The sequence below is a fragment of the Saccoglossus kowalevskii genome, chromosome 17 (genome assembly GCF_978046115.1).
Source record: "Saccoglossus kowalevskii chromosome 17, keSacKowa6.1, whole genome shotgun sequence".
Taxonomy (NCBI): domain Eukaryota; kingdom Metazoa; phylum Hemichordata; class Enteropneusta; family Harrimaniidae; genus Saccoglossus; species Saccoglossus kowalevskii.
This window is the reverse complement of record NC_140657.1, coordinates 15,262,758-15,406,936: the sequence shown is the minus strand read 5'-3', so window position 1 is coordinate 15,406,936 and position 144,179 is coordinate 15,262,758. Positions and strand designations below refer to the sequence as shown.

Sequence of the window (144,179 nt, the reverse complement as noted above, 5' to 3'; positions counted from 1 at the left end):
TCTGACTACTTCCCTCTAATGGATGCTGCAAGTCATTGAACTATTAACTGCATAACGTCCAGAAACATATTTGCTGTCTCAGCCTTCTAACACTTTTCGAGATAGTTATTTTCAAACCATTGCAAAGGCGCTGGTAGTAAAAACTTGAAATTAGTAATACTTCTAACGCCATTGTCTCAATTCAAATGAGGTGATTATAAACAACAAACTAAGTATATATTCCTTGCAGGGTCAGGTATAGGCAAAATGATGGGCTGGGTCAGGTACATCGCATGAATATTAGTTGAACGCCTAATCATATACTATATGGGCAACTTGCATGAATTGGCCAACATCACCAAACATCTGATGCAGGATTGACCTCCACATTCATAACAGACACTGTAAACACATCCGACGATGACATTCATTTTACAAATCAGTATTGTCTCCTAATATTGAAAAGACTGTGTAAATTATTGTAGATGATTCTAAGCTTAATAATAATATCACTATAGGTGGCTGAACTGCCGAAGCATCCTCTCAATATGACAGGTACGTTCATCTTGTTAACTATGATGATTACCTTATGCACTTGTGTGAAGTAATCACAAGTTTTACCAACCTAGAATGCTCATTATTCCATTTCGACCCATTAAGTATCATATAATTTCTTTCTATGTAACAATTTTATTTCGGTATATCTTATTGCGATCGTGTTGCTGCCAAGTGGTACAAGCAGCAGTAACACCACAATTTAATCAGATTCCTGGCCTGAACAAAATATCCATATCACGCCTTAGGGGACACTTATGTGTGTTGTTCACTTCACTGTAACATGTTGTGTTGGTCACGGTAAACTGACTATATGTTTGCCGATGCAGTTAATAACACTTAAAGTAGTATTTAATTATACCAGCATTCATTGTCTGAATATGTGATTCTGGTTTGACGAGAGCTTGTTTTTAATTAAGTAAGCCATGGGAAAAAAGTAGAAAAGACACAATGGACAAATTTTAGTCACAATTGAACAACCAAGAAAGCAACAAATATCAGACTGCATCTTGAAAACAACGAGATAGCGCATTACAACCAGTCATTACAAACATCCCTCCCAGTACACCCTACAGCATTAATGGTTCCTATACTCATTTGCATCTATGTACAACAAGCTTAGCCAATAGATGCACCTGACTCATCAAACTTTTGACCAACCACTCATTCTAAATATTGTTGAGTGAGGGCGTTATTTACTAACTAACAAATTAAACAGATCTAATATTACAAGCAGTGAATATCTATAGATTTTGTAGCCTAGGCGCAGTGAAATACTTGAGCGATATATGATTTCTCAGGTAGTGATTGAGCTCTAATTCTGAAATTAAATTAAATTAAATTATTAAAATTAATTCATTAATATTACAAGCAATGAATTTCTAGTTATGCTTTAATTAATGATACATCCCAGTACACCTTACAGCATTAATGGTTCCTATACTCATTTGCATCTATGTACAACAAGCTTAGCCAATAGATGCACCTGACTCATCAAACTTTTGACCAACCACTCATTCTAAATATTGTTGAGTGAGGGCGTTATTTACTAATGAGAGGAATCTTTTAAACATATTAAAGAGATCTAATATTACCAGCAGTGAGTATCTAGTTATGCTTTAATTAATGAAGGTATACAATTCACTCACCTGAAAACATACTATGGGAGGACTTTTAACTTGTTCCTATAGATTTTGTAGCCTAGGCGCAGTGAATACATGTGCGATATACGTCTCAGGTAGTGAATTTGCTTTAGTTCCGAAATTAAAATAAAATATTAAAATTAATTCATTACAATATTACCAGCAGTGAATATCTAGTTATGCTTTAATTAATGAAGGTATACAATTCACTCACCTGTAAACATACTATGGCATGACTTATAACTTGTATCCATAGGGGGGGGGGTCAGTCTAGCCACAGTCGAAATCTTTTAAAATATGTTTTCTCAGGTAGTGACTCAGCTTTTGTTCTGAAATTAAATTAAATTATTAAAATTAATTCATTAATATTACAAGCAGTGAGTATCTAGTTATGCTTTAATTAGAGAAGGTATACAATTCACTCACCTGTAAACATTCTATGGCATGACTTATAACTTGTTCCTATAGATTTTGTAGCCCAGGCGCAGTGAATACATGTACGATATACGTCTCAGGTAGTGAATTTGCGTTAGTTCTGAAATTAAAATAAAATATTAAAATTAATTCATTAATATTACAAGCAGTGAGTATCTAGTCATGCTTTAATTAGAGAATGTATAGAATTCACTCACCTGTAAACATACTATGGCATGACATATAACTTGTTCTTATAGATTTTGTAGCCCATTCTAAATATTGTTGAGTGAGGGCGCTATTTACTAATGAGAGGAATTTTTTAAACAAATTAAACAGATATATATATATATATATATATATATATATATATATATATATATAGATATAGATATATATAGATATATATAGATATATATATATATAGATATATATATATATAGATATATATATATATATAGATATATATAGATATATAGATATAGATATATATATATATAGATATATAAATGTGAATGTTGAACATGACTGTAATAGGGAGTGAATTTTGGAGTTATTCCATGGTGATCACTGATATATAAAGTTGAGTAATATTATTGTGCTAAGGATTGTGACGACGGCCGCAAGAATGTTCGATTTGTGCGCCATGTTTCTTTTCTTATCAGCATATTGCAAAGGCAGTTACTGATAAGAAAAATTAAATGTCGACTTGTGGCTGCTTATGTTACATATGTGAAAGATTCGAGCAAAGCTCTGACCGTGAAAACACTATGATTTGTCGGTTATACAGTAAAATAACAAATAATGTCACACTATAAGAATAATTGTAGATAATTATTGATAATATGCGTTATATTATGGTATATTGCATTATGGGAAACCAGAAACACCAGTTGTATATTAATGTATAATTCAATCATGACTAGACATAGGTCAAATATAACACATTTTTTTCTTTCAGATACACTCACTTGCACAGTACATGGAGATCCGCGTTTTAAAACTTTTGATGGATACAAGTATCATGAAGGTGGTGATTGTGCAATGTATACTCTCATGCACAGCACCTCTTACAAAATTAACCGAACAGACGTTAGAATAACTGAGCACAACACCAAAGACTATTATCGTGTAGGATCGGTGATACTGTTTAATGAAGATGAAACTTTCGAGCTTAGACCTAATGATGGCGTCAATCCTGTCACATATTTGGTAGGCATTTCCTATTATGACATCACAATCAAACAATCCCATAATCCCATGTGTATCGACGTCATATAGTTGTTATATACAAAATAACATTTCTAGTACACAAGTTTACATGATATTTGTAGTGTTTCGTTTTTTTTATTTTTTACTCTGAATAGAATTGGTCCTTTTTGTAATTTGTACATACTTTCAAAATTAAGTTAAAAAAATCTTGAGTTCTTTGATGAAATGAATAACATTAAAATTACATTTAAATAGTAATTCTTGATCCTCAAGTGATTATCAAAAATAGTTACCATGGTTGTCTGTTTGATTCATTGCTGTATCTTCTAATCTAGCACAGTCTCATGTCTATATATTTTATGAATTCTGGAATACTTAATCGTTATTTTCGTTTCTATCAAACGACGCAGTTTTGGACTCTTTCAAACATTGATTGATTGATTCAATGCCCTGTGACCCCTCAACTGACTGTTTCAAAGCCACGTGTGCCTCAATTGACACTGACAATAACATGGGTAATTTTAACATAAAAATCTTTGGCTTACTATTCTCAATCTAGTTGAATATTTTTTCTCTCTTCTTATATTCACTCAGACACTTGCTACTCAATGACATTTTCTTGATTTCCGACATTTCAACGTTGTTTGTCTCCATCAACTCCTATCCACACAACAATCACGATCGGTCAACATAAACTTTAAGTCACTTTCAGAAAGCTGTAAACGTCACCCATAGTTACCTAAACACATTTTAAATGAAAACAAAACACAATTTCAGATTTAAAGATTTTGTTGAAAAACGTAAAAACATACAACTTGCTATAAATATAATTTTATTATTGCCAAACAGACTCTGAAATATATAGCCTAGCAATATGAATGGCTTCGTAAAACCATCTACAATGACTGAAACTGTAATGACACCGGTTCATTGTTTCTAGGTAGACACTAAAACGTGGCGAGACAAATTACCAACCTGGATATATCTACATAACTTCGCACTCACACAACCTCTCTAGTTTTTGCATTAAATTCGTCGTGACTGTTTGATTTCCAAGAACAACATTTCGCATTTTGTTTATCCTTGTAGATTATTTTTTTTGTTATTTTCCGGGTATTGTGGAGCCGACTTCATATTTCTGACAATCTTTCTTAAAGTCAGTTGTTTGCAAAACCAGTTTTGAACATTCGCTAATCTATATAATCTTTGTATGTGTCCTCAACGAACATCTGTCGTGTTCTGTTTACGACTTTTAGCTTATCCCGGGTGGGATGACGTCACCAATAGACGATGCAGTTCTCCTGAAATACTATGGTACGTACAATCAATTCCTATCGATACGTATCACGTTACAATGGATCTCGACTTGGACAAATATTACGACATTGTGGGGCATCAGAAGAGTAGAAATTGACCTTTCTCGGCCGTACAGTTCAAATATCTCAATCCGTGGTTTATGTGGTAATGGAAATGGTCTCCTTAGGGATGAGAAGGTAACAAGTGAAGGGACGATAGCAACAAGTGATGAGGAATTTCACAGAAGCTGGGGTGAAGGAAATGGGTAAGTTATTTTTTAAACTAAAAAGTCGAATAGCCATGTAGATACATCTCGACAATTCAGATAAGTATTTATTTCAGAACTCGTTTGGGATTAGATCAAAATGAAATATTATCTTACAAAGATGTGTAATATGAAATGCATTTGTATTGTCAGACATCGGAAACATATGTATGTTTATGTCATGTAAAATACATTACAAACATATAACACATGTACTTATAATATTGAGATGTGTCATACATTTATTGTATACGTTATACAGAAGTATATGAATGGATGTGACGAAATGGACATGTTTCTGGAATATTAATCTTTGATTTTTATTTAATAACACGAGTGTACATTTGTTATTAATTCCATAATATCGTATGACGTTCTGAAAGATATGACACCATACAAATACATATGTTTTAGGGACGCAACAGTTCATGATAAATGAACAAAACATCATTGCGAGAAAATCACAAATACGCGGAAAAACAATTCTGAAGAAAATAATGAAATTGACTAGTTATTGTGCTTCATTGATATTTTCAGTTGCGGTACGTTTTAAAGATAGAACGTCACAAATCACCTGAATTCCGAGAAGCGACTAATACATATTATACATATTACTGATGACGTAGAAAAGTATGATTTAATTTGAATTAATAATTCAGAGGTGGAGGGTGATCACTCGAATGTATTTGGTGTTATTGAAGTAATAAAAGGGCTATTGGGAAATCATCAAGTCTCTGTGTTGCTTATGTTCTTTTGGTTTGCTGGTATTTTTGAGTCACAAATGATCAGAAGTCGGATGAATTCCGAGAATCAATCATTATGACGTCAGTAGTATGTAAAGTAGATCATTGAATGCCGGTTCAAATAGCACTTAACTGGGTAGAATTGTTCCACCACCAAGTCTTAATTTGATACTGGGCTATAAGCAGACAATCAAATAGTCAATATTTTTACTTGCAGCGATTAACATCATTATGTTTCGTAACAATGAAGTAACAGATGCCAAATTAACATTCATCTAATCAAAGGAACAACAACTAATATTTCTGAGAATAATTTATTCAACTGAACTACGTTTAGATTAGCATAACAAAGTTCTTAATTTAAATTATATAAAATGAGACTGTCCGCAGAATGTTCAGTTTGTTGTTGTGAAATTTGCAACAAGCAGCAACACGGCTACAATGGCGACAAGAGCCAACAATGTTTTAGAAAATAGTTATTTTGGGTAAAAGCAAAATATTGTCACACAATTTACATTAAATTGGTTGTAAAATGTTGTATTCTAGTTTTCACATATCTTATATATGAATGCATAGCTCCAAATCTTTCTTCAAATGCGCGATTACATTTCGAATCAAGATACAAATCATTCGAGAGAGAGATTGAAAAGAAGCAAGAATTGTATTGCTTAATATATTTCAGAAAGTTTAAGAATATCAAATCAATGTTCATAACGTTTTTGACATTGAGCTCTTGCTCGACCATAATCACGTATTCAGGCAAAGAATGCTGGTATGACTATGAGGTTATTACGAGAATACCTCCAAGTATGCACGAAGACAGTACAAATGGAGCATTGACCGACGCTGTAACTTATGGCGTTACGATGACAGATGTATAATAAGAAATATTATGTTTAGTGTTAGTAACCGCAAAAGCAAACGTATATGGTCCGCATTAACGGGAGCAGCACAAATGTTACAGTGAACATGAGTATCCTTTAAGGCGTGGTACTCATCATTAACAAAATTGTTCAGGCCAGGAAAGACACGAAATTGTGATACTATTGCTGCTTATATAGCTACAGTATACAGATACATTGACACCGAAATAAGACATAATAGAAGCATCGATTTTACACTGAATTAAACTAGTCACATAAAACTGGAAGGGACGAAATGGGAGAATTATCATTCTAGGTTTGTAGAACTCCTTGATGAACGTACCTGACATATTGGAAGGATGTTTCAACTGTTCAGTCACCTACAGTGAAATTATTATAAAGCTTTGAATCATGTAAATTAATTTGCAGTCTTCTCAGTAATGAGAAAGAATACCTATTTGCATAATGATTTTCCTCGTCGGATATGTTTACAGTGTATGTTATGTCTGCTAGATTGTGCAATTCCATGTGCAAGTTGCCCATGTAGTAAAAATAGGCATTCGACCAACATCCATGCGATGCACCTGATCCAGCCAGGTATTAAGCCCATACCTGAGCCTACAAAATTACTGTATAATCACTTTATGGCGCACCTCATTTGATTGAGGCGATCTGGTTAGAATTACAACTGGTCTGGAGGTTTTCACAATCAGCGCATTTGCAATGGCACGTAAAGAGTAAACGTGAGAAGAATATTGCGAAAGGTGTTTGAGGTGGGACTGCAAACATGTTTCTGGACGTTTTCACGTTACCGGTTCAATGACTGGCATTATCCATTAGGCGGAAGTAGTCAGAGGTCATCACACTTTTCACATTAACGTTAGCTAATTCTTCCCCAGTTATGTGGAGACATGTAGCTTACATGACAACTACGTGTTGAAAGCATTTTGAATATTTTTTTGCTTTAATATAATCATATAGAGATCACCAAATCTCATCAAAATATTTACACATTTTAATGCATTTTAAATATGTTTGACACAGCGAAGAAAATGTTTACTGATCGCGCTTTAGGCAGGTAAACAGGAAGCCAGGACATGAAGTCACGTACGACCGCACCCTACTGAGGCAGGTAACTCATTTGCATATCAACTACAGTGACTTGTTAATCAAAGAGCAACGTAAACAAATGCATGACTTTTAATCACGTGCGAGCGCCTCGGTTTCCAATATTCCACCATTGAAAAAGCTCCGAAATTTTAACACTATCTATCCAAGACTGTCTGAAAGAGCAAACGAGTGTTAACGAGCCTGCTTTCATACCTTAAACATACAGATACCTCTGTTCTTGAATAAATTGGTTTGATCTTATTTAATTTGGTATCGTGTTCCACACATCAACCATACGTAATATACAGCAATGCCTACAAAACTTTAAAGAACATAGGAAAAGACATTTTTTCCCACAATGTAATTGTGATGCGACCTGGTCTGAGCATACCTCTTCTCATGGTAAACATTACAACATATTTCACTAAGCATTTCAAAATACGGAGAATTCCAATTCAACTTTTGACTTATGAATATTTGTTGCCCAGAGTATTCACTATTCTCACTTTCAATGAGCTGCCAACCAATAACCTTTAGATCAAACCCTGCGTTACATTATTATTATTCTGTTCAACACCGACTTTTGGGAATATTTGATGAGGGCGCACAGGTATATACACAATTTCCACCACTATATAAAATTTTGACCTTCAAATCTTGACATTTATTCTGTTTTAACATCAAATTAGCCTAACAATAACACTGGTGATCTTGATATGAACGACTTACAATTTACAACAAAAACTAGAATGTTTGATGAAAGCAGGTTTAAAAAGCCTGATATAGGAGTTGCTGTTAAGTTTACACCGGAATGTAATTTCATTAACTTACAGAACACAGTCTCTTCGGGACTTTTACTAAGAACCCTATTTATTTCCCTCGAGTTTACCATGTATTATTTTTTGTATAATGTTTAAATATATAAGTAATATTTGTTGTCTGTAATATGCCCTATCACTCTATGTAACTGGACACGCGTCGCGTGGCGGGGCTGTCAGGTCATTCCACAGACTACTAGTTTAGAGCCAAAATGTTGCCTGCGTGTTACTACCAATAACGTGTGTGGAAATCTACTGATTTGCCCATTGTTTTTATCCAAATAATTAACTTGAGTGGTCCACGAGCAATATAAACACTTTTCGATAAACAAAAACGTATAACACATCGTTACAATAACTTGGAATTTTAAACTGTTATAATCAACATAAACTGATAATTACCTAGTGATTAGTCATGGTGTTTGAAGAAATTTATTTAGTCACGTATTGTTTTTTGTCTTAAATTATAAATATTTGTTTATTCCTAGTGAGTAAATGTTTGTATTGATAAAACTATATGTTTTCTTTACAGAATACCTGAAAGAAAACCTGAATGTTGGAAACCGATGACCAGTATACACCGCAATATTATGCAGGCAAATTATAAGCAGAGCTATTGATTAACTTTTGGAATTCTGGGGCACTTATTTTCGAGCCACAGCGTTTTGAAAATGACTCAGTCTCATTAAAACTATATTGAACATTTATACGCACCAAGACAGTTGGGTGGGACATTGGAGAAATCGCCTAGCTGTCTGTCGCCTTTTAGAGAAAACTTTGCACATGAGCGACTGTTGAAAGTTCAATTAAATTTACAATGAATATCTGGCTATATGTATATTGTCTTATTTGTAGAGGTGATGGAGACTCAAGAATGCATTTGATTATAAAATGCAAGATTCTTTTACCTCATTAAGTCGTATATTTTTAAGCAACATATTTTTAAAAATAATAATATAATTAGTAAGAAAGCAGAAAAAAATAATAATTTTTCTGTTTCTTGTATTTACAAAATATGCACGCTATACCTTAACCACCGATTGATCATGACGTCAGATTTGGGGTAGCTCAAATGTTTTAGTGTTTTATACTTTATACTAATTTTTGGAACTTCTGTATATGCCCTAAACATTCCCTAGACATGTAATGGGTTTATTGTTTTGATGATTATTTCCCTAATTTGATAGTACCTATCCAGCCTTCACTCACACAGCACGCTTCTTGAGAGGGCTTATTTAAATCAGAAATTCCAATTGATTTTGTCTACGTTGTTTTCACTGTCAAATGAGTGGTTTTGTGAAATATAAAAATATTTTAAACCAATCATAACTCTGCTGTTTTGACCATTCTAAGTGAGCATGACATATTATGAAATTATTGCGAGGATGCCGCAAAAGTATACAATACAGTGCAGAGTATACAGAGCAGTGACAGACATGTAGCTGAGGTTAATGCGACCACGTACTATGCAGTATGCTCGTAATAACCTTATTATGATGCATCTTTGCAAGCCAACCGTTTTTCATAGGAAGCCCAGAGCTGAGCAAAATGATGAAAGTTTCTACGAAACTATTCGATATGAACTTATTCAAAAAGGTATTGGGAATAACGGGTAATCGTTCCAGGTTTGGAATGCGAGTTTCCTGTTAGTATACTAGGATGCAAATACCCAGTGCAATACCGTAAAATTACGGCACGCTGTTATGTGATACAGTGATTTATTATTTATGCATATTAATGTAGTGAATTACACTATATTAGTGGACTATACATCATGTAGGAGAAAGATTAGCACAAGCAAAAACACAGTAATTTCATACCCGGTATGTCCGGTAGTATAAAATCCATGCAGTGTATATCATGATTCTGAACATCGAAACCAGAATTACAACAGTTTTTATATTATCAGCAGAGGCGGCGGCTAATATTTTGCAAGATGGAGCGAGATCTGCACACCAACCTTGCGCTGAAAGCGCGACTTTATTATGGGGACCGGGTCATGCTCGGTCTTACAAACTTTGAAATCTAGACACTCTGAAACGCTATTTCCTGCATTTTGAGAGGAAAACTTTACTGACACAAAAGGTTTCAGGTTGATTTTGGAGGGGCGACGCCTGGCCGTCTAAATGAAACTGTTGAACTTACACGGCTCATTTCACCGGTGATCACAAATACTGCGTCATACGGTGGTTTGAGGAACGGTAACTTTAGACTCGGCCTTATAAACGCAAACCAACCAATGTCGTTATATTATATAACTATGAATAGGTTTTACGTAATCTATTGTGCCCCTCCCTCAGTGGAATTGATAACACGACGCCATGGCAGTTTTCACGCAACGTTGTGACTTCAAGAACGATTTTTCATCGGTTTCCCACAAATTGTAAATATTTTATTTCTTTACGTGATGATTGAACATATTCAGCAAACGTCGGTCTGTGGTGGATTTTGGCATTATTCGTGATACTGACTAACTTAACCTTATCTCCGTTCGTGGTTTCTAGTTGGTCAGAGAGATTGTAATCTAATTATTATAACTTTCAGTTTTTGCCAGTTTGTCCTGACTGATTTTCAAACTATTTCGACGACGTTTTTTATGAACAAAAGAACGTCTGGGCTTATTTTTAAAGCTTTGCATTCTCGGACAATGACATCTGAAGTGTGCAATACTGACCGGAATTGAACAACTTCGTAATATGTACACAAAACATGCAATTCAGATCATAAGCCCGACAAACATAGTGTGCACATTTCATTTGAAATAAACAGCAATTGTGAAATCTATTTAGATTTGAACGTCGCTGACAAACCGAAAAACACAAGTGGAGATAACGGCTAATTTCCATAACCATTCACGCAGTACGGCGTTGCTAATGCTCAGAATTAAAATGGCTGAAACAGTGCCAAATTGAAATATATTATCGTTTTGTTAAAAAATAAATGTAGTGCACAAAATCGAGATTCTGTCATTTCATTTGTCACCATTTTCGTTTTTATTATATATGTACATCCTTGCCAAATCTTGCGAAGTATTCGAAAAGGAGAATGTTTATGCTTTTTTTCTATATTGTAGCTCTACTACTATTCTGCGAAATTTTAACAGTCTACAGAAAAGTGCACACATACACTCACCTATGCCTTAACAGGAGAATTAGGCATCACTATCAGAAACATTTTTAGAATCCTGTAACAGTGGATTTAAATTGTACTCGGTGCAACTCTTGTCAATACCCTGGATGTCATCGACTGTAAATCATTTGTTGTTCAAATTTCATGTATATATTACCAACAAGGGAAATTATTTGTAGGTGTTCCACATGATGCAACCTTCGATCTGGTTCATTTTCTGCAAAACACATGATATTTTGTATAATGTTTTTTTTGTTGGTAAATAAATTATATTTGTTTGTGTATAAAGATAAATTTCTACAAACAATTCAGATATTTTCACATCCAGATTATACTGATGATTTAACTTTTCATCGACTAGCGATTATTTTACTATGTTATATTTAATAAAATTACGGATTTTGCTTCTTCAACGCCATAGGCTGAACTGTTCTGTAACTCAACTGTGCTGTAATTTTCAACCAGACTGCACAAAAGATAATATTAAGTTTACCATTATCAATTTCCAACATCTTCCATACCTTTTCGCGAATAAAATAAATATACATAAAACCATAGATTCAGTCTAATGCCATCCCCAACTATCAGCAAAAGCATATAAAAGTGATACACTATGAGGTTATTACGAGAATACCTCAAAGTATACACGAAGACAGTACAGCTGGAGTATCAACCGACGCGCAGTGGAGGTCGATGCGTTGCGTACTGTCCGAGTGCATACTTTGAGGTATTCTCGTAATAACCTTATTACTATACATCTTTTCTTACCAAGGAAAGAATCAGCGACTTGAACTTCTTTGTGAAGAATCCGGTTGAACTCTGGTGGCAGCCATGTTTGTTTTTATCATTAGAGGACGCTCACGCGCGTAATCATTCCATATTTGGAATTCGTATCTCCTAATATGGTAGGATGGAAATACCCCGTAAAATACCACAAAATTACAGCACGTTGTAAACTTATGGGGTTACCCCGCCATCTAAATTCAATCACAACAACAGACCAATCATTGATACTTCCGGTAACACTAATAATAGCACATGTCACCTATGAAGTTTCCATTCTAAATGAATCTATGAATTTTACACAAGCTCTGCAATATCTATTGTTTTCAAATATGTTACGTATGGGTTAAGTCAGAACTAAAACTGATAATGTATTTTATTCAATGTCACCTAATGTGAATGCGGGTTGGTACAGACAGCACCAGGAATACGTGTATGTGAACAACAGACTAAACGGGAACGTAAAGCCCATCCACATCATCCGTGCCAAAGATTGGATGGTATAGGCAAGATGAATTAAAACAGTTTTAGTTGCCAAGTTGTCGGTAGTTGGGTTCAGCATTGTGCTACACAAGCACAATCACAATTAATCATGATCAGGCACATTAAGACACTATTGCGCGATGTTTGTCGCCATTACGACGTTATGACCTTTGTTTGTCCTGTTTCTACGTTTGATTTCACGCATAACGCGGGGTCTCGCAGTGAACGGGAATTGACCTACTACGGTGTTGCTAGTTTTGATTTTATCAAATGAAGTACTAGTTAAACCGACTAAATCATTTAATCTGAATTCTGGACCCGATTCCATCTAACAGCTAATCCGGGTAACAAAACGGATGCAAAGACATTTGTCATTTTATTTATTCTACAGCACCCAGCACATTATAGTGCACACCTTCCACCCATACGTTATTAATTAAAATTACATCACACATTTCTGTGTATTCAGTGATTTTTGATAACTTGTATCTGCTTGTAGGTCATAATGTTGTTGACGGTTTGTCTCCACATTACCTGGTCTAATGTCCGCCTGAAGTCCCGCAACTGTAAAATAAATTACGAATTAATATTTCCACCATTTTGTTCAGAATAGGTAGTCGTATACATGTTCTAGCAACTATTAGTCTCGATTGAGCATTTTCACCTTTAAAATTTTGGTTGTATTAAATCGAAAAACACTATATGCTCTTGATGCTAAGACAACGTTTACAACAACACTTACCCATTTCCTTCACCCCAACTTCTGTGAAATTCTGTATCACTTGTTGCATTCACACCTTCCGATGTAATCCTCTCAAATTCAGGACTTCCATTTGCATCGCCACATAAACCATGGATTTCATAGCATTCACTGTAAGGCTGGGTAACGTCGATATCTACTTTTTTGACCCCCCACTTGACGACAATGTCGTAATATCCGTCCAAGTCGAGATCCATTGTAACGTGATAAGAGTTGCCATGTTTGCTTAATAGGAACTGGTTGTAGGTACCATGGTAACCCGGAAAGTCGGCTTCATTTATTGGTGTTCCACTTGTAGGGGTTAGCTGAAAGTCAAAATCAAAATATAGATATTAGTGTGAACTGTTGTTCTTAACACTGAAAAGAAAGACATAGAAACGTCGTTGAACAAACATGTATTTAGCAATATCGATATATATAAATGTTACAAGTCCAGCCCTTTTAAAACTTCAAACAACATGCCTACCAGAAATGTCGGAGGGTTGATTCCGTCATTAGGTCCAATTTCCACAGTTTCACCCAATTGTTCAAGTATCAATGTTCCAACACGATAATGGTCTTTGGTTTTGTGCTCAGTTATTTTAACGTCTATTCGGAAGTCGTGCCCACAAGCCATGTGCATAAGGGAATAAAAAGCACAATCACCACCTTGATGATACTTGTATCCATCAAACGTTGAGAAACGTGGATCTCCATGTACTGTGCAAGTGACCGTCTCTGAGAGAAAAAAATACATATCTGCTATGAACAATCATGTCTAGCCATGACTCAATGATACATGAAATATACATGTTTCTCATAATGCAGTGTGGCACCACTACTTGATGGAACATTAACAGCACATGTTAAAGTTACCTTTTTATGGCTACGAATAATGCACCGGGATATATTGAATTGATAGGACTTCATAGCCACACATGATGTACATACTACCCACAATGCACCGGGATATATTGAATTGATAGGACTTCATAGCCACACATGATGTACATACTACCCACAATGCACCGGGATATATTGAATTGATAGGACTTCGTAGCCACATATGATGTATCCATTACCCACAATTCATTGGGACATATTGAATTGATAGGACTTCGTAGCCACATATGATGTACATACTACCCACAATGCACCGGGTTATATTGAATTGATAGGACTTCGTAGCCACATATGATGTATCCATTAGCCACAATTCATTGGGACATATTGAATTGATAGGACTTCGTAGCCACATATAATGTATCCATTACCCACAATTCATTGGGACATATTGAATTGATAGCACTTCGTAGCCACACATGATGTACATACTACCCACAATGCACCGGGATATATTGAATTGATAGGACTTCGTAGCCACATATGGTGTACCCATTACCCACAATGCATCGGGACATATTGAAGTGATATAACTTCGTAGCCACAAATGATGTACATATTACCCACAATACATTGCGACATATTCAATTGATGGAACTCCGTAGCCACAAACGGTGTGAATGATTACCCTGAATGCATTGCGACATAATGAATAAATAGGAATTCATAGTCACACATGATGTTCATATTACCCACAATGCATTGCGATGGGACGTCGTAGCCACAACCGATGTACAATGCCTTGTTAAACATTGATCGATATGTCCAAGTAGAAACATCCGATATACATAATTGCCCTAGCCTAGTTACATATTGAATTATCGGGATCATGCTGGCTGCACGTAATTACCCATGATACACTGTGAAATTGAATTATTAAGACTTCGTTGACACAGATGATATTTATGGCTACCCATAATATATCATGACATTGAATTGATAAAACTCCATAGCCACAGATGGTATATATGGTTACACTAAATACCTTGTGACAAATTGAACTGATGCAACTTCGTAGTCCCAGATGGTTTCCATGGTTAGTGTAACATATTGGTTTGATGGGACTCCATAGTTAAAGATCGTAAACACGATCAACCTAATGCATTGTGACGATTGAATTGACAGGACTTAATAGTCACATATGGGTATAACTTTACTCATAATGCGTGGTATAGTGAATTGATGGGGCTTTGTCGTCACAGATGGTGTCAAGGCATTGTGACACCTTGTTCCAAGATAATGTGAGGGGAAAAAGAATAATAATTAATAATAATTAGTTTGTAATTAATGTAATTCCACTGAAACTTACACATTTGATAATTTGTTTTATCATTGAATTATTGGGGTAATATCCCCAAAATGTCGCACACATTATGTCAATAATGTGCTAGCTTAATAGCAATGAGGTGTTATAATTGTTATTGTCAAAAGAACAATATAGACAACAAGCCGGTAGGCTGGTTGGCGATCTGCTCCGCTCAAAAAGCCAGCAAGATGTTTTCGGCTGTTGCCATGGTAGGACATGAACGTGAAGCTAATGTTCATTCAAACTTCAAATTTGCGTTTGGGATTATCTTGATACAGTGTAACTATATCGGCGCCGGTGATCTCTGTTAGTGTGCAAATTTGCCAAAATAAAAAGCATGATCATTTGAACACTACTATTACAAGTCCGGTAGAAGTTAAGGTAATACATTTGGGGCGCAAGTATTCAAAAATCAGTTTTTTGCGGTTAACATGGCAGTGATGGACAAGGAATTTTTTCCAATTAGTGACGGTACGACCAGCCTGCCAAGTATGAGCAAAATCAGCCAAGCCCAAAAAAAATCACAGAGGAGTTAAAAGCCGTTGCTGGTGTAAAGTTACTCTAAATTTGAGGTCAAATGTTTCGGTAATAAAAATAGACATCAAATAAACAAATTTTGTGTCCACATTCAACCTGAATAGAATGAGCCATGTCCGAGCTGTTTAATCCTATAATTGTAGGGCGAGATACATTTGACGCGAAGGTATTCAACAAATCAGTTTTTTACTGTTGCCGTGGAAACAGTGGACCAGAATTTGTATTCAGATTTTATCACCTAGCTAGAGTGAAGGTGTGACTTGCTTGCCAAGTTTGAACGAAATCAGCCCAGCCAAAAAAAAATCACAGAAGAGTTCAAAAGCCATTCCTGGTGAACAGTTACCCCAAATTTGGGGTCAAATTTCTCGCTATTGGAAAAGATATCAAAAATTTAATTAGTAACTTTATGCCCACACTCAAGCTGAGTAGAATTAGCTATGTCTGAGGTGTTTTATCCTGAATTTATAGGAGGAGATACTATCTAAAAATCAGTTTTGTGGCTGCTGCTATGGCAACAGTGGGCCATTTTTTTTACAGATTTGTTCGAATGACTAGGGTGATGGTGTTGTCTACCTGCCATGTTTGAGCGGAATTGGCCAAGCCAAAAACAATCACAGAATAATTAATAAGTGAAAAAACTGGAAATCACACAGACACACACAAAAGTGATTTTAAGGGCAATCCTAGCGGAGCGGATCGCCAATATGTGTATACAGGCCAAAATAGTTATTCAGATGAAAATGAAAAGTCCTAAATAACATGTTCAATGCTGAAGTCCATGTAGTTTGTGATAACATAACTCTTGGTTGATCAGTTGCCGATACTCAAAATTGTGAATATTTGTTGAGACGAATGATTAATCTCGTTTAAAATTTCTACAATCTGAGAAACAACACTTAACCATTTGTATAACGACTTGATCTCACATTTTCAGACTGTTATTTAGATTTTTCCGCGTTAAGCTTTTCTTTCATGTATATTCATGTTATTGTGAGCGGTCGAATGCTCTACTATAGAGAAGTGTGGATTGTGATTCGAAAAGTCTCTACTAGAAAGCCGCTATATATTCTGAATGTTTGTGCGATGCTGATAACGTTGGGTGCATGGGAATGAATATGTTTTAGGGTAGAGATGCAGTTTATCTGACAGGTATTTTAATTAGTTGATTAGGAAACCAAGATGACCTCTCTTGTCCACAAAACTATATATTTTCAGAAAGCTTATTGTATGAATTTTAAAATGTTTTTTATGGACACTGTAGTTTGAAATATGCAATATGCACAAAAATGTGCTTTTTTGGTCAAAAGTGATTTAAAGAAATTAGCTCCTAAACCACGCTTCTGTTTCCTGTCAAAATTAGTTGATGGGTACATCTGTTTACTATGAAAAAAGTGCCGTCTTGAAAACTGTCTACCAGTTGTCAATTTTGAAGGGCAGCAGCCCAAATTTCACTTCTTCAAGTTTATGCATAAGTTAACACCCATGCTAGTTGTGTTTACGATTGTAACACTGTTCAACCAAAAACAATGCCCCGACGGCGTTTTGAAGATAAACAAAAGGTCAAAGCTAGGAGCTATTTTTTTTTAAAATTCTGGGATGTGCACTAAAAAGAAGCTGAGATAATTCTAATTTGCACAACAATTCACTCAGTAAGAAGTTTGCTAATGCTCATAATTAAAAAAGGCTGTAAAGTTCTAAATTTAAATGTAATATCGTTTTGTTAAAAGTCAAATATAGTGCATATTATGGAGATCCCGTCATTTCTTGTTTTCACCATGTTTCTTTTTGATTATTTATGTACAGCCTTTCTAAATCTTGCTAAGCATTTAAAAGATAGAATGTTTGCACCTGTTATCTATATTTTAAAATCGTGTTTTGAGTATATTCCACTATTCACAATTCTACAAAATTTTAACAGTCTTTAGCCAAGACTGTTAAAATTTCACTCCCAAGTGCCCACGAACCTGCATCTCTAACTTAAGTAGCATGTTATATACATCATAATAATCATTATATTATATTATGTTCTTTAAAATTTTTACAGAAGAAAAAAAAAATTATATTTACTTCGTGGTGGTGGGCAATAATACCCTTGGGTGATAGTGTTGTTATCACAGCAATATCGACACTTGGTCTTCACGTATATTGGCGCTACATCACATTCATTAAAATGTGGTTCATTTTCGGATTCTTCGATACAAGCCTGAAAGTAAAAATGGACGAATAAATAATCATGGGAATTTGGTTCATTTTCTCTTTCTTTTATATAAGCTTCATATTTTGTATTTATACAAGAACTGTAATCATTATACAGTGACATTCAACATATCAAGTATTGATATATATTAGAATAACATTGTTAACAATATTTGACTCGTAAATCAGTCAATATTAAATATACGATATGGTACTTTACTAAACTACATTTTTCTCTGAATCCAATATGACAATAAGAGTTTACTTGCGAATAGAGGTGTGTAATGTAAAAATATGGTGTCACAAAAACTTATAATTACAGTTTCTACTCTACTCTACTCTACTCTACTCTACTCTACTCTACTCTACTCTACTCTACTCTACTCTACTCTACTCTACTCTACTCTACTCTACTCTACTCTACTCTACTCTACTCTACTCTACACTCTACTCTACTCTACTCTACTCTACTCTACTCTACTCTACTCTACTCTACTCTACTCTACTCTACTCTATTCTATTCTATTCTATTCTATTCTATTCTATTCTATTCTATTCTATTCTATTCTATTCTATTCCACTATTTTATTCTATTCCACTATTTTGTCTATTCATATTAAAATCCTTATAACATTATTCAGAACTGTTCGGAAATATTTAGAGAACAAATTGTAATTAAACTCCAGCTCAAACCAAACACATAAATATAATTACAAGACCGTAGCATTCCACGCAGGTGATTAAAACTCGATTACGAAGTACTTAATATTATAATTATATTGACTTAAATGACAAAGTGTTACTATGTACAAGTATTACATTAAACTCACTTCTATTTGTTGGCATTCCGAGATAAATATCAAACCAGAATTCTGTTTTCGTCGCCATAGTTGCGTCATACATTCGGGCTGAAAAAAAGCAGCAGTTAAGTTGTTATGAATCTAATGTGAAAAGGCAATAGAAAACAAGTAAATTTAATGTAGGACGAAGGAACTAATAAGACAGGTAAATTATTTTATATTAATTACAATGGAATGAACAACTCACTCGTGCGGTTGTACAGTATTCATATTTATCAGGATCAGATTCTGGTTTCAGCAAGCACTCAGCTAAGGTCATCTTATCAGATAGTTTACACTGTAAACACTTGCTAGCTGTAAGTTGTAATTAGGAATTAATTATGTTGTACTTAATCACGGATAAGTGTAAACAACGAATTTAATTATTTACAGTTCCTTTAACAAATAACTAAACACTATTAGAGAAGCCATCATGTGAGAGAGTAGGTAGATGGAACGCCAATGGTTAAATGTTACGAAAAAAGTAATTAATGGCACGACAGCCTATCACATACAGAACTAATCGTAAGTATAAATAAATTCTCTACAGGGTGACATAGTGTAATCGTTATATTATCTTGAAATGGCACTATTAAACATCGAAAAGATCGAAAAATTTAGAAATGCTACAACCTTGTCCCTGACCAGGTACCATAAGGTCATGTGGGTTTCCATCAGCACGCTTTACCACTTTCGCGTCAGACTGGCAGACAAACTGAAATGCAAAAGTTCGTTACAACTTTAAATGCGCCACCATGTCAAACACACCTACCGATAATCTAATTTAATTCTGTTTACCTATCATTATGCTATTATTGTATTCGTTATATTCTGTTAGAATGTAGTGTTCAGGGTTGTGTCTACACATACAATTATCAGTATCGATATATTCTATATGAAAACAATGTTCTAATATTAACCTTAACAATTATCCGACCAACAGAAAGTCGTTTTCAACACCACGTGTTAACCATGTTTGTATGAGCAAAAGGTAAAAACTGAAAAAACTTAGCGAAGAGACGAGAATCATTAAATTAATTAGCTAAAGGGCGAGTTGCTGTACAGTGAATGGAACAAATTTACGTAACAAGCGATATTACAGTGAAAATAAATCCACTGTCGTTCATATTGTGCCCGATGTGAGACTAGCTATATGGAGATGACTACCACGTTATTTACTACGATTATTGTAGTAGTTCATATGCTTGTTATCGCGTTGATTACAGTTATCATCACCGGATTAAAAATATGTTAGAGGTCGGCAACAGGTTTCCTAATTTCAAGCAAATTCTAATCAATTAAACTGGCGGTTTTCAAGAAGAGATCTAATAACATTTTTCATCAAAAAATTACAAAAAACAGATTTCTCAATTAACTGAAATGGAATAAAAATACCGGATAGACGTACAATAGAAATACATAGGTAGCATATATCAAAACATATTGGGAGGTAGTTTTCAAAAAGTTTTTATAACAAATGTAGATGCGAATGGACGACGACGGAAATATTCGAGCAGTACCACTAGTTAAAAATTAAAATTAACTCGGTTGATATATCACCACTCATTGGAGCATAACATTATGAATTCAATCAATTCTATCTAACACATACTCAATCTCAATTGAATAGAATTTGATTAAATACTAAATATAAATCAGTATTTTTGTTTTTAAAACACTGCGCAATTGGAGTAAATGAAAATGACACAATGGTAATAATTAGTGTAAACATTTGGCACGAAATAACTAAGATACATTAAGCGAGAGCATAGAAAGTGTGATCAAAGACAGTGTGTATATGGAATACTCACAGTAAGTATAGCGAGGCAACACACGGCCAGATAACGATGCATGGCGTCTTTTATCACGATAAAGCAAACTGTGTAGAATGGTCAAAAATGAAAATAATCCTCAATATATATATAAAAACATTGCGTCAACAACATGTCAATCAACTCGCATGTTGGCCAGAAGCTATCTATTCTACAGGCTGGTACATATATTCGGAATGTATTGTTCTTAATATTTTATCACAGAATTGTGACATGTTTTATTCTTTGCCAATAAATCTGTTTAAATTTCTGTAAATTATATATATGCCTCAGGTCATTATAATATGGTGTAAATTGATTAATTAGACAATATTCACGTCAAATAACAATTTTATCATCACACGCAAATTGAATATTTGTCATCATCTGACACATGGTAAAGGATTAACTCACAATAAATTCGACCAACTATAATTAATTTACGAACAATAATATTCCACTCAAAGCTGCTAAATGACCATGATCAATGGTTCGTTCAAACCGGAAACGTACCTTCTTTGTCGTTTAGCTAAGCTCAAACACATGGATACCGGCACAAAACAGTGGTTTTGACCGTGCACAAGATGTAACATCGTTTCTGATCAGAATTGTTATTGATTCAGATTGATCTCATTCCAAATTGTTACCTGGAGAATGAGAACATCATTTGATATTTAATGTATATTTATATTCTTCAAGTCTTTGATTCAGAAAAGGTGGTGGAGGGGAATGGATATCCATAAATGCCACAGATATAAAGTCTATTCCACAATCCAATTCTATCCAGGTAATGTATCGAACTTAAGACCAGGAGTGTCGAATGGACGAACACCTCCATAACATCATAAAATGATGGTCAGAGAGAAAAAGGTCAAATTTGTTTTGGGATTGACCTTTTTATGACTTGTTTATAATTGTTCCCTGACCTGATGGTACCAATGTCTATTTCGCAACTTGTTGGTGTAGTATACATGAATAGTGTAAACTTTATTCACACAGTGTCAATTGTATAAATGTCTCTTGTCTGATTTTGAATGATATCTGGCGGGTGGAGCTGAATGTGGTCAATGGTTTTATTTTGTTTTTGTCGATTGGTTTGCCCATTGGTTTCGGTCTTTTCTTTCGTGTTCATCGACTTGTAATTTTCCCTATAGTACGTTTGTGGGTATTATTTAAAATTTTCCTCTTCTTCGACAGTTGTTGGGGATTTTTATATAACAATTCCTTGGTATGCACTTTTGTTATGTTGTAATGTTTCTTAAAACTCACACACGCCCCTGCACAATTTAAGTACGTGTAGAATACCAATATTTGATGAACATACACATGTCCATTACTATTAGATCAGATTATTTGGATAAATCTGTTTCGAAAATAAATCACATTACATTTATGCACCTCGCCACTGTAAGTACACGCTCTCTGCGTCACGCCATGTCGCACGTGTAGTGACGTGTAGTGAATGCGATCTTACAATGGACAAACTGGACATGCGCAATTCGAATCGCCGACGTCACTTGTTCATTTGAACCTACGAAACCTCTCATTTGTTATTTATCTAAGCTTGCGCACATGACTGTCGGTTTTAACAGTGTAAGAGAGAACGTGTTTCCGCCCATGTGCACAAATTATCTACGATATATAGATTAAGGTTAAGCTTATTCCCAACAATAATGAGGGCATCTTGAACTTGTGTCCATGATTTGGCGTTGACAACTAGTTTAGCTTTATTGGGTCGGTCACTACAAAAAAATATTTTGATTTTTGATATTTTCACCTAAAACAATTAGACCATGAGGCATTATATTAAATATATTACTGCATTAGTGTATTACTAAAAACTGAGTACTGTTGTCAGTAATACTATGTGTTGTGAAGCTATATTAGATGGCCCACTACTAGGACTGTAACTAGATAGCCCTGCTCGGCCAGCTTGGTAATATCATGAATGTTAATGCAAATTAGTTTATCTTACGTCACCTTGTGTCATCGCTTATACGTCTCACGTCTTCCATATCCAGCAAGACCTGACATTGGAAAAAGCTAGGAGAGGTTTGCCTATTTGGATAAGAAAGTCTAGTACGGTTGGGTATGTCATATCCACATGTAATACAAGTAAAAGAGAAGTGCGAACAGCATTTATTATGCTAAGTATGCATGGAAACTGCAATGTTTTATATTTGTTTGGGTAGTTGTATGTGGAAATTAACGTAATATAATTCAACTATAACAATCACCAACAATACCGTAATGCCACTTAAGATACTAGACGTAACATAACATGTAAACATACTAGCTTGGACGGCAGCCTATGCTTGGTATTGACGCATTGGTTCAGCATTGGTATGTAATTACAATAGAAGTGTTCTGGAAGAGGGTGGGGTTACAAATAATACTACTTGAAAAAGAAAACATCCCGCCAGAAGTAGAAATCTCCGTGTGAGTCAACGTGGAGGTGAGACGAACAAATCAAAATGCAGAGAAAATAATTCAAGTCCTCAAAACACATTAAAATTGGCAAATATAACTGCTCTCTTTTTAGATTAAATTCGGCAAATAAAATTGCAAAATTTTAACAAACCCGTGCTATGTAAATGCCGTCAGGCAGAAGGAAAGTTGTTTGCCACGCACATCAGTTCAAAGGTCAAAATTGTCGCACTGATATTTATATTCGAATTTATGATTATAACCGTATCGTCCTAATCAAAACAAAAAAAGTGTTTTTTATAAAAATTGCAACACCTACACAAACGTCAAATAAATAGTTTTTATTCTGAAATAAGGTGAACACGAATGTCAATGCAAAATGCACGATATTTTAACAAACATCTGACCCTAACTCTAAGACCATAATATCCGGCGAAACCCGGCTCACCACACCAAGGTCAAAGTTTACCAGCGACGATACCGTTCGTCCACCAACACCATGGAAATAAATAACCATTTGACTCAAATCGAAAGTTGGTGACACATTATATTGCTGTTGGTCCTCATGCACAAAAGTTTTGAGTCGCCTTAAAAACGAGTGTCCTAAAATAAGAACCGTTGGTTTTTTTTGCCGCACACATCCTTCACCTTACACGTAATAAAATGGCGGTCGAAGTAAGCAAAAGAAACCGCCGCAGACTACAAATTCAAAACGCTTCTAGGAATGAAATTCAAATGATATACCACACCAAACCACCTTCATTCAAATCTTGGATGTATTAAGGTTGATAAATATACCAAGTGAAGCGGAGATCAATAGAAAATGAATATTATTTCCGCAATTTACCACACTAAGAAAGACCACTTACATTTCTGTTGTGACGCCTTGAAGATGGAGTGACGTCACACCTCGCGCAACAAGAAGTGACATCACATTACGCACATCAGCTCCGTTGATGGCGCACTATCGCTTGCGTTCCAGACACAAAGCCTATTGTTTACGCAATACGTTATTTTCTCCCACCCAACCTGTCAACTCGATTGATTAGTTTGATAAAAATGACGAAGGAGCAATGATCTGACCTTCAAAAATCACATTCTTTACCAGGATTTGGTAAACAGGAACCTAAACAGAGGGGTTGCCAACCAACCTTAGTACGTACGGTAAATAAGTATACACTTCGGCTATTTTGCACGTTTTCGTGTTTTCATTTGTCATCTTTTCAATTTGTGAACATATATTTGTCCCCAAGGGCAATTCTCACTGGATAGGTCATACTGACTATAAATACTCTGGTTTATGTCTAAGTCATGACCATCTATTCACTGTAGATTCGCATTCATTACACGATTTTTGAGCTGCTATTTTGTAGGTGGTTAGTGTGACATACTTAGTGAGATGTGCGACTAACTACAGTGGCTGGGGGCGCTGTTGTCAATAGTTTTATACACGTAGACCACACTAGTTGCTCTCCCGAACCTAAGGCATTATTTGTATGGGGAAACGTAAATGATTCAATTTATGGTCGAAATGACAATCCGTGCTTGTATTAACAAGTAGGAACATTAGGAAAAACAAGCGCATTCGAACAATTTCGGACATATGAGTTAGGGTTTTGTGAAATGTGCGTTGTTTTTGTGTTGTGTTGTAAGAAAGGCACCGCGAAATGTACACAGTAATATTTTATTTTATTTTTTTCAAATTTCAATTAGATTCTACTGCCACTACCAATCTAAAGTGAATATGTTGATATTGTACAATGTATATCTGGTCGTGACATTCAGAAGCTATTCGATGTTTCGTCGCACTGTAATACTCGGGAGTTATAGTTATATATATATCCCAGTCTCTGCCTATGCAGCACATCTGAAATGAAAACAAATAATAAGCTAATGTAATCACGAAAAAAATTTGGAGGGTCATCCCTCCAAATTAGCCGAAACCCTTTGTGTCAACACAATTTGCCCCTCAAAATAGCGTTTCAATAGATCTAGATTTCAATATTTGTAAGAAAGATCATGCCCGGACAACCCTAGTAAAGTCGCGCGGGATGTTCAGCAGATCTCGCCCCTTCATGCACAATTTCGTGGATAAATTTGTCTTGGGATTGACTTTTTTATGACTTGTTTATAATTGTTCCCTGACCTGATGGTACCAATGTCTATTTCGCAACTTGTTGGTGTAGTACACTTGAATATTATGAATCACTTTTGTAAACTTTTATTCACACAGTGTCAATTGTATAGATGTCTCTTGTCTGATTTTGAATGATATCTGGCGGGTGGAGCTGAATGTGGTCAATGGTTTTATTTTGTTTTTGTCCATTGGTTTTCCCATTGGTTTCGGCCGTTTCTTTTATGTTCATCGACTTGTACATTTTCCTATAATACTTTTGTGGGTATTATTTCAAATTTCCCTCTTCTTCGACAGTTGTTGAGGATTTTTATAAAACAACGCTTTGGTATGCACTTTTGTTATGTTGTAATGTTTCTTAACACAATTTAAATATGTGTAAAACACCAGTATTTAATAAACATACATTTGCTCATGTTCTTTGCTATTAGATCATATTATTTGGATAAATCTGTTTCGAAAATAAATCACATTACATTAATACGCCTCACCACTGTAAGTACACGCTCTCTGCGTTACGCCATGTCGCACTGCCATAAGACAGCTTGAAATGACGTGCAGTGAAAGCGATCGTACAATGAAAAACTGGACATGCGCAATTCGAATCGCCGACGTCACAGACTGCGTGCAGAATTCTAAACACAAATACAGCCTAGCATAGTCATGGTCAGATCGACCTACCCAGTTATGAGCTTCCTCGGAGACAAATATTTCCGCCACCATGTAGTGAAGAACACCCAAGTGTAATTTATAAAAATTACGGGCACATATTTACACAAACGTCATTGTAATATGGCCTGTATCAATAAACATCAAACATTCTCTCTAATTAAGCGCTCTGCATCATAACGTGCCAATTGAATATTCACCGTCGTGTCTCAAACAGGAAAGAATTAACCGATGGGCGGTTAATTCGACCAAATTTTAAGCTTTTTGTATCATGATGCCATGTAGGTGTGATAAACGTCATTATCTGACACACATGGAAGGATTAACTGACAATGAATTTAATCAACCATGAACAATGACCAACCACACCATACCGCTGGAGATACTAAACGCTAACTCGTTCATTTGAACCTACGAAACTTCTCCTTTGTTATTTATCTAAGCTTGCCCACATGCCTGTCGGTTTTAACAGTGTAAGAGAGAACGTGTTTCCGCCCATGTGCCCAAATTACCGACGATATATAGATTAAGGTTAAGCGTATTCCCAACAATAATTGGGGCATCGTGAACTCGTATACATGATTTGGCGTTGACAACTATTTGACTTTATTGGGTCGATCCCTACTAACAAATATTTAGAATTTTGATATATTCACCTAAAACAATTGGACCATGAGGCATTATATTAAATATATTACTGTATTAGTGTATTACTGAAAAGAAAGTGCTGTTGTCAGTAATACTATGTGTTGTGAAGCTATATTAGATGGTCCACTAGGACTAGGACTGTAACTAGATTGACCATACCCTGCTCAGTCAGCTTGGTAATATCAATGTTAATGCAAATTAGTTCACATTACGTTAACTCGTGTCATCGCTCATACGTCTCACGTCAGTGGTAGATCACACGAAGTTCTCGATACAAATACTAGTCTCTTGTTAATTTGGCGAATACTAAATTGGTACTTAACAGTTAATTTACGAGTAACTGATTGATCTGCCACAGTGTGTGACATCCAAACATTGCTGATGAGGCTCATTTTTTTAACGTGTACTGACATCTTTAATGAGCAAGTGTATTGAATAATAATCTTTGAATCGGTATTGGGTCTAAGGCAGCGTTGGTACTAGCTTTTTCAGGCATGACAACACCAACACATCCTTATTAACGAACAGCTATTAAAGCTATTCTTTCCATTTTATCTGAAACCCTCTTTGCTAATGTCCAGTAGTGTTGCCATGAATTGCTCTGGGACGGGCAGATCAAACCCTCCACTGTATTTAATTCCATATCTAACAAGACCTGACATTAGAAAAAAGCTAGGAGAGGTTTGCCTAATTGGATAAGAAAGTCTAGTACGGTTGGGTATGTCATATCCACATGTAATACAAGTAAAAGAAGTGTGAACAGCATTTATTATGCTAAGTATGCATGGAAACTGCAATGTTTTATATTTGTTTGGGTAGTTGTATGTGGAAATTAACGTAAAATAATTCAACTATAACAATCACCAACAATACCATAATGCCACTGAAGATACTAAACGTAACATAACATGTAAACATACTAGCTTGGACGGCAGCCTATGCTTGGTATTGACGCATTGGTTCAGCATTGGTATGTAATTACGATAAAAGTGTTCTGGAAGAGGGTAGTGTTACAAATAATACTGCTTGAAAAAAAAACATCCCGCCATAAGTACACATCACCGTGTGCGTCAGCGTGGAGGTAGGAAGAACAAATCAAAATGCAGAGAAAATAGTTCAAGTCCTCAAAACACATTGAAATTGGCAAATAATACTGCTCTCTTTTTAGTATAAATTCGGCAAAACAAATTGCAAAATTTTAACAAACCCGTGCCATGTAAATGCCGTCAGGCAGCGGGAAAGTCGTTTGCCACGCACATCAGTTCAAAGGTTAAAATTGTCGCACTGATATTTATATTCGAATTTATGATTAAAACCGTATCGTCCTAATCAAAACAAAAAAGTGTTTTTATAAAAATTGCAACACCTACACAAACGCCAAATAAATAGTTTTTATTCTGATATAAGGTGAACACGAATGTCACTGCAAAATGCACGATATGTTAACAAACTCTTCAATGTTTGATCAAAAATCTATGAGAACTAGTTACATTTGATACCATACATTACAATTTTTTGTCCCACCTAACCTGTCAATTCGATTGATTAGTTTGATAAAAATGACGAAGGAGCATTGATCTGACCTTCAAAAATCACATTCTTTACCAGGAATTGGTAAACAGGAACCTAAACACAGGGCTGCCAACCAACCTTATAACCAACGGTAAATAAGTATATACTTCGGCAATTTTGCACGTTTTCATGTTTCAATTTGTCACCTTTTGTGAAAATGTATTTGTCCCCAAAGGCAATACTCACTGGATAGGTCATACTGACTATAAATACTCTGGTTTATGTCTAAGTCATGACCATCTATTCACTGTAGATTTGCGTTCATTACACGATTTTTTAGCTGCTATTTTGTAGGTGGTTAGTGTGACATACTTAGTGAGATGTGCGACTAACTACAGTGGCTGGGGGGCGCTGTTGTCAATAGTTTTATACACGTAGACCACACTAGTTGCTCTCCCGAACCTAAGGCATTATTTGTATGGGGAAACGTAAATGATTCAATTTATGGTCGAAATGACAATCCGTGCTTGTATTAACAAGTAGGAACATTAGGAAAAACAAGCGCATTCGAACAATTTCGGACATATGAATTAGGGTTTTGTGAAATGTGCGTTGCTTTTGTGTTGTGTTGTAAGAAAGGCACCGCGAAATGTACACAGTAATATTTTTTTTTTTTCAAATTTCAATTAGATTCTACTGCCACTACCAATCTAAAGTGAATATGTTGATATTGTACAATGTATATCAGGTCGTGACATTCGGAAGCTATTCGATGTTTCGTCGCACTGTAATACTCGGGAGTTATAGTTATATATATCCCAGTTTCTGCCTATGCAGCACATCTGACATGAAAACAAATAATAAGCTAATGTAATCTCGAAAAAATTTGGAGGGTCATCCCTCCAAATCAGACGAAACCCTTTGTGTCAACACAATTTGCCCCTCAAAATAGCGTTTCAATAGATCTAGATTTCAATATTTGTAAGAAAGATCATGCCCGGACAACCCTAGTAAAGTCGCGCGGGATGGTCAGCAGATCTCGCCCCTTCATGCACAATTTCGTGGATAAATTTGTCTTGGGATTGACTTTTTTATGACTTGTTTATAATTGTTCCCTGACCTGATGGTACCAATGTCTATTTCGCAACATGTTGGTGTAGTACACTTGAATATTATGAATTACTTTTGTAAACTTTTATTCACACAGTGTCAATTGTATAGATGTCTCTTGTCTGATTTTGAATGATATCTGGCGGGTGGAGCTGAATGTGGTCAATGGTTTTATTTTGTTTTTGTCGATTGGTTTTCCCATTGGTTTCGGCCGTTTCTTTTATGTTCATCGACTTGTACATTTTCCTATAATACTTTTGTGGGTATTATTTCAAATTTCCCTCTTCTTCGACAGTTGTTGAGGATTTTTATAAAACAATGCTTTGGTATGTACTTTTGTTATGTTGTAATGTTTCTTAAAACAATTTAAATATGTGTAAAACACCAGTATTTAATAAACATACATTTGCTCATGTTCTTTGCTATTAGATCATATTATTTGGATAAATCTGTTTCGACAATAAATCACATTACATTAATACGCCTCACCACTGTAAATACACGCTCTCTGCGTTACGCAATGTCGCACTGCCATAAGACAGCTTGAAATGACGTGTAGTGAAAGCGATCGTACAATGAAAAACTGGACATGCGCAATTCGAATCGCCGACGTCACAGACTGCGTGTAGAATTCTAAACACAAATACATCCTAGCATAGTCATGGTCAGATCGACCTACCCAGTTACGAACTTCCTCGGAGACAAATATTTCCGCCACCATGTAGTGAAGAACACCCAAGTGTAAGTTATAAAAATTACGGGCACATATTTCCACAAACGTCATTGTAATATGGCCTGTATCAATAAACATCAAACATTCTCTCTAATTAAGCGCTCTGCATCATAACGTGCCAATTGAATATTCACCGTCGTGTCTCAAACAGGAAAGAATTAACCGATGGGCGGTAAATTCGACCAAATTTTAAGCTTTTTGTATCATGATGCCATGTAGGTGTGATAATCGTCATTATCAGACACACATGGAAGGATTAACTGGCAATGAATTTAATCAACCATGAACAATGACCAACCACACCATACCGCTGGAGATACTAAGCGCTGACTCGTTCATTTGAACCAACGAAACCTCTCCTTTGTTATTTCTCTAAGCTTGCGCACATGCCTGTCGGTTTTAACAGTGTAAGAGAGAACGTGTTTCCGCCCATGTGCCCAAATTACCGACAATATATAGATTAAGGTTAAGCGTATTCCCAACAATAATTGGGGCATCGTGAACTCGTATACATGATTTGGCGTTGACAACTATTTGACTTTATTGGGTCGATCCCTACTAACAAATATTTAGAATTTTGATATATTCACCTAAAACAATTGGACCATGAGGCATTATATTAAATATATTACTGTATTACTGAAAAGAAAGTGCTGTTGTCAGTAATACTATGTGTTGTGAAGCTATATTAGATGGTCCACTAGGACTAGGACTGTAACTAGATTGACCATACCCTGCTCCGTCAGCTTGGTAATATCAATGTTAATGCAAATTAGTTCACATTACGTTAACTCGTGTCATCGCTCATACGTCTCACGTCAGTGGTAGATCACACGAAGTTCTCGATACAAATACTAGTCTCTTGTTAATTTGGCGAATACTAAATTGGTACTTAACAGTTAATTTACGAGTAACTGATTGATCTGCCACAGTGTGTGACATCCAAACATTGCTGATGAGGTTCATTTTTTTTAACGCGTACTGACATCTTTAATGAGCAAGTGTATTGAATAATAATCTTTGAATCGGTATTGGGTCTAAGGCAGCGTTGGTACTAGCTTTTTCAGGCATGACAACACCAACACATCCTTATTAACGAACAGCTATTAAAGCTATTTTTTCCATTTTATCTGAAACCCTCTTTGCTAATGTCCAGTAGTGTTGCCATGAATTGCTCTGGGACGGGCAGATCAAACCCTCCACTGTATTTAATTCCATATCTAACAAGACCTGACATTAGAAAAAAGCTAGGAGAGGTTTGCCTAATTGGATAAGAAAGTCTAGTACGGTTGGGTATGTCATATCCACATGTAATACAAGTAAAAGAAGTGTGAACAGCATTTATTATGCTAAGTATGCATGGAAACTGCAATGTTTTATATTTGTTTGGGTAGTTGTATGTGGAAATTAACGTAAAATAATTCAACTATAACAATCACCAACAATACCATAATGCCACTGAAGATACTAAACGTAACATAACATGTAAACATACTAGCTTGGACGGCAGCCTATGCTTGGTATTGACGCATTGGTTCAGCATTGGTATGTAATTACGATAAAAGTGTTCTGGAAGAGGGTAGTGTTACAAATAATACTGCTTGAAAAAAAAAACATCCCGCCATAAGTACACATCACCGTGTGCGTCAGCGTGGAGGTAGGAAGAACAAATCAAAATGCAGAGAAAATAGTTCAAGTCCTCAAAACACATTGAAATTGGCAAATAATACTGCTCTCTTTTTAGTATAAATTCGGCAAAACAAATTGCAAAATTTTAACAAACCCGTGCCATGTAAATGCCGTCAGGCAGCGGGAAAGTCGTTTGCCACGCACATCAGTTCAAAGGTTAAAATTGTCGCACTGATATTTATATTCGAATTTATGATTAAAACCGTATCGTCCTAATCAAAACAAAAAAGTGTTTTTATAAAAATTGCAACACCTACACAAACGCCAAATAAATAGTTTTTATTCTGATATAAGGTGAACACGAATGTCACTGCAAAATGCACGATATGTTAACAAACTCTTCAATGTTTGATCAAAAATCTATGAGAACTAGTTACATTTGATACCATACATTACAATTTTTTGTCCCACCTAACCTGTCAATTCGATTGATTAGTTTGATAAAAATGACGAAGGAGCATTGATCTGACCTTCAAAAATCACATTCTTTACCAGGAATTGGTAAACAGGAACCTAAACACAGGGCTGCCAACCAACCTTATAACCAACGGTAAATAAGTATATACTTCGGCTATTTTGCACGTTTTCATGTTTCAATTTGTCACCTTTTGTGAAAATGTATTTGTCCCCAAAGGCAATACTCACTGGATATGTCATACTGACTATAAATACTCTGGTTTACGTCTAAGTCATGACCATCTATTCACTGTAGATTCGCGTTCATTACACGATTTTTCAGCTGCTATTTTGTAGGTGGTTAGTGTGACATACTTAGTGAGATGTGCGACTAACTACAGTGGCTGGGGGCGCTGTTGTCATTAGTTTTATACACGTAGACCACACTAGTTGCTCTCCCGAACCTAAGGCATTATTTGTATGGGGAAACGTAAATGATTCAATTTATGGTCGAAATGACAATCCGTGCTTGTATTAACAAGTAGGAACATTAGGAAAAACAAGCGCATTCGAACAATTTCGGACATATGAATTAGGGTTTTGTGAAATGTGCGTTGCTTTTGTGTTGTGTTGTAAGAAAGGCACCGCGAAATGTACACAGTAATATTTTTTTTTTTTCAAATTTCAATTAGATTCTACTGCCACTACCAATCTAAAGTGAATATGTTGATATTGTACAATGTATATCAGGTCGTGACATTCGGAAGCTATTCGATGTTTCGTCGCACTGTAATACTCGGGAGTTATAGTTATATATATCCCAGTTTCTGCCTATGCAGCACATCTGACATGAAAACAAATAATAAGCTAATGTAATCTCGAAAAAAATTGGAGGGTCATCCCTCCAAATCAGACGAAACCCTTTGTGTCAACACAATTTGCCCCTCAAAATAGCGTTTCAATAGATCTAGATTTCAATATTTGTAAGAAAGATCATGCCCGGACAACCCTAGTAAAGTCGCGCGGGATGGTCAGCAGATCTCGCCCCTTCATGCACAATTTCGTGGATAAATTTGTCTTGGGATTGACTTTTTTATGACTTGTTTATAATTGTTCCCTGACCTGATGGTACCAATGTCTATTTCGCAACATGTTGGTGTAGTACACTTGAATATTATGAATTACTTTTGTAAACTTTATTCACACAGTGTCAATTGTATAGATGTCTCTTGTCTGATTTTGAATGATATCTGGCGGATGGAGCTGAATGTGGTCAATGGTTTTATTTTGTTTTTGTCGATTGGTTTGCGCATTGGTTTCGGCCGTTTCTTTCGTGTTCAACGACTTGTACATTTTCCTATAGTACTTTTGTGGGTATTATTTCAAATTTCCCTCTTCTTCGACAGTTGTTGAGGATTTTTATAAAACAATGCCTTGGTATGCACTTTTGTTATGTTGTAATGTTTCTTAAAACAATTTAAATATGTGTAAAGCACCAGTATTTAATAAACATACATTTGCTCATGTTCTTTGCTATTAGATCATATTATTTTGATAAATCTGTTTCGAAAATAAATCACATTACATTAATACGCCTCACAACTGTAAGTACACGCTCTCTGCGTTACGCCATGTCGCACTGCCATAAGACAGCTTGAAATGACGTGTAGTGAAAGCGATCGTACAATGACAAACTGGACATGCGCAATTCGAATCTCCGACGTCACAGACAGCGTGTAGAATTCTAAACACAAATACAGCTAAGCATAGTCATGATCAGATCGACCTACCCAGTTACGAACTTCCTCGGAGACAAATATTTCCGCCACCATGTAGTGAAGAACACCAAAGTGTAAGTTATAAAAATTACGGGCACATATTTACACAAACGTCATTGTAATATGGCCTGTATCAATAAACATCAAACATTCTCTCTAATTAAGCGCTCTGCATCATAACGTGCCAATTGAATATTCACCGTCGTGTCACGAACAGGAAAGAATTAACCGATGGGCGGTAAATTCGACCAAATTTCAAGCTTTTTTTTAACATGCCATGTAGGTTTGATAATCGTCATTATCTGACACACATGGAAGGATTAACTGACAATGAATTCAATCAAACATGAGCAATCACTATACACACCATACCGCTGAAGCTACTAAACGCTAACTCGTTCATTTGAACCTACGAAACCTCTCATTTGTTATTTATCTAAGCTTGCGCACATGACTGTCGGTTTTAACAGTGAAAGAGAGAACGTGTTTTCACCCATATGCACAAATTACCTACGTTATATAGATTAAGGTTAAGCTTATTCCCAACAATAATGGGGGCATCGTGAACTTGTGTCCATGATTTGGCGTTGACAACTATTTTTGCTTTATTGGGTCGGTCACTTCTAAAAATATTTAGATTTTTGATATTTTCACCTAAAACAATTAGACCATGAGGCATTATATTAAATATATTACTGAGTGTTTACTGAAAACCAAGTACTGTTGTCAGTAATATACATACTAGCTTGGACGGCAGCCTATGCTTGGTATTGACGCATTGGTTCAGCATTGGTATGTAATTACAATAGAAGTGTTCTGGAAGAGGGTGGGGTTACAAATAATACTACTTGAAAAAAAAACATCCCGCCAGAAGTAGACATCTCCGTGTGCGTCAACGTGGAGGTGGGACGAACAAATCAAAATGCAGAGAAAATAATTCAAGTCCTCAAAACACATTAAAATTGGCAAATAATACTGCTCTCTTTTTAGATTAAATTCGGCAAACAAAATTGCAAAATTTTAACAAACCCGTGCTATGTAAATGCCGTCAGGCAGAAGGAAAGTCGTTTGCACGCATATCAGTTCAAAGGTCAAAATTGTCGCACTGATATTTATATTCGAATTTATGATTATAACCGTATCGTCCTAATCAAAACAAAAAGTGTTTTTATAAAAATTGCAACACAAACGCCAAATAAATAGTTGTTATTCTGAAATAAGGTGAACACGAATGTCACTGCAAAATGTACGATATTTTAACAAATTTACTCTTCGATGTTTCATCAAAAATCTATGAGAACTAGTTACATTTTATACCATACATTACATTTTTTTCGTCCCACCCAACCTGTCAATTCGATTGATTAGTTTGATAAAAATGACGAAGGAGCATTGATCTGACCTTCAAAAATCACATTCTTTACCAGGAATTGGTAAACAGGAACCTAAACACAGGGCTGCCAACCAACCTTATAACCAACGGTAAATAAGTATATACTTCGGCAATTTTGCACGTTTTCATGTTTCAATTTGTCACCTTTTGTGAAAATGTATTTGTCCCCAAGGGCAATTCTCACTGGATAGGTCATACTGACTATAAATACTCTGGTTTATGTCTAAGTCACGACCATCTATTCACTGTAGATTCGCGTTCATTACACGATTTTTTAGCTGCTATTTTTTAGGTGGTTAGTGTGACATACTTAGTGAGATGTGCGACTAACTACAGTGGCTGGGGGCGCTGTTGTCAATAGTTTTATACACGTAGACCACACTAGTTGCTCTCCCGAACCTAAGGCATTATTTGTATGGGGAAACGTAAATGATCGGACATGTGATTCAATTTATGATCGAACTAACACCCCGTGCTTGTATTAACAAGTAGGAACATTAGGAAAAACAAGCACATTCGAACAATTTCGGACATATGAGTTAGGGTTTTGTGAAATGTGCGTTGCTTTTGTGTTGTGTTGTAAGAAAGGCACCGCGAAATGTACACAGTAATATTTTATTTTATTTTTTTTAAATTTCAATTTGATTCTACTGCCACTACCAATCTAAAGTGAATATGTTGATATTGTACAATGTGTATCTGGTCGTGACATTCGGAAGCTATTCGATGTGAATTCGTCGCACTGTAATACTCGGGAGTTATAGTTACAGATATCCCAGTCTCAGCTTATGCAGCACATCTGAAATAAAAAAAGTAAGCTAATGTAATCAAGTTGCTCGAAAGAAATGTTGGAGGGGCATCGCCCCCAAAATCAGCTGTCAGCACAATTTGCCCCTCAAAATGCTGGAAATAGCGTTTCAGTTGGCCTAATTTCAACAATTGTAAGGGACAGCATGCCCGGACGCGCCTAGTAAGGTCGCGCCTTTGGTGTGAGGTAGCAGATCTCGCCCCCTCATGCAAAATGCCGCCGCCTCTGATTCTTGGTGTATGAAAACTTACTTCTAGTACGATATACGTTCAATTGAACTTTACAATAACTATTCATTTTGTACAAATCGATTCACGATAATGCCACAAACAATGTGAAAGATAAACTTGTTTCATGCCATGACAAATCGTGCAGTAAGACACCCATTTCTGAATACTAAATGTACATATTCAAAAATACGGAAAGATGAAAAAATAATTATAGTGATGCTCACTTTGTGGCCCAGCTATCGCCAAATTCGTCTTTATCCAGAGTGACCAAACCTTGCGGTGTCATGAAGTCGTTGTCTGGATTACCATCGGCGTTACCGCAAAGGCCTCTCGTCTCAAAGGTACCCCCTATTGGCTGGGTCACTTTGATTTGAACGGCGGAGCCCGGAAGCCATTCAACCTGGAGGTCATTCATTCCATCGCCATCTGCGTCCATCGTTATTTCCACATTATCTTCGATCATATTCAGTTCGAACTGGTTGGATTTACCCAATGTAACTGCAGATGTCAAAGGAAATTTATTTCCGTCGTCAAGCTGAAAACAAAAATAAAGTCATGTTCAATACTATTCTATACCAGATTGTGGTGGGATTATCCGAACGACGCTCTCCACATAAATCCAAAGTGGCGATGTTTAAACCCAAACACAAACATGAGTATTATTATACTATATTAAAAAACAAGATTGTAACAAAATAGAAAATATCCTTATGTTTATTTATGACATTGAGTCATAGGATATGAACTGCATTTTGTTAACTCCTATGCTATGACTGAGCGGCGCTGTTCATATAGGGGACTTTCCGCCTTCGTCTGTCCATTGGCCGTCAACCAACTAACAGCTCGATTACGTTGATTCTCCGGGCGTACCTCTGTCAGTACCTCTGTTTTTCGTGAAAAATGTTTCAATCATTTTTTTCCAGCGAATAATTTTGTCATTTGGGGTCAATGTGTTTTCGATTTAAAACTACTTTGGGTGTGTCAGATCTGGTCTATTGCTAATAATCTGGGTGGATATTTTTTTTTATATTCAACGACTTTTTACTCGTCTGACAAATCTGGGTATCTCATAAATGAAACAATACGTCAATCAAACAAAATAGTTCTGTTCAGGAGTAGCTTTTCCGTCGCCAATTCTAATATAGAAGACGAGGTGCACTATTTATTTCAGTGTTGAAATTGACAACTCATTTGTTGATGTTCATGTCCACCTTCATATCCAGGATTTTGATTTCTCGCATATTAGAGGAAGCCCAATTTTACCGGAAATGAAATTACACAATATCAATGTATTCATGTTTGGGTTTCGCAGTAAAACAACGTACGATACATACTTGAACATATACAGGGTTCTTGCCATCATTGTGATAAACATGTAGCCTCTCTCCTAATTGAGTAATCTCCAGCTCATGTACACCGAAGCCAACATTGAATGGCACCACGACTGCATTAATCGAAGTCGTTTGATCATTGGCAATGATTTCAGATAAAGTGTATAAGCATTGAGCACCAATGGTGTAGTGTTTCTTGTCAAACGTAGTGACATGTGGATCACCAGCAACTACACATACGCCGTGTGCTAAACGGTAAAGAGAAATAAACATCATACAAATATATGTAAATAACATACCCCGATATGCTTAAATACTATGACCTAGATACGTGACATCATATACTATTATAACCAAAACGGGTGAGTTTTTATCCCGTTATAATTGTTTTTTAAGGTTTTACGGTATGTACGTTGACACCTTATTCATCACGTGATCGCTTACTCACCCGTTGGCGGCGCGCAATAAAAATCGCTAGTCAAATTAGCAGCATTACAACAATAACGGCATTTGGTTGCCACGTGAAGCGGTAGACTGTCACAGTTGTTAATTTTAGGTTCGTTCGCCTCATTCTCGATACAGGCCTGATGAACAGAAAAACACAAAAGGAATATTTAATTAATCAATACAAAAGTATGAATTCATATTTAACTCGGTCACATCGCTTAAGATAATAGAACAAGAATTATTTATATTATATATGTTTTATATAAGAACAGTGACATGGAATACAAAACCAGACGCGTACATTCAGTAGAAAATTATACTTTAATAAAACTAGAACCTGTACAGTTAGTTACTAGACATATACAAGCGAGTTATCCTTTGTGAGTGTAGCAAATCATGTAATGTTTCATTGCCGACATGCACGACTAACTGATACAAAACAATTGTATTGCAAACAATATTAAAGCGGGAGGGTCTTTACCAGCGCACGCGCGGGAATTGAGTCCCAAGCGACGATAACACACGCTAAAACCGCAAAGGCTCATGGGTAGACGCTTGTTTGTAAACAATGACACGCTATGACCATCTGACGCATGCGCGGGTGACGCTTTAACATGTATACCAATAACTTATACTTATATATGTGAATACGTACTTCTATTTGCTGGCATTCTGATGAAAATACAAACTTGCCTTTCCATTGCCACAATTCTGTCATGCATTCAGGCTACAGAATAATACACAAAGTGATATCAGTCTCTATATCAATACATTGTTAAGCAGTGAAAATACTCGAACAATTTAAAAAACTATAGTCAAAAATAAAATTCAATTCGAGAACGCAAAACAAATTCCTGATAAACAATCAGCATTAAGTACAGAGTCGAATCGGTGAATAACAATATATAGACATTGTAGTTTACATGAATTAATACATGATTTGAATAAAAAAAGTGAGTACAACGAGCTTCGCATGTAGCACCTGGTGTATGTATGAAACATAGGACATGCAGTTGGTAAGTAGTAATGATGTAATTCGTGATCATCTGTGAAACAGTGTTATTACATTTAACCACAAACTCAAAACCTTTAGGATGAATGAACTAAGACAATGTCCCCTTGAAAAAAAGTATTACGAATGAGTTGTGAAATGTATACCTCAGGAAAGAGTTTAACATTGCTATGAAGGTGTGTAAAATTGATACTTGTAAAACACTCAATTTTTTTCCGACCATTAAAGGGCGGTCGTCGCCGCGCAGCGTATGTGCGACATTTCTGTTGATAAACATTGATTTTCCCATAATCCAATGCGCTCATCTAACGGCAATCACAAGTATGAGGTTTGGCCTGGGCGCAACTTGCACTAATTACCGCCAGTGAGTCTTTCGATACCTTCCAATCACCTAAAAATTACATAATTAGAGCTTGGTAACGTCTCAGTTTGTACTCTTTGATATGCGCAACAGTCAAAGTCGCCATCTTTGTTTATGTGAGACCCATGTATCTCGCGCATACGTGGCGCGACGACTACCGGCCTTTAAAGTCAAATTCAAAGCACAAGTAACTAAGTATAGATAAGTGATTACATAGAAAGACAGCGACAATATGGCACCTGCTGCTACTGCATCGCACTCCGCAGATCGAAAGACGTCATCACAATTGAAGGTACAGCATTATTGCATGGACCATTGAAGAAACATACAAAGTACATTAAAAACATACATACACTAGATGTTTGGCATTGTACATATTTATCTTCTTCAGGTTGCGCTAAGCATTCCGCTAAGGTCATCTTCGCATTAGACCGACACTGCAGACAGTGGCTGGCTGTAAGTAGTGCATGTGCAGTAATATGATTACAACAATTTAATTTAATAGTTCGATTTAGTAAAGCGTATTGTAGATGTATTTAGTATTTAGTCCCATGTATATCAATACATACCTTCTCCTTGGCCTTCTTGTATAAGACCATGGGGATTACCTTTACCTTGATTACCTTTTGCACGCCTGATTGCTTTACCGTGGACTTGGTGTGCAGCCTAAACAATTAGGAGAGCAATTATATTGTGTTATATTGTATACATGTAAAAATTTTAACAAAAATAAAAATGAACTTTTTGGTTTTAGTTTTCTTATTCGCAAGTGCACTACAGTCTGATTCCGTGAACACATTTTTCACTGTATAAACGATGCTAGAGGCCAGGTCGCCTCTGTGGTGAACATTCAATGCAGTTTGAATACTACACCGGCGAAACGTTATCGCTGTGAACTGAACTAGTGTTTATAGTGCGGGGTGGGGTGATGCGTGTGCTCCCCATTCCAATTATAATGTATGTGTGATGACGTCATGCATTTATATATGTCGCATTCATGATGTTCGTAGGCATATACTACTATATTATAAGCGATCGTCTGATATTTCAGAAGATTCGATGTTTACACATGAAACGTAGGCACACAAACACAAAGATCACACTGCACCGGGGGCCACTTGTGTGTTTGATATAATTTTTATGAATTATATTATATTCCATTAAGGTCGATATACAGATTCCGTTCGTTAACCTGTGACAGGGATCAACGTTTTTACACCAAATTGGTCACACAAAGGTAGCACTGCAATAACATCCATGCTACAGTTTCAAATGACAAGATGTTATCCTCTGTTCAAAGTTGTTCACGTATTTCTTCTATATAATATTACTGTTCAAACTATGCACATTAAAGAATCGATTAAAATGTTTGTAATTACAATGTCACAGCAGCCTCATTTCGTATGTGTCCCGTTTTCGAGTGATGTTCTGACAGGGATGTACGCGAGAAATGTGTAGAAAATGCTGCCACGTACATTCTGCATGCCTTTTCATCATTAGCACACGTTTTTCATTCGACATGTTAATGGTGACATGCTCCTAAATTCGCCGTAAGTTAAAAAACAATAATTTTCCAGAATTCGATGAATAAGCAGATTGATTTGTTTGAATACCTCACAAAGAACTTTTGTAGTTAAGGACGACCCTGTATAGAGTGATGTTTACTCGGCACATTACGACACTTGTGAGTACTATTAATACTGTGGACCTGGCTTCTTTGAGCTGGAGAAGGTGTCGGATGAAACAAATAAGATGGCATCATATAATATAAACATATCACATTTAATTTGTTGGGTTCATTCGAATCTTCACTACATAGATACACACATTGTTTGCGGTATCCGAGATTCATTTAGTCGCGGTGGGCGGTATTTATTACTAGTAATGATCGCGTGTTCGTATTCGGCGTTTTAAGTTGAAATATTTGTCCGTTTGATTTTGCGGTTTGTTAATCCGATTTATTGAGCCAGCGTTTTGTGTTTGCTGGTTTAGAAACATGTTTATGTATATGTTGATCCAATTCATAACCTGTAGTTGTATGCGAACAACAATGTCGAAATCAGTCCAGGAAATTGTTTATTCACTCCGTGACTTTCACACATAGAGGTAACATGCATGGGGTTGGTTGCAACTAGGAAACGTGTGTTTACTTAAGCAGGCAATTTGTCAGTGTACTATAACCATCCTGCTATCATTCTTATTTTTTAATTAATCTATACCTCCAATACCGTAAAATAGTTTGTAATGTAGAGCTAAAATGTTTCTTTTTTCCAACACCACGAATTTCAAACTTTTTCTGATGGATATTTAACTTCTACTTTTTGATAATACGTGCGCACAGCTTTATTTGTTTCCAGACCTCATTTTAGAATTTTCTAATTTTGTTATGGTACACTTAAATTAAAAGTTGTAATTTTAACAAAGAACTTGCGTTCATTCTAACAACCTTAAAAGTATACAGTATTGAGTCACCCACGTCGACTATAGAGTATGCTATACACTGAATGCGTACCAGTCTGCTATCGTGAATAGTTGGTATGAAATCGTCTTCAACTTTCCCGCAGCATAACCTTTTAGGGAAAAGCATGTGTGATTGAAAACAGATCCAGGCGTTTTCCTCGCGGTCTTCGGTAGATTGTGGTTATAGTTAAAAAAAATAGACATATTTAGATGACAGATACGGTGTTGCTAACCTATTTATTTGTTATCCATCGTATGCGGTTACATATACAAACAGATACAACAAAGTATGCGGTCACAGATACAATCGTCCCAGTTCTCATGACAGAAATAAATTATCTCGCGGAAATTCGCCATCCTTTCCGATGAGAATGATTTTTCTGACAAGCGCTCAAGATGTGATTAGCATACTAGGCTAAGAATATCATAAACAATTTTTTGGTTGTGATTTTGTCTCATCAAAAAATACTGAAAATTACATCATGCTAGTAAGTAAGAAGCTAAGACTGGGCGAATGAACCCACAACTGCATTGGTGCTAAGCGAAAACGCTGACCCCCGGAATACATGCAAGTTTTGGTGGTTGTACCATTGTTCATACACTACGGTTCGAAAAACGTTGTAACTCGTGAGTAATGACGATAATTTATTACTTTGAGGCTTAGTTTAATTGTGAGTAAAAATAAATATTGATATTTCAATTGAATAGCATACAATAGACCTTTGAAATGCATTTATAATAACGGAGCAGGGTTAGTATCTACGAACACATACGTACACATACGAATGTATAATATATGACACTGTTGGGTATTTAATTTGACTAGATACAAATTATAATATATTTGAGTTCACTGGATGCGTTTTTAAGTATATTAGTATACAGATCCAAGGTATCTTATCGACTAAGACCAACGCAAAATAATTCCAAAGACCAACAATATAAGATAATGTACTTACCAGAAAGACGAATGCCATACACATGTACATACAATATCGAGCCATAACTGTAGCTGTATCGTAATGAGACAAATTGGATGCGGTTGTGGAACTTCATTTATATCGTCGAAGGTACATTCTCATTGGTTGAAAGAATAATGTCAATATTGCACAACACATTGCGATATGATCTTTTCCATCGTTTCTAGTAGTTAATCTGTAGAAAAATCGATGCATTTGTACTTAAAAACAATATTTAATCACTCGAGAGTTTTCGTTATAAGATAAGTGCAAACAGCTTGTAATTGTGCTTCTAAGATACGTAATTCATTACAATATAATGCATATGTCACTTTGTTACTGATAAACTAATGCAAATACTGCGTTGACACAAAGTGTCCTGCTGAGTCACAAGTGGCACAAGATGTATAAGATCATCCGGAAGGCGCCTATTGTCATATGACAACTACTTGAATATGTATGTATTATAATAATTTTATATAAGGGTATTAAGGAATACGTGGATGTGATTAATGTTTTGTTGACAAAGCTGTGGCTTAAATATTTGTAATATAGAGGCTTTGTGCTCAAAAAATGCTGCTATTTTCTATTGCTATTGGAGCTATTTTCGCTTTTTCCAAATCTTCTTTATCTGTTCTTTCATATTACTGACGTAAACGCTCTCGGAATAGCGGAGCCATAGGCTCACTTAATTAGTCGTTTCCAATCAATTGGTTTGTGTCATTATATCACTCAGAAATAATTGTATTTGTCCATGGAGATGTCACGTACATGAATACCGTTGCTTAGTCCGTTCCGAGTATGACACTTTGCGAGGATGTGCAATTATTTAAAATTGAATTTGCTGTAGAATTTGTAGAATTTAGTTACCAAGTTACCACAATCAAACAAGTTTGCAAGTATTATTATTAATCATTTGATATGCGGCTAAACAGTGAAATACTGTCATTTATAATTGAAATCATGATATGCAGATAGAAAAAAAAAATACGGACACGCTAATTTCAAACGAATTAAAAACACCAACAATGATTGAAACAGTTAACCACATTTCAAAGTGTATGACAAAATCGAATAGAAATAATTACTGATATGGTTATTATGTCAATATGGTGTTCTTAATCCCTGTAATTCAAGTGAAACTCGTTTGTTTTTATTACATCAAAGTACATGTGGTACAGAACAGTTAAATGTTGTAACATTTAGCGGTAATGCGGACGGTCTTTCAATTGTGATGGTTAACCACTCGGAGACCGGCGCGTAAAAACCCAACTTATGACTCCGTTCACCGACAGTCAGCCAATAGTTCGGTGCGAATAATTATGGTTTCAATTGAATTTCTTGGAAGATAATAGAAAAATTCACAGTCAACCATCTTCTCAGGTATAGAGTAACTAAACTAAAATTGTCTAGTACATGTTGTTTCTTGGTGTATTAATATACATATGTGTTTGACACTCTACTTCCATCCACGGCATATTGCATGTAACAAAATAACGTGTTGAAAACAAACGATACATTACTTATCACATCTTAGCTCTCGTTGTCAGTCACATAAATAAATCCCCTATTTCCGCTTTGAAAAGTACAGATGCGCATTCACAACTACAAAGCAGTTCCAGATTTCTCCGCCGTTTCATATTATCACCACTATTCAGCCAGGATTAGATCATGACCAAATACTTGATACATTGTTAAAGTACCATCGTGCGGTACTGGAATTACGCTATTGTATGTACTGTAAATATCTATTGTGTTAACGTCGCATATTGATATTTAATTCTAATATTTATTCTCTCATATTATAGCACTTTAGTTGCTCATTAATTTTACTTAAAAATGATCGTCAATCAAATGAAAACGTCAATTTTGACGGTCTAACAGGAGATCTTCACAAAAAACAACAACAACAAACGCACAGCTGAATATGATATGACAAATCCACTTACTGTTGAAATTCCTTTTTTTTGTATAATAGTCGTCTTTGGATACATATTGAATGACAAATATTTTGGTTTCGTACTGACGTAAGATATTGCATAACCGTAAGGTAACACATCATAGATAGTTATAATGTCCGCCAGATGTATGACGTGAAAGTGTTAGATTACGTCACCGTCAAAGCGTTGCAGTGAGGTTATTAGCTGACCGCGAATAATGTACATACATATTTTATACAGCATAGTCGAAAAGGGCAAGATGTAATAGGGTCAGAAATTGACAATCGCAAATTAGGTTCTAAAACACTCCAATGAAATACACAATGAGAACATAAGAACACATATATTTCATTTTACTTTAATAATTTTACTATTTGAAGCAATGTCAGATATAGTTTCTAATACAAATCACACACACGTTGATTATCAGAGTCAAGTAATTATTGCTAATGCAGTGCCAATGACACCATTGGGTATTTGCCATGCATACAGTTTTTTGAGATTCATTAATCACTATCGAAGGTCGTGATATCAAGTACACAACTCAAAGGCCTCTACATGCTACTAAACACTCATTTTCAACATTGTAGTATATACCAATATTTACGCTCAGCTACATGTTGAAGTGGTTTAATTGCATCCACTCTGAATCAATTCCGTCCGTTCTCTCTCTCTGTCGAATACTGCACTTGTGACAACCAATTTTGCAAAGTCATTTTGTTCTCACACATTTACTCAATGACAGACTGACCGAACGACACGATATGATCACCGATTCCTTTCTCTCTACTGTGTTCGTGTCCTAATATAACGACTTATCGTATTTTTGGTTGACAATTGCATTCATTCATTGGGTTGTCTGATATACGTTCAACTTAACTTCAAACTTTGCAGTCCCCCAGTAATCCACTAGACAAGTAGTCTGTCACTTTATATGTCTACCATTCTATATTAGTGGTTTGGTGATAGAGGTGTGAATAAAACGCATACATAGTTTTATAGACATACATGGTGGTTGATAATTGAACAGTTGTAAAATTCAGTTGACAGTGAAACGTGGGAGGAGTGTTGAGTACAGTTTAAATAAAAGAGTAACGACCCTGTCAATGTTTATGTCGCTTTAAATTGTATGTCTGGTTGCTAGAATACGAAAACGACGGCACGCAATATGTATATCTGAAGCGTGTCGAATCAACGGAAATAAAGTTAAAGTCATAAAGAGTTATGCAGGGATAAAATAGTACTAGTAATAGTACTAGTGTTCGCTAGTGTGTTATTTTACATTAATTGCTGATCGTAGATATATTGGATTTGGATACAGTCTGATTCACTGGGATTCACACTTTTGTTTTCAACTTGCACGTAGCGCAAGTAAACATTTTTTGCACATTAAAAGTGTTAGCTGGCGTTTCATAGTTCACTGCGAGAAATGAAACTGAAATCACCGTACTTTGCGAAAATTGAAAGCACATTACTGCATCACAGTTGGAACGTTATATTACAGCTCTGTAACTCATAGAACCCAATTGCCATATAGGTGACAACATTTATGATTTAAAATACAAATTTGAGACAATCATGTTGCCCGTACATTTAAAACAGTTGTTAGTGTGTGTTGTTATTTTTATTTCGCCCTGCTTTACAATGTCATTTCAAATTAATAATCAGTGAAAGGGGAAAAACATCACTAACTAGATACAGATGAGAAGTGTTATTATACGTGTCATCTTCGCCAGCCAAGGACAATTTATTCGGCTGAAGCCTCAACATTAACCCTTGGCAGATTTCACCACGATTTACTGTATGTCGCACGCCCTCAAACGATTTTAGGATTCACTTCATTTGCATCACCCAATCAGAACTCACGAAAGAAACTGCACATTACTTGATAGCATTAAAATGGTGGAATCAATAAACGTGTTGCTAGCTTTTCCCCTGAACGAGCTTACAGATCATCAAAAGAAAACGCTTAATGCTGTATCTGAGGAAAATGACGTGTTTGTTGCAAACACAGTCCCTTAACAATATTTCAACAAAGACCGAATCGGGCAAGTTGATATAATATCAGTTTTGTCAGTTTTGTCAGATTACTAAAACACAGTTTGCACAAATATTTAAACATTCCATCGTCCTCATTCACTTGCCCACAAACATTTTTCAAAAAATAAGAAATTTTTATAAACCTTCTGTTCTTGCTCCAGGTGAATCTGCACAAAGCCTACACGCCGCTATTGTTTTAATCTGTGATGAGCTCCCAGATTTTCACATTTTATGATTGGTGGAGCCAGCTCCTTGGCGCGCCCAATCAAATGACTCAATTTAGCTGCAGTGAAATACAGCTTTTCCTAGCACGATCACGCACGGGTTTGTGGGCCGGTTATGAATGGCCGGCTTTAGCGATACTGTGCGATTCGGACGATGGAGGATGCGAGCCTAAATTAAAACATCATTAACACACAAGTATTGGGGCAGTTTGAACCTGATGATGTAAATTGTGTAAGTCTTCTGTACTGGAATTATTGCAACTGTCTATAATGTTTCACATGTCAGATACACACGGTGTTTCGATATTTGTATAATTCATTATGGTCAGTGTTATTGCACATATTGTTAACAAAATAGTGTTTACTCGTCCACTGTTTTCATTAAATGAGTGATACTAAATGTGACTAAAATGAAATTTTGTATTACTTATGCAAGGGGTATTTTCGTAAGCTGTAATCAATTGTTTTTATTTTCGTAATAATGTATTTTAAGTAAATAAAAAACGTAAATTCAGAGACATGGACATGGTGTAAATTGTAATCAGATATTTTATTCGTTCGTAATTTGTACAAGGATCTTATTTTTGTAAGCGTATACAACATTTTCCACATTACATGTCGTAATTCGTACGCAATTTTGACAAGCACAAATTATCAAATATATTATAAAAATGTAATTAGGAATTTGCTTTATCTGTAAAGTGTAAGTGTATTTTTACTGTAAATGTAACTTTCATTTTATTTCCTGTAAAAACGTAAAATGACGTTTTTTATTTCCTGTAACAAGTACCAGCTATTCCCCTTGCCCCCCCCCCTATAGGCAAATCGTTGACGATCAATGAAATATTGAATATCTTGTTTGTTATATATGTAGAAAAATGTATAAATTGTAATAATTGTTATTTAATGTCGTTACAGATTTCTGTGATGATTACACCAATATTACGCATAACTAAACCGATAAGACGGCCGATAGAGGACATGATGTACTTACATATGCAATGTATATAGGTCACTAGGATATATTGTTTTCTAATTTAAATTTGTTTCTTTTGTAATTGTTCGAACTTCGCTGTTGACAGATATAATAAAGTACCAGAATACCATCGTCAGTATCGTATAGAGTATAGATATTTTGGTTAAATGTTGTCTTGTTGGCAACAGTAAAATGTTCCGCGCAATTGTTGTGAGGCGGGGGTTACGAGTACAGAATGACAGAACTACAATATAAAACAAATTCATTGCGTCCAATGTATTTGAACAGCGGCATATGACATAAAAACTATGAACAATGTAAGGTAACTCAAACTGGTCTTACGATAGCAGAGTTCAAATGATCATGTTTAGAGGAAGAAACGGTAGTAATCGTGGAATATATATTGTGTCGTAAAATACGGGGATGGGCCATGATGGTGCTACTCCGTATTCAGGAGCTGGGAGCTTATCTTCAATACAGGTCAAATAAAATACGACTCTGGCAGCGTGCTTATTTTATAAGTCTTCTCCCTTTAGCTCGTCCGCTGCCACGGGATGGGGATCGTTTGGTGACAGTATATCACCACAACTGAGGCAGTGCAGAAAATGAAATATACCGGTAACAAATGCAATAAATCAAAACAGCACAATATATAAGGTTTCACTTTAATAAATAAATAGTACGGATGCTAGTCACTGGGACCAGCAAGGAATGGAGACATACAGTAAAAAAATAAAACTTAGAACATAATCGATGCTGCAGGGAACACTCCACTGTGATAGGTATTTTTGATGTATCGAAACCTTTCACTTAGGTAACCGGGATTCGATTGTTCTCCACGTTAGACTCACAAAAAACACACGCAAAGGTTCGATTCGTGTCACATTCGATTCTCTACTGCCTCTCCTTTTTTCCCGAGACAGCTTCAAATCACTTTTATTACTTGTCAACCATTAGCCAATTACAGTACAGTATAAGAGACTTTGAGGCGTTGCCTCTAAACAAACAGCCAATCACACGAAAGTTTTACACATCATAATACAATTGATTAATCGTCACTATATTAGGAAAACTACTATCATATCGTCAACGTCAGTTTATATTTATGGGTACTAATGGTCTTGCAATAACATTCCACAGTTGACATCAATATACATCATTCGTTCTGGACTACGACCAAGACATCGCATACGCTTGAAATCGCAAACATCATTATGCCATGGCAACTACTATTAAACCGAAATACAAATCATGATAAGACTCGGCAATGTACATGGTTGCGTTCTTCGTATCTGGCACACAGTCGATGCAGCTGCATTACAATTTAAACTCGTGCTCTGTGTCCAGGGTATGTCGGAAACTGCGCTGCATTCTGCTGCTACTGGTAGCACTGTTACAACGAGAGTATTTTGGGCAGTGAGCGTCAGTGGTTCCTGTAGATCAGCAGGAATTACTGCACAACAAGTCTGCATATGTGCCCCGTTATAGGTTACAGCTCACTGAAGGTTAGAATCAGTATCATAGGATGTTACAGGATCAAGTCAGGTCACCTTCCTGACTGAAGGTTTTCACACATGTCTCAACTTAAATACCACAACTAAATTATGGCCATGCAAACAATAAAATGTATAGAGGATGCCAATTTTGGTAGTGGAATACACCGCTATTCATGCAAGCTCTACCGATTTAAAATAGGAGACTCGGGTCAATTATGTCATATCCATTTTTATCGCCAACAACGCTGGGCTTAGCACATTCCAACGTATTTCACAATCACCATGCCACTGTGTGAGACATACCATTATGCCACAAGGGGAGACAGGATGCATGTATCTCAAATTCTGCTGACAACACAATCCAGTGACTGTATCAGCATTCAAAAAATAAACACGTGTAATGGATTGTTGCAAAGTATCCAAACATGTGTGCTTTTCATTCACACATCAAGGCCTCTGTTTTTTAAAAGTACTTTTCACTTACAATTTGTCACAATATTAATATGTAAAACTGTCACTGTCGCCACAGTACTTAAAGTGTGGTAGTCGCGCAGCGTGTGTTCCAATTTCATGAGAACAGTGTATTTTACACGCTGTGAGTCCCATATCGAGCAGAAAGCAGTTGATTACTACTCAGTAGTGATTATAATAACGTACAAAAAAAATGAACTTAACCTTATCTTAAGCTAATGTTTTCGGTCATGCAAAATTAAAACTCCATGCGATACATGAGTTGACCTGAAACTGTTCTATGACCTTTTAGGTCAAATCGCTAATTAACCAATCAAAATGTTGGATAGTGCCAACGTGTTCGAATGACCGATGTTGAAATACGATGTTTTTGCACTGATTTTAAACAAAAACAGCGTTTTTTTAAATCGAGAAATTACTCTTCGAAAGATAAACTGAGCATTGAAGATTTTGTTTACGGTGATAACATCTCATGTTCGAAACGTAGTTTACCCATTTACGCTAGCCACAATAAACATCGTAGTCGTGAATATGCCTCAGTGATTACGGAAAACCTAAATTAGACTCTACTTTAGAAAATGTACGAAATAACGTCTAACTTTTATGTACGGTTTTCGTACGGCTGTAATTTGTCTCGTCTTAGCGGTGTACAAAGGATGTTTCAGATTGCTTTAACAATTAATTGTCAATGATGCGTCTAACATCCTAGTAATTATTCCCAGGGGCGTCGATCCATTCTGAAAAGTGAGGGGGACACTTTTGTGTCCGCGTAAGCGGCCAATGTCCGAAGGGGGGACTGCCCTATGTTCCGACATCTCTATGTTCCGACACCACTATGACTTTTTACTACCTTGATATAACCAGGATGTCCTGTGGGTTAATACTGGAAATCCAACTGTAGTGTAGTCCGGCCATGATGCTCGAAAGTCCGTGAAGGCGGGATCTTGCATAATGTTATTGGATAATTATCAGAGAATTATCAAACAATGTTGCCAATTGTATCATTCTTATACTTCGACAATTATTTGAAAATATCCGTGTCTGTTGGATGTGGTTCCAACCTAAAATCCTCCGATTGCCTAACTATCGAAGTTTTAGATCGATAATTATCGGAGAATTTATTTACCTTTTTTATGAAAGTTGTACTTCGATATTCATCAGAATATCGCGGAATTGCAAGGTTGCCGTTTACACCCGTTAGCACCTTTCCAAGTTTATCTACATATTAATTAAAATCATTTATTTATTTATTTATTTATTTATTTATTTATTTATTTATTTATTTATTTATTTATTTATTTATTTATTTATTTATTTATTTAAGAGAATGCTATTACACTGCCAAGAAATTACATATAGATACAAATGGAATTCAAATAGATGGCGAGACGTTGTCTGACCTAAGATTTACATAAGTAAATTAAACATATGTAGCAAAGCAGTTTGGCTAATTTATACAAACGTAAAATACAAAATCGACGACTGCACAATGGAGCGAATAGGCATTTTCAAATACATCTGCAGAACACGAGGGATATTGACAAAGAAATAATGTAAAGTATAAATACGGGATATACAATATTGAGAAAGCATAAAAAGACTTATTTTCAAATACATAAATATGTCATGACTAATTCATTTTATCATAGACAGGATTTACCCAGAGAATGCCATTTGATGATTTTGAATAACGTATAATAAAGTTAATGAAAACATAATGTCAATTATGGATTATACGATGTAATATTCAACGTAATACTTGTACGCTACACCAATATAGCTTTAATTTGATATATAACATGATGGTGTTTGTTTGAGGTATTCCTATTTAATATGTGACAGGCTATTACGTAATTATATCTTTGTATAAGGTTGATCCCATAACATCCCCTTTTTATTTGACGCTGTGTATAATTTTTTAAAGCTAACATATTTACCCTGATTTTCGGGGGCAAAACGGCTCAGATTCTAAAGCCCAAATTTACCAAATTAATTACCCTGTTTCTGTCTATTTTATGGCATGTAAATTTGACAGCCTTGTCTTAATTTTAATTGTACAGTCAGTATTCTGTAACTAGACTGATCGCGCTGAACAGAGAAAAAACATGTTGCTTTGTGGGAGGGGTATTTATCCAATTTTGGCTTCCAACCACTAGCGTACATATTTCCATTGAAAATATGGCACATTCTGGCCGGCTCAGAATTTATTGGATGATCGACGAACATAAAAGTACTAAAAAATGTAATTTAGGTCTCCCCGAGTACAAGTTGTCAGAGGCCCACATGAAGACTGTCAGGTACATAGTTTATTGTTGATCTGAACGTTTGGCAATAATTAAAAAAATATATATATATTGCGTCTGAAGCTTGATAGGATACATCGCGTCTGAGAATATTGCCGACGATGATCACAAAAACACCTCCATTAAAGCCCATGGCCAGAGGAGTGGCAAGTATTATAATCCGGCATAGTTATTTTTAATGCAAAGAAATGTAACATTGTGTTACAAAAGGTGAGCGTAGAATAATATTTGAAGAAGAATAATGTTATTTTTTCTTATAGTAAAGAGATAAAAACGCAGTGAAATGTCAACAACGTTTCAAAAATTTCGTAGGTGTCAGAACATATTAGCATCTCAACATAGGGTTGTCGGAATATAGGAATGTCGGAACATAGGGGTGTCGGAATATAGGGATGTCGGAACATAGGGATGTCGGAATATAGGTGTGTAACCCCGAGGAGGGATGTGCCCCCTCAGAAGGTAGACATTTTTGAAAAATGCAACCAAAATGAAGTCATTTGGTGCATACTTGGGGATTTTAATTCGTGATCATTAAGAATACAGTACATGTACACAGAATCACAGGCCTTACACAATCGCAGGCTTTGATATGAGCTTATTATTAATATTTGGGTAAGTCTGGACAGTTGATATTGTGTCCCTCACCCTTCAGAAAGTGGGGGGACGTGTCCCCCCCCCATGATCGACGCCCCTGATTATTCCTTGTACGTGACCTAACACTCAATTTCGTAATAATTACGTTGAAAACTTAATAGTTTACATCTATGGATGAAATTGGAATATAAACTGTCTTTAGCATATAGAAACGATGCATCAAGGCATTTGCCTACCCCTGTAAGGACAAGTCCTACTTTGTCGTCTTCATACCATTTTGTTTGCTTTTTTTATAGCTCAAGCTTTTGCAAGGAACAAATAAAGAAAGAAAAACATCCCTCGACTACCAATTATTTGTAATCCTGATCACAGTATATACATTCATAAGAGGCTTATGCGAACTGTGACAATTAGATGCTAGATGTTTCACTTTAATTTGTTGGAATGGTTTCTTCTGAATTAACAATTATTGCAATTTTATAGAAACAACTATTGTAATTTTATAGTCACGGTGTAATGACTGTTTACATGTAGTTGCCACCAGTTAGTAATAGTGGCTTATTGTGGCATCTGTCGGCGATATTTTTTCGAATCACGAACAAAAATAATGTGCACCTGTTACCCTAAATGTATGATCATCATACTACCTTCGATCAAAATTGGTGAAACAGCTGCTGACACGTTTAAGAATAAAAAAATAGCAATTTTTTTACATCATTCGACGTGCTTTTCAGGAGCTCTGTACCAGGGAAGTGCTTTCATTGTTTAATTTCTTCACCAATATTTTCGTGATATTTTCTACATCATTTCTATTTTTTGGTTGATTTTATTTGTTGTGTCGTGGTTGAGTGTGGGCTGCCAAGAAGGCCGCCCCATTGATTGACCAACTGGTGTAGGTATCACCACAAAACATGCTGTTTGATGTGAACTTGCAATGGGAGAACTGGCCGGGGATTAGCACGTTTGTTTTTTGTTGACTCTGTAGTTCACTCTGGACTTATTATTAATGAACAAATGCTCATTAATGAACCAATGGTTAAACCCGCTGTAAGAGTTACTGTTTTAAATGTATTTTTATTCAAAACTCAAGATCTTCTTGTGTATTGGCGGATAGTTGATTCAATGGTACGATGCGTGCTAATCACAGACACTTTAAAACATGTTCAATCATTCAGACGATAAAATCACATGCTCTTGCGCATTGAACGTATTAGTGATTTGATACATGTAATGCACGCTCTTATTTAGCATACATCTCTACTGACGAGATGCAATGCTCTTCATGTGAACAGCTTGGTCATTTCTGAAAAAAACCTGTCCATGTACCAATAAAGCAAAAACTCATGAAAAGACTACAAGTAGCAACAGAATTATAAGTAAAAGAATTGAACGATACTGAATATGCTGGTAATACTTCCTTCATATATAACGTACTTAAGATGATGTGCATAACGAAACAGATAATATTGAAACTAATGAAACCGAGCACACTGAAATATGGAAGCAAATGAAACTCTGAATATTGGAACTAATATAATTGTAAACACTAAAATTGACCAAATAGACGCTAATGAAACTGTGAATAATGATACTGAAAACATAAACACTGATAACGTTAGTGACTATATTGATCCATTTGATAAAAATGAATATCTTGATATGAATGAAGTGAGGGTACGATCCCCTCTTTCAAAAAATTAAAAACCTCACAACCACCCTCTCTAAATAAGAGCTTAATACTACCGAAACTGTTGCTGATACTGACAGTGACCAGGATAGTGAAGATGAGCAATGTGGTGATATAGAGTTCGAGTTTATTTTCTCGAAAATATCTGATTTGCAATACACTCACGAACACGAAAAATTACACTTCGTCACACTTTTGGACGACATAAAAAGGTCTAAAAACCGTGGAGCGTTGTCTAGATTTTTGCTCAGATGCCCGTCTTTTAAAAAACAAAAACTGACCAATCTGGTAACAGAAATCCCGAACTCATAAAATACTCAAGTACAGAACCATCTAAAAAGTCGTAACTTATAAAACCCAAACAATAAGGGACAACATCAAAAGGTCAATGTAGGATAAAAAACTTAATTCCTTTAGTCCCCCCTCCCCACCCCGAAACTGAGTTGATAAATATTGATCATGGCGTGAGACTACATTCACCATAAATTCAAATTGATAATCGGACAGTAGTATGGCATAGCAGTTGTTACTATGTCCATGCCCTGAAATTGACCTCATTTGACGCACATATTCACACTCGGATCAGACCATTTTCTTGCCTTGGATGTTTTTTTCTTTTTCTGTTATGATTGGATAGAAAAAAACGAACTACAAATACTACAAATTGTTTTGACTTCATTAAAAAATAAAATCGTTTTTGTAGGTTAAACAAATTTTGAGGTCAACCCATCCCACCCCAAACTAAAGCAGATAAGTTTTTTTATCCGACATCGATCTTTTGACGTCGTCTCTAATGTACTGCACTTTGTTGCTACATCTTATAACGTCTTTCTCCCATACTTTATGGAATGACGATAACTGTTGTGACCATTTTGACATCTCGATTTTTTTAAACCCTTTTACAGCGGGCGCAAGATATTAACATACACCTAACTCCCGACCGCGGTAGGCAATTACCGAGGGACTTCGAAACATCACCAGACACTTTCCTAGACACTCCAATGATCGGTGTAGACACAATAAAGTTACATACACGTCTAATCAAAACACCGGACGCGGTATGCCTCTGATGTGTGGCAACGAGGAACAAGGGGTAGTTGCTTTGTAGGTACAAAAATCATTGCTGTGTAACACATGGTAGAAATATAGTACGACCATGAATCTGGGAATGAATATTAACAAGATGTGATAAATGCAAATTCTTTTGATTGGTAGTTTGTTGAGATGTTGTCAATGGATTTATATTAATGATATTAGCGTTGTGAGTGTTCTGTTAAATTTTTCGCATAATGGCTTGTCCTATTGCCAGTTTGCTAGACTACTCATTGCCCAGTCACTCTTTCTCTGAAATCTTCTACTTAGTATCACTTCCACACCGTCACCATTTACCAGTTTCAAATATCCTTCCGATCTCAGACAAAATTCAATAAACTCAACAATTTCTTGTGTAACATTCAGCCGACGACGGCCGCTATTCCTCTACGCATAAGGCGAGTAATCTCCATCTTAGTGTCTTCGTCTAAACGCTTTGACATAATAGCAATAATTGTTCAAAATCAAATACTGCTTTCAAAACTAAACTGTTCTCACGAGGGTAATTTCATTATATGTTAGAGGCGTTTTAGATATTTGTATCAACTGGGTTTATTATTTTCGCGAAACGTTCAAAATAGAATTTATTAAATGAACAAGCATGATGTATGCATGAAGTAATAAAGTTTCCGATATCAACATTAATGAGTAAAACATGATTGTTTGATGAATGTTTGACTGGACGCTTTACACGTTGTAATAGTTGAACGCATCTGAAACCCTGGACCGTTGTTTTGATTAACTGTCACGTAGGCGTGTATGTAACTTTATTGTGTCTACAACGATCACTGGAGTGTCTAGGAAAGTGTCTGGGGATGTTGCAAAGTCCCTCCGTAATTACCTGCCGCGTGCGGGAGTTAGGTATATATGTCTTTACACCCTCTAAATACAATTTCCCGTAAAAGTCCTAAAATAACCTGTGGTTTATATTACAATTAATTTAATATCAATTTAAAAATTGGGTTCAGAAAGCTCAAGTTCGGGGTGCGGTTTATATTACGTATATATTGCAATCACTAAATGGGCGTGGTCATTTTTTCCCAAAACACATGCACAAAACTAACTAGTACTATAAATAGTGGTCTACGGTATATCTCTTTTTGGAGGATGTGATGGCTTGAAAAGGGCTGTTTTGTTATATTTTTAGGAAAAGGTAACTCTCCATTGCTGTCACTGTCGAATAAATTGGCGATTTCCTCGCAAAGTCTCCGGTTTTTCGTAAACAGCGTCTTCTGTTCTGTCCAGTGCATTCATAATTCCCGGGTTCATAAAAGAACGTCGCACAGTTGTTGGCGACAATTTATTCCAGGCCCTGTCGACCCACTGCACAACTAGATCTCAACTCAGGCATTTTCTCTTTCCAGGTGGTGTGAATTCGGCAACTCCTTCTTCCATCCAGTTATCCCATAGACTGTGTATTGTCTAATTTACGGGTTTGTTCATGCCAACGTCGGGAAGCTGAAGAATTGGTGTGAGACCGCCCGGTAGTGCCTCTTTTACTTCGCGATCAGATGCACTGAGCATAAATCTCAAACCAGTAATCTCCGGCTGTCATCTGTTCGAATGAAATAATAAAAATCAGACCACACTGTCGTCGACACAAGCTTTTAAGTTTCAGAAGCAAAGGATGACGTACTGTGATGGTTATTCATTGTGTGGGTTTCTTGGCACCCCATACGAGAAAGCCAAATAAAAATATCAACCAAGCCTAATGGGAATCTCGAAACTGCAAATATTGACGAAAATGTATTTACTTATTAGTTAAAAGCAATGAATATGTATCACCCAATTAACATAATAATTAGTAGTTACCACTGTGCAGACAATATATATAGATTGTTATATGAAATTCATGAATATTAATTACCTAATATGCATAAATAGTGATCATAAGACATATTATGATATCATTCTACTTCAATATCAATCGATTAGTACAATGCCTTCCCCGACTAATGCCTTTTGTTGGCACTAGTCACAAATGCCACCACTCACCTAACATTGGTTCTTGTCCTTTAATATAGATAAATGATAAATATTTGCACTTGTAATGATAACAATAGTTACTGATCTAAATTACACAGCAAAAGTATAGAACAACGAGAAAGATACACATTTACAAAATGTAAAAACACACTATTCAAGTGCGGAAGCCTCGTTGAAGAGGTGTTTCCTAATTGAAGACAAGAACGTATTATCATCATTAACCTGTTCAGTATGACATATTTTATAAAAGTTTCACAACCATAGCAAATCAGGTTGTTTGATTCATCGCTCTGCTTTATTGTGTACAATTTTCGATTCAAAATTATTTTCGCAAAATTAGAGCGATAAAAATTTATAAACATTGCGTACATTCCTCGACCCGTATATGTAAGGTTTCCGAAAGTGTATACATTGCCATAGTTACATGTTCATTGATTATTAAAAAATGTTCTAATTACAAATATAGGGCTTTATTACACACCAATGAATCACTGGGCTGTGCTTCCTAAAAGTATTATTGGTTTTCAATTCACTTTTGGTTTGTTATCAGCTAATCCTTCTTTCGCTCTTGGCAACTAGCAAGGATGACATGAACGACATAGACGCCGCAGATGTGGAATTAGCCATGTAGTTCACATGTATGAACTATGTGACCCTTGCTAAAACGTGTTAAACCAAAGCACGTTATATTACATGTCAGTGGAAATATATATATATTCATATCGTACATTGAAAATACAATATGATATCGGTCATCTGATGACGATCTTTTTTAAGCCAGTATCGGACACCAGTGATAAATAACCCCCCCCCCAATAAAACGGCGGCCCAAACACGACAGTGTGATTCATGGTGATTTACCATATCGTCATACAATAATTCAAGCATGCCACAATACTGTTGCCCAGCAAATAATGATTTTTCCGTTGTCTAGATTAAATTGGTCACACCTGACTGTATAAGAACTATGTCCAACACATCATCGTCACACTGCAAGGTGAACAACAACGCCATGTATCGGTTACAAATTATCGTCAGCATTGTCACTCTAGCGGTGAGTATTTTACTTTATAATGGTATTCATGATCCTGTTTTATTTCTAAAACGTTTTTTGTTTGTTCGAGTATATAGTAGTTACTATATATTGTCTATTAAGAAGAATATTGTACTGCAATACTTTACCTATTCATCAGTAATACCCATCAGTCAAAATGACATAACATTCGCAGAAACTGCCATGCAGAACAAAATCTAAAAGTGCAGTTTTTAGGTGAGAAAATATCCAATCCAATATATTTGTGCCGTAAAACAGTTCAAGTTTTTAGTAATCGTCAATTATTGTAAGAATACTGGTCTTCAAATGTCTAAATGAATTTGATATGTGGAAAAAAATGCAAATTGCCATTTATATAATTCCCTATTGAATGGGCACACATTGTGTTACTTGCTCCCTGTACAACTTAGACTGTTGTATTGAAGAACTGTTATATACTATTGAAGCAAAACAAGTATGGATATACCTATATTTTAACTGCGAACAGTAATATTTTTTATACTGATATGTATGAACAATAATTTCAGATTTCCTGTCAGTCCGCTCGTGTTGGTAATGTGCGACGACAAACCTGTACGTATCTCTGTTTTACAGTTTTTGTGATTAACTAAACGCTATTAAATGTACTAATAATAACGTTTTATATTATATAACGAACGGCTGAGTAATCTGTTTAGTTTACTTAATCCAAAATGTACGGGAAACAAAACGCACTATGATACTATGATTGTTTTCTATTTAGCTTCCACTGCTTGTCTAAAGTGTCATTCACATGAAAAACTTAGCTTCAGTGAGTGTATAAGCAAGGATGAGAGGGAAATGTGCAATCCAGTTAGAGTAAGTATTCTTCACTTGAATCAATTGTTTGTAAAATGAATATATATAGTTATCAAATAACTTTGTTACAATAGCACAGATTAATATTACACAATACAATAGTATGTATCACCATGTAACATGGTATTTTGTGTAAGTGTTAAGTGTAATCTTTTCTTAACCTCAGCACGAATGTATGTCCCAACTTTTCACAACGAACGAAGGGAAACTAGTATTTGTCTCAGAGTGCCAGGAGATTGAGGTGAGTTTTCTTTTTACGTAGTATGCAGAAATGCATACAATATCGCGTTAACACAAAGTGTTTCTTCACCTTTCGCGTTACACGGTACTTTTCTAGCGATAAATTTTACCCACCATATTCACATTATATATTTGTGTGCGCATGCTCTATGGTTACGTCAGTTCTATTTTTAGTAAATCAATAAAGTACGCTCTTGCGCTCGCTCACCAGTTCTTGCCTGCTATTATATTATTTATATATATAAATTTATACACCAGGCTTGTGTCCAGGAAAGCCAGAATGAACCTAAGGCCAATAACTGTGATTACCCCCCTCTCGCTGTCGTAACCAAATGTCGTTATTGTTGTCATGATGGCAACCTGACTAATGAACTGTACTGTATGCCGCCGGAAGTGCCGACCGAAGGTAGGTATTCAGAAAATTATGAAATCTAAGTAATATTTAAAAAGAAATGTACGTTTGGAGAAAATTATTATACTAGCACAGAACTTTCTAATTAATTTCAACACATGTGTAAAAAAATGGTTTTACGCCTTGATGTATTTGTATTTGAAGTTCTAAACTATCTATTATTTGTCTCAGTATGTCATGTCTGAATAAAGGTGATTTACAGAAGTAAATAATGAGGAAATGCTGGCAAGGCGGCAATTTATTCCCTCTTTTCCAATAGCTCTCGTTTTATATCGTGTTATGCGTTAATCCATGACGTGAATTGTTAATGAAACAGTTCCTGTTGCAATTAGGAGAAATGTTATTCATGCTTGTGATAAAGTAATATTGCCAAAACACAACATGGATACAAATCTATTATTTTTTTTATGTGATCACAAATTGTTATGAACATGTATTGCTACATGCATAATTTGCTATTAACTTGGATATGCAAATCACTGATCATGTGACCAGGTTGTTTCTGAATAAATATGTAGTGTATGGTCACTAATTGAGAGTGGATAATATACTAATCTAGTATCAACAAATATAAGATTAATTAAATGATTATTGCACTTGCAATCTAATATATTTCTATTTGTTATTTTTCATATTTATGCCTTTTTTGTATCCAAACCCAACTAAAATGCATGTCTCCGGTATTATACCTTCTTAGCTTCTTTTTTCTTTTCTATTGGAGATATACTTAGACAATCGTTCTCATTATTAAAACAATGCTTCGTCAATAAAGTGTACAACTTTTTGAAACAAATATTAACTACCATATAAATATATGCACCATAGTTTTATTAATCTACGTTCCTAGTTTGACTGGTTGATTATTTGGATTGCACGCATCTGCAAGAGATTGTGAAAAGTTTATTATATTATTTATATAATCCATAATCAATACCATATCGCTATGCTCAGAGCATCAACTATGACGTCATAGCGAGGCGGAGCTCGATAATCAATAGTAAAAAAAGGGCCAGATTATTAAATTGACTAATAATTGTTTAATTATTGGATGGTTTGTCTTAGTTTGTACAGTCAAATATAACCATGAAGCAATGTTTATTTATGATATTAATTTCAGCATATGCAAATGAATTTATTCAAATAAAGAGTCAAAATGTAGCGTAATAATAGTTATACTAACATTCCTAACATTAATTTGCATATTGTGAATAATAATATCATTGAGTTTTAGTCTTTTAGGTGTGCTAGGAATCGAAACTATAAGATTTGGGCTACCAGGCTGAAACTGTAAATTGTAAATCCTCCAATAGTAGATAACAAGAATTATAATAATAGATTTGGCTTACCTTGGGTGAACAATTGACTAAAAACTAATATATCAACTATAATTCGAATTAAAATAATTTGCTGAACAAATATGCACAGCTGTACACAACGTTGGACTGTAATACTGTCTTGGCGCGAAATATTAATTCACGCAATTGAATGTAATGTAGAACGCACACTCACTGTATTAGTATACATATATTAGAATAGTCTTAGTTATTTAAAAGGACAAATGTTAGAAAATATGTCATATTTTTCGACAAAACATGGAAATTAAAACAACAAAAAACACATATCTGAATTGAGAACTGATAATGCAATGGGTTATTGAGTATCTCAACATTTGTAATGCTATTATAAACACACATATCTATAGCGCTTTAGATCCCAACAACCCCATTAAAATACTGTGCTATAAAAAAACTGTGCTATACGAACACCCCCCCCACACACACACACACACATACACCCCCCCCACACATATATGTTTGCGCTAATGTTAAATAGATCCAGTGTGACAGGCTGTTGATAACATCACATAGTAAATACCAATAACGGATTAACATTACATCGCACGGTGCCTAAAAAGATCGACAAGTCGGATTGATATAAGCTACTAAGTTGATATGCGCCGCCGCAATTTTCAATCGATAACGATCATCCTGGCCGCTATAACATATCTCGAAAATAAGAAAATGGATATGTATTTGACAATGTATTTAAAAGTTTTCGTTAATACGTTAACGTATTGTGTCAATGTTTTTTCACTTACCGCAAAATTTAATTACTACAGGTTCAAAATACTAAATTGGAAAAGATAAATAAAAATAAATATATCGAAACGAATACTCACCAATGAATCTCTGATATATGATTGTATTATTTACCTGTTATTCGAAATCCCATAATTCATTATGTTCCTTTTATGAAATAATAATCTCAATTGTCAAGTAGTAAAAATTTAACTTCTCTCTGAACGCCCGTACGTGACGTCAACGAACATCAAATATATTGACTATAAAATGCATAGGCTATCTTCGCCCTTTCTCTTGTTAATTTCTGCTAATAATTGTGAAAAACACTATTAAACATATGATTCATTACTTGCCTAAAATATCTATTAGTTCCAAACTCGGACGCGATAGGAATAAGTCTACTTCTGAAATAAATTTTAAACGCCTATTGTTCATTCTAGGTGCTGCGAACTCTATATGTTTTTGATTGGACACATTCAACAGCGGTCGAGAATACTACTTTTATTGCAAAATGGCTTTTTAGGACATTATCTCTATAGATTCATATGTTTTACATTAATACGTAGTGCAAACAAATCGCCAGTTAAAATTGTGGACTATTTATACCAATCACGGTAGCATGCTTTGTTCTGTGCGTTCATTTGTTACTGTAACAATAGATCGTTTGTATGCAAATTAGTAAACTTCATAGTTACAATAATATTCAAATTAAATAGTAATCACTGTACATAAAATTATCATGGATTGCAATTTTTTGAACTTTTGAACATTCAAAGCAAAATGCGCTAATTGAATTAGTATGCCTGCTATATTTGTGGAATCTTAGCTTGTGAATTTATGTGGGGAAGACTCCATTACTGAAATGAAAACAATTTGAACTTTTTAAATTAATAACTTAATTATTTAGGTTAAATGTCATCCTGAGAACAAGATATTATATACTTAGCTAAAATTTGATTAAAATATACAATTCAAAAGCCGATAGTGAAAATGTAACGATCCTCTTGCCACGTGGTTCAATACACATATGGTGCATATACGTAATACATGGGTACCTATGTCACCAATACAGCAAATTTGGCCCAAATTCGTTCTGACGTGTTTGAGAATTTTCTTATACGCAGGCTGCAATGTGATAATATGAAAATTACCTACTTAATATGCATAGATATGTACGTTAAACTAATCGTTTCCGTACAGTACCTCATCCAATCTATCTATCTATATGTGACTGAAGCTTTGGTAGTACATTCATTTAAGCTAAAACGTAAACAGCATGAATAGCCATAGAGCACTCGTTACTTGCTCTATTAATTTAGAATTAGAGAAACGCGCAATAAACCATGTGTATTTCTTTGAATTTACACATATCATTCTTGGCATAATTAAATGGCTATTTTAAAAGTTTATTTTGGGTACGCCTAAGAGGACGGTATCGTTGATTAACGTGCTGTTTCGTGATCGTAGTCTGGTAAGAGTCCAAGGTACAGTACATATGCTTATGCCACTCTATCATTACCTTACATGCGAATTGATCGAACTGTGAAAATGCTGAACAAATATGTCCGCTATCAAAGGAAATTAGCGTAAAAAGTTATTATTGTAGATCCAAATATTTACTTAAATTAGAGTATTGACGGTATTGCAACGAATTCAACAAATCAGACAACGAACCACTAAAGGTACCTACATATACATTATTGTGGCAATTCGATAAGTATCATCACAAAATATATAGCTGTGGTTCACTCACTGTAATTATATATAAAACATCAACGCAATCGGGCCAGCAACTTTAAAAAAGAAGTTGAAAATATTATTTCCACTAAAATTTAGGAATTGTAGATATTCTCCAAAAAATTAACAAATCGGAAAGAGAACCACCAAAGATACTTGAAAAAACAGTTGACAGTATTCATGGGCACGCCAAATAGCAATAATAAATCTATCGTCGATCAGTCTATTCAGAATATGAATGCTAGTATATTTACAGACAAATCAACACATTTTGTGTTTGAATTTAGTATTTTTGGAATTTGTATTTTTAGTAACAACATATCTAAAAGTTATAGGAGCTCAGCACAGAGGACTTCCACGAACGTCTCCTACGTAACCTAACAGTAAAAATACTAAAAACAAAAATAAAAGCAGAGGGCTAGTTAAAGGCTGGTGGTCGTCGCGCTCGATATAAAACTCATATCATATATATATATATTACATTGTGATCAGTGTACTTCTTTAATTCATGCAGAACCGCAATGGAATATATGTAGCTGTTGGGGTGATCCGCATTGTAGATCATTTGATGGCAGACGATTTACTGTTGTTGGAGGTGAATGTTACTATCAGCTAACTTCTATAACCCACAATGGCAGAAGAATTCAAGTCGAAGTAGACTATACTGAGAGTGATGGTCGGTTACGAATCAATAGTTTAAGAATAATAGTTACTGATACTAAAGGCCGGGGTGCTGAAAACAATAGTCAGAAAAATAACGCCGACAATGGAAAAGGTATAGGACCTCCAGTTGGCAAAGGTAACAAAAAATCAAAACGTGACACAGAAACTGTGACTGAGTTAGAAGTTGGTGTGAATGATGGCGAAACCCCTGTTGAAATACGCGTGAGTACATATAGTTTATATTGATCACACATAAGTATATATAGTTCATTATGTTTCTGCCTGTGTCTGCCCATCCGTCTGTATGTTTGTCTGTTTCAGATGAGAATCTTGGTGCACATTATATCATTAATGTAACAAACTCAAAAACTGGAAGACAGTACGCCAGTAACTAGTCACTTTGATTTCTATGAATATATTTGCATAACAGCGTGCGTTTTAGATTATCTGGAGTTTTCAACGATTTGAAATTAGTATGTGTAATTTACGCAAACGATCAAAAACTACTCTAATTTAATTGTCTATGTTCCTCTATTACACAGAACAGATTTTTCAAATACATCAATTAATACTAGTGTTTTCTAGGTTATGCTTTGCTTAATTTTGGAACTTGACTAAAAATATTTTGGTCAATCAAATTAAAATCTTGTATGACACAAGTTATTAGATTATATATTTCCGAAATAAAATATGAACATATTTATTAATTATGTGAAATGCAAACATTAACACTTTTTTAAATGGGGTTATTTGCTGTTACAGTTGGATGGCGCACCGCAGATTCCAACTTTGCCAGATGATGTGATCGGTGTATTTACGCTTCATCAGTTTGAAGACAAAACATGGAAATTCTCTTTGAGCACTGAAGAAGATGGTAACATCGATGTTGCCGTGCTATGGCTTCCACATCACGCCATACATATTGAGATTAAGAAACCTTTAAATGAACTCAACATAGAAGGCATATGTGGGGATAGTGATGGCGATCCCATTGACGACTATACTGGAGATGTCCAGGTTTTTGCTGAGGGTTTTGCAGAGTACGTATATTATTCTCATTTTAGTAAATCAATCAACATTCATTCAAATTTCTAACATTTTGGAATGTTCATTAATTACTGATACAGTATTCAAAATACCCACATTTTACTTAACCATTGTAACAACACCGGTAGTGATACTGAGCCCCAGATTGAAACATTGTCATTGTCACTGTCACTGTTTTGATCAAGGTGCTCTGTTCGTTAACATGACATTGCGTATCAACTTTAGAAGGCCGCCACATGATTACAAAACTGATTATTTAGCAATATAATAATATGAGGTTATTACGAGGATAACGCAAAGTATTTGCAAAGACAGTACAGCGGGGGTATTGACGGACGCGTATTTTATATCGTTATTGCCGTCTCGAGAATGACGTGGACGGCGTAGCTTATCATTATGTGCATGTGAAAAATTGGCTTGATAAATACGAATGGTACATTATCAAGTTTACGCTAGTTTTACAGACTCAATTTATATATTTGTTCACTATTGGAACATATATTGTTGCAATGATCTTAAAATTTCTTTTCCTTTTTTTTCAGTTGTGCAGAACTATGATGAGACAAATTGTTCTTTCAACTGAATGGACGAGTTCACTGTAATATTTCATGAACTTACATTTCAATTGTATATATATATAAACAAACTATCAATGTTTCGAATATCTGGATAAATGTTAATATTATGTATATTGATAGCTAAGATTCGTAGATTAAAATATAATTAAGCATGCATGCAGTTATGTGTGTGTGAGAAATTGCACACAGCTTATGTTTACGTAACACTTAACAATCGAATTCACCAATTGAACGTCTACTGAATTAAGGTTCTTTGGTCATATTTTATATGGCAGTAATCGAGGCCAGTGATCATTCATATTCGCAAATGTGTGTTTTATTTCTCGGTATTCAACACAATATTTACTTATATTAACAGATTTCCAAATGGCCAGCACCGTCAGTATTCTTAAAATCTTGAACAGAAACAATTGAAAAGAACACCTACTAAAAGTGTAAACTATTCAAAACATAAAACAAATACTTTATCTATAATTCCGAATTCACGGGTATAGTAAATGGAATGTAATTTCTGTATGTGTTTTCAAAAACATTGAGTTTTTAAACTTTATATTCTTTGCAGATTCAGGTTGTTCTCTGAACTCTGAATAATTAACAAACAAAAATGGATACCAAACTAAGATTACTTCGAATAAGAGTGACGGAATGTCACATTTCCATGAATTATTATAATAGTAATGGATCCTTTGGTTGTTTAATTAGAGAGAACGCAAAATAAAGCTGGAGAGCAGCTTCGGCGGGTCTAAGTTTGAAAGTAAACAGTAAAGTGTACCTTAATATTCACCCATGGTCATGCATACATCTAAAATATCAACTTGATCGGTTACAGCACTCATGAAAAACAAATAGCCCAAACATATTATTTGTCAAAATCCAAGATGGCGGCCACGCCACGTGACTGATGAAATATATGTATGCTACATGCCAAATATTCAGTTGATCGCTTGACAAATAAATGTCCTATGTTTTTGGCGAAAATTAAAGATCTAAATTTGTTGATTATTTTTCGAGGGAACTCTGTTTGTACATGCAACATGGCAAGTTTCAAAATAATGGGATGATCAATGTATTAGGTGGTTCTCAAGAAGATGATTTTCAAGTCATTTTTCGTAGAAAAAACATAGTATAAGAAGTCACCCTACTAATGTGTTTCATTTATACTATCTATTTCAACAGAAAGTCCACATATCAATAGTGCTAGTACATAAGAATTAAAATGCCTAGACCCTCAGAAATAGTTCAAAATGGCTACTTCCAGGTTAACTTAAATCAGAGATGCTTGCCAAACCAGTCGACTAATCTAAGTCCCCAGTGTTCTTTAGACGTTACAGAAATCGTTTTCAAGTTTCAGTGCGACAAGGAAACAGCGGAAGAAGATGACAAAAATCTGCTCATCAGCTTGGTGCAAGCAAAAACGATCTAGTGTATCACGATGGTATGCATTTAAGATCAAATGACAGGTTATTCTATGTGCAGTGCCATACATAAGCCGTCTGTGCATGCAGTTGTTGTGAAGATATCACATTTAAGCCAACACTAAATTTTGCAAAACAATGTGACTGAAATACAAATTATTTCATTTAACTCGTATAAAGCTTTGAATATGCATGTTATATGCAACATATTAAGGTGATCGGTTGAAGCCATACATGCAATATTCATGAGAAACACATATTTGATGTATGGCGGCCAAACCAAGTGACTTATCCGAATTATTTTAAGCTGACCGTATTAACAAGTACGGTATAGAGATGCAACGTGGCAAATTTCTAACTAATTATATAACTTTAGCATCAGTGAAAAACGGTTGAGAATGTGATCAACAATACTAATAAACTTTAATGTGCGTTAGATGTGAATGCTATAAACCAAATTTCAGATCAATGTATTCAGTGGTAAAAAAAATCAAGTTGCAGCCAAATTTCATATTGCTTTGGTTAGTATATTATATCAATCTGCAACGACAACATCAGATTGCAGAGAATACTAGAAGTGTGCAAAATCGATCGCTTTCAAGTTTTTTTTTTTTTAAATTCAAGATGGAAGCCAAAATGTGATAATCTTAAATAATTTTTTTTTCCAAGATGAATGTGGTTATGTTTCCAAACAATTATGCTCATTCTTGGTAGATTAGTTCCTGTTATGGCACAATAAGTCATGTGACATGTTACAGTTTGTATCGATGATATTGCTAGCACTTTTTTTCAAATATGCAACAAAATGTTTAGATTGACAGGCAGTTGAATCTTGTTGCTATGGATACTTTTCTGGTTACCAGAGACGCAGCTATTTTCCAACAAAATAAAAATATTTAATTCCAAGTAAATGTGAGCATAAACGTTTACAAGAAGAATCAACTATGAAATGGAAAACAGATTTTAAGTTTAAGATTTCAAGTAGCCTCACGTAAGAGTCAAACCCACAATCGCCATGACCTACCCAATTAACATGATCAGTGTTAATTTGCTTCGAATACAATATAGTGGTCTGCGTGGTCTAGATGATGTGTGCATGTCCGTCTTGTATACTGAAAAGGGTGGCTTTGTATCTGTTGTTCTGTCTTCCCTTTATTTCAATAACTAAAGTTATTAAATACATCTCCCCACATTTTGAAATGACAAGTGTTTTTAGTATCAACGCACCTTAAGATAAGGATAGAATATACACAAATATTCTTTGCTGTTACTCCATGGACGTTTTCTAGGAGTTTATGTTTTTCAAAATACAAGGTCTTTAACAAAAAATAACGTATACTTATTGTCGTCGGATTAACACCAAATTTTCACAGCTTTAAGGTGACAATGAGAGGAACTTGAATGTGTCCAGACAAACTATTTCATCGATTATTTACCAACGAGTTGTGATTTCAGTTTGGGGTAATGTGACTAAAACAGTAATTGAAATTCAGCACACTATTTTTTTAAAACGCGTTGCTTGAATAAAACTGACCAGACACATTCAATTTACCAGACTATTGAACAACTAGGAAAAGTGAAAAAAATACTTCTTATCGCCAGCATGAATGCGTAATTATTTTTTTACATACGGGCATGCAAAATACACTTGTGAAAAGCTTGAAGTCTGGCGATTCTAAAAATATATACTTTCCCGGGTCTATTTGTAGTCATTTAGTCACAATTAGAAGATGAAAACAAGTATGCAAATAATAGTCCCGCTACCTTAATATATTGTGTTGTATTGTTAGACTATGTTAATCAAACAAGACTGTTCTACTATAGAATATTCTGATTTTGTCAATTAAAGAACTAATGTTAATTTTTATTATTCGGTCATACTCAATCCTTTTAATTTCATATATGTTATTTAGATATTTAGATGATGTTCGTAATTTTAAAAAATGCTGAAGAAAAGCATTTTTGAATTTTTCCCGAATTGTCATTAAAATTCTAAAAATGTAGGAGCATCCAAATATTTATTTAGTCATATTCTACATATCAGGCCAATTGGTTTGATATATCATATGTTGATTGCTGGAAATTTTTAGTGTTTCAAATCATTCTTTAAAATTAATTTTTATAACGTAAATTAAGATTTTGGTCAAATATTCAAATTAGGTGCAGAGCATCGATATCCCTAAATGATGACTGTTTTTTTTATTGCTGTACATATACTTACTGTCACATGCTCTTTGTCATCTAACTTTGGAAGTCTTTATTTTAGAGAGGAATGTACAGATCTCTTTGAGTTTGTACTAATAAAAGCAATGTGCAGTTTGGATGAGAAACGACTTGCCCAAATCATATATCCACTTCGGGATAGAACTTTTCTTTTGCATGATGAAGGCAGAGAAATGGCGTTAAATATCCCAAATTTGAGGTACTCAATGGTAATAATCACCAAGTTAAAAAGCGAAAGAGATGATAATAACAAAACATTAAATGTGACGTGGTTGATTATGGCGAAATAGATCTAGAAGTGAATACGGAATAAAATCGTAGTTAAGAAAGGAAGGGCCATGTGACTAAAGAAAATAACCGTACTTTTCCATGTGGCAATTACACACCAGCACAAACCAGCAGGGATGTGATTTGTCCATCAAAAGGTAGCAAACAATAACATGACGAACACGAGGTTACAATGCAGTGAAGAAAATTATCATTACCAGGGATTTTGATACTATAACAACTAATTCACAAATAAGCAAAATTATGAATCAATCTTTAATTCAGAAATTGATTTAGGTACGTCTTGTACAGCATGATATTAACCTCAACAATGAGAAACTAGTGAAGCAGCTTTATCAAAGGATTCCACTTGCATTATACGAAAAGGTAAATGTCAGATTAACAAGGTAAATGTCAGATTAACAAGGTAAATGTCAGATTAACAAGGTAAATGTCAGATTAACAATTCGAATAGTTTATGATCATTTACTTTGGCTTTGGTTAGAAAGTTCAGAGAACAACCTCAATCTGCAAAGAATATAAAGTTTAAAAACTCAATGTTTTTGAAAACACATATAGAAAGAATTCAAGAGAAGTTAAGAAGTAACAACATGCCAACTCGTTAGTGACGTTTTTTGGACACATTGTTTATCGAAGCAAGTCAAAGCAGATCCCAACGCGAACGGAAGCACTGGCAAATTGGTTGATACGAAAGAACTAATGCCAACACAATATTTTGGGGTTTGCATAATATTACCGACGATTTGTCAAACAATACTCAGCTATAGCAATACCACTACATCAACTCACAACGATATTAAAACATTAGCCCATAGCCCATTAAGTATTAGCCATTCCGCCATAATTAGAGAATCCATGAAAACAAACACTTCTAGCGATGACACTGGCAGACTGGAAGTTAGCTAAAGAAACAGATATAGGGTTATGTACCTTATGGCAAATATCTAACAAAATACATCATGGTTTGGAAACACCAATGATAGACAGTGTTTGCATAAATAGTATCAGTTTTGTTACTGTGATGGAACAGACCAACATGTGTCGCATACCATCTATCATCTGAAAACAACTAAATTCGAGAAAACAGCACGTACTCAACTTGCTCAAGTAGGATTAGTCTTGGTACACTGCTCAAAAATGTCTGAATGACAAGCGCAGAGTGTGAGATACAATTTGAAAGTAATAGGGCAAAATGATCTCTAACTAAGTATACAGAAAGTTTGAGAACATGCGAGAAAATAGTGAGATCATTGATAGCGGAGAGGGACACTCATTGTGCAAAAATTCCAGAATTGCCAGTTTATGTTATCGCTTAACTGAAACAATCCGAATTATACATTGGTATTTGTTGAAACTTTTACTTGAAGTAAGTTGTCAATAGCTCAAAAACAGTGACTATTTACAAAAGCTTAAAAACAACAAACAAGAAAATAGATCTAAGACCAGAAGTGATCGGGATATGAACTGTCAACAAATAAGGTTAATAATTAAACTAGTTCTACACATATGTCGATATATGATACAACATTGCTCAACTTTATGAATGAATAATCAAAATTATGTCACCATAAGACATCAAATTGACATTAGTGATCCGCAAGTGTTAAACAAGCTGAACAAGTGCTGAATGATTTGATGATCGCCCTCAACGTAAGTTATTTGGGATGTCATTCGTCATATGAGACAGCGCCCTCTGACATACATCTAATGTGTCACGCAAACTAGTTCAGCTATGTCGTTCGATCTTGAGTAAATCAGTATTAACGCCCTCCAGTGTCAAATAAATGTTATGTTTGATTCACATGGTATTATAAATATATTGAAACGACAATTATGCTCGTCATTTTTGAACCCGAAAAAAAATTCTGTCACAAATGACACAAATCCGATTTCGATCCCACCCGAATATCGTCTGAAAGTTGGCGGACGCGCGTCTTGTAACGTCAAATCGCTTTCATCCTTGTATTGATAATATTAGCTGTATAGTGGTAATTACACACTACTGTGATTACATAGAGGGCAGTCTACAATTATCTTTCTTCGCCGGATGAACATCACATGGCCTGTATTCTATCCGTATGGCAGAAACCGACATAGTTCACTGAATTGTTAGTATTATACTACACTAACTGATATTATAAGAGGCTACCTAAAAGTCACGATGTGTATTTAGTTAAGGAATTCAAGTTCGGCCAGAAAAGACAGCGATGACATTCAATACACGTGCGGTTTATCACGTGCCTGACATACTTATACAGGCAAGATACAAAATGCGCAGTTTGAGGTCACGTACTTCCGAAGTATTTGTTCATTGTACGCACTGCCGGAAAATTGTCTGGAGCTTCCGCCTTTGAAAACAGTTCACAAACTACGTACGTAATGTGGTAACAATAGTTTATTTTGGTGTATTTATTATGTAGAATTATTATTCAATTCCCTCCCCAGAAAAAAATTATCAAAGTTAATGGAAAAATATCATAGCGAATGGAGCACATAACACAAACGGGCAAAACTCGCAACACAGTGCGCGTACGTAAGACATTCGCGCATAAATTAGCGCATGAAGTAGCGCAATGATATATTTGTATTCACTGTTATTTCGGCAATAGTTCTAGTGTCAATGCTTCGTCGTTTCACAATTTCAGTCTGTCACGTTACTGATCCCCAAAAATGGCATTTGCGGTGTATTTAATAACAATATGATGTAACGTTTAGGATGCAGAATGACATAATCACTGAGATCATGTTAGCCATACTTGTCCTCACTGAGAACTGATGTACACAAAATTGTATGCACTCACTAACGAAAATACGCACAATCTATTTGCTATAATGTAAACGTTAACATTTTAGAAATAACCGTTCAAACATAGCAATCATAAAACATATTTTGAACAATAATAACTTTAATTCGATACGTATAACGCACTGAAGCAAATTACTGGCTCGCGTAGCACTTATGTTTATTCAATTGGGTTGTATGATGACATACGTTGAAAGGATATTAATTTGACTTTCAGATAATCTGATTCTACTGTCAGATGTCACACGCCAATGTACAAAGGGAGCCGCTAAGTTTAATCCGTACGCACGGCACTGTGACACGCAAATACTGTTAATTCCGCATATACATTGAAACGATTATATGATAAATATAATAAATTTATGAATGCATTTAATGATTGGGACTCTGATCCGATAATATGTTTATCTGTCCGCATGCCATTGATACGTGGTTCATATTCAAAACAGATATTTGAGAGGCCTATTTTTGAAGAGTGGTATTTAATGTCGGTAATAACGCATGTAATAGAATTAAAAAAATGATTGATCAATGTAGACGACGTGTAGATAGCTTTTGTGAAAGAATATACGAAACCAATATCATATAAGTTATAAATGTCTATATAATTTTGAGACTTTCTCCACGAATTCCACATACAAGCTTATGGATAATTATTTTGAAACAATAACATCTATCTCAACATAGTAAGATCGAGTTGCATGTTTTCCAAGCTAACGATAAAGACTGCTGCTTGAGAAATAGTAACATAGAATGTAATTGTTATGCAACACTTTGTTTTAGTAATCCCTCATGCAAATAAAAGGTGTTCAGCTAACTAAAGAGAAAAGAGAAATTTGGGTTTGACCATACTACACATTGATTGGTATTACACATGGTTAAGTACAAAATGGAATTAAGGACACCAGCAGGAATGTTGATAAGTTGGAAAGACAGTGCTGACAAAGTTGTGATAGATACACATTTAACATTGGGTGGCAGAGTGCACTACTTTCTTTTGTTATTGGGAATGCTTGGCTGGTGGTATTCATAGAGAACAAATAGAATATTTCATGCAAGGTTTAATTTTTTTTAAATTCAATAAAAAAAAATCAACTGCAATTATTAAAGCTGTCAAAAACTGAGAATGTCTGTGATGATTATATAATACTTTAGTATTATTTGAGCTCAATGATCGGTAGTGATAATAGGCTCATTCATTTGATCAATATGTATTGCAATATTTCATATGTCATAGCTGCACTATTTAATTCCACGTCTCCTGCACAAGTTGCCTGACATATGTCTACTCATATAAGCTATACACTCATCTTTATTACTTATATGCTATCTGCGTTGTATTCTGCAATATTTGCATCTTCATATCTATCCCGATGCTCTACAATATAGTCTACAATGCCTATACTAATATAGGTAAGTGGTGTCCTTAGACACTGGTTTGCATCAGATATGATGGTATGGTGGTGGCAAGTGTAATGAATTGGTTTGTTCTATTTCCAAATACGGAATCCAAGAAAACTTACAATCAAAATTAGAAAACAAAATATTATTCACAAGAACTAATTAGTTATGTGAAGTAGTAAAGATCAACATTTGAATACTAAATCACAAATTGTTGAATACTATGTCGGTACAACAATTGGAAATATATAATAACTGACTTAGTATCATGTGCATGTACTCATAGTACATGATGTACTATAACACATAAAATTGTAAAAAATGAAGACATGGTGGAGATAGATATCAGAACAAAAACAGGCATTACATTCCGAGGAAACTGGATGGCCTAAAAATAATAACAAAAAATACCAACAAATTGATTGATTTCATTCAATGTACAAAATGAGTTCATGAATTTGACTTTCAACATTCCTTCTATAGAGAAGCCAGAATTGTGACAATTTGGTGCAAATGTATTAATATTATAATTCAAATTAATTTGAGAAAATCGAATAAGTGCCATCTAGCCGTGATTCCGCGTCGTTTTTAGTCTAGACAGGTCATGGGTTTCATTTTTCAGTAAACACGGCAGCGTCGATGTAAAGGCTGGATCATAACGCCGCGGTACAACCCTATTCGTAAAAGTAGAGAGAGTATAATATTGTACACCGGCCCATGAAACTGATGAACTCATGAAAAACAAAATAAATACTACGATTTCATCAAAACAAAATACTTTCAGGCTATAATTAAATAATATCAGTCACTCGAAAGCAACCTGGCCGTTTTGTGTCTTCTTTTTTTAGCTCCGCTGTCGACTTTGTCGAGCGGAGCTTATCATATGAGTGATTGTCCGTCGTCGTCCGTCGTCGTCCGTGTCAATGTTTTACTTTTTCGACTTCTTCTTTAAAACTACAAGCCTGAATGCTTTGATACTTGGTGTATATGTACCTTGGGTAGACCTCTCTTAGGTTTGTTCATTTCATGTTGATATCTTCAATTCTCTAAATTTGGTGAATATTTTTGTCATTTTTGGTAAAAAGTGATATTTTCGACTTCTTGTTAAAAACCGCAAATCCAATTGCTTTGATACTACATATATAGGTACTACATGTGAACCTCTCTCAGATTTGTTCATTTCGTGATGATATCTTAAATTCTCTAATTTTGGTGAATATTTTTGTCATTTTTGGTAAAAAGTGATATTTTCGACTTCTTGTTAAAAACCGCAAGTCCGATTGCTTTGATATTACATATATAGGTACTACATGTGGACCTCTCTCAGGTTTGTTCATTTTGTGATGATATCTTCAATTCTCTAATTTTGGTGAATATTTTTGTCATTTTTGGTAAAAAGTGATATTTTCGACTTCTTGTTAAAAACTGTAAGTCCGATTGTTTTGATATTACAGATATAGGTACTACATGTGGACCTTTCTCAGATTTGTTCATATTGTGATGATATCTTCAATTCTCTAATTTTGGTGAATATTTTTCTATTTTTTGGTAAAAAGTGATATTTTCGACTTCTTGTTAAAAACCAAAAGTTCAATTGCTTTGATATTATATATATAGATACTACATGTAGACCTTTCTCAGATTTGTTCATTTCGTGATGATATCTTCAATTCTCTAATTTTGGTGAATATTTTTGTCATTTTTGGTAGAAAGTGATATTTTCGACTTCTTGTTAAAAACTGTAAGTCTGATTGCTTTGATACTATACATATTGTTCATTTTCTAATGATGTCTTCAGTTCTTTAATTGAAATGTGCATTGCTAACAGCGGAGCTATCTCAGTCGACAGGCTGCTTGTTAAATAGATTTTGTTTCGTTTCTGGATCATTACAACTCGCCACAACATAAGTTCATAACCTGCTGGCAGTATCACATCGATTTACAACAATTACAAAGAATTAGATGAATGAATATTCAAGTCTTGTTTTCAATTTCCTGACTACTTCGGAAGATGGAGCTCCATGTTTGATAGAACTTAAAATAGGCCAAACTTTAAGGTTGGGAAAAATCGTAAATGTGAATGTTAACAAACATTTTATAGTGATTATTGGATAATGAACATTTTCAACAAACTGAGACGTTGTCACACCCGAATGTTCCGATTTCCGCTACTACACAATCTTGCTGTCGTAACTAGAATAAAAGGACACCACGACCAACGGAGCAAGTATTGCAATTATTGCCATTTTTGTCTTCGAATAATCAGGTCATATAGATATACACAACGTCTAGAACAATTAACGATAATTTTCTCTGCATATCTACTCCAAAAACAGTAAACCATGTGTAGAAAAATATGGGAAAAACATGATCTGTAATGTCTTGCGCGGTAAACCCAGGAACTGATCGGAGATTCAGACAAAATTGTATTATCGGTTGTACATTTTGTTTACAAATGTCTACAAATGCAAACAATTGATAGATGTCATAGAACGAAAACAATAATTTGAAAGTCAATGAGCAGCAAACATGAGTCATTTCATTAAATGAGCTGTACTTACTGCCTTATTCCTTTCCCTGGTATTTTAACATGGACCTGGTATTTTTATTCTTTTTTTTTTTGCTAATAATACAATAACTACCAAACATTGATATTGATTTTTAATTAGAAACAACATTACACTGCACTTTGTGGCACAAAATGATAATATAAATGAAGTTTATTCAAATAAATGCTTTTCAAATATGTATTGCTTCATGATTTTCCGGGGATAATCAAGAATTTGGAAATAATTCAGCTTGAGAATTTGTGAAAAATCCTAATCAGCCATAAAAATTAAATCTGCACATACATATTGATAGAATTTTCTTTGAAATTAAAAAAAAATATTTGTATTGATTTTTATCTTTAAGTTGCTCTATGCTAAAAAGTAATATACGTATTTTCTAATGTATTATAGTGATTACGTCCATATTACTATATTTTATAGAAATGTACAATCAACTATTTCAAGCTAGCATATGTCATATTGTGCTGCTTCACTTAACATTTCTTTTTTTAATGTATTAGTCAATTATTAAACCGGATTCAGATATCTACTGTGTTCACATACAATGCATCATTTCTTCTTCAGTGGATGCAGTCACTAAAACCGGCCCTTTCAAGCACTGACAATTTATTTTTGATTAAAACCTTACCTAGCGACATTAGATTTGAAAGAAAATTGAAAATGGTCCTGCATTAGAATATTTTGTACCTCTGAACCAAATTCATCAACATTGATTAAAGCATGTTTACGATATCGTTGGAACTAAATATCTGCAAAGATACACACAAATGACTAATTACAAAGACTCCCTATGTGTGCTTCGCACACGGACGCCAGCACTTGTATTCTTATGTGTGCAATACTGGGAGTTCTTATGTATATGGTAATCGTATGTAAGAAAACAATTGTAAATCAACATATTCAACTGCCTGGACGCGAGTTTCTATCTTAAAATTATCAAATAAACATATATGTATATAGTTGAGCGAAACTAAAGCATTCACGAGACAACAAATCATTACTGTTCCTGTAACAACTGATATAGTCAATGGTCGTACGTACATCAGCGCGACGCCAATGAAACAACTGAATTCTCTTTCTTTTTTCACGAAAATATGAATTAGCCTTATTACCTACCCTGCTCATTTTAAGGAAAAGCTTCTCTTTGTATTGCCGGTGTCACACTACATCACCACTGCTTTCACATGTACTGATGATATAATCTATTCGTACGACTTCTGCTCAGCTAATTAGACACTGACAACACACTCTATGTGTCATCTGTCACAGAACGGAAATTACAATGTAAGCTGATTAGTAAAGCTTCCGGTTGATTTGAGGTTTATTTTCTCGTTACTATTCAAACTGTTTATAAGGAAAAACTGTTGATATGCTATATAACTGTAAATCATGATACCTAAATATACAATATACGTCTTGCGCTTGAAGTGAAATATATTAGAACAAGTTTGTTAAATTTGGAATAAAACATACATATGATATTACGGCGCGATATAGTAACCATGTATTTACCGTTCAAGCATATGAATCAGACATACTTCGTGTTTTGGCTTGTTGACATTCTTTTCAGCTGGTTGTGCCAACACATCGCAGGACAGTTTTAATCCTAATTGAAATTATACGGTTTAATAATTTGAAGTATATTCCTTAAATTAATCGTTTGTCGATGCATGTTGTGAGCTATACAATGCTACTTGAGTATCTGTCTGCATTTGCGGTGTAGAAATTCACTTTATTCTTTATTTATTGTGGCTTTTGTATGTATTAGTTTACATTAAGATAGATCATTCACATTTTAATAACACTAGCTAACACCAATTACTATAAATTCTTATGCAACCTGTACTGTACAACAATATATCAATGGTGAGGTAATAATGAAGATTGTTGTACAATATTATATGAACGGTATTGGGGAATATCATTAATGTGGTTAATGACAATGCTTTCGTTAATCCATTATAGCCGTGAATACACGCTGTGAGTTTCTCACTGTGTTAAACAAACATGTGAAACGTGCAGAAAAACTGAGTTTGCAGATTTAGGTTTTACAAATAGAACAATATTTATATGTTCATTATCTCAAAAAAGTTGTGACATTGCACGATTCTCATAAACATTATAACAGTTTCACAACAGATGACCGCGGTTAGGAATGAAATGAAACAATCAGGTGTGTATTTACCTGTGGTCTGGAACAGTCTGGAACCTAAGAACAAGGAAAATATCACGCCATAAGTTTTTTACGTTTCATAAAATATCATGACTGAATTTGTTCAGAGATGTAACTTGCATGTACCAAGATTATTGTTATCAACTGAGAATTGTCCTGTGTGCAATGTCAATGTCATAAAAGCTACTCAACGCAAAATCCTCTCCTAAGATTTCCAAGTCGCTTATCCCATACAGACCATTACAAACTAGGACTATTTCTTAACTATGGATATTTCGAAGATCGCAACCTTGATGTATATAAATATATGGTATATAATTAGAGCATTGGCATGAACCATACTTGAAGTGACCAGAGACCTTATAATTAATTCAGCCACATTCTCTTAGAAATCATACATCTAACGATAATATTTTACATTCAAACATAGCATTCAATACCCGTATTAACCTGCAACGACCTGTTCCGAGAGATGGTGACAATATTTTAAACGGTCCAACTCAACTACAAGATATAAAGTTTCACATGCATTATCGTGTTTTATAAATAAAATTAATATTTAAAAGAATAAATATGAATTATTTTGAATTTGATGACTATGATATGCATCCATTATTTCTAATAGTTGTTGAAGTTGATGAATATGATAGTAATAACTTTCCCAACAAGTTATACATTATGACTCCAAACCAAAGACCAAAGCAAACAGTGTGATATAAAACTGAAACTTAAAATATAAAGATTTTTAGTTATCCTACTGTCCTAAAGAAGATAGGATATGTGTGTAGCATAATTTTAACATGTTGTTTAGCTTACACATATTTACAATTACAAAGTGGAAATGACGCATTACATTGAATAATGTGACTCCGTCAACCAGATAATGTTTTAACGGGTGATTTATCAAAATCTTTCTGTTATTGCCTTAGTGATCAGAAAGAATTCACTTTAATGTTGATCTTACGATGCCGCCAGTTTGATTTATCATACTGTCAGAATGTCGAAATAATGTTCACATCTCAAACAAATGGTAAACCTTTCCTGATTTTGTCTATAAACACATTATGTAGACAAGGTGTCAAAAAAATATAATGCCATTCCTATATTTCATATAGACTGGCCATCGCTGCATCGGTCGAAATAAAGAAATGGGAAGTCCGATTACATATCATGTGTACGCGGCAACATAACTCTGACTCGAACTAAAGTAAGTATGCTAGTTTTACATTCCCATTTACTGGATTTTATTAAACTGTATATTTAAACTTACTTACCTTATCATACATTGCGTTTTTGTTTTGTAATGACACATTTGAAAATGTTTGGTTTGACTCGTTGCTCGGATATTAATTTGTGGAATTTTGTGGCAGCATATGTTTTAATTATTCAATCAGCTAAGTAATCAGGATTGATTATTTCCATACCTATCCGTGTCACAGACAGATCACGAAGCTTTTTAAGTTTCACGTCGCAACATGTATCCAATGCATTGTTAAACGAGAGTTTGTAGTCAAAAGTGTGTTTATATAATTCCGGTTTATATGTTATAACTTACAAATACGTGTTACACTTCTTGTAAACTTTGTGTTATACATTAGGATTGTTTACAAAATATAAATGAGTAGATGACAACCAAAAATAAAAATAAAAACACTAAGGAGAAACATCAAACTAAATCGCCATGGCCGATCGATCGAATATACCTAGCAACAAACTTAGCACAGCATACCACTCGAGGAAGCCACTGGTTGAGCACGATACCATGGCTTCGGGGCTGCATATTTTTGGCCTAGTGATACTAGCGGTAAGTTTTTTGTTTAAATTCACAGTTCATATTTCTTGTAATACGGACAGACTTACGTGCTAGTAATGCAAAGTCATGCACATTGAAGTACAAACAAAAACTCACGCTTTGAACATATATAAATTGTTATCATTTTGAAATGCAAAAACGACGAGGAAGACAGTATAAGAAACACATTATACACTCGTGAGTTGGACTATTATATGGTAATACAACATACATGTGTATATGGAAGGGGCTTTCCATAAAATTATACAAAATCACAATAAGCGTTAGATATTGTGTAAGCCTGCTTTGATCCCAAATATTATGCAACCAAATCCGTTAGTTAATATACAAATCGTGACAACTCTGTCTTTAATGTAATGTTTTATGTTTTCGTCAGATTTCCTGTCAGTCCGCAAGTGTACACAGACAACCGATATGGGATGTTATACGTAGGCCACATCCACGAGAAGCCGGTAGGGACGTTTTCCGAATTTTCGAAAAATCTCAATATCATACATTCTGGTCGGGAGAGCGCTTCAACGCCAGAAAGCGATATTTTCCAAAAAGATATTCCAGCTATCTGATTTTCTCTAACATACTGTGGCTGTTAGTTTCATTAGTATGCTGTTTTAATAACGCACTGAAGTGTGTGTATTGCATATTAGAGTACTTATTATCATAATATTCTGTTTTTTTCCGTTTATTTTCAAAGGAGGTTGTTTAAAGTGTACCGCAGCCGAAAAGCTCAGCTTCAGTGCATGTGTGGCTAAACCTGACAATGAGGACAAGTATGAGACGTGTCATCCAGAGGGTAGAGTAAGTGTTAAATTAGAGTTATTATTTGTTTTCCGTATTATTTAAACGCGTATTCGTTTCTGGAATACCAATTACTCAAACATTCAGCAAAATATTATACCAAATGCAATCTGATACACTAGTTCAAATGTTATAAATGAAAGCGAAATGAAAAACGTTGTAACTCAGTCTAATTCATAGTCGTGGGTACAATAACAAAAACCAACCGACCAGACCCGGCCCGCCTTACAAAACAAATTTCTACATTACAGAAAATCCCTGTACATGTTTTGTATGCGAAGTTTGATCAACTGTCACGTGACAGAAGTAGGCATCGAAACTCATATCTGTATGTTTTCAGCAGTTACACCGCTATCCTTGTTTCTATATTACTACGAAGACTTGCAAACACGCAATGTCGCCCCCTAGTGTCAGCAAAATAGAAAATTCAATTGAAAACAATTTCAATGAAGCTATCCAAAAAGCTTTACAATTGCTGTACATTGTGAATTAGTTGCATAATAAAGGTGCTCAATTGTTAAAGTCCCCTAACTACACAGATATTCAAGGCAAACGTAATACAGAAAAATATAACATGTCGAATTCAGAAATAAAAATCACTAATATTAAAAAAAACGAATATATTGATAAGTCAGCAACTCACGATCGGTGAACAATTCAACATAATGATAAATTACACTTTGAAGGTTTACTGTACCAGACTTTTAAAACATTACTGAAATTCATTTTTAAGTATTTATGAGCATTGCTTTTTACAAATTCAATATACTAAAGAGTCTGAAAGCTTATGAGAATAAATACAACATATTACAAATTGAATTACTTCAAAAATGTCGCACATGATGTAATCATGGGAGCTTAAACCATTCTGTTGTTGGTGTCTGTCTTTTAAATCTGGGAAACTACCAATGATATATTATTGTGCGTTCATTTGGAAGTCACTCATGCAATCTGTACCCATTTGCATAAAAGAAATATTCAACAGAACGAAAATCAGACTTGAACGTTAAAGTAAAGAGAAGCATATTGACTGACGTCGAAAGAGCACAATCGCCAAGAAAAAAAACTATACTTTTGTGAAAAATATATATGAAAAATATTAATAGCTAATATACAGGAAAGTGCTGGAGTGTCACAGTGCAAACTAAAAAGCAATACGGTATACTACGTCCGCTTGCCCTCTCCTTCCTCCAAGGCAAAATATTCGTATTACAGTATATGATTAATGGAGTAGTGACGCGGCAAATAACACCAAGGACCAATATCATTGTTTGTTGTGTATTTATTATCAGTAAAATAACGAAAGAAAAACATCAGAAAAAATCCGATGATGAATCACGTATAAATAGATTGTATTGCACCGGGTGGCAATGTAATGTATCAATGTTTTTAGTCCGTTATTCCTTGACTCTGTTTGAAAAAAATCATTCGTTTGAGAATATGTTGCCTCACGCTTTTAAAAATTGAAATTTACGACTCTGTGACGTAAATACCGAAAATTCAGACTTTCATAATGCAAGCAATTATTATGAATGCTTGTAGAAGAATAGTTTTCGTTGTGTTGTTTGTCAGTAATTTTTGCGAATTTCAACAATTAACTTAGTTGCTTAATTGCTTGGAAACAACTAACTGCTTGCTTAATCGTTCGGGAAATTACATTTCATTGTCCGGGAAATTCTCATTATTGTCTATAACTAAATTCAGTTGCCGACCCGAGTTACCGTGTCGGAGTCTCAGAATATTCACACACATCGACACGTGGTAGAGATGGAGTGCGTCAGAGGCAAAAAACGTAAAAAAATAGACCGACTCCACGTATACGCAAGAACCACCAGGCACTTCAGTAGATAGTTACTGCCTGACAACCTGGATATACTAATGACGACTTCGCGTTAAGAATGTGTCGTACGCACAGTAGAGTCAGCACAAAAACAGTAGCCATGCAACACCCATTCCTCCGTCAATTGCTCGCGTTCGTCGGAAAGCTAAAAATATACATTTCCTGAATAGAGGTATGCAATCGACTCGTCTATGGTACTTTCAACTCAGAGTGGCACATCCAAGATATAGTGGCACAAACATACGGTTGAAATGCCTCAAAATTAAAACTAATTAGGGCAATTGCAAAACAGGCTCCCTCCATCGTGATTTAGGGCGTTAACATTCAAAGTTTCTTCGTGTACTATAAATTATTTTTGCTACATATACTAAATTTTATTTCCATATCTACATATTATATCTCGTATTTGATTTATGTATTCATATGAAATATAATCCTCACTATTACACAGCCTTTTGTGATGGAACGGCTACTTTGTTTAGGATGTACGCAGTATTTGGAGAAGCTGTTCCCTGGCAGATCAATCTGTATGTGTGTAGTATGTACCTGTGATTTCCCATGCATATTTTAGCGATAATTATGAGTCGTTTTTGTAAAATACAACCCTTGTCAAAATGGCTGGCTTTTATATTTTGAAGGAAACGGTGAAGTCGTTGACATATAGCTGACATATATATATGTGATATGAAAAGCAGATTGATTCCTGATTGGATTCTTTATGTTGTCGTGGCAATCAACTCTTAATGGAACTAGTATTATTTAATCAAATAATTTCCTGATAAAACGTATGCATTATGTTTGTTTGCGCTGCAATTTAATGTAATAATTAACAATTTATAGACCGCATAGATCAATGAGTCATTGGATATCATTATTATAATATAGCCCTAGTCCGAAACCAATTCTGAGTTAAAGCGGGGAATCGTCACCTGCGCATGCGTCAGATGGTCATAGCGTATCAGTGTTTACAAACAAGCGTCCACTCATGTGCCTTTGCGTTTTTAGCGTGTGTTGTTATCACCACTTGGAATTCAATTCCCACGCATGCGCGAGTACATTGCTATCAAAGGTCAAACATCCTTTATTATTCTGTATGTATATTTTTCCGCTTGGTAGAACTCATGATTCTCCCTCAAATCCCACAACGGCCAGTCTCCCATGTTCATTACTGAGATATTGCATCCATGTGACAGCGTTGTACACTCCAATGTCATTGTCAAGGTCTGTCGTCCGCTTCAAATTGTACTATGTATATTTTTTGAAAAGTCTTGTTGTGTATAACTTGCGTGATATTATATGAAAACATCATGATATGGCGTGCAAACATGTCATCTGGTGCGCATGTCATGTTATGGTGTACATTCCTTATGATATCATGTGCAAACATTGTGTTATGCTGTGATTTCTCCATGTCATCGTGTTCTCCCCTCGTGTGCTTACTGTTTCTTCGATCTGACGCGACCCAAATCGGAATGCCAAGCGAATTATTTCACTATACGTCATACATTCTTTCACCAAATCTGTATCTTGTGAACTAGTTTCCATGCAGGTCGATGACATCGTCGTAAAGCCACTTACGTCGCGAATAACGATCGAGTGGAAATAACATACCCAACCGTTGATATTTAGACAAGCCGTATTGGGAAAATGACCTGTCAAAAAACACAAAACAAAAGACCGACAACAATTCACAGATAGAAACTGTACACTACGCTACATAATCAAGCCAGTAGGGAAAATTTATATTCACGTTATACATGGAGTGATGTTAGTTATTTCAAAAAAGAGTGAGCACATCCTGCACCATGAGTAGCATCCGCCATATAATAAGACAAGTTAGATTGTCATCTGTGTAACAGTGTTAAATACCATAAATAAAAATTGTCATCTAGAGATGGGGGCGCAGTGCATAATAATATTCTGTTTCGGCATCATTTGTTATTCTCATTATAAAACATTAAGGATTCACTTTTGCGTCAGAAAAATGTTAAATATATGAATCAATTCTGTTTTAAATAAATAAACTTGATAAACAACATATCAAAATAGGTGCACGTAATAACACGATAGAAACACGACAACATCATAATCGTCTAGGATAATAGGATGGTTGAACGCAGTAGCATTGTGGTTGCAACTCATAACACGATAGTTGCACGTAATATCATGTGGTAAACACGCCATGACACAATTAATGACCACCATGACACGAAAAAGGCACAAAATAACGTGGTTTATTTATGTCATAGAATTATGTTTTTATCCTATAATACATTGTTTTAATATTATTATACATCTATCATCCTAATTAGGAAATGTGAATTCCAAATATGGAGCGATTAAGCGTCCTCTAATAATAAAAACAAACATGTATTACGAAGATACCTCAAAGTATGCTCCGCTGCGCGTCGGTCGGTACTCCGCTGTACTGTCTTCGTGCATACTTTGAGGTATCCTCGTAATAACATTACATTATAACTAGACCACACGTAATGTAATGATTTTTTTTCTGTTGCGCTAAAAAGAAAGTATACAAAGTGGTCTGTTTTACCCATAGTTTGAATGCATGTCTGAACTGAGAAATGTCAAAGATGAAAATGAATTAGTGTTTGTGTCAGGATGTAAGCCGTACCAGGTGAGAAATTATATCAAATTTTATATTTTTTTTATATTTGATCCTTACTGAACTGATCGGAATCTGACTTATTATATTAACATTTTGATCTTCCATTCACACAGGTCTGTATGAATAACAACGATTCAAAACAAAATAACTGCCATCATCCACCTCTCGGCATAAAAACAAAATGTAAATATTGTTGCCAGGAACCACCTGATGGATTTTGCAGGCCACCGGAAGTGCCGCAAAAAGGTAGGAACTCTGCTGTGAGAATAATTCTGGATATATTGTCCGTATGTGAATTGTTGTGAAAAAGTTTTACGACTACATGTTGAGATTAACCTTATGCTCTTGAATACTAATTTTATAAATGTTGTATTCAGATTGGGAGATTTGTAGCTGCTGGGGTGACCCTCATTGTAGTTCTTTTGACGGACGAAAGTTTACAATTGGCGGGGAATGTTTCTACAAGCTAGCGTCAACGTGTGAGAAATGCAGGACCATTGAAGTAGAAGTTGACTATACTCAGCAAGGGACTCGCTTCAGAATAAACACGTTATTAATAAGAGTAATTGATGATTTAAGTGGTGGCCAGTGTGAGGGTAACTGTCACAATGGTGATGGCCACAAGGGTGGCAAAGGTGGTGGTGGTGATAAAGGTAACAATAAAGGTAACAGTAAAGGTAACAATAAAGGTAACAGTAAAGGTAACAGTAAAGGTAACAGTAAAGGTAACAACAAAGGTAACAATAAAGGTGGTGAAAGTGATAGGGATCGCAACATTCTTAATGGTGTTGAGGTTCAGGGACCCGCAAACACTTTCCAAGTTGCAAGTGTGAATAGTCTTAAAGGTGGAGGTCTTGATGATAAAGGTAAATATACAGGTAAAGGTAAAGGTGACACAGGTAGTCGTGGTAAGCGTGACGAAGATGGAGGTGAAGAAATTAACGTTCTTAGAGTAGGTGAAAATGATGGTTTGAATCCGTTCATCATAGAGGTAAGTATTTGCCTATGTGCATCCCATTGTGTGTTAATAATAAACACAGCCACGATTTTATTGTACATGTGCATATATCGATATGCTGAATACGTCACTGAAATTGGCTTACTACTCATTACGCCATGTACTGTGTTCTATAATCACCATGGTTATCTTTTTCTGTCGACGAGCTCCCTGGCAATCATAAAGTGACACAAACGGTTAATATCAAAATTCATGATCAAAGTTTATGTACAAATAGAACGTCCCCATTTCTGCATAAGAGAAATAGAATTTTTGCATCTAAATGATCACCTTAGCAACTACTTAAATGTACTTTTTCTGTCGACGAGCTCTCTGGCAATCATAAAGTGACACAAACAGTTAATATCAAAATTCATGACTAAAGTTTATGTAAAAATAGAACGTCCCCATTTCTGCATAAGAGAAATAGAATTTTGCATCTAAATGATCACCTTAGCAACTACTTAAATGTACTTTAATGGTAATTTCTATGGGAGATTGGGCATTTTTAAAATTTGTGCACCACTCATGTTCACATTACCCAACTAGAGGTAACTTTCTGTTTCACACTTGAATCAAAACAGATTTAGAGCAGAAGTTGTCCTAATCGTCGCGTGACCAGTATGTCGCGTGACCAGTATGTCGCGTGACCAGTATATGCCCGTTAGCGGGAACAGGAGCTGTTATCGCCTCGTAATCTAGATAACCACGTCGCGTCGCCCGTGTTCGACTTTTAAGCGACTATCGCAGCACAACGTACCTTAGATATGGGAGCACGCAGCCAGTTTGATACTTGTTGAAAAAATAACTATGAAATTACTGCAAGGAATGTCTACAACGTGTATGACCGTGTATATCAGCAAAACCCCGCCTAAATCACTCAAATACACAGTACTGACCTATACCGAATACATAGCTGTCCTATTTATACCACCAAGGACCCCCTAGCCGTTTGAATTATCATAATACGGCTCAAACTTCGTTAACTAAGCAAATCAAGTTCAATGTACAGGCCATGACTGCGTACTAAACAGACAAAATACAATTCTATATGAAATGGGCAAAACTATGTTATATCAATCAAAACTATACTTTAATGATTAAATAATTGCCGCTGATTGACAATTCTGTCAGAACAGAATTCCATTCCATCAGTACTGAATGACAATTGGCATGGCACGGCACTCAGCATCTTGTAGTATCACTAAATAATTTGTTGCTCTAATTCTGTATTTCAGCTGAATAGCGACCAACCTTTCACTTCCGACTCTATTCCTGCAAATTCCGGAGACATTTTCAAACTATCAATGACTGGCGATAATACGCTGGAAATCTTAATGGGTAGAGAAGAAAACGATGGCGACGACTTTAGAGTGGTGTGGCAAAAACACGCCCTGGATATCATGCTGGAACGACCCTTTAACCATTTGCATGTGAATGGTATATGCGGTGATGCCGATGGTAACCCCGTAGATGACTTTACCGGGGATGCACAAGAATTCGCCGAAACGTATCAAGTAAAGTAAGTAGTACTATATATATTTGGTGTGTAATTTGGTCGGTCGACTGACTTATTCAGGCAATTTAAAATTAAATTTAAATTTGTAAATGCTACCAATTATAACGTTTACTTATACCAAACTAATACGCCACAAAATTAAAAATATAATTGATTTTTGCTAATAAAGTTTTGTCAAATTTATATTTGGGAATCATGTAGTTTCGAAACAGATATATAATATTAAATGTTGTTTGAATAAATATTTGAATAAATAGTTGTCAAAATATTCATTATTGCGGTTCCGGTAGCATTGTATCTAAGGCCACAGGAGACATTTGTAAGTAACATTGCGAATCGCACATACAAATACAACCTGTAGTACGTTTTAACAATGGTATGTATAAATTTGAATAATTGAGTATTCATATGCAAAGGTTTGTATTTCAAAATTAGACCACCAACCACAAAATCAATCAGTCAGTGTTAAAGTGTTAAATCGGAATTGCTGTCATAAATAACCTCCATCGGGTTGACATTGATAGAAATATTGATATTACATGTCCCGCTTTTACTTTTCGATCACAAGAACTGTGATTTGGAATTATATGGTACCGTTGCGATGACATTTGAAAGAGGAAAAGTAAAGACTTTCACCCCCCCCCTGAAGGTGATGAAGTTAACTGTACTGTCGGCGACATGGAAGTCTCGTGGGAGGTGTGGGGGCATTGCACTGCGTATGTGATTGAGAATTCCCGGTTTGGAACGTATCAATTTGCTAAATTACAAAACTTGTCGTCGGCCATCACCCGTGGTTAGGTTTTCCAGTGTAATTAAAACACCGGGACTCTCCTCGGCCTCCATTGATAATGGAAACTTACTTTTGCTTGATGTTTATTTGAGGAGATCTTTCAAAATCTTCAAAACTATAAAATAAAGTGTTTCCTTCCAAGAATAGATTCCTGTCCAATATTATGAGTTTACATCACGTTGTTACATGTTTCATTGTGATTTGTTTTATATAATATGTTAATATGGTGGATGCTTCGTGAGTGACGTCACACTTTTGATACTGTTACGTAGCTATTTCTACGCTTTGTTACATTGTATGCTAATAGTGTACGTATACCATTTCTTTGCAGCTGTCCCGGTTAAAGCGAAATATATGGTATTCCACAAGAATGAAGAAAAGGCATTCGATACCTCCGTAATTTCACGAATTACCATATTCACATTATCGTTAAATAAAATAAAGTCTTAAAATAGTTTTGGTATGACGTAATTAGTATATAAATGGGCAGGAGTTCCCTTGTGCATATTTAACTTTACAGTTCGCGTAATCTTGATCTCAAGTTTCTTTTGTCGTTCATTGATTTACTCCGTTGTATTAAATGATTGGCTCTTACATTGCAGTGGTTTGCTCCTTCTTGCTGTCACGAGTTTTGGTATTTACTGGAAAGGTTATTACATACTACTACATGCAATGTCCGCTACGGCAAGTTAGATTCGTAATACTGAAAATTCTTTGAAGATTACGTTTCAACGTTTTGTAACAGCTCGATTTCTCACATAATCTTTGAAGATCAAATACTTAGATTCTAAAGCATACAAACGTAAATTACTGACGCCTTTAGGCATTTAACAAGCAATTTATGACATGCCAATGTTTCAATTCACAATTCGTATTTGATTTTTTGAAATATTACCACCCCAAAAGCAGTAAAAGTTGACATATCGAGATAAATTAATCTTATAAATATCATACAGATGCACTCAAAACTATTGCAACTACATTGTATTTGGTATGAAGGGAAAGGTTGTTAGACAAGCGATATATTTCAATTACTGAATTTTAGATACAACATCACGTTTACGTTTTCGGAGGTGTGAACATTAGAGAACTTGGGCCAACCTAAAAAACTCTTTTCTATTCGGAAACGGGTCACAAACCTCTCATATACTTGTCTAAATACTGATATTATGCTGCATGCAGTCCGGGGATTGAGTGCTCCTGAGTATTGCTTTACATATATCTGCGTAGGTACTACCACTAAAAACAGAAAAAGATAGAAAAGTGGGTATTGCTGAGGAGAATGGTAGAATAACCTGCTCTGAAGATACTTTTATTATAACGGCAACTGTATTGTATATCAATAGAAAACCTATTACACAAGCTAACTGACATTACAATTTTGTTTCATGACGTCACGATGACAACACAATACGTTATGCACTGTACATTGCTATTTCTCATATGGGATGATCAGAGAATATAGAACAACACAAACAGACCCTTCTCTGTTTCTAAAATGTTTCACAAACATGGCACATAGGTTGAATGCATATAAATGAGGCATGTCGTCACGATGACGACATCGTTAAGCAAAATGTGTGGAAATTGTCATTTTTGACACATAGACATTAGGAAACTTTGGCAAATGAAACACGCAGTTTTGCTGCAAAATACAAATGAATGCGTCTAACCAAGAGAAAGACAAATGGTTATAGAATTTGTCAGTGAAATATTGTTACATGGTAGCGTAACATTTACAGTCCTACTTTTCAAATTCGGTGTCATTGCATACCGTGGACTCACAAAACAACCAATCTAAAATCTATATGTAATTCTAATTAAGAGAATTTTGCGAATTTGTTTTATCTCACGATCTGTTTTTCACAAATCGGGGTTTCCCATTCAAAAGTGTTGTTTTCCGTCAATATCCCATTAAGTATTAGCGTCTATTTTTGTATGTACTATCACTCTGGCAAGCCCGTTTATATTACTTGTATGAGTTCAATGCTGTAAGCAAGCATGAATTCAGCAAATACAGAGCAGCGAATGTCGCTGCAATTCCATGATGATTGAACATCGTCGAATAATGCAGTATGGCAGCGATTTGTATTATATTGTTTTCTTCCCGGATGTTTAATACGGATGTAAGTGGGTGGAAATCCGTCGCGAGGCTTCTGGTCTTTTTCTATCTGTAGGTGCATAGCTCTGCTTGTGTCGATCAGGTGTATAATGCATGAAACTTGTATGGTATCGGTGTCGACAATACCATACAGATATCATGTACGTTTATTACGCCATTCGATCGACACAAGCAGAGCTATGAACCTACACCTATTTTTCCGATTGTTACAGTCAAATAAATCACTGCGGGAATGACTCACACAAGTCTGTGATTACGGAATTAAGTGCTGACATGGCAGGAATGCATACCGCCCCTTTTCCACGTCGGAATTTGGCAAAAAGCAGCAGTCTGTATGTTCCATTGTGTGAAAATTTCATTACGTTGTTTGTATTTATCTTACGAAAATCATGCGATTGTTTTCTCCATGTTCTCGCAACTAATTGTGTCCACCACTTATTGCCTCGTTCTGGTGCTCAGATTGGTAACGCCACAGTCGCCAGTTTCTGTTCAACAGTTCAATACAAACCATATCCAGAATGAAACCGATCATTTGTGCCCACTCTGCCCGCCATCCACGATTCAAATCAGACGGGAGAGCTTCAGAACGATTTAAGACACCATTGCGATGATGCAAACTAGGTCTTCGTCGATATTTGCTTTGTAAATAAAAAAAAACTCCGAGAAGAACGTTGAGGTCCGCCATGTTTGCCCGCATGTTGGACACTTCTGTAACGTAACAAATCAGGCACTAAAAGAAAAGAGGTCACCTTAGGACGGTCTAAATAATGACGTGTTTACGGTGTGAAAGCGAAAACGAATATAGGGTCAAAATACATTCGATTCTTATTTGCCTCGGCAAAACACTGCGGTATTAACAAATGTGTTTCTAATGTGGGTTAGATAATTGATGAGTTGATGTGCGATCGGTTCCTCATAATCACACCGAATATGTGTAAAATATAGTGATATGTTCCTATGTTTAAAATCTAATGACAAAATAATGATTACAATAAAGAAAGCTGCATTACCAACACAAATGCATCAATACCAATATTTATTACTTGTTTTCCAAAAATTCTAATATATTTACCCCCCTAGGGCGAAAACTTGAATTAAGTAGGTTTAACTCAGTGATCGTCACGATACATGTTCATCCTCAAATAGCCGGTATGTATGTATTTCCTTGCAATAGCTGTCATTTCATTCACATCGAAACACAACTGTGGATGAAGGAGACAAAAATACAATGATTAATGATACAAAAATGCTGAAGCAGTTATGAAACGCCTATACAGCCAAATGGGTGTTGAGTTGGCTTAGCCCGAAAAAAAATCCCCGATGTCACGGGGTGTTAACCACTAATGAACTGGCTGCTTTAATTTAGCTTAAAGTACTAGTCAATATCAGCATAATTCCCAACAAATCATTGTCTAATCTGTCAAAAATGACCGCTCAGTCGCCATGACCACACCTGTTTAACGGTCTTCTCTCCTTGAAATGTTTCCACCCTCTGAACAACATACTTCCAGGTCAGCTGTTTTAAAGTTCACTGCGAGGAGTTATGGCCAGTAATCATTTCTCTCCCATTATTGCAGGTAATCGCATTGTCAGCTGGTTTATAATAACCATAATTATAATACACCGAACGTTAGTATTCATGCGATTTATTTGATTGCAGTGCAAATAAGACCCCGTTATTAGGGAGAATAATTTTTCAATTTGTCTTCAGAAATATTATTTTTGTTAACACTGAACGTGACCAATTGCCGCATTTATTCTATGGTAATCTATGATTACCCGGCATACCTTATGTACACAACACGTGGCAGTATTCTAGGGGCAAAACTGAAGAGGAAAATCTAACACATCGCATTTTCAACGTTAGGTTATAACTTTTTTTCCATATTTATCAAGCCATTCTATGGAAGTGCGAGTACATATGCTAAAACAAAATAATGGCGTCTAATGACGTAGTATCACAGTTTCCACCATCATGTACTTGCCACTATATAGAAATACACTTGGAAATGTACTTCAAAATCACGTTTACACTACGTGATATTATTACTTTGTACAAACACTTAAGTATACTCACGTCCCAGTAACTTCCCAACTGGCTGCAAAATCCTCTATGGATTCAGGAGATCCGTTCTCAACTGGAATGCTTCCTCTGGTTATCAACTCATCTTGAAAGTCAGCATTCCCATTTCCATTACCACACATGCCTCCAATTGATAACTTGCCTTCCATTATCATTGTCGTGTCAAACATAATCTCGAGATGATATTTTTTGTTCCAGAAGACAATCAATCCTGCTAAGGGTGCGCTGACGACCATGTAACCCCCTTCGTCATTGTCTATTATCAGTCTACCCTCATTAAATTCAAACGGAAATGAATTAATTATGGGAGAGATACCATCAATCTGAGAAAGAAATGACAGTAATGACTCAATATATTTAAATGAGTGTTAAACACAACGACTGCTTATTCAAATAGATCTATTCTATGCCATCATTTACATAACTCGCTTACATACCGGTTTTTGGAAATCACATATTTTGTCGAATACTGTAAATTTGAAAGACCACGTATTTCATGCAATAGTTAGTTAGTTAGTTAGTTAGTAGAAGTACATTACCCGTATTTCCACAGATGATTCGTCTTCCCCGATTTCACAGTCAATTTCAATGGCATGTCCCTCCACTGTAATATTGACATCAACCACACGTGCGGTCTGTCCTATATACATGTCTGTTGCGGATACCATGTATGTCGGGGTGACTCCAGGGCCGTTGCTGATATCTTGCAACAACGTATAGCCACATGATCCTGAAAAGTCATACTTATAACCATCCAATGTAGTGAAATGGGGATCACCCTTAACGACACAGGTTTTCCACGCTGGAGACAAGAAACAAAAACAAAAAGATTCTCGATGACATGTATGTAGTTTTTAGTTATTTGGTGGTAACCAAAAGAAAGATAGATATGGAAAAACCGAGACACAAACGTCCTGCCTGCAGCGTTACGACACGTTCTATCATTCGTGTGACTGAAAGGGTTAAGATCCGGTGTTAATAGTCGAAATAATAGAAAAAGTACAATAGCGAAAGTACCTGCCAAGTACGTTCATTTCTTAGAACACCTGACACCCCTCAGCTGTATCATGTATATGCTCATCGTGGTGACCGTGTATTGTATATGTTTTATCCAGTTACAGATAAAGATAATTAAATGACGGGATTTTCCACGTTTCTCCTTCTTTTACTATAAATCACATTTGCATGAACTTATTAATAATTAAACGTGTTTAAAAAAGAAATTATGGCAGAATACAACCCAATATATTGTTGTTCTTTAAATTTTTGGTACAAACTTTGACACAGTCTGAGGGGAAGGTGAAGCGATCGTATCATTGTGAATTTTCATTTCAGCTAATTTTAGACATTCTAAAATGTGATATCAGAAATTACATTTCGTAGTATAATCAAACTATGGATATGAATGATACAAAATCATTAACTTCTGAGACGGTGGTATTCACAAGAGTTTTTTCTTATACGTTATACGTTATTTCAAGGAATAATGTTGATTGAGTCGGTTCATGTGGGTCAGTAACTGTGGCGTACAAATGTGAGCGTCTGCTTATAGTGTCAAGGTGCTTTGTCGTTGTTATTATTTCGAATCTCGTGTGTTGCGCGTTTATATATTCGTAATTTGTAATATTCACATGTACAGTATTAGACGGAGGTATAGTAGTTGGTACTTTTAAATAAATGTAGAAATTTACATCCGTTGCATCTGAGTTCAATCAAGACGCCGGTTTTGCAAATTTCAATGTTCAATATTAATGACATCTGATACACATTAAAGTTACAACATAGTCTTGAAGGTCACGTACAAACATGCCCATAACATTTATTATAGAGGCCCAGTTATGTGTATATGTATATGCAAACTTTGTTCAAAGGTTGTGCTTGAAAATAAAACAATTTGTGAATACCTGGTTCAAATACATATACATAACCCGTGTTTTGTGGTCATTGAATGAGCACGGTATAAAATGTGAAGTGTTATAAAATGTGACTCCTCTAAAACAAAAATATTGTAAAGTGAGACCCTCTTCAATTCCTACCGACCCCCACCCCATTCATGTTTAATAACGCAAAGCATTCTTACCTGGAAATCTACAATAACCACCCGGAGCGAGCTCGTCTTGGATAGTGCAATAGTATCGACATTTGGTGTTGATGATTAGCGGTTGTTTGTCACACTGGTTCATGCCGAGTTCCTTGGCCTCTACGTCGACACATGCCTAGAAAAATAAATTGATAGTGGCATTTAAATCTCACTGTACGCAATATAATTCATTGTAAAACATTATCAATGGAATCATATGCGCATGATTTGAAAACGTCCTTATTTTGTTTTTTTTTGTTCGCTCTAATAAAGTTGAATCTCTTGTAGATATGGAGTTTCTGTTTCTGTAAAATGTTGTTTTTGTAAATTAAATACAGACACTACCTGACGGTTATGGCAGCCTGAGCTGAAGACAATCTTTCCTCTCTTGTTCCATAATTCAGTCATACATGTCGGCTGAAACACAACAGAAAAAGATATCTTATAACATAGATTGCTGTAAAATATTATTTGTGTTATTGTGTAAAAATGAAAGGTGTCATGTATCGGTTTAACAGGGTAAATACAATGATGATATATATACAAATAATTAGAAAATAAGCGTGTATTGTGATTTCGTAATTCGTATAGTAAACTTAAATTTGCAAATTGTTAAATTTCGACAAGATTACCAGAGTGTGATTGTATCGAGTCGACAGTTTTGACGTAATGTAATCCTACGTATTTTAATATATCTATATTTTGATTATAATAGGTTATGTTGCATATATTATGAATTACCCTTTTCGTCCCGCATGTTTCGAACACTCCATTTTCAACACATTCTGCAACTGTTAGGTCATCTTGTTTGAGGCATTTTAGACAGCGCAGCGTACCTCTTCTGTTGGGGAGTGCCTATAAATAAATAAATATACTATATATTTTTAGAAAAAATAATGAGTGGCGAAATAAATATATTTGTTTTACATATTGTATATAAAGTTATCATTGAAAATATTGATATACATACAGCTGTTTGGAATAGTGTAATTGCAAATGTGAATACCCAAAGAAACTTCATTGTTCGCGCTTTTTCAATGAAGTTTTGCTGATTGTTAATATAATCAGGCATCTATTCGAGTTTTTAGTGAGTTTCCTCATAACACGAAGGCCAGGAAACAATACGTGTATACACGTCACTGTGACGTCTTTGTATTATTTCAATGTAAACTACAACCTGTTACATATCACGCGTTTGCCGAGGATTGCGAGTGTTTAAGTGCTATTATTTGACCTGCGGTTTCCCCCCTAAAATAACTGCACGTGTAGTCTGTAATGGGGCTAATCCCTCTCACATCACACATCTGTAATAGATATAAGTACTCCTTAGTAATAAAGATCCAGAAAACATTTGTCACGCTATCACTAGTCTCTAATAGGCTAGATCACAGCTGGTTTACTAATGGCAGAGTGAGGTAATCGGCAGAACAAAGATAACATAGCATGCCGATCGAACCGTAACCCTTTAGACAAAAGTAGTACAGGAAAAGACAAAATGATTAACACTGCACTATATTGTCAAATAAGTAAGAGAAGTACACATGGACTGAAGTGATGTCATGTGTTTTGAAAAGTGTGAGCTGTGGCACCAAGTATATGTCATTCTGAGACGTAATAAAATGGTTTCTGTTTAAACCTGAGATATATAGCAGACAAGTAAGTCTGATTCTTTCATGTGTGTAAGTGTTATTGTATTTAACCACAAGGTCATTGTATCAGGCAAAAAATCATATAAATGTTAAGACTAGTCGTTCTCAAAACCCTTGGTTTAATAGTTTGGGTGAAAGAATACAATGTCGTTTTGAAAAGTCGGCATATGTACTATAAGCACCAGTATAAAAAATAAAATATTAACGATATTAAAGAGTTTCCCATGCGATAGACATAGAGTGAATTACAACTGGCATCAACATACCTTGATGAGAAACCTGTAGGTATGGCGTTTTCAAAATAACTAAAATAATAGCAACATTGTCTGATGACCTGTGCACTGTCCTGTTCACATTGTTGTGATAGATGATTTTCTATTCACGGCGTGAAAGACCCTGGCCGACCGTCTATGCAGAAATCGAATGGTTGGACTTTTGAACTTTTAATTCCTTGTTTTTTTTAATTCAATGTCAAAATCCCCATTTTTCAGAGTGAAATGTGTACCATTACTTAATCATAATTGACGTGGAAATACTTTCGCATTTGTTAAATCTCAGGTGGTGTTTTGATGTCTTGCTTCTGTGTTTACGTTCGACTACACGCATAACACGGGATTTGGCAGTGAACTGAAAATGGTATATTAGTGAATGACCGTTCTAAACTCTGATTCATCTGCACAAATACATAACCATGCGTGTTCTTTCACGAAAGTCCCAACAAACGATTCCTGCGAGGCTTCAATCTGAACAACGAGCGATTGGTTGCAAATTAGCGATAGTAATTAGCGTAAGTAATTATACTCAAATAATATTATGTATCGTTTCAACGTCAACACACATTTGTACATTTGCGTATTTTACAAAAACGAAAAAAAATGTGGCTATGTCTAGAGCGTAGAGTAAAGATCGGGGGTCGTAAATTTGTTCTTAAAATACAATAAACGCGTTTTCATTCGACAAAACACCACTATATAAATATACTAATGTCAAGTTGTGATAACTATGTCACATAGCTTTCATATTCGCTACGGAATCCTTATTCCATATTCAGGGCCACCTGAGTTGCTTGTATTCATATTGTTAATATCATTATGACTATTTAGCGGAATCAGCCGCGCCCGCACGAACACTGGCACCAAATGATCTGAAACAATGCCTTCCAAAGGTGGTATTCGCTAATGAATGCATCTCTGTGAGTAGATTACATCTGCCCATTCAGTCTGTGGTAAAATGTGAAATACTTATTAATGATTTACAAACTTGTCACGCCACATGTGGGATGTACGAATTGTGTAGTAAAGTCGACGACGTCAGTCTGACAATAACATGATTCACGCTCTCGTCAGAGTAGATTTTTTTTAAAACGTGTGTTTCACTTTGGCACACTTGCCATTTCAGAACTAATAAACAAATCTTTATGTGTGCGTATAAGAGGTAATACATGAAACGTTCAGACGCGATTCGACAATTGATCTACATGAAAACACACATTAGTAAGAATAATACAATAAGTGCAAAATTTTAGCGTTGTTGTTAGATCATTACTGAATTCCGATACAAATAGTACATCAACTATAATATATGCAACATTTTGACGTCAATTTCGTATATTAGTGATGGCAGTTTCAAAATTATATTTGACACAGGTCACAGGTCAGCACAGATCACCTAAGTAGCTGTAATCCCCGGATGAATGTCTAATGGAATGTGTTGTATATGTGGCAGGTGTAAAGACTTTTTAGAGACATCGAGAACAATTCATATTCACATTTACGTGGAAGCGCCTGCTGTTTCATGGAGAGTATTTAAGCGACGTATACAATTCAACTACAGACGCGCCTACACAGGAATCACTTACCCAAACAGTGAACAAGATGAAGATATATTACGTATTTCTAGTTGTGGCCACGGTGTCTCAAACAGTTGTAAGTATTATAAGATGTTATATCAAAACTGCTTGAAAATTGTATCATTGAAGCAGAATTGGTGAATGGATAAACATTTGTTTCCAATAGTGCGAAATTTGGGTGACTGATATCAATGAGCAGCGTTGACGTTGTTCCTGAATCTAGTAACCGTTTGGTAATGGAAAACAATTGGGTGTCGTATATGGTCGTTTTGAAATGATACCGATGTAGTGATTATATAATACCAATGTCTCAAGTTGAGCATTACAATTTTATACCCCGTCCAAGAAACATAATTTTGCACATGCAGACTTGAGGAGAATCAGGTCTTCTGAAAAGTGGTATTATATTATATTTCATTTTGGTGAATTTTACGAAATCATTGTAAAATATCTAATCGGAACTGACAAATGATATCACTTTTTTTCACCGGTTTCACTAAAGTGTTAAATATAGTTGCTTTATAATTGACACATTAATTGCCGACAAGGTTCGAGTAGAATTAAAAGTTATCACTTTATCAAGGACAAATGTTAGACGGTTTGACATCAAATGACGGAAAAGACAAAAACTTCCGTCTTTCGTTTTGATGCCGAAAAAGACAATATATTTTACCAAATAAATCTTATTTATTAAAATTATTGTTCATGTATGGGTTGTTGAACACACTGCCTATTTTGTAATTTCAGTCAGTTCATTTTGTAATTCATTCATTTTCAGTCATAATTATAATAGGACATATAAAATGCAAAAATTTCAAATATACTAGTAGTTAATTATTGTTTCATGTAATAATTATTATTGATGTGGATATGTTATACAATTCCTTGTGAGTTATTCTAGGTATTTATGAATTTTCTAGATACAATCTGTTGTTTTCAAAGTTATTAAAAGAATTTCACAATGTCGAAAACGGGATGTCTTTATCATAGTCTTCAATCTAATTTCCATCGTTCGCTTGCAAAAAGGCAGATTACTAACACCTGTTTATAATCGTTTACACTTATCTATTTATTGATTATTTTGGAACAGAAATTTTAACTTCAGAACCGCTTCGTCGCTGTTGACGTTAGTGACTGTGATGAAACAATATCATGTATTTTCAAACTTTGTCCCAGTTACAGCTGATGATATTACAATTTTCATCACGCAATCATCTTCGAAATACTGCTAACTCAATGTTTTAGCGACCAGCCTTGTCATTGCCTGACACTTATGTCTAACTACTCACTCTAATTTTTCAAGTCAGCTACAGTCAATAGAACTTGAGACAAATATACTAAAAAGAAATAGCTGGTGTCGAATCAGTGATTTTTGTCAAACAGCCGTCTTCGAAAGTTTGCTCCATTGGCAAAAAGCATACCGCCTCAATCATGACATTGAAACAAATCTCCTACATGACAACAGCAATGGGGATGTGATTGTTTCTGATATAAGTTTATTACCTGGACTTCAGTTTCATCGTTTGTACTACTCTGTTCTACTTTTAATCGCCATCAGTTCGTCACAGTTTACAACATTACGTTTATTCGAGCTTTGTATATGACATCTTTTAAATATACTTTTTTAAATGACGACAAGACGGAAACTGTTAACTGTTCATTTCGCCTCATGTTGGAAACTAGTATATAAATTGGTGGACCAGATATCACCACTTTTATTTATGTCAAGGAACTTACAGCAATATCTTTAATAATTGGTTCATGGTCAAATTGCACGAACGGCTGCTTCTCACCAGCCAGATCCGCAAATTGCTTAACACAAGTACCACAGAGACTCTTAACACAATTGGAACTATTTCGGGATAATTGGATTCGCTTAAAATGTGTTACTGTAATGGTTTGTTTTATTTGTTCGTTTTAGATTTTTTTCTGATAATTTCTTGTATTGATATCAGAAATGAGGAAATTAAGAATAATATCACCCTATAGTAGCACATTTTAAGCGAATCCAATTATCCCGAAATAGTTCCAATTGTGTTAGTCTTATTCATGCATTCGCTCATAGTATACGTAACCAAATACCAACTCGCTTAGTTACAGCGCGTTGATTCAGCCGTTCACGCACATTTTTATAACATCACACCAGTACTTGCACTAGCTCTCATGTGAAGTTCGTAATCATTTCAAGATTTCGAAAGCGTTGCTCTACAATATTTGACTCTCTGGTTGACTTGTATGAGCCAGGTCCTTGCTCAGTCGAGAAGTTAAGAGTGAGTTCATTCAATCATATGGTCAATAAATAATCTTTTTCCTGTTTGCGCTCCATTGTTTTAAAACTGGTTTGATAAACGATTTTTTTAGTAAACATTACCAGTTGTGATTTTAAACTAATTGTTATTAGTTTTTACACAATGCCATTCGTCGCAATAATGTTCCAAAGTTATCACAACTCCTAGGTTAATCCTAATCACTATTATGATGAATATATGAAAAATATATATATATTGACTTTCACTTGTAGGTGGCAAAAATTAGCAGGCGAGGTACTTTGTCTTGTTTGAAATGCAATAAAAGAGACGACCTGACCATTGCTGAATGTATTAACAATGGAGTGTTCGAATCATGCAGTGCAAACAAGGTAACTGATGCGTTTATATTGTGAATTATTATATTATTCCAGGGTAATCCATTGTTGAACACTGTTTTTCACACTCCATGCAATTATACATAAGTGCCTGTTCGTAGATTTTCAAAAAGCTTTGACTCTGTAGATAGAACACGTCTCATATATGTATTGTTCTTTTATTGGATTGGCTACATGTGGTTAAAATAAAGTTTTTGGCAATGTAAACCGTTTTTACAAATAAGTTTAAAACCACAGTCAGCGAATACAAAATACCAGAATGGTCGACAGAAGTGTGTACAAAATGAGAAAATTGTGTATAAATTTTAAAATTTTGCATCTTGAATAGCCTATTTTATGAACGGATAAATAAATTAAAAGACTGGCAACATGCTAGCTTCAGTTCTTGTCGTCATCAGCTGGTAGACATCAAGAAATAGACAGGCTAATGAGATTTTGTAATATATGTTACAAAGAAATTGTTGTTGACTGCTGTTTCTTCCTCAAATGTCTGGTCATAGAGAAAACTCTATCTACCCAAGGAACTACATGCGTACCTGTCTCTCCATACATTTCAACCAACACAGTTGTCAGAATTCTCGTGCTTAATAACTAAAAGAGAGATTGTGAAGTATTTAGTTATTTGATATGTAAAACTGTACTACATATAAAGGGCTGGTGGCCTAAATTATGATCAAATAGAAGGACACCGTAATTCAGTACAGGGCTTCGCATTACCGGCCAGATTCGGGCTTATAAATTTGCATATACGTCATACGGTTGGTGAAGCAGCCGAGCCACTGATCATAACAATAAACCGGAATTAGCGAGATTGTTGATCCGCTGTTGAATACAAATGTCGCCTGTCGAAGTTGTTCGTGAAAGGCGACAGCTATCGCAAAAAATATCCACAATTTGAAAAAGTTATGTATAGTTTCCGGAGTCTCAGTTGATATGTTAATTAGCCTGTCTTCTGATTGATTGAAACATATTAGACATGTCAATCATTACAAGCCCGAATCTGGCCAGTAATGTGAGGGCACTTACACTGATGGCAAGTCTGTTGGGATTTCGTGGTCATATGACTTATGCGCTCATCCTTCATTTATGCAATTTATGTTTATTTTTCAAGAATTTTTCATCGGGATCGCAACAGACTGCAAGCAAGTCTAGGTTGATCTTTGTTATAGTACTTCATTTGTATATCTACTGAATTAATAATTTGGATAAGTAAATGTTTATTATAAGTAATATAGTACGAAGTACTTAATCTTTCATATTCTATAACCAATCTGGTAGTATGTGCTATTCACGTCTGATAACAGAGTTAACGTGTAGTATTGCAAAAGGTAGTGTAGGAAAATAACCAAACAAACAAATTAATAAATGAGTAAATAGACAAATAAGTAAATTATTTGTGGTCGATATAATAGTTTTGAAAACCCCATAATAAGTCAAATCAAACAAAGTCTTTCAGTTGCAAAAGAGTTTTATCTTGTATTAATTTTTTCATTATTTTTATTTCAGCCAACATGTATGACTGAACTATGGAACAATCAAGGCAAAATAATATTCAGTTCTGGATGCAAACAAAGTCGGGTAAAGTCCATACATATAGATGTGTATTAACAATTATGTATCACTTAATTGTATAAAATGATTATAAAATATACTATTCATATTTATTTCACCAGGCGTGTGCCGAAGTAGAAGCCAATGAGCCCAAAATTAATCAGTGTGACAAACAACCGCTGATCGTCGAGACCAAGTGCCGTTACTGTTGTTCTATCCAGGATGACCTCGCCCCAGGTGGTTATTGTAAATTTCCAGGTAAGAATGAAGGCTGTGGTTCTTTAATTAATAATGTATATCTATATTTACTTATAATTATCAATATCGCAGTTAACATTTTACCAAGGTCACGTTCAGGATTACGTCCGAATTGCCACAGTCATTGCACTAAACTGTTACAATGCTGCCAATGTACAAATATAGATAGCTATGTATCTTTTAGGTGTGAATCGTCAAACTGGTCAAACTCTAGTAATTATTGTCTTAGGAATCTATCGTGATATAATTGTAATACCATGTAATAAAACATATTATTATACATCTGTCGTCATAAAGCCATAAGTTACAGCGTGCCGTAATGTTGCGGTATTTTACGGGGTATTTTCATGCTACCATATAAGGAAATGCGAATTCCAAATACGGAACGATTACGCGCGTAAGCGTCCTCTAATAATAAACACAAACATGGCTGCCCCAGGGTTTGACCGGACCTCACATAAAGAAGTTCACTGATTCTGTTCTAAACATTTTTGATTTCGGCTTTCCCATGATTTATACTTGGAAGGAAAATATGTATAAGGTTATTACGAGGATACTGCAAAGTGTGGACTCAGACAGTATTCGTGACGTAATAACCTCATAATATAACAAATGCAGACATGTTTATTGACAACCGACAAGCGTCTTTAATCTGTATGCGTATTAAATGTACATTTCATTTGTCCTTAGCGTGGAAAACCTGTGTTGTTAAGGGTGATCCCCATTTCACTACATTGGATGGTTATAAGTACGACTTCTCTGGATCATGTGGCTATACGTTGATAGAAGACATCGGCAACAGTGCTGGAGCGGACCCGGCGTTTAAGGTATCGGCAACGAACATGTATATAGGACGGACCGCACGTGTGGTTGATGTCAATATTACAGTAGAGGGATATATCATTGAACTCGGCTCTGTCGTCGGGAAAGATGAGTCAACAGTGGACATAACGGTACGTTAAATATTAAAAACACTCACCGTGACCGTAAAAAGAATGTACAATTTATTGGGACTGAATTATATAAACGGGTTTCCTGTGTCAATGTTACTCTTAGTAGTCTGCGGTCACGCCACATATTTGTCTGGCCTGTGAGTAATGTATGGCAAGGTTTTCAAAGTCAAATTTTACGTTTTAAGTGTAAGTACGGTTACGTTTAGCGCTAGTTACCTCGTCACTTTTTATGTTTGATTCCAAGCTAATCTCATGCTTCCGTTCATTAACCAACAGCGCGCCAGTTCTCCACTCCACTTGGTCCCTGACTCCTTCATTTGTTTTGCAATGTAATCTTTTTTTTATTTTCACCATCAACATTAAACCATCAGTACATGTATAGGTCGGTGCACAAGCGGATGTTAACGTTAATATACCATTACCAATGACAATCGTATTCGTGCTAATAAAACTTATGTCTTTCATTGTCAGATTGACGGCTTCTCTCCCGCAATTACTTCATTCCCTTATAAATTGAATGAGGGTAGAGTGGAAATAGACAATGAAGCAGGGGGGTACATGAGTGTCAGTGCACCCTTAGCAGGCTTGGTTGTCTTCTGGAACAAGAAGTATCATGTCGAGATTATGCTTGACACCACATTGGTAATGGAAGGAAAGTTAAAGATTGGAGGCATGTGTGGTAATGGAAATGGGAATGCTCACTTTCAAGATGAGTTGAAAACCAGAGGAGGTGAACTAATTAAGGATACAACTAATAGTTCCATTAAAGAATTTGCAACTAGTTGGCAAGTTACTGGAACGTGAGTATTACTTTGCTTATTATTATTATGTTATGTATTTTGTTGATGTACCTTGTACATATCGTCTATGGTTCGTGTATCAGAAAATATGGCAAACGCCATCTCCATTGTGCTACATGAAGCTATGGCCTGACTCTAATTGATGACAAAACTTTAATGTGTATAAAGATTGTCTTATTTTTCTTTATTTTATCAACAGTTGTCTTTCTGTATAAATGAATTGGAAATCTACTACGCGGACATTACAAGGTACTACAATCTAAGGACGATCATATATCATGCAAGGTGATTGTATGAAGAATGGTGTTCCGAACTAGATGGCTGTGAATGTAGCATCGGCGACGTAGCACATAGTGGCATATGAGAAAACTTATATTGTGCATACTGTACTGCTGTGTAGTGTAATGTAGTTTTAATGAGTGATGAATAAAATGATTGATTAGAAAAATCAATTGAATTACATTGTATTGCCCCCAACACTGCTTCTGTGCGCTCAAAAACTATTGACATGTGCAAAGTTAGTTGATGTGACATTATTTCACTTTGGTATTTTTCTGTCTCGGTTGTTTGTGGTGGGAGCGAGACTGTGTAATACACTAAAAATAAACAATTGTTGGTTTAGCTTCTATTACTGTGTATGAAGTTGTTTTCCAATTCACGGTCACTACTCTCATATTGCGATTCACGCTCACTTTTCTCGAATATACTTACTACTTTCATATGGCGATTTGTGCTCAATGCTCCTATATGGTGATTCATGCTGACTTATTCCATATAGAGATTCACGCTCATCTCTTCCAGACTGTGATTTACGCTCTTTCTTTTTATATGGAGGTTAACGCTCACGTCTTAGGTAGAGATTCACGCCCACGTTTTTTCATATTGTTATTCACGACCCCTTCTTTGATTCTGCACACTTCTTTCATATGATGGTCATAGTCACCTCTCTCATATAGCTAACCATACTCATTTCTCATATACATGCTTACTTGTTTTATATGTAATATTGAAGATAATATTTGGTAATCGTAGTCCTAAATAACTATTAAAAATAGCTAGACGTTTCGAGCAATGGCTCTTTATCGATAGCATAGAAGCAAGTGTGATAACGTACAGGTAGAACATAGGAACGTAAGAACGCGCATGAACTATAAGTTAGAATCACAAAAAATTCCACAATAGAACAAATAACGCGCCTTAGGTAGTGAGCTCAACAAATGAGTTGAACTGTTTGTTAATACCATGGGGTTCTTTAGTACCAAGGCGGAATATAGTTTCCTCCTCGACACGCCTGAGCTGATTTTCGTTGCCATTGACAACACATACACCAGAAATATTATGTCCACTAGAATTAAAATGAAGTGAAACCGGATAATAACGATTTTTCTGTCTAGTTTGCCGTAGATGCTCAGCAAACCGATCACCCAGTCGACGAACTGTAGAACCAATATAAAGTTTCCCGCATCTAATACATGAAATGCAATATACAACATTCATAGTGATACAACTGAACGGATATTTGACCTCAACATCTCCCTTGGGACCAAATATACGATTAGTGTCTGTAATAAAATATTAAAATTACAATATTAAATATTAATATTACATATTTATTTATTTATTTATTTATTTATTTATAAACTGTTTTATATGTAGATTTACGCTCGCACATTTGATATGAAATTTCATGTGATCATATTGATCCCTCATAAAGTGATCGTGCTGACTTCTTTTATATGGCGATTCTTACCCACTTTTCTCTCTTCTTCACGCTCACTTTCACTTTTTTATATGGAGATTCTATTCTCACCACTTTAATGTGGCGATTCAACATGTCTCGCCTCGAGAAAAAATCATTTGAACAATATTTGAAAAAAAAATAGTATCAACATTTGTCAATTATTTCCGGCGACTTTTATCTGTACTGCTCTGTATAACAAGTCACTCACTTTACTTCCTTAATATACACAATCGCCTGGCTCAACTGTATAAAAAAAATATTAGTCAACGGAAACGTCAAAATTGTATGAATCTTCTAAAAACAAACATCAAACAAAAACATACAGCAATTTTGGAATGTGACACCTATTATACCAATGCGAAAAATGGCGAAAGAAACCCACTCATTATAACCCTAGTCTGCCGATTTTCTTGTAACATGTCGGACCATGGTTGAAACTGATAACTTAGTTTGATAGTAATTATTGATAACCGGATTTCAGAGATTACAATGAACAGTTGACAAATATAAAATATCATGACTTTATTATCACTGCAACTATGGTCTTTGATCGACATTATTTTTTCGATATTTAAAACTCCTCTTATCGAGTATATTGATGCCCGCACTGGAAAGAAGTCTGGTACATCAGTATTGAATTGGTGACTACACGTGGTCATATGTAGATATCATTTTTGAAATGCAACATTCATACAATTTCTTTTCTTTTTTTATTTAGATTTTTTATTTAATTATTCAAGGTCCAGATGTCAATAATATATTACAGAGCGCTTAATACGCGCACTGTTTGTGCTAAAATTTGCATGGTATCTAGGATAACAACCTAGAACACATTACGTTTCTTAGTTGCATAGAAAATAAATTTGGCAAGGTTTTTAACGACAGTCACACTAGTGGTGTTCAGTAAATGAATAAATTTGTCTATTGTGGGGAAAATAAGAAAATTCTCTGGGATATATGTTATTCTCAAGTTATTACAGAATGGGCAAATCAAACAAAAGTGAAATTCATCCTCAACTTGGTAAAGGTTTCCATAAACACAACTTCTGTTTCATTATGTAATGGTCTATCAGCTTCAATGCGCAAATTGTGTGCAAAGATACGAAATTTACAAAGACAAGCTCTGATTGATATATTGTCAACAATGTTTAGATATTTTTTGTTGACCAAATACAGATTTTGTATTTGTTATATATTACAAGTTTAGATGATTGATGTAATTTAGTATGTCACTCTTGAATGTCAATATCCCAAGAGTATGAATATGTCTTCAATAGGAACATATATTATTTTACACCATAATAGATATGGTGGGCGTACCTCCAGTAGACGTGCCACAGAATTGTTTTTAGTGCCAATTTGTTTATTGACTGCAATTTAGGAGCGAAAAATTGGAATTGGTGAAAACGCACGACAGAAAATCTACTTGGTCACGGCCATCACCTAGCCGATGCAGGAATATAGTTATATCAACTATCTGTGTATGGGGTAATAAATTCCACATGTGAATCTCCCGAACAGCAATTGTCATCGCTAGACAAATTCTACTACGACCCCAACACACGATTTTTCGAACAGGATGAAATAGACGCACAATTTACCTTCTCTGTTACATAAAAGAGAAAGTACATACGTTCAATTGACATTCTTTTTTTGTATTTTATTTACATCCATGTTGCTGGAAATATATTTATTTGATTTCTGGTAGCAAAGTGCGTTGCATGTATTATAGGTCGGTAGACGTTAAATACTTTTTAGCGATTCTACAATGGCTAGCATGTTCCCCCCAAAGATGTCCGCCACAGTTTATATTCTGTGGTATAAAAAGTTAACCCTGACAAACAAACACGTTGGATTATGTTTTTAAGATTGTTTTGCACGTACAGTTACAATTAGCACCAAACAACAGCAAATATCGTGACAGAAATTACTTCAATGACCGGAATAGTTACCTGACACACACAAAAGACAAAAATGGGTTTTATGGGTGATATTTTCCACAATAGCGAATCATTTCATTCCAAGTTCAATCCATGAACACATACATTTTACACATAAATTTCATTTTTGAGAGTCTGTTCATTGTTTTTGCAGCAGCATTTGTAAATCTAATGACCTCACTCTTCCTCACCAACAAGAAAACAGAAATATACATGATGTCTATTTAAAGCATACATAGGCATGCATACCTTTGTGTTTTTGGTATTTCAAATATTTTTTTTAACCACGGCAGCACTTTGAATTTTTAAAAATGTCTGAATTAATAACAAGGTTTAATGAAACTGGATATGTGTTTGGAATGAGTGTTTTGTGATATACATACGATAGGGTATTTATTGTTCCGATACTAACTAATTATAATATTAATAGCATAATAACATCAGTGTAGTGGCTAGTGTGCAAATGGCATTGCTGGTATGCCAATGATAGTTTAGTCTGACCAGCAAAGCTTGCAAAATATACAGTATACATTTTGACTGAACAAGCAATGGCAAGCATTGTTATACAGCGATAAATGTAAATATGAGTTTGTTAGCACAGGGGACTATAATAGAAGAGAAAACTAAATTCCTAGCTGCCTCCAATTCTGCGAAGCTAAACTTTCAAAACAAAGCATTAAAAGCTCATCGCTTTCACCGCTAGTAGCATAATATTGTTAACATGAACACATTCATGCAGAATACCCAATGAGTGACCATATAAGGTTTATTTAAGGAATGAAATAAATGTCAGATGGCCATAGCGTGTCATTGTTTACAAACAAGCGTCTACCCATGAGCCTCTGCGTTTTAAGTGTGAGTTGTTATCGTCACGTGCGCAGGTGACGACCCCTCCCCCCCGCGCTTTAACTATGTATATAATGAAAACTGTTATGGAGGGCGTGAGTGGCAGTGCATCGTTTACGTTGGAGCTCCGTATCTTTCCTGAATTTTGCCGAATTTGAGACACGATCGGTAGGATCTGACAACGTTTCCATCTAACGAGGTATATAGTGACATGTTTTGATGATGGGTGTGGATGTGATTACCTATAGAACAAGAATAGGCAGATTTAGTGGCGGGAAACTGAGTAAAGATGACGGTACTTTCGCCATTTTGGCAATGACCTATTGTTCTCTATTGTTATGTGGTAAAACAACATTAGCAGTTCGGACATGCCTATTCTGTCTCTTAGTAATTGGTAATGTGGAAGTGAACCCTGGTCCAAACTATGGTGACTCGGATGAGGTCGGTGGAGGTGCACGCAGAAATTTGAGAAGTAAATCGAATTTAGACGACCCAGTACGACAGGACATTAAACAACTAAAGGACACAATAGATTAAGGAGGAACAGTGGCCATGAAATGAGCGAAAATTTAGGGTCCGAGCTAAAACAGATGCACGATATGATGAAGGAAATGAGAGATGACTACGATGATTTGGATAACAGAACAAGAAGATGTAATTTGATTTTCTCTGGTGTTAAGCAAGATCAGAGAAATGAAACATGGGAACAATCCGAGATAAAGGTGAGGGAAATTATAAAAGACAGGTTGGGAATAGACAGGGAGATAGGAATTGAAAGAGCGCATCGTATTGTTAATGGACCAGTGGTGGCCGGGGCAAAGCTAATTGCAACTAAATTTAATGATTATAAAGATAAAGAAGAAATAAGGAAAAACGCATACAAACTGAAAGGGTCTGATATTTTTATTCAAGAAGACTTTTCAAAACGAATTCGCATGAAAAGAAAGAAACTATTTGCATATCGCGACTCGTTGTTACAAGATGACCGGAGTAATAAAGTTACCGTACGCTATGATAAGCTAATTGTATACAAACCATCCGGTGTTCGATTAGTTTACATCTATGACGAAGCTAGCCAAGCTGTTAAACAACTACGCCAACACAATAGCTAAGAATGTGGCCAAGGCTCAAACTTACGAGGTGCACATGCAGCAATATATTTTATGTCATGGAATGTGCATGGTCTATTATGTAAACAAGATGACACAGATTTTCATTGTTTTTGTAATAATTTTGATGTATTTAGTTTACTTGAAACATGGTGTATTGATATAGATGATGTAAATTTGTTTTCTGGTTATGTAGCATTTAATTGCCCCGCTGTGAAGTTTAAGAACCGGGGAAGAGCAAGTGGCGGTATCGTCACTTATGTTATAAAAAGTTATTTAAAAGGGGTTAAACGAATGCTTCCTGAAACCACGGGGGCGGTGATTTTGTTATTAGATAGTCTATTTTTTGGTTTTGAAAATGACATTTTGCTTGTTTCTGCATATGTCCCTCCAGAAGGCTCAAAGTGGTATTTACAGAATGATGACGTAATGAATGGTATAATTAAACTTGAAAATGACGTGGTAAATTCTTTGTCACAATGTAATGTTGGTGATATTAGCATAATAATGGCTGGGGATTTCAATGCTAGAACCGCATCTGACCCTGATTACATGTTACATGATGATGCTCGTTATAGCATTGGAATCGATCCTAATTATATGCAGTGTGATTTTGATATTCCACGCCATTCTAGGGACCTTACCCGTAATAATTTTGGCATTTCACTTCTGTCTATGTGCAAACACCTGTCTGTATGTATGTTAAACGGCAGAAAAGAGCCTGGTGAATTCACGTGTATTGCAAATGATGGTAGAAGTGTAGTCGACTACGCCCTGGTATCCCTGGATTTGTATGGCTATGTGACATCCTTCACAATACCAGTCAGGAGTGAGTCTGACCATTTTCCACTTTGTTATAAACTTAGAATTTCTGGTGTACTTAATTCAGACGAAAATTCGATCGGAAATAATTCCATTGTGAAATTTCGTTGGAACAACGAACTATTGCAAATTTATAAAACACGTGTTCTGGAGAAAACTGCTGAAATTAATTTATTGACTAATCAACTCGGGGCTCATAATTTAAACGAAACAGTTACACAATTTACAGATATTTTAAAAGAATCGGGAGAAATTATGCAAGTACAGATCCCTAACAAAAGATTATCTTCACACATACAAAATAAACAACCATGGTATGATGAGGAATGTCGCATGGCAAAATTATATAAACTTTCCCGTTTACGTCGATATCGTGATACTGGTCGTGAGATTGATTTAAATAACTACAGAAGTGCCCGTAATTCATTTCGCTCACTGGTGAGAAAAAAGAAACATACATATAACGAAAAATTGCAGGATACAATTAGAGAAAACATAACAAGTGAAAAATGTATCTGGGAAACTATTAGAAAGAATAAGAGTAAAAATCAAACATCTATAATCCCATTACAAGATTGGGCCATGTACTTCGAAAAACTGTATAACCAGGATTCATGTAACAATAACATAGATCGAGAGCATCTTACTGAAGTTAAAAACTTTCTGTATAGTTTTGATCCGCATTCTACAGAATTTGGGGAAACTGACACATCATTGAATGTGCCAATAACGAATGAAGAAATTATTCAGTCAATACATAAACTTAGAAATGACAAATCTGCAGGTCCTGACCTTTTAATCGCTGAATTTTTTAAATTTTCATGTGATGTGTCGATAACATTTTTGAATGCCCTTTTTAACTTAATTTTTAATACCGGTATCTTTCCGGAAGGTTGGTCAAAAGGTATTATTATTCCTATCCACAAGAAAAACAGTCGAAATGATCCCGGTAACTATAGAGCTATATCACTCATGAGTATATTTGGAAAAATCTTCACCAGTATCATTGAAGCACGACTATCAAAATGGGCAAGGGTTTTTGATATAATCCCAGAGACACAGGCTGGATTTAGGGAGGGCTATTCAACTATTGATCAAATATTTACATTATATGCCATAATTCAGAAACAGTTAGCCAGGAAAGGGGGGAAATTGTATTGCCTCTATATAGATTTCCAGAAGGCATTCGACTCTGTTAACAGGGATTTTTTATTGTTTAGACTGGCCAATAATGGTATCAACGGGAAAATGTATGTAATTTTACAAAGTATTTATAAAGACGTAAAATCATGTGTTCGTGAAGGAGGAGTCACTTCGAGATTCTTTGAATTGAAGAATGGGGTTCGACAAGGGTGCATGATCAGCCCTATTTTATTCTCATTTTACATTAATGAGCTACAAAGCATGTTGGATGACTCTGGGTATAGAGGAATACAATTGATCCCGAACGACATGTTAGAGTTGTTTTCATTATTGTATGCTGACGACATTGCTTTATTTTCAAATTCTGTTTTGGGCTTGAAAAGACTAATTAGTATATTGTATGAGTTTACAAACAAGTGGGATCTAAATATCAACTTAAATAAAACTAAAATTGTAGTATACAGAAATGGGGGATATCTCAGTAAATATGAAAAGTGGTACTTCGGGAACAAGCAACTTAGTACTGTTAGTTCATATGAATACTTGGGATTCGTAATGTCATGTAAATGCTCCTTTAATATTACCACAGAAAATTTAGCTATAAAAGGCAAAAAGAAATTGATTGCAATCAAAAGATACTTAGGAAATATGCAATGTTTTAAAGCAGACTTGTATTTTAAGATTTTTGACACATTAATTCAACTAGTACTTACATATGGGTCTGAAATTTGGGGATATGGTCAATATCAACATTTAGAAAGTGTACATACATCTTATTGTAGGCAATACCTCGGTGTAGGTAAAAATGCTCCAACTTGTACAGTATTATTGTGGGAGGCTACCCTTATTTTGTTACCATGTTAAACGATGTGTGAAATATTGGTTAAAAATTACTAGCATGGATGAAAACAGATTACCCCAGAAAGCTTACAGGATGCTACTTTCACTGGACGAAAAAGGACAAAGGTCATGGGCCACAGAAATTAAAGAACTGCTATTTAAATATGGATTTGGTTATGTCTGGTTTAATCAAGGGGTGGGGGACTCTGATATGTTCTTGTATAAAGTTTGTGAAAGGGTCAAAGATACTGGAATTACAGATTGGTATATAGACGTCTGTTCTGTCGAAAAAACGCAGTATTATAGGCAATACAAAACAAATTTTGGGATTGAAAACTATGTGTCATTGCCACAATTAAAATTGCGCAGAGCAATAGCAAGATTAAGATGTGCGTGCCATCCCTTAGAAATAGAAAGAGGCAGACATAATAATATCCCTAGGGAGAGCCGTATTTGTAATTTGTGCCTGCAAGAAATTGATGATGAATATCATTTTTTACTAAAATGCACTGCATGGGACACAATCAGGAAAAAGTATCTTCCAAATGAGACACAACCCCCAAATTTGAATACTCTAGTACAACTATTAAGTTCCTCTAAAAGCCAAATCATTAACTCTTTGGCTCTATGTATTTATAAGTGTTTTTTAATCAAAGATCAAATGAGAATAACCTAATAAGCTTGTATGTATATATATATATATATATATTAATATCCCCATCACATTATTATATAGGGCTTATATTATGTATTGACACACTCTTCATCTATATTTTCATACATATTTTGTAATGTAAATTTATTTCTTGTCAATAATTAATTTGCATGATTGTAATGGGCCGGAGGCCATTATACAATTAATAAAATTATTATTATTATTATAGTGAAAACATTTAGATTGATATGTTGAACAGTCATAATAACAAAATCATACAAAACATCGAGCAATGTTATGTTCTATATTGGTCCTGTTACTCTGTTGCGCATGTACATCACACGCAAAAACACACATGCCTGGATTTACCTTTCTGCAGCAGGATAAAAGCAACCGGTGGTCAACGGGGTGACGGAACAGACGATAACACTTCTACCCAATAGTGTAAACGGTGAAGCTGGTACATGTTACAAAAAATAAAAAAAACTGCACTTACGTTTTTATAGGAACAAAAATCAAAGTTTCGTTTACAGTAAAATAATTGTACACATTTCTGGTAAAGTACATTCCTAATTAGAGGTTTGACAAGGCGTATTTTCGTAGGCTGTAATGTAATTTAAATAAAAAACGTAAATTCGTAGACATGGACAAGTTGTAAAACGTAATCAGCTATTTTTTATTCGTCCGTGATTTGTGCAAAGATGTTATTTTTGTAAGCGTATAAAGAATTTTCAATATTAAATTACATTTCACGACAATAAAAGTTAAAAACAGGATGCCGTTCGTTTGTTTTGTTTTTTTTTCACCGGCACTTTCATCTTGAAACTCAAATGCGTTCACGCAATCCGTTAAGAATTAACGTACTGGATGTTTTTAGAAAAGTCCATTGACCGTGATTGTTGGTCACAAAAAGATCACTTAACACATACTGAACAGGGTTTTATATCATTTTTTAGATGTGGGGGTCATTTGGATCCCTTGTCTGAAAATTTGGGGTCATAATTGCAAATTTGAGGGTTATACACAAATCAAGCAATTGATATCTGTTAAATAGGGAAAACAATACAATGGAGAGTTAGTGAGATGATTTGAGTTCAATGGAGGAGTACCAGTATCAAAAAACATCTAATTTAAGTTTTATCCAGGTCTTTATTCATACAACAATGTATGTGTACATGAACTACATTCTGCCGGCTGCACTTTGAGCAAACATTCTGGCTGCTTATAGGGAGTCGAACTCATCTATGACAGGACCTACCGATTTTATAAACATCAACCTATTTAGTCTAAGAGGGTTCAGTCTATTTCTTACTTTGTTTGATTGCACTCTGTACTGAGAATCCTCTCTCACAAGGTGCTGATGACACCGGTATAACAAGAGCAATCTGACCAAGTATGACAAAATCTGGGTACTCATCTTCAAAGTCAGTGATAAGCACCTTCATATACTGATCAAATGTAAGAGCAGTGTTTTAAGATTTGTAAAGTGCTTAAATAAAAGAAAATTACCCCTAGCTCTATCAACATCTATGCCATCTACATCATTGCAGTGATTTAACAGGTTATCAAGCTGGTTGATTCCATAGTCAGGTAAGTTACATTTTCAGGGTATCTCTCTGGATTTAACACAACATCAAAGCAGTTAAGAATGTTCATTTCCTCAGCAAGAAACCTAACCTCCAAATTATCATATTTGTTTATGTATCGTTCTCTCAAACTTGTAAATTTTTGTCTGAGTTGAGTGTTGTCATTAATTTCCATATTTGTGTTTTTTACATTAGGAGGAACATCACCTAAATGAGTAAACACTTCATCAACTTTGTTTGAGCCTATTTCCATTTCCAAGTTGCCATAGTTGAATCTACACTTTTCCTTATATGAGATAAATTTACAATTTTCTGAAACGTAAGACTCAAATGACTGTGAGCACATCTATCAATAATGCAGTGAATAATACAAACAGTGAGTTTGAGATAAATTTGAGTAATACATCAGCTTTCTCTGATTTTTTGTCATTTTTCAGAGACATGTATATTGGCTCAAAATTGCTCAGAATCATTTTTACAGCTGATTCAACTGACAGCCAGCGAACACATATAGGCTCAGTAATCTCTTTTGCCTTACCATGCAGAACAGTTTGTAATTCTCCGAGTTTGTCATATCTGGTTGGTGAATTACTATAGTAAATATAAACAGAATGAATAATACTATGATAATCTTTACAATAGTCAATGTCTTTGCCTGCCTGAGAAGCAGCAAGGTTCAGTCTATGTGCAATGCAATGTACTGTAACAAGTCCAGAGTTCCTAGTTTTAAGTTTAGCATCAAGACCATTTAAACGTCCGCTCATAACAGCTGCACCATCAGTGCCTAGTCCAAACACCTTATGTATATCCTCGTCACAGATACCCTTTCTTAGCAAAAAATCAATCAAAGCGGTTTCAATCCCAGCAGCAGTGCATCAGTTATCTGCTCGTTTCCAAGAAAGGATACTTTCGCTTCACCATCTTCAACATATCTGGCATAAATAACAAGTTTTTTATGTACGGTAATGTCACAAATTTCGTCAAGCATAATACCAACATAGTCACTCACATGTATCTTGTCGAGTAGAGATTTTGCGATTACTTTTTCGATGCATTCTTCGAACTCCATGACGATCTGTTGCCGTTTATAATAGTCAATATTTAAACCGTTCAAATTCTGAACATGCATGAAATCGGTAAAAACATCGCAAGGGAGATCCCGTTTAGCCATAACATAAACATGATTTTAGATTGTCACTTGTACCTTGATATTTCCTCTCGTTTGCTACCTGACGAGCGGCCGTAAAGTCTGACTTGGTGGACAACATATGTGACTTCTAGAGTATTGATGCCGGATGAGAGTTGAGTTTCGAAAATTTGAACACCCGTCAGTGAAAGGGTTTTTGGTATTCGCTCTCACACAAACTTCACATTCCATAACGATTCGGTCTGATATGTAACAAAGCCATTTAAAAAGATTTAGCCACCCATCGTTGAAAGAATGATCCTTCTTTGGTAAAACGTAGGGCTTTTCACTGGACGTAGCTGGTGAAGCTTCAACGGGAGAACTAGTAGACGGGCTGGATGGCCTGCCCCCAAAGAAACAACGGAGATCGACCTGCCTTGGCACTGGCGCCATGTTTAAATGTTGAGGACCGTTAGAAGTTAAGAGCCAATCAGAAACAAGCTAACACCTTGAAAAAGTATAAACACAAAGCGTCTACGTAGTACATACGAATGACGATTTGGAGCGTTCCATTTGAAATCGAGGGAGGTTCTAGTGTTACAAGAGCCCATATAGCAACTACTGCAGATCAAATGGAGGAGCGGATTACTCACGACTTGACGCCAAAATTCCTGCGACCCGCAGGACGCACTGATGATTTTTATGAGGGTCATACGGTCATAATTATGCATCAACATATTGCGTCATGTAAAACCCTGGACTGAAACATCAGGGTTTATGCTGCAGACCACAACATAATGTTTCTTCTCCTAACAGTCAGCAATCGTGTGCTTCCCTTGTACATTAAAATTACCAATCAGTATCCTATCACCAGGATACAAGACCCATAGCACGTTTGGCTGTAGTCGATGCCAGGGCATATGCAACCTTCAATCTCTCATGCATGCTACATACTCATGGTCATGGTCATGTCCCTCACAGCTGTCAGGTTGTAGATCTAGGTATATTTCCACAGGTAAGCATGGTTACCTCCCATACGTCAGGGATAACCTGTAGTTTCACCTTTAGTACAATTGTGTGCACGTTTGAGTTGGCATAGTATTACTTCTTCAAGTTAACTGTCTGGTACTCACTCAATACCCCAACATTTCAATCAGGACGTGAGGTGGTAAAGGTCTTGGTCACACCCAGCATTTTACAAAGCTCCTTTTCACCTCAAGGTTCAAGTTTTGGTTCAAGTGAAGTCAGGCTGAAAGCCATAGTCCAGCAGGAAATGCTCCATCCAGTCTTTGCAGTATATCGTAGGCACTGTCGCCACGTAGCGTTTGAAGTGATCGTTGATTTCCAAAATATCCTTATATCCCTATTTTGATGGCTCCAGGGTTAGATAGTTTAAGTTAAAAACTGACTTGTTCTGATGCTCACTAACAGAACTCTTGCACTGTTTTATACTGGACTTTTATGAACAGTATATCGTCAGGTGGTCCTAGCAAAAATACTTTCATTGTAGGGTATTGATTAATCGTGTTGTTAATCGCCGTTTTTAAAAATTATATAATAATTTAATACAGAATTACAAGACACAAGTTTACAATCTGGGCTTAATTGAATACACGGATATTATCTATTTTTGGTTTGCCGAAACATTTTAGCTTGATTATCAGTATGTTTTGATTCATCTAAATGCGTATAATATATACATTTATGTCGTTGAAATGACATAATTATTCTGATTATCGTTGTGTTATGACGTGTGCAATTGCATCAGAGCTACGTAACTGCTTCACATATTGAGTTCTTTTTTATATTATTTATTGTTAAATTTAGCTTTTCAAAATAACCCTGACACTAAATTTCGACCTTGCGGATCTCATAAACAAACCACAATCGATCACACATATGCTTGAATTACGTTGCTTCATTCTCCCATTAAACATTTGATTAATAGTCATGCAAATATATGTATCAACAAATATTTTGCATTAAAAATCTATTAAACATGAATTATTAATTTTAAACGCTTTTTATACTATCGTTGTTACAATGTGTTCACTTATATTATTCAGGTTATTTAACCATAACTTCGCTTCTTTTTATCGGATTTATTGCAATGTTGCTTGTAATTATCAGTGCTTATTATCTCCAGTAAATTACCAGGATTGAGCTAGGTTTTTTATGTATTTATACTGATTTTGTGACACAAAGGAACACACTTTGGCCTGTATTCACCCATAAATATCCGTTTATACGCGTGTGTTCTCCCTGATTGGCTCACTTAAAACAACCAATCAGATTATTTGGCGCCAAAGATTAAAATTCCTAGGTGTGAATCCGGTTTTGTTTTTAAACAAACAGAGAGTGTTAATTAAATTAGTCTCCATCCGCTGTATCCGAGTGATACATCCCAATCGTCCTACCGTAAGTATTTTTTCAACTAGCTGTACCTGTGTTCCTGTACAACAGAATAAATGCGTGTTCACCATTAGAACATTGCACATTGGTATACCGTCTACTGCTTGATGTATCTACAGTCCATCTGGTGAGATTTGAAGATCTTACTGTTTGTGGCAGTCCCCACATATTCAGAGACTAAAAGGATGAAAATTGTAATACATAGTAATGTATCATGCGTACTTATAAAGCAGCAGTGTACTTGTAAACCAGTCTCGATGTGGCACAGTCTCGCTTACAAAATTACATACTAAACATTAAAACATCTGAAAAGCAAACCTTTAGATATTGTCCTTTTTAGTCACTTAGCTTGTTGTTGATTTCGGAGCCCATTAAACTATTTTGGTGCATGTTACTGGTGATGAGCTCAGTTTATACACAATCAATATCACGAAAATTATGTCTGAAATTAGCATAAGACAGCACGTTCTCAGACATTACTGCGTTCGTTTTGGAATATCAACTAATATAAATCAAAAGACCGTCACGAATTACGTTCATTAGGAAAGATCCTTAATGTATATCAATGAAGCGGTGTCAGAGATCACAACATTACTCTTATGTCATAATAATCTCCGGGAAAAGATTTCAATGATGGAAGTTTTTTGACAAGTAACAGATTGTCTTTTCCATTTAAACTAAAAACGAACAGTATTCGCCCATTGAGACGTGGAAGCGGGTATTGTTCTCTTGAGTGTATGTAAGTAACGCTCAACTGAGATTCATAATCAAATCGACGATCAGTCCTACGAGTACTCCTTAACGTACACTGGAAACAAACGGAACCATGAAGATATACTGTTCCTTGCTATTTGTTGTTCTAGTGTCTCAAACAATTGTAAGTATTTCAGGGTTATCAGATGCTGTATAGCGAATATTCACGTTGTGTCTTTCCTTCCTTAGCGAAAACGGAATTTGCTTTCATAAATTGATGAAATTGTGGTGTTTCTTCATATCTAACCACAGTCTCATACAAGTCAATCTTGTTGCACTAACCATTAGCAGGTTATATTATACATGCACAATTTAGTCAAAATCACGTGTGATGAAATGAACTTTTGATGCTTTTTGATCAAAACTTGTTTACTTTTAACACCAATTGTCGTTTTCTGTAAACACTATAACTCGTATCAAGACGGTGGCCAGTATAAGATGTGCAAAAAATGGCCTAACATGCCCTGAAATAAAAAGCGTTGGTAAAAAAGTATCTCTTTTCCAAATATGATTATCTAGAAAGCACTGCGAGTTAAATGACGAATGTTCTCTCTCTCTCTCTCTGGCACTAACACATTGGAATTGATTTTAATTGATAATAGCGAAATCTCACACGCGATCTGTTAGTAGAACAGATAAATTCACGAAATATTGAAAAGTAGAACTGGTACAAAACAGAGTAATTGATATGTCTCCGTCTAAAAACTTATCATGGTTTTTTTTTTCATGGATTCTTATTTGCTCAACATGATCATTTCACACGTGTTATCTAATTGTAACTTTCACTTTTAGGCAGTACCTAATAGGCGTGGTACGTTGGAATGTCTGGTATGCCGCAAACAAGACGACCTGACAGTTGCCGAGTGTGTTAAAAATCGTGAGACTGAAACGTGCGAACAACATAAGGTAAGCTATATGAATGATAAAAAAAACGTAAAACATATAATTTACATTATTTCATCGCAGAATACTACGATCTTTCGTGTTTTGGGGGAGAAAACTGAATAAATTGATTTTGACAAGATATTTCAAAAAATTATATTAAGAACAATCCATAACGAAATGTATTCCATATGCACCTATAAATAATTTTCATAATAACTGATTACACAAGAATATTATAGAAAAAGATAATTTGCTATAATAATTTGTAATTTTGCGATTTATTTGTCTTGAATTATAACTGAAAGAAGCTGAATGAAATTTCAATCTATGTAGTGTGTTCAACAACTCATGTATGAATACTAACTTTATTAAATATGATTTTACTTGGTAAAATACTGCAGTCAATCCAAAAACAGAAATTAAGATGCCAACATTCCATAATATATATTTATATGATACAAACAAATTGTATGCATGATTTCAGTTAACAGTTTATCTCGCTAGCGAATGCGCCATTGTATAACTAGATGATACACAAGGTTGTTTCAATATATACAAAATAGATCATATCTACGATTTGTTTAATGTGGCCTGATATTATGAATCCCTAGAAAACATTCAAATAATTAACTTTTTAAATTTTCTATACGCTGCAGAAATATTTTTTTTTAATAAAGGCGGACACATCACGGGTTGTTTTCAAACAAGCGCCTACCCATGGGCCTTTGCGCTTTAGCTTAAGATTCATTTCTCGCTTGTGTGCAGCCAACGACCCATCCGCTTTAGAAATAAATAAAACCGTCTTCTAACTTTGTATAGTGCAATGAATGGTCTTTAAAACAATATGTTTACATTAAATTTCAATTCCGAAATAAACGTTTGTTCAGACCCCCCCCCCTCCAGAGAAAGGAATGATTATATCAGTTAGCTATGTATTCCAAGTTGAACACAAATTCTTTCTGTGGTCGCAAGTTGACTCACATTGTGTTGTTGCACTTATTTCATCTTTTCAGCCGACATGTATGACAGAATTATGGAACAATAATGGACGTATTATCTTCAGCTCCGGGTGTAAACAGAGTCGGGTAAAACCTAAACTTCTAAGTTAATTATGAAATCAAGTCTTCATCACTTGTAACATTAGACACATTCAATACGATATTTTCAAATTCAGTTTCATTAGAATAATAAATACAAAACCACTTTGCCACACTAATATTGTATTTTCCAGGCTTGTTCTGAAGTAGAGGCAAATGAGCCCAAGTCAAACCAATGTGATGTACAGCCGTTGCACGTCGCGACCAAGTGCCGATATTGCTGTACTATCGCAGAGGAACTAGCCCCTGGTGGTTATTGTAGATTCCCAGGTCAGTTTGTATTATTAAAATTAACAGACCTAATCGCATTAAGATAAAAACTAATCTGAAACTTTACACATATCCACTTTTTGTGAAATATACAGTGTCTCTAATTATTAGTTCCTGCGCGCAATTCAGGAAACAGAATAATATTTCAAAAGTTTTCAAAAATAATATTTATAATACAAATAATTCAATGAATATGGCTTCGTTATTACGGAATTTAACATCGTTATAACAGAATTGATGTGGCTAGTAATGCCACCGAGACACCGACGACGATCCGACATTCAATCCCGGGCCAATTTTCAAACACTTTTAATTCGCTTCCGTTCGGGATTTTGATTTGTTTGTTTGTTTTTACAGAGGATTCTTGTTTTATTTGTTATATATACAAGTAACTTAGGTTTGTTGCTTGATTCCTGACGAAGCCAGCATGGTTTAGTTCATCGGCGATATGTCACTCCGGTGTGTTGTAATGTTTGTAATTAAACACAATTTATCAGCTGATTTTCGCTGCTAGTTGACAGAACTGTTCCGACTGCAAGCTAATTATGACGTGCAAATTCGACCAGGTCTTTTAGGACAGTTGGCGTGAAATATAATAAGCGTCAACTTGCAGTATTTTATTGTGATCTATATGTTTGTTTAACTTTAACTAACTTCCACAATTGCCGTGAATATACTGATGATTATGGCATTGACAGGTGACTAATCTTCTTATATTTGCAAGAATTTGTAATTTTGACAAAGACAAAATGGCGGCCGGCATGTGAGAGTCAATCAAACTTAGATATACGCGAGCGTATTTACCATTTCAAATATAAACATGGCTGTAAAAAATGTGAATAAAGTGTCAGAATCTACTGCGGCTATTGGAAGTATGCAACAAATTCAAAGAAAATTCAACTTTATTTTATTTCATTCACATATTAGTATTAGGGCGGCGGTCGTCGCGCCGCGTCCTGTCCAATCTGGGATCCATAGCGACGTACACAACGCGTGTAAATTACATTCTTTGTTTACATGAAATTCGAACACGCGCCGCGTTACGACCACCGCGCTTTAATACTATATACAGTACTACACAATACGTATAAAGTACTACTATGTGCAATAACTCAACATTGTTTTTATTTATGGGTGTATTAAATGTACTTTCGTTTTTCCCCTCAGCATGGAAAAAATGTGTCGTTAAGGGTGATCCACATTTCACAACCTTCGATCAGTATAGATACGACTATTCCGGGTCATGTGCATATACTTTGTTACAAGACGTCAGCAACGGTCCCGGGGCCGTCCCAGCCTACAAGGTATCGGCAACAAACATGTTTATAGGACGGACCGCACGCTTGGTGGATGTGAATATTACAGTGGAGGGACATGCCGTTGAAATCGGCACTATGATCGGACAAAATGAAACAACGGTGGAAATACGGGTACGGTAAAATATACGTGGAAAACAAATTTTAGACGATTTTTTAAAAGTCAGTATACATATATGAATTACCTTACTTGAACTTTGTTCATTTCACACGAATGTTAAAGCGGGAGGGTCGTCACCTGCGCACGCGCGGGAATTGGGTCCCGAACGACGATAACAACACACGCTGAAAACGCATAGACGCTTGTTTGTAAACAATGGCACGCTATGACCATCTGACGCATGCGCAGGTGACGACTCCCCCGCGTAAACGTTTATATTCCATTACCACTAACAATTGTATTCGTCAAATAAAACACATGCTTTTCATTCTCAGATTGACGGCATATCTCCCGTAATTAATTCATTTCCCTATGAATTGAATGAGGGTAAATTGGTTATAAACAATACGAAAGGGGGGTACATGACTGTCAGTGCACCCATGGCAGGATTGATAGTTTACTGGAACAAGAAATACCATCTCGAGATATTGCATGACACGACAATGGTAATGGAAGGCAGGTTAACGATTGGGGGCATGTGTGGTAATGCCAACGGTGATAGTGATTTTCGAGATGAGTTGAAAACCAGAGGAGGTCAACCAGTTGAAGACGAATCTGAAGAATCCGTCAACATATTTGCAAGTAGTTGGGAAGTTACTGGAACGTGAGTATTAGTATGGTATTTAAATTTAGATGGCATTCATCACGCAATCGTGCACCATGTGGCATTGACCAATCAGAATCGTCATAATATGCAGTGTGTAGATATTCATTAACACACCAGTAAAAGTGAAAATTACATCATCCTCAATAACATTTTTGTTTCTGTTTTCTTTATCAACAGTTGTGTTTCAGTGTGAACGAATTGACTATATATTACAAGACACTACGTACGGACCAACACTTTAAAGACGTGAATGTATTATGAGGTTATTACGAGGATACTGCAAAGTATGCACGAAGACAGTACAGCGGAAGTATCGACTGACGCGCTGCGGAGGTCGATGCGATCGCGTACCGTCTGAGTGCATACTTTGCAGTACCTACGTAATAACATTATTATTATAATATCGTAGAATGAAAATACCCCGTAAAATACCACAAAATTATGTCACGCTGTAAGTTATGACGTTACGGCAACAGATGTATAATAATATTACAGAACCGGAAGAAGCAATTTAGTTTTCCTGACTAGGTCGTTTTGCATGTAGAATTGTTCATATGATGAATAATAAAGGGTTATATAGATGTAATTATCTGTGTTGTTATTCCTTCTTTTCATTTATTCACGGTTTTCCCAGCACAATTGATACAGATTTTAATTCAGTGACAACGTGCAGTAAAATCTAATGCGTTGTATAAGTATTTATATTATGTCATTAGAAACTGCCCGGTTTACGACATTGTAATATTCTTTGGTTTTACCGTGTAAAATGGTATTAAAGTAATAGTTCATAAAAACATGTTAGTGCAAAAATATAGAGAATAGAGCAAATTGTGTATATATTCTTTAATATTTCAGAAAATCAGAAACAGAAACTCGGATTATACGTCAGGAAAAAGTATGTTAAAATTTCAGACGGTACTGACTTGAATCATCTAAAATTACAACTGATGTGTTTGCCCTGGAATGTAATTATATTCGCGTAATTACGACGACGCAGTGAAAATGTTTCACGTTTGTGTTTATATTGCAATAAATGACAGCGTTTCTGAAATCCACCTCATATGTAAAAGGTTTCCCATCTGGTACATCACCGACATAATTTGGTTACAAAATGAGAAAGAGCAAGCTCGTAACTATCTCATTCAAACGTTCATGTTGTATGATTGCAGATATTTATTCTCACGCACTGAATTTGAAAAAGAGTCAAGCATACCTCGACTAATTGTTTTTTGTAACAAATAATAAGTGTAATATATAGTCGCTTTACGCCGTCGAATATTAATTATAGCACTTATTATTAATTGACTCACCACCAGACGTGAACTTTTCAATGCATAATTGCAGTAAATATTTCTACCCGACGATGAAGACAAATACTTATGAATACCCGATTTCTATACATCATGGTTCAAAACATTCATATATCAACTTTTTCCAGTGCAAACGACATGCAACTATTTTATCCAAATATGCTCATCTCGCCATTATCTGTAACGTTTATGTATTGGCCAATTTCTCACTTTTTTTTTTAAAGAACCATCTTTGTTCCTATTTTTTAAACCAAGTGACATACATATTGCTCAAAATTATGAATAGATTCTTTTGTTACCGCTCACCAGAAACGTTTTGAAAAGGTAACATTATCTCATATTCCTATTCAATATCACAATCTGAAATTCCCAACAAAATTCCTTTATCAGGCAGATCTACAGCAACTAATCTTGTCAATAACATTGATAACACTACGCCCCAAATTGATTTAGGATAATTCCAGTGAAGTTACAGTATTATATAACTAAGTAATATATGCGGTAAACTCAAATCAGGCTTTCCTTCATCCTATCAAATAGATTACAAAGAGTAGTCATTGACTTATTATCAGCCCTGAAGACTCATGCTTACTCTATCTGTGGTGTTTATGCACTGGGGAAATACTAGCAGTCTGGCACACGTGTTACTGAAAATCAACTAACAAAACGGGCTTCCATTTTACCAGGAAAAATTATGCTTCATAATTTATTTTCCACGTACTTTGTTAATGTTAATAATTTTCCAGAACCCAACGCGCGGGGTCCTTCTGGCAATATACATATAACAGTAATGAGACAGTAATAAACCAAATCAAAATTATCCTAATTAATATTAATTAACAAATATTGCAAACAGAACGGGGACGATGGGCCGTTGTTTACATGGCGAAAATTCGTATTCAAGTTTTTGTCTTTCATGTCGCTCTTTTTTTTCAATGCTGTAACTTGCACTCGCGGAAATGGTTATTTTGTTTTCTCGGGATACTATTAAGTAAAATCAGACTAAGGGCTGTACAACTCCCAACTGCTAAGAATAGCCTCAAAAACATTTACAGTGAAAGGTAGACACGTCCGTGACAGTTCATGGCAGTTGTGACAGTATAGATGAACTATGGCATTGATTATTTGCACTGTGTATTACGAATTCTGGCCATGCTGGTTGGTGTCGATATACCTGGGTAACATTTGTTGACTGTGTGTACCTTACCTGGTATCTAAATATATGTACACACCTGTGCACAAATGTTGAACACCTGTTTATCTAAATGTATACCTTTAACACTTTGGTAACGTGCTCAACCAGACCTTGCACCTTAGCGAATAAAATGGCTAGGGCTATGCAACTTTAGTCATTGTGCTGCGTATGAATTTGAAACGAAATTTAGACATTTTGGCCAAGAGTGGCGTTCTAACCCACATGGATGAAAAGCCACTAACTACTGTGCTATTACGGATTCCAATGACCACAATAAACATTAACAAAAACGTATTTACTCAATCCTTTGATTTTTAAAGAGTCTTGCACGCTGACCATGCAAGGTGATGGTAGAAAAAGAATTACCATTCGAAGGATGATGAGTTTTGACATTTGAGAAACAACGCATGTTCTTATAACGGTTTAATTCTCGTGTTCTTAGGCGTTTCGTCAGGTATCCGGGATCGTTACATTCGCAAACCTTACGACCAAGCAAAGACACACACATATTGAATTCGTGTCAACTTCTAGTCTCAGTTGCCCCGTGGAGAGCTCGCCAATACTGACTCGCCTCGCGGAGAACTCGCCAAGACTGGCTCGCCTCGCCGAGAACTCCACAAGACTGCTCCAAGACTAGCGTTATTCACTTCTCCAATCCTTAACCTATCACATGGAAGTTTAAGACCTTGAGGCGTGGCCTCCACACATTCCACTCGCATGTAGTCAATCACACGAAGTATTTAACACGTCATATATACTTGAATAATTGCCCGGCATCTTAGGAGACTACACATACCAAACTGTCAGGAATAACAGTCCGTTGGCGACATTTATATCTGTAATTAGTTCCAATCACTGACTGTACCTCTGTCCAGAACCTTGTATAAACCTAAATGATAACAGGTTATGGGAGACTGTTGAATGATATCAACCAGCACTTCACTAGTAACCAGCTATCAAGTCGGTATCTAGACACATGGAAATAAATTCATGACATTCTGATCAAGTAGATCTGTCATCATCCTAATTCACGATTCACAGAAACCATTGGCTTTATATTTAGCCCGTATGCGAATGTATTGGTTAAAATAAAACTGTAAAGAAACAATTTTAAAAAATTAATTTTTCACAGAGAAAATATATTATCATACAAACAATTTTATCAAACATTTCTTCAAACCTAATGGCTGATGGAGGGTTTTATATATTGTTATATTACATTAATTGTATTTTCATAATAAAAGATAAAAATTCAATTAAATTGTATAGCATTTAATGAATGAGATTCGATAGAGGCAGGTAATCAATTCCCTGCACAGTAGTAATTGTTACTGATGTCAACTTGTGATTCATTGCCATTGCTGAAAAATGAGCATTCGTAATTGGCACATGTATATTCTCCAGTAAGTTTCTTGACAACTGGTATTCCTAATAATCGACTGTAGTTTTTAAAGATTCATCAGCATAGCCAACAAATAACAAACAGTATTCGATTTGTTGTGTACTCACTATTAAACAAGTAGTTTCTTAGTTTCTATAATCGAGGAGTCGTACGTTTTTGTTTTGTTACCACATGAGCTACCTGGGACCCATAATTCCCCGTATTAAATATTGGAGACCTAATTTCCAGGGATGAACACGCTCTAGTAACTACACACAACGCATGGAATCTTATAGTATGCCTGCGAGCAGATCCGCTTAGACTCGATTCATCATTTTTCCTATTGGCAAAGCGTTTGTTACTTGATGTATACTAGCCATTAACATTGTAATCAATATTTCAATAATAATAGGAGATCAATCTTAAACAATTCCGTTGACATCATTATTTGTAGAACTGCCACAGTTAAGGATAGCTGGGCATATTCATATTCAACCTTGTATTTTTATGATTCAATATGCATTTCCAAGTATTCTTGGAATAATGATCTACTTTTTTGCTTTTGTATTCACGAAGTTCAGATGAATGTCAGGTAAATTCCAGCGCTCAAAGAAATTTGCATCGGCACTTCAGATGGCTAACACGTAACGAGTAGGCCACCATTACATTCTGGGCTGACATAATTCAACTACACGCACACTTTTTAATGGTAGATGATTCTGATCACAAGTTTCTGTATGTTGACGTTGGAGAATGGCAGCATATTGGATGTGTCGTGTTTACTGGATGTTTCCTATGAGTCCTTGAAGAGAATAAAAACAGTATACCATCTTGAAGACGTGTTAATGGAAATGAAAAAGAAACTTGGACCTCCCTGGTTGCTGGCTTTTCCTCTGAGGGTGTATTTTGTGAAAGAATATCCATAACGGATCTATAACCAATTCAGGGTTTTTCTAACACGTATAACGCTGGAGCCGGCCAAAGTCTAACTGCCAACATCAACTATTGCATTACTAACGTTAGAATCTTACTCTGTTACTTTCACAGATATAGTATATTTATCTATACCATCCTATGACTGCTGAGATTAGTTGAGATTGGTCGGGGCATGTCCAGCCAGATAGTATGCGGCGAGCTTTATGTTGCCGCAGCTAATACGACAGCGCGGATGTAACAGCTGCTCATATTATAATGTGTTTCATTTAAATTACTGTTTTTTTTTGTAAATGCAGTATTCAGTAAAATGCTTTTGACATTATTTCCCTTTTATTTTGATAATTGCTGCGCCTATCAACATCCAGATGTTCATATCATTTTTGTTTTTGTTTTATGTCGAGAAAAGGTATGGTAGATTGGGTGTGGTCTTAGTTGTCACTGCCAACATGTTTTCTTTTATTTCACAGTATCAAACGAACAATATTCTAGTAAAAATCGTTCATTATCGCAAGATTGTCTTATTTAAAATGTCAACAAATTGGTACGTACCGACTTATAATATAGTATATATACTGTAATCGACATAAACATGAAATGTACGTGTCTGCAGGTCTATAATGCATTTTTGTAACAGCTGTTGAATAACAGCGTATATCCAATATTACAATGTAGCCAAATATACCTCGTTTCGTAATTGTAAGACATCTTTCAGAATTGTTTGAAATTATACTAAATCTATATGATTCTGGAAATGATTATTTTTTAATTATTTTTTTTTTTATTTTACAAACCTCTCCGGCATTTGTCTACTTCTTACGGAATGTATAAAAGTCACTGATTGCATTTTCAATCAAGCAATGTGTCAATATGTGTATTTAGAACATTCGCGCCACAATTCCGGAACACATATGATTGTACACAAGTGTACTGTATTGGCGAATGGTGTGATTAAAGGTTCAAATACGTGTTGATACTCTTCACTCCCAAGATATGTTTTAGTCATGAAATATGTAAAGGGGTGTAGTCATAGCGCCGAGCCTTTTTAAATATCATTTTACTCATAGCAACGTACACAACGCGTGTAAAATACATTGTGTGTTTACATGAAATTTGAACACGCACCACCGTTCTTAAAACGTAAACGTACAACGTCGGAAATAGTCTTCATATATAATCTCAATTTGATGATCTGAAAACATTTAATTCGACGTTTTCTGAATTGTTTATTTCATTCGTAAATTAAGATATGTTTAAAATTATTTAGTTGCATGTTTATGAGAAAAACATAGTATAGTCAAACAGGCATTGAATTTTCAAAACAGATGTGTACGTGACTTATATTAACTCCTGAACATAATTACATTCTTTTAGAATATCAAACACGGTAACAGATGCAAACAATGATTGAAAGCATTATAGATAACACTTGTTTTGAAGCAGGTTTATGTGTCACTGCAGAACACTTAGGCAATCCTAATCCCAGATAAACAGCTTTCTAACGGAAGTAGTTTGATATGTAACACGTTGTATTTTTTACGCAATTAGGCAGTCCTAATCCCAGATAAACATCTTTCTGACGAAAGTAGTTTGATATGTAACGCATTGTATTTGTTACCCAAATTGAAGTAAAAAATGATTTACATTGACAGAGAACGTGTGTATTTAAGGAACTAGAATTCTACTCTAGGGATACTCACAGAAACTTGGTTGACGAAAGAAGTGCAAAATGAAGATATACTGTGTGTTTCTATTAATGGCAATAGTGTCTCAAACACTTGTAAGTATTCAGTTGTTATCATAACCAAATGTGGTAAATACTAAAGACTTCTCATTAATTGTGATTATTGAATTTAATTTAGTGAATTCGGATTTTTTCGTTCCTGGGACTTTTTCAGCATTCAGTAAAATGTTGTTGTTTAAGCCAGCGTGAAGCGATGAACACACGTGTGTGTTTATTTTTCAGCTTTACTGAGCAACTTTTTCTTAAATAAATCATAACACAGTAACGAAGTCTTAATTTAACAACTTTGAGTAGTTCTTTCGTCTATAAAAACACGTAATTAACGTTCACGACTCAGTTCAATATTTTATGATGCAAAACTGCTACAAGAATATCACTTATTTGTACAACGTTAACATTTACAGAATTTGTACAACATTGTTATAACTTAACTTTCTAGGCAGTACCTAACAGAAGAGGTACATTGAAGTGTCTTAAATGCCACAAGCAAGACGACCTGACAGTTGGTCAGTGTATTAAAAACGCAGCGTTCGAAACATGCAGTTCAAATAAGGTAAACCATATGACAACACACTACAACATTATGTTAGTTTGTAAATATGAGAGGTATTACGAAAACAACAAATCTGTAACGTTCTTCATATTGACGTTTCTAGGATGATAGCTTGGCTGTGAATGGGAAAGCTCCGGGATATGTTTTCTATATTTTTGTTCGACACTGAAATTACAAGTTACAAAGCGAGTCTGTTGATTATTACAATTTTTTTTATAATTATTCTACTTTTATTTCAGCCGACCTGTATGACTGAATTATGGAACAATAACGGAAAGATTGTTTTCAGCTCTGAATGTCAACAGAGTCGGGTAACGTTTATACATTGTGTTTGTTAATCCATGGGTTAATCAATGTAGGCTGGGTTTACACCAATCCTTATTGGAGTAAATACCGAATGAACTACAAAATAATGTATGTTATGTTACTATCCATGATATAGTGTATGATGTAGACAACTGAATATAAATGAAAAAATGAAATTTATACACTAAATACAAATTTATTTCATTAAGGCTTGTGCTGAGGAAGAGGCTAACGAGCCCAAAATGAATCAGTGTGACAAACACCCGCTGAATATTGCGACAAAATGCCGATACTGCTGTTCTATCCAGGAGGAACTTTCCCCAGGTGGTTATTGTAGATTTCCAGGTGAGATTGCAATTTATTATCAAGTTTCACACACCACAATTACTTTTTGATCGTGATAAAGCTGATACAATACACAACACGGTAGTTGTCTATTTTAACATCAAGCTCGAGACTCGTCATATGTAACCTGGTCATTTGTTGTGGTCTATTACAATACTTATAGAACACAATCACGTAAGACGTTTTGTGACACGCTCTCAGGCTACAAGGTTGTATTTTTCAGTATATTTCTATATTCTATGATTATTAAATACATTTACACGTGAACGAATGTGAACGTCCTCATTCAAATGACAGAACATATTATCGAATCACCAAAATGCAACGGTGTAAATGATATTAAGCAGATAACATGCTCCATGAATATAGACTGCTGTTTTGTTAGCGTTTCCGAAGTTACAAATTTTAAATTCGTAAAATAAAACATGTGAGGCAAGAGTGACTGGTCGGATGCGCATGCTGTTTTAGCGCATCACGAATAAAAGATGCGTTATGTTGTTACATTCGAAAATAGGTATGTAGGAAAAACAATCTCAATTGCTCATATGAGACAGTATTACTCACACGAGTTCGTGTAGCTGAGGTTACAAAACATCTTTATACATCTTTATGCGTGTGATAATGAATGTACTTTTGTTTCGTTCACAGCGTGGAAAACCTGTGTCGTTAAAGGTGACCCCCATTTCTTTACTTTCGATGACTACAGATATGATTTCTCTGGGTCATGTGCCTATACATTGTTGGAAGATATCAGCAACGGTCCTGGAGCTGTACCATCGTATAAGATATCGGCAACGAACATGTATCTGGGACTGACCGCACGTGTGGTTGATGTCAATATTACAGTGGAGGGACATGCCGTTGAAATCGGCACTATAATCGGGGATGATGACTCGAGTGTGGACATTCGGGTATGGTAAAGTAAATAGAAAATGATATTACAAGCAAATATGTACAATTTAGTATATATATTTGTGTATTTACATATAAATATATATGATATAAATGTACAACTTATCTTGTCGTTTTGTATATAGTTATTTACTGTATTTACTATTTACTATTTAAATATTCACTATTTACTGTTTTAATCGAAATAACACATATCATTGCATGACAAACGATGTAAAGCATGACAGTTTCATGTTTTCCGAGGTATGGGACACATAATGTGCAATTTTGCAATCATTCATAATTTATTCTAAAAAGCACTACACAACGATAACAACGGTGATTAAGTGTTAAGACAGATACTTGGAAATTATAATTATAATTATTTGTAATTGATTTTCGAACTATGTGAACATTACAAAAACACTGTCGACACAAATTGCATTGTATCGGTAGCTATGACAGCACATGCACGTTTTGACTCTTCAGATACATATAATAAATTACAGTTGGTATAATCATGCTTGTACAGTAAACATTGTGGTTTCTTTTAGTGTTCTTCCAAGTTTTTGTTTATCATTTTTCTCTAAGTTATATGATATAGCACTGCATTTTATTGAGATTGAACATTCTATTATAATACAATACTGATATTAATAATAATCGTTTCATACAACCACATGTCGTTTTTATGTTGTTGTCATTTTCAGATAGACGGCATCTCTCCAACAATTAATTCATTCCCTTACGAATTGAATGAGGGTCGACTGATAATAGACAATGACGAAGGAGGATACATGACTGTCAGTGCACCCATAGCAGGATTAATTGTTTTCTGGAACAAGAAGTATCATCTCGAGATTATGCTCGACACCACAATGGTAATGGAAGACAGGTTAACGATCGGAGGCATGTGTGGTAATGCCAACGGAAATATGGACTTTCAAGATGAATTGAAAACTAGAGGAGGTAGCGCAGTTCATGACGAATCTCCTGAATCTATTGCGAACTTTGCCTCTAGTTGGGAAGTTACTGGAACGTAAGTATTAGTATGTCTGCCATTCTGTGATGTGTATGCATTTAATCTTAAACTATATTCTATGATTCAGATACTGTCTCTATGGTAAAAGACTGTTCTGACTGTTCTGATCCTGAGCGTGTTAAAAAAATCATATTATACCAATCACAATAATTATCTTATTTATCTTTTTCAACAGTTGTGTTTCGATGTAAATGAACCAACTAAGTTTTTGCAGGGCATTATATGAGGTTCGGCAATTTGACGATGAACTTATATTATACAAGATACTTTTCTGATGGTTGACATATAGTTTCATGGACTACGCAGACCGTGTGAAAGAACTGATACTGTTCCCAACAAATGTTTTTACGTGTAATGAAGAATAAATAGTTTTATAGAGTGCACAATGTTTTAATGATTCTGTTTTACTTCAATTACAATATAGCTCAGCTCAATAATATAAACAGTATTAACAAATGTAGTTATCTGAATTTCGTAATATTAAAAATACAATATGGACGAAAACATAAATGTTTAATAATGTTATTTGATTCTGCATTTTGATGACCGATATACATTATGACTTATCGTTAAATATAAATATTTTTTGCAGCGTAATCGTTCGATGGAAAAGAGTGCAGTCAATTAGTTGCGTAAAAACAACGGTTTTAGTTAATGGTACATCATAAAACAAGTGTTCTCGTTCGTGTCGCATTTTTATATAAAAAAACTTAGTCTAAATTACTCTAATTGTCCCCAGGGAAAGGTACCTGCCCTGATATTAAAGATTCATTATTTAGAGGAGCGTCCGACAGTATGGTGAACGTCCGAGTAATTTAACAAACCTTGTGATCAGTTAAGGTTTTAAATGTGTTCTGTAATTAGGGTACGAATATTCAGTCTGTTTATCCCGACAAACCCTAACACATAAACAGTATTGCAGCTGTGTTCGACATTACTTCAGTGATAATGTGTTCTACTGTAACATCTTTCCACAGTGAAATAGTCTGAATACGTACCATCTCATCTATTCATATAATTGCACATTTGTTTAATCCTACTAATTTGGGAAATCACGAAGATTTTGTTCTGTTCTCATCTTTGCGCAATTGTGCGCACAGTTTCCAGAATACCAAAAACGTCTAACGAACGGGTAAAAAGTGATTTCAGTTAATCAGTTTCAATGATCGCAGTATATTGTATGCTGATATGTTGAACAACCGGACATACGTATAGGGTAGGCGTTACGTTAAATATGTAAACTCACAGTTGCCACTATCATAGGAAGTAAAATTACATATTTCATCGTGATTTTACATAGTATTTACCCTGCCGTTTATTTGGCGCTGTGTACTTGTTTTACTTAGTAGCTATCATGAGTGTACATTTATGTGTCAGTGCTAGTTATTGTTATTAATGCAGCACCGCTACTTTCACTGGTTTCGCCATCTGTTACAGCAAAATCGAATGACCTTTGTCACAATGCCTGGCTTCGCCGCATGGCCTGCGCTGTACAGTACATACTTGCGGTAGAAAGGGGTCAGAGGCAACTTTGTAGAACAATGTCATCTCTGGGTTTTAACAGAATCACGTCGAAAGTGTTGATGATCCGTTTACGAAATGTGTTCATACCAACATAGTTTAATAAATATTGAACTAGGATCTAATAGCGTCTGTATTAGTGAACACATTATATGTGGCAGTCTTATAGTAAATAGTGCACGCAAATAAGCATTGGTGGTACAGGCAAATATCTAACAGGTTTAAGATGGATCTGTACTATGATAGTACGATACACTTTTCCCTGATGAGAAGTCAAAGTTCGACATGATGCTTCTTCAAGGACAAAATGCATCAAACAAAAGATAACAGCCCAACATAACTTGATGGCGCTGTGCATTGTAGCATCTGTAGCGGACCTGTCCGTTGAGGGCGTTGTTTATACTATACCAAGAATGTTGCTTGAGGGCATTCATTCAATGTCAAAGGTCACACAACGATTGAACTTATTAAGGTTTCACTGTTATATTATATATTCCCATTAAACTATATGTAAAATACTGAAGGTAAATGCAGACAATTTCAAGCAAAGTTAGTTATTTAAAAACTGTTTCCAAGGGGTTGAACATTAAGTTCACCAAAATAGAACGAAACAAACAATTTCCTAAGAGCGGTTCAACTCTTTTCCATCATAAGAACACGATGATTTTCCATAGCGAGGCAAAATATATCACGTTGCACTTCACCTTGAAAATATGAAAACTAAAAGACTTTCCGTATTTAAAATACAACTTCTTGTAGTTTGCATCATGTACCACCTCATCTATCATTCATTATTATATTCCAGCTCATAAACATGATGAACACGGCATATTCACGTTTTGTTAGCCCATGCCATTTCTATTAGAATTTTTTTCAACTAATTTCATTTATTCCATGACACCGATTTGCGTCTCTCCGCAGACAGTTTCCCAATGATATACTAGTGAAAACACAAAGTAATCGGTACCGATGTTGTAACTCTGAACGTATCTCTAAATTAAAAGCTGACCCTCACAAAACCTTAATTTGTTAGTCAAACTTCTGCAAACACCTCACATCTGTTTCGTGCACATATAATTAGACAGGAGTTGGCATTGCCGATTAGAAAGCCAACTGTTTAGAAAGTGCCGAGTGAACGTTTGGTAACATTATTAGTAGTATATTTTGAATGGGAGTCATGTATCTCAAATGTTTGTCGATTCGTTATTGTACCTTTCTTGTTTGTATGGTTCATATATTCATTCAGTTATTCCATCCTGTTAGCAGTGATTTACCAAATAAGTCAAACTGAGTTATTGAAACATAGTACTTATTTATGTTTAATAAAAAACCATACTGTCCACCACTGACCCTCGCATTGCAGAAAGTGACAACAAGATTTGTGGGTCATTTGCGTTTATGTGTAGCTTCACTACTGTGATCAGTTTTCACACGAACCATGACCGTTTCAAAAGTCATGATGTATTGACGCTAGACATAGAAGTTGAGGCCGTCGCAAATATATGCAAATTTATTTTCGACATCTAATATTAACAGAAATATTCGAATTAATATCAAAAACATTGTAACAATATCATATCATAGCGAAATATGTCACACAGGGCAATATGCCAAATAGCGAAATATGACACGTGAAGGAATATGCTAAATAACAAAATATAACACGTGAAGAAATATGTCAAATAGTGAAATATAACACATGAAGGAATATGTCAAAGAGTGAGATATAACACATGAAGGATATTTGTCAAATAGTGAAATATAACACATGAAGGAATATGTCAAATAGTGAAATATAACACATGAAGGAATATGTTAAATAATGAAATATAACACATGAAGGAATATGTCAACTAGTGAAAAATAACATATGAAGGAATATGTGAAATAGTGAAATATAACATGAAGGAATATGTTAAATAGCAAAATATAACATGAAGGAATATGTTAAATAGTGAAATATAACACATGAAGGAATATGTCAAATAGCGAAAAATAACACATGAAAGAATATGTCAAATAGTGAAATATAACAAATGAAGGAATATGTCAAATAGTGAAATATAACACATGGAGGATATATGTCAAATAGTGAAATATAACACATGGAGGATATATGTCAAATAGTGAAATATAACACATGGAGGATATATGTCAAATAGTGAAATATAACACATGAAGGAATGTGTCAAAGAGTGAAATATAACACATGAAGGAATATGTTAAATAGTGAAATATGACACATGAAGAAATATGTCAAATAGTGAAATATAACACATAGAGGAATATGTCAAAGAGTGAAATATAACACATGGAGGATATATGTCAAATAGTGAAATATAACACATGAAGGATCATGTCAAATAGTGAAATATAACACATGGAGGATATATGTCAAATAGTGAAATATAACACATGAAGGAATGTGTCAAAGAGTGAAATATAACACATGAAGGAATATGTTAAATAGTGAAATATGACACATGAAGAAATATGTCAAATAGTGAAATATAACACATAGAGGAATATGTCAAAGAGTGAAATATAACACATGGAGGATATATGTCAAATAGTGAAATATAACACATGAAGGAACATGTCAAATAGTGAAATATAACACATGGAGGATATATGTCAAATAGTGAAATATAACACATGGAGCATATATGTCAAATAGTGAAATATAACACATGAAGGAATATGTCAAATAGTGAAATATAACACATGGAGGATATATGTCAAAGAGTGAAATATAACACATGAAGGAACATGTCAAATAGTGAAATATAACACATGGAGGATATATGTCAAATAGTGAAATATAACACATGGAGGATATATGTCAAATAGTGAAATATAACACACGAAGGAATATGTCAAATAGTGAAATATAACACATGGAGGATATATGGCAAATAGTGAAATATAACCCATGAAAGAATATGTTAAATAGTGAAATATAACACATAGAGGAATATGTCAAAGAGTAAAATATAACACATGAAGGAATATATCAAATGGTGAAATATAACACATGGAGGATATATGTCAAATAGTGAAATATAACACATGGAGGATATATGTCAAATAGTGAAATATAACACATGGAGGATATATGTCAAATAGTGAAATATAACACATGAAGGAATGTGTCAAAGAGTGAAATATAACACATGAAGGAATATGTTAAATAGTGAAATATAACAAATGGAGGAATAAGTCAAATAGCGAAATATAACACATGAAGAATATATATGTCAAATAGTGAAATATGACATGAAGGAATATGTCAAATAGTAAAATATAACAAATGAAGGAATAAGTCAAATAGTGAAATATAACACATGAAGGAATATGTCAAATAGTGAAATATAACACATGAAAGAATATGTTAAATAGTGAAATATAACACATAGAGGAATATGTCAAATAGTGAAATATAACAAATGAAGGAATAAGTCAAATAGTGAAATATAACACATGAAGGAATATGTCAAATAGTGAAATATAACACATAGAGGAATATGTCAAATAGTGAAATATAACATGAAGGAATATGTCAAATAGTGAAATATAACACATAAAGGAATATGTCAAATAGTGAAATATAACATATGAAGGAATATGTCAAATAGTGAAATATAACACATGAAGGATATATGTCAAATAGTGAAATATAACACATGAAGGAATATGTCAAATAGTGAAATATAACAAATGAAGGAATATGTCAAATAGTGAAATATAACACATGAAGGATATATGTCAAATAGTGAAATATAACACATGAAGGAATATGTCAAATAGTGAAATATAACACATGAAGCAATTTGTCAAATAGTGAAATATAACACATAGAGGAATATGTCAAATAGTGAAATATAACACATGAAGGAATATGTCAAATAGTGAAATATAACAAATGAAGGAATAAGTCAAATAGTGAAATATAACACATGAAGGAATATGTCAAATAGTGAAATATAACACATGAAGGATATTTGTCAAATAGTGAAATATAACACATGAAGGAATATGTCAAATAGTGAAATATAACACATGAAAGAATATGTTAAATAGTGAAATATAACACATAGAGGAATATGTCAAAGAGTGAGATATAACACATGAAGGATATTTGTCAAATAGTGAAATATAACACATGAAGGAATATGTCAAATAGTGAAATATAACACATGAAAGAATATGTTAAATAGTGAAATATAACAAATGGAGGAATAAGTCAAATAGAGAATTATAACACATGAAGAATATATGTCAAATAGTGAAATATGACATGAAGGAATATGTCAAATAGTGAAATATAACACATGAAGGATATATGTCAAATAGTGAAATATAACACATGATGGAATATGTCAAATAGTGAAATATAACACATGAAAGAATATGTTAAATAGTGAAATATAACACATAGAGGAATATGTCAAAGAGTGAAATATAACACATGAAGGAACATGTCAAATAGTGAAATATAACACATGGAGGATATATGTCAAATAGTGAAATATAACACATGGAGGATATATGTCAAATAGTGAAATATAACACATGGAGGATATATGTCAAATAGTGAAATATAACACATGAAGGAATATGTCAAATAGTGAAATATAACACATGGAGGATATATGGCAAATAGTGAAATATAACACATGAAAGAATATGTTAAATAGTGAAATATAACACATAGAGGAATATGTCAAAGAGTAAAATATAACACATGAAGGAATATATCAAATGGTGAAATATAACACATGGAGGATATATGTCAAATAGTGAAATATAACACATGGAGGATATATGTCAAATAGTGAAATATAACACATGGAGGATATATGTCAAATAGTGAAATATAACACATGAAGGGATGTGTCAAAGAGTGAAATATAACACATGAAGGAATATGTTAAATAGTGAAATATAACAAATGGAGGAATAAGTCAAATAGCGAAATATAACACATGAAGAATATATATGTCAAATAGTGAAATATGACATGAAGGAATATGTCAAATAGTAAAATATAACAAATGAAGGAATAAGTCAAATAGTGAAATATAACACATGAAGGAATATGTTAAATAGTGAAATATAACATGAAGGAATATGTCAAATAGTGAAATATAACACATAAAGGAATATGTCAAATAGTGAAATATAACATATGAAGGAATATGTCAAATAGTGAAATATAACACATGAAGGAATATGTCAAATAGTGAAATACAACAAATGAAGGAATAAGTCAAATAGTGAAATATAACACATGAAGGAATATGTCAAATAGTGAAATATAACACATGAAGGATATTTGTCAAATAGTGAAATATAACACATGAAGGAATATGTCAAATAGTGAAATATAACACATGAAAGAATATGTTAAATAGTGAAATATAACACATGAAGGAATATGTCAAATAGTGAAATATAACACATGAAAGAATATGTTAAATAGTGAAATATAACACATGAAGGAATATGTCAAATAGTGAAATATAACACATGAAAGAATATGTTAAATAGTGAAATATAACACATAGATGAATATGTCAAATAGTGAAATATAACACATGAAGGAATATGTCAAATAGTGAAATATAACAAATGAAGGAATAAGTCAAATAGTGAAATATAACACATGAAGGAATATGTCAAATAGTGAAATATAACACATAGAGGAATATGTCAAATAGTGAAATATAACATGAAGGAATATGTCAAATAGTGAAATATAACACATAAAGGAATATGTCAAATAGTGAAATATAACATATGAAGGAATATGTCAAATAGTGAAATATAACACATGAAGGATATATGTCAAATAGTGAAATATAACACATGAAGGAATATGTCAAATAGTGAAATATAACAAATGAAGGAATATGTCAAATAGTGAAATATAACACATGAAGGATATATGTCAAATAGTGAAATATAACACATGAAGGAATATGTCAAATAGTGAAATATAACACATGAAGCAATTTGTCAAATAGTGAAATATAACACATAGAGGAATATGTCAAATAGTGAAATATAACACATGAAGGAATATGTCAAATAGTGAAATATAACAAATGAAGGAATAAGTCAAATAGTGAAATATAACACATGAAGGAATATGTCAAATAGTGAAATATAACACATGAAGGATATTTGTCAAATAGTGAAATATAACACATGAAGGAATATGTCAAATAGTGAAATATAACACATGAAAGAATATGTTAAATAGTGAAATATAACACATAGAGGAATATGTCAAAGAGTGAGATATAACACATGAAGGATATTTGTCAAATAGTGAAATATAACACATGAAGGAATATGTCAAATAGTGAAATATAACACATGAAAGAATATGTTAAATAGTGAAATATAACAAATGGAGGAATAAGTCAAATAGAGAATTATAACACATGAAGAATATATGTCAAATAGTGAAATATGACATGAAGGAATATGTCAAATAGTGAAATATAACACATGAAGGATATATGTCAAATAGTGAAATATAACACATGATGGAATATGTCAAATAGTGAAATATAACACATGAAAGAATATGTTAAATAGTGAAATATAACACATAGAGGAATATGTCAAAGAGTGAAATATAACACATGAAGGAACATGTCAAATAGTGAAATATAACACATGGAGGATATATGTCAAATAGTGAAATATAACACATGGAGGATATATGTCAAATAGTGAAATATAACACATGGAGGATATATGTCAAATAGTGAAATATAACACATGAAGGAATATGTCAAATAGTGAAATATAACACATGGAGGATATATGGCAAATAGTGAAATATAACACATGAAAGAATATGTTAAATAGTGAAATATAACACATAGAGGAATATGTCAAAGAGTAAAATATAACACATGAAGGAATATATCAAATGGTGAAATATAACACATGGAGGATATATGTCAAATAGTGAAATATAACACATGGAGGATATATGTCAAATAGTGAAATATAACACATGGAGGATATATGTCAAATAGTGAAATATAACACATGAAGGGATGTGTCAAAGAGTGAAATATAACACATGAAGGAATATGTTAAATAGTGAAATATAACAAATGGAGGAATAAGTCAAATAGCGAAATATAACACATGAAGAATATATATGTCAAATAGTGAAATATGACATGAAGGAATATGTCAAATAGTAAAATATAACAAATGAAGGAATAAGTCAAATAGTGAAATATAACACATGAAGGAATATGTTAAATAGTGAAATATAACATGAAGGAATATGTCAAATAGTGAAATATAACACATAAAGGAATATGTCAAATAGTGAAATATAACATATGAAGGAATATGTCAAATAGTGAAATATAACACATGAAGGAATATGTCAAATAGTGAAATACAACAAATGAAGGAATAAGTCAAATAGTGAAATATAACACATGAAGGAATATGTCAAATAGTGAAATATAACACATGAAGGATATTTGTCAAATAGTGAAATATAACACATGAAGGAATATGTCAAATAGTGAAATATAACACATGAAAGAATATGTTAAATAGTGAAATATAACACATGAAGGAATATGTCAAATAGTGAAATATAACACATGAAAGAATATGTTAAATAGTGAAATATAACACATGAAGGAATATGTCAAATAGTGAAATATAACACATGAAAGAATATGTTA

At 34.9% G+C, this 144,179-nt stretch overlaps 6 protein-coding genes across 6 annotated transcripts; 3 read left to right on the top strand and 3 right to left on the bottom strand.

Annotated features, from left to right (window-relative positions):
• Positions 1–13,137: 13,137 nt before the first annotated feature.
• On the bottom strand, positions 13,138–19,375 carry LOC100368586 (zonadhesin-like). The gene is made up of 5 exons (XM_006818967.3): positions 19,304–19,375; positions 18,345–18,480; positions 14,019–14,269; positions 13,535–13,857; positions 13,138–13,356 (listed from the first exon to the last, which is right to left on the bottom strand). Exons 1-5 carry the CDS (start codon positions 19,370–19,372, stop codon positions 13,332–13,334), a joined length of 804 nt encoding a protein of 267 aa, XP_006819030.3. The 5' UTR covers positions 19,373–19,375; the 3' UTR covers positions 13,138–13,331.
• Positions 19,376–36,213: 16,838 nt separating this feature from the next.
• LOC100368432 (von Willebrand factor-like) lies at positions 36,214–43,265 on the bottom strand. The gene is made up of 8 exons (XM_002736762.4): positions 43,221–43,265; positions 40,371–40,467; positions 40,155–40,255; positions 39,084–39,155; positions 38,430–38,565; positions 37,985–38,229; positions 36,875–37,185; positions 36,214–36,411 (listed from the first exon to the last, which is right to left on the bottom strand). The coding sequence occupies exons 1-8, from the start codon at positions 43,263–43,265 to the stop codon at positions 36,399–36,401; spliced, it is 1,020 nt and encodes a 339-aa protein (XP_002736808.2). The 3' UTR covers positions 36,214–36,398.
• A 49,807-nt stretch (positions 43,266–93,072) lies between these two features.
• Positions 93,073–94,819, bottom strand: LOC102807447 (uncharacterized). Its single transcript, XM_006818979.3, has 3 exons — positions 94,676–94,819; positions 94,131–94,459; positions 93,073–93,255 (listed from the first exon to the last, which is right to left on the bottom strand). The coding sequence occupies exons 1-3, from the start codon at positions 94,802–94,804 to the stop codon at positions 93,240–93,242; spliced, it is 474 nt and encodes a 157-aa protein (XP_006819042.2). The 5' UTR covers positions 94,805–94,819; the 3' UTR covers positions 93,073–93,239.
• Positions 94,820–99,673: 4,854 nt separating this feature from the next.
• LOC100368139 (BMP-binding endothelial regulator protein-like) lies at positions 99,674–106,368 on the top strand. Its single transcript, XM_002736760.4, has 7 exons — positions 99,674–99,790; positions 102,236–102,352; positions 103,865–103,936; positions 104,032–104,167; positions 104,858–105,120; positions 105,592–105,920; positions 106,120–106,368. Exons 1-7 carry the CDS (start codon positions 99,740–99,742, stop codon positions 106,133–106,135), a joined length of 984 nt encoding a protein of 327 aa, XP_002736806.1. The 5' UTR covers positions 99,674–99,739; the 3' UTR covers positions 106,136–106,368.
• Positions 106,369–120,912: 14,544 nt separating this feature from the next.
• On the top strand, positions 120,913–125,814 carry LOC102805090 (hemocytin-like). The gene is made up of 7 exons (XM_006818965.2): positions 120,913–121,017; positions 121,686–121,799; positions 122,792–122,863; positions 123,010–123,145; positions 124,313–124,575; positions 124,897–125,225; positions 125,406–125,814. The coding sequence occupies exons 1-7, from the start codon at positions 120,967–120,969 to the stop codon at positions 125,419–125,421; spliced, it is 981 nt and encodes a 326-aa protein (XP_006819028.1). The 5' UTR covers positions 120,913–120,966; the 3' UTR covers positions 125,422–125,814.
• A 5,922-nt stretch (positions 125,815–131,736) lies between these two features.
• On the top strand, positions 131,737–135,438 carry LOC102804971 (mucin-6-like). Its single transcript, XM_006818964.3, has 7 exons — positions 131,737–131,827; positions 132,231–132,344; positions 132,584–132,655; positions 132,860–132,995; positions 133,644–133,906; positions 134,597–134,925; positions 135,104–135,438. The coding sequence occupies exons 1-7, from the start codon at positions 131,777–131,779 to the stop codon at positions 135,117–135,119; spliced, it is 981 nt and encodes a 326-aa protein (XP_006819027.1). The 5' UTR covers positions 131,737–131,776; the 3' UTR covers positions 135,120–135,438.
• Positions 135,439–144,179: the final 8,741 nt, after the last annotated feature.

Excerpts from the sequence above, each read along its gene's own strand:
- LOC100368586 (XM_006818967.3), bottom strand. The coding sequence starts at position 19,372 with ATGACGCAACTATGGCGACGAAAACAGAATTCTGGTTTGATATTTATC. Across the intron at positions 18,481-19,303 it reads CGGAATGCCAACAAATAGAA|GCTTGTATCGAAGAATCCGA; the intron begins GTGAGTTTAATG and ends TTTTACTTTCAG. Across the intron at positions 13,357-13,534 it reads AGTTGGGGTGAAGGAAATGG|TTGCGGGACTTCAGGCGGAC; the intron begins GTAAGTGTTGTT and ends TTTATTTTACAG.
- LOC100368432 (XM_002736762.4), bottom strand. The coding sequence starts at position 43,265 with ATGGCTCGATATTGTATGTACATGTGTATGGCATTCGTCTTTCTG. Across the intron at positions 40,256-40,370 it reads ACAAGAAGGCCAAGGAGAAG|CCAGCCACTGTCTGCAGTGT; the intron begins GTATGTATTGAT and ends CACTACTTACAG. Across the intron at positions 38,566-39,083 it reads CAGAATGCCAGCAAATAGAA|GCCTGTATCGAGAATGAGGC; the intron begins GTACGTATTCAC and ends TCTGTTCATCAG.
- LOC102807447 (XM_006818979.3), bottom strand. The coding sequence starts at position 94,804 with ATGGTATCCGCAACAGACATGTATATAGGACAGACCGCACGTGTGGTT. Across the intron at positions 94,460-94,675 it reads AATCATCTGTGGAAATACGG|ATTGATGGTATCTCTCCCAT; the intron begins GTAATGTACTTC and ends TTTCTTTCTCAG.
- LOC100368139 (XM_002736760.4), top strand. The coding sequence starts at position 99,740 with ATGAAGATATATTACGTATTTCTAGTTGTGGCCACGGTGTCTCAAACA. Across the intron at positions 99,791-102,235 it reads CCACGGTGTCTCAAACAGTT|GTGGCAAAAATTAGCAGGCG; the intron begins GTAAGTATTATA and ends TTTCACTTGTAG. Across the intron at positions 103,937-104,031 it reads CTGGATGCAAACAAAGTCGG|GCGTGTGCCGAAGTAGAAGC; the intron begins GTAAAGTCCATA and ends TTATTTCACCAG.
- LOC102805090 (XM_006818965.2), top strand. The coding sequence starts at position 120,967 with ATGAAGATATACTGTTCCTTGCTATTTGTTGTTCTAGTGTCTCAAACA. Across the intron at positions 121,018-121,685 it reads TTCTAGTGTCTCAAACAATT|GCAGTACCTAATAGGCGTGG; the intron begins GTAAGTATTTCA and ends TTTCACTTTTAG. Across the intron at positions 124,576-124,896 it reads AAACAACGGTGGAAATACGG|ATTGACGGCATATCTCCCGT; the intron begins GTACGGTAAAAT and ends TTTCATTCTCAG.
- LOC102804971 (XM_006818964.3), top strand. The coding sequence starts at position 131,777 with ATGAAGATATACTGTGTGTTTCTATTAATGGCAATAGTGTCTCAAACA. Across the intron at positions 132,656-132,859 it reads CTGAATGTCAACAGAGTCGG|GCTTGTGCTGAGGAAGAGGC; the intron begins GTAACGTTTATA and ends TATTTCATTAAG. Across the intron at positions 132,996-133,643 it reads TGGTTATTGTAGATTTCCAG|CGTGGAAAACCTGTGTCGTT; the intron begins GTGAGATTGCAA and ends TTTCGTTCACAG.